Source organism: Gymnoscopelus microlampas (assembly GCF_963454915.1).
Source record: "Gymnoscopelus microlampas genome assembly, chromosome: 5".
Taxonomy (NCBI): domain Eukaryota; kingdom Metazoa; phylum Chordata; class Actinopteri; order Myctophiformes; family Myctophidae; genus Gymnoscopelus; species Gymnoscopelus microlampas.
Genome location: NC_139942.1, coordinates 26520289 through 26664467, shown reverse-complemented (window position 1 = coordinate 26664467; position 144179 = coordinate 26520289). Strand labels below are relative to the sequence as shown.

At 41.0% G+C, this 144179-nt stretch overlaps 8 protein-coding genes across 16 annotated transcripts in view; 1 reads left to right on the top strand and 7 right to left on the bottom strand.

Moving 5' to 3' along the window:
- The window catches only part of xrn1 (5'-3' exoribonuclease 1), a 23659-nt gene extending 13188 nt beyond the window's left edge, over window positions 1-10471 (bottom strand). For all 6 annotated transcript variants that reach the window (XM_084057504.1, XM_084057507.1, XM_084057506.1 and 3 more), the window contains exons 1-19: window positions 10268-10471; window positions 7962-8194; window positions 7073-7170; window positions 6736-6845; window positions 6148-6258; window positions 5690-5778; window positions 5462-5549; window positions 4520-4688; window positions 4291-4358; window positions 3935-4072; window positions 3494-3675; window positions 3268-3357; window positions 2878-3034; window positions 2306-2425; window positions 1730-1899; window positions 1433-1550; window positions 1214-1309; window positions 665-768; window positions 245-379 (exon numbers count right to left, since the gene is read on the bottom strand). In XM_084057504.1, the coding sequence (XP_083913630.1) occupies window positions 245-379; window positions 665-768; window positions 1214-1309; window positions 1433-1550; window positions 1730-1899; window positions 2306-2425; window positions 2878-3034; window positions 3268-3357; window positions 3494-3675; window positions 3935-4072; window positions 4291-4358; window positions 4520-4688; window positions 5462-5549; window positions 5690-5778; window positions 6148-6258; window positions 6736-6845; window positions 7073-7170; window positions 7962-8194; window positions 10268-10342 (2351 nt within the window). In that variant the 5' untranslated portion in view covers window positions 10343-10471. The remainder of the gene's footprint in view (window positions 1-244; window positions 380-664; window positions 769-1213; window positions 1310-1432; window positions 1551-1729; window positions 1900-2305; window positions 2426-2877; window positions 3035-3267; window positions 3358-3493; window positions 3676-3934; window positions 4073-4290; window positions 4359-4519; window positions 4689-5461; window positions 5550-5689; window positions 5779-6147; window positions 6259-6735; window positions 6846-7072; window positions 7171-7961; window positions 8195-10267) is intronic.
- A 1701-nt stretch (window positions 10472-12172) lies between these two features.
- Window positions 12173-39238, bottom strand: LOC311046479 (uncharacterized protein). 3 transcript variants are annotated; one of them, XM_084058824.1, is made up of 5 exons: window positions 18433-18541; window positions 16932-17267; window positions 16460-16729; window positions 14308-14535; window positions 12173-13262 (listed from the first exon to the last, which is right to left on the bottom strand). In XM_084058824.1, exons 2-5 carry the CDS (start codon window positions 17007-17009, stop codon window positions 12516-12518), a joined length of 1323 nt encoding a protein of 440 aa, XP_083914950.1. In that variant the 5' UTR covers window positions 17010-17267; window positions 18433-18541; the 3' UTR covers window positions 12173-12515. The 3 variants fall into 3 exon arrangements, with proteins under 3 accessions (XP_083914950.1, XP_083914949.1, XP_083914948.1); XM_084058823.1 differs by having other exon boundaries at window positions 12177-13262; window positions 16460-17267; XM_084058822.1 differs by lacking the exons at window positions 14308-14535; window positions 16460-16729; window positions 16932-17267; window positions 18433-18541 and adding exons at window positions 37336-38122; window positions 38877-39238 and having other exon boundaries at window positions 12177-12994.
- A 12849-nt stretch (window positions 39239-52087) lies between these two features.
- Window positions 52088-55013, bottom strand: LOC311046480 (uncharacterized protein). The gene is made up of 2 exons (XM_084058825.1): window positions 54777-55013; window positions 52088-54032 (listed from the first exon to the last, which is right to left on the bottom strand). Exons 1-2 carry the CDS (start codon window positions 54894-54896, stop codon window positions 52938-52940), a joined length of 1215 nt encoding a protein of 404 aa, XP_083914951.1. The 5' UTR covers window positions 54897-55013; the 3' UTR covers window positions 52088-52937.
- Window positions 55014-68070: 13057 nt separating this feature from the next.
- LOC311045007 (uncharacterized protein) lies at window positions 68071-75307 on the bottom strand (the record flags this gene model as incomplete). Its single annotated transcript, XM_084056818.1, has 4 exons — window positions 74181-75307; window positions 70507-70572; window positions 69962-70204; window positions 68071-69165 (listed from the first exon to the last, which is right to left on the bottom strand). Exons 1-4 carry the CDS (start codon window positions 74529-74531, stop codon window positions 68071-68073), a joined length of 1755 nt encoding a protein of 584 aa, XP_083912944.1. The 5' UTR covers window positions 74532-75307.
- Window positions 75308-77163: 1856 nt separating this feature from the next.
- LOC311045454 (uncharacterized protein) lies at window positions 77164-81034 on the bottom strand. The gene is made up of 4 exons (XM_084057332.1): window positions 80516-81034; window positions 80098-80181; window positions 77790-79476; window positions 77164-77331 (listed from the first exon to the last, which is right to left on the bottom strand). Exons 1-3 carry the CDS (start codon window positions 80888-80890, stop codon window positions 78073-78075), a joined length of 1863 nt encoding a protein of 620 aa, XP_083913458.1. The 5' UTR covers window positions 80891-81034; the 3' UTR covers window positions 77164-77331; window positions 77790-78072.
- Window positions 81035-82631: 1597 nt separating this feature from the next.
- LOC311045793 (uncharacterized protein) lies at window positions 82632-89432 on the bottom strand. The gene is made up of 4 exons (XM_084057851.1): window positions 89198-89432; window positions 86746-86812; window positions 85145-86532; window positions 82632-82756 (listed from the first exon to the last, which is right to left on the bottom strand). Exons 1-4 carry the CDS (start codon window positions 89419-89421, stop codon window positions 82735-82737), a joined length of 1701 nt encoding a protein of 566 aa, XP_083913977.1. The 5' UTR covers window positions 89422-89432; the 3' UTR covers window positions 82632-82734.
- A 4427-nt stretch (window positions 89433-93859) lies between these two features.
- Window positions 93860-135399, bottom strand: tesk2 (testis associated actin remodelling kinase 2). Of its 2 annotated transcripts, none has more exons than XM_084058253.1 (13): window positions 135040-135399; window positions 128908-129559; window positions 127436-127561; window positions 118648-118769; window positions 115274-115322; window positions 108663-108809; window positions 105004-105086; window positions 103109-103193; window positions 102933-103016; window positions 101639-101725; window positions 100379-100517; window positions 96745-97278; window positions 93860-96210 (listed from the first exon to the last, which is right to left on the bottom strand). In XM_084058253.1, exons 2-13 carry the CDS (start codon window positions 129031-129033, stop codon window positions 95678-95680), a joined length of 2115 nt encoding a protein of 704 aa, XP_083914379.1. In that variant the 5' UTR covers window positions 129034-129559; window positions 135040-135399; the 3' UTR covers window positions 93860-95677. The 2 variants fall into 2 exon arrangements, with proteins under 2 accessions (XP_083914379.1, XP_083914380.1); XM_084058254.1 differs by having other exon boundaries at window positions 96745-97275.
- Window positions 135400-136250: 851 nt separating this feature from the next.
- tmem53 (transmembrane protein 53) lies at window positions 136251-139133 on the top strand. The gene is made up of 3 exons (XM_084057378.1): window positions 136251-136414; window positions 136645-136748; window positions 137193-139133. Exons 1-3 carry the CDS (start codon window positions 136360-136362, stop codon window positions 137892-137894), a joined length of 861 nt encoding a protein of 286 aa, XP_083913504.1. The 5' UTR covers window positions 136251-136359; the 3' UTR covers window positions 137895-139133.
- Window positions 139134-144179: the final 5046 nt, after the last annotated feature.

Sequence of the window (144179 nt, the reverse complement as noted above, 5' to 3'; positions counted from 1 at the left end):
ACAGAAAAATGTTGCTTTCTCAGCCACACATTTGACAGCATTCCTTTTAAGACAGGGGTGTCAAACTACCAGCCCGCACTCAAATTGGACCTAAGTGCTCATCCTCAAAACCCAAAAGGTATAGTTACAGCTCATCCTCTGCACTGGTAAATGTCTATAATAAATATAAAAGTCTGTGATATGAGTCTGCTTGGTAATTCCAAGTGAGTAAAGGAGTAGAAGTTCCCCCTCTGTCCAGCCTTACTATTCTGTGATTCCCTGGACATCTTTCAGCCAGTCCTTCTGCTCCTTGTCAGACAGGTAGAAGACCTTGGTAGGGGGAGGAGAGGAGGACCTGTGATACAGCTTCTGTACACCAGAGGCCTCATTCAGGGAAATCCTGAAAAGAAACAAAAAAGTTCCGATTTGAAGCCATTCACCATATTCAGACGGTGGCCATTTTGCTCATAAAAGGTTAAAAGAAATGACACCCTGTCGGGGTGGCATTTTCCCCAACGCGCAAATATGACGTGAGAGCAAAATGGCCGCTGTGTGAACATAGTCAATTAAAGTAGAAGTCAGCAACTGTTTAGTCTTTTTTCTCAGTCTTGTTTGGACTCTGACCAAGCCGTCCTATATTCTAAGATTTGAGGCTAGTGTTGCCATATCAGGATGTGGTCCTTACTTGGTCTCTCCATCTGACACTGCAATGATACGAGCTTCCTCTAGATGGGGCCAGTTGACAAACACAGACTTCCCCAATACAAGTGCTGCTACATCATCACACACCTAGAGAGAGGGGACAAAGACAGCGAGAGCGAGGAGGATCAGAAAGTCAAGAGGTGAATTAGAATGAAAGAGAGATATTAGAGAAAGAAAAAGGTGGATAGAGAAACACATCAGACAGGAATGCATCAAAGCCTGTTCTCTTTCTGCACTTAACAGAGGATCTTGTTAGCATGGAGCAGGTGCATATCTTGTCCACACTCTTGCTAAAATCAGTCCAACTCAAATCACAACGCCTATTTGTTCAATGAGAATGTTACCAAGTAATCTCCATTTAGAAATGAATGGCCCTCCAGATGTCCCAAACTTTTCAAAAAAGTCCAAGATTTCAGGCCAATTAAAATGAAATCATAAATCTTTTATTAAAGGATCAATATGTGCAACAACATAACAGCAGCTCTAGTGATCACATGAACACACACACACACACACACACACACACACTCACTGGCTCCGCCTCTAAGCTGGAGATGATCTCTAGCATCATGTTCTCCCCTCTGCTGCTGTGCTGGAACACCATCACTCCATTCTTCTTTTTATAGAACTACAGAGGCACAAGAAGAAGAGAATGAAAAAAGAAACACATCACAATTGCCAACCTGCAGCCTTACCATGCACTCTAGCACACACAGGCATGCAGACAGAACGAACACACACACACATTTACCTTGTGTTTGATGTGTTGCAGGGTGGGGAAGCCACAGAAGTATAGAGCAGAGCGGTCAATACGACGACCGACGTGGTCTAATGACACAAACCAGGCATCCATGGGGACAGGAGTCTGCCTGTAGCACAGAAACAAATAATCCACAAGACAGCACAATTAGACAACGCAGAAATGAATAAGATCGATTTGACCACTTATCAGTAGGAAGCATCTTTATTCCAGTGTGTGATGTATGGGAACAGTGTGTGTACCTGACATGACAGTGTGTGCTGTGGGCAACACTGTGTTACTGTTTACCTGACGTGACAGTGCGTGATGTTGGGGAACAGCTCGGGCAGGGTAGAGGTGTATGTGAAGTCCATATCGGAGTCGTATGTGTAGACGGCACACTCTGTATGATGGTTCCTGGCCTTTTCTGCTCTCGTCATCTTATCATTGTAGGGATCCATAGCTGCCAGCAAGCATCTCTGAAAACATACACACGCACAGGATACATGTTTGTTACGAACTTTGTGGGGACGTCAATAGATACATTTCTTATACTAGACATAATAACGGCATGGCTGCATGTTTATCTCTGACGTCATGTGGCCAGTCTATGACATCATAATTAAAAAAAACAGCACTCACAAGTAGAAAGTCTTTTAGAGAATTGCCTTTTTGTGTTTTGTGTTTATTTTGTAGGCTACTAAGATGGATCTTCCAAATGTTATTTATTTCACAGATGTTTTGTTGCATACACATAGGTGTTGACCTGGATATGAACTGTCTGTAGCTGGTGTGCGACATGATGAGCATCCATGTATAAATCAGGCAGACTTGTCTAAAGCTCTGTAATATCTTACTTTGTAAAAAAGAACTGTTTGTGCATACCTCATCTATAAAGGGAATGAGAACCACAGCCTCCCATTCCTGTTGTTTGCCATTGAGGTCTGTTTTAAAGTCCAGAGGGTAGTACTCAATAATGGGCGAGCTTTCACTGGTCATCAGGTGCTGAAAAGAACGACATGTCATTTTTATTACTATACGGTGTTGCTGTCCTGCAAAAACGGAAAGATTAAATCAAACATAAAGATACAGTGGAAAGCGTGAAAGATACCATCAATTACACAGATACTGGCTGGCCATAACTGAGTGGGTAGAGATTCCGTCTGGGGAACGAAGGTCCCTGGTTCGCACCCTGGCCCTGGTCTGTGTGTCTAAGTGTCCACGAGCAATACAATTAACCCCTAACTGCTCCAGAGCACTGTACTAGCAGCGCTCAGCTGCACCCTGCTCCCAATAGTTAGGATGGGTAAATGCCGAGGAGGGTATGTGCTAATATACAGTGACTACAATATCCCAAAGGAGAGGGGACCAATTTATAATTATTTTTGTAATTATTATACGTCTGTGTGCAGTCTCGTATTAATTTGTATAGGAATGTGCTTGGATATAAGTCTCACCCTGTAACTCTCTGGTAGCAGATCCTTGCTAGCTGCAGGCAGGACACCCAGCAGCTGTTCAAAGGGCATGAAGGGTTTAGCCAGGTCAAAGGTCAGCTTTAACCCAGAGATGTTCCTGATGTCAGACAGGAATGGAGCATAGTGGAAGGGGTAGTACCTGGAGACACAGAGGGGGAGTTTTTAAATATAACTATTGTTTGAATATATGTATGCTGTCATTATCCGCGTTCACGGGCGCACACACAGGCTGGGCAAGCATGCGCGCACATGCATGCGTGCCCACCACTGACCTCTGCAGTTCTAAAATGCCCTCTGCGCCCTTGGCCTTGAGGCAAGAATATGCACATTTGGGTTAAGAGCAAAGTGTGAAAATGAAAATGTTGTTCTTACCAGCTCCAGGATTGAACTCCATGGTAATAGTAGTGGAGAATCCACTGGATTCCTTCCACGTAACACTTGGCCTGGTTGGCTAGGAACTCACTGCACATAAGACAGTGAAAACATATTTAGATCCAGTGACGCCCATAGTCAAGTTTGACACTATGAAATCAGTTCTGAGTGTCATTGTAAACAATAACAGTTTGACATTAATGTTGACATGTGTGTGTCCACTCACTCAGAAACCACATCCACGCCCATCTTGGTCATGTAGTACGTGCGTTTATACTGACGGAACTCAGTCTCAAATAAATCGTCCTCTTCCTCGTCCTCCTCCGTCACACCCCCTCTTCCCCTCTTGCCTCCTCCAGCCGTCTCCCCGTCTGATGACGCTAGTGCTGCAAGACAGAGGGCTGTGTCCTGCATGTGGGCAAGCGCGAGCACACACACACACACACACACACACACACACACACACATCATGAAAGCTATTATCTGAAGTGAGTGCATAAATACAATAACACATTAAACCAATAATAAATAAATGAACACTTGTGCAGATTTCCGGCCGAAGTTTTCTCTGAGTGTTTATCTGAATGTCTGCAGGAAAGGACAGTGTGTGTGTGTGTGTGTATTGTGATGGGCTATGCATGTGTAAGGCTGTGCATGTGTAACCTACCTCTCTCTTCTTGCTGCTCTTGCCACTGGCTTCCTCCTCGGCAGCCAGCCCAGCAGCCTCGTTAAGGTACTTGTTGCCAACTTTGCTCTCAAACCACTTCAGGTCGACAAACACCTCGTTGAAATGTTCTCGATCAAACTGCAAAAAAGAAAAGAGCAATGAAAAAAACTTTTATTTCCTCCCAGCTCCAAGGGAAATGGTCTATGTACGGGGAAAAAAAGTCTTGTGATCAGATAAAATCCTCAGTCCTACATTAACTTACAGGTCCAGTGTTACACTCCCCTTTTATTAGATTTAGCCGTTTTCCCCAATTAACCTCAATTTCCTCTCATGTTCCAAGACCACTACAGCCTCACCTCAGCCAACTTCTCCAGGTACTTCTCAAAGTTACGCATGTTCAGGTGGCCATTTTCATTCAGGTAGCCTGCATCACAACAGGGGAAAAACATTTCTAGGTGAAGCCTACCGGTAACATGATCACACAGTTAAGTATGGAGCAGAGAATGTAAATATACAGATATAGAGAATATAGATGGGTATGGATTTTGTCAAATGTTTTTTTCCTGTACTGTGTGTATAACTCACCCCCCACTGAAGGCAGTATGCTGATGTAGGTCTTATACAGCATAGGCAGTGCATCATGGCTGATGTGGAGATTAGGAAGGTGGGGGATGAAGTCGTTTCCAACCAAAAATCCCATCAGAATCCAGTCATCTATAATCCTCTCCAGGTCATACTCAAAGTTAATCTCATTCTGGAAAACACAATCAGAACATTATTTAACACTATTTGCGGGAATGCAATCCTACTATAATTCTAGAGTATGTGAGTACGTGAAGCTACCCGGTTCTCCTCAGTGGCTGGAGCAATTGCTCTGATTTTGCACACAGCCATTGACCATTACCATCTGAACTTAACTGTGAAGCCCGTTTTTCAATTTCACCAAATCTCAGCTTCTTATTAGCGTTTTTGTGTCAAACACTGTCGCCATGATTACGGGGCTGCCCAGCTATGGGACAAACTGCCTCCCGGGTTGCATATCCCCCCACGGATGCGTCGACCGGGTATGGTCAAGTAACAATAATTGCCAAAGAAAATAATTTCCAAAGCCATTCCAGAACTGTAAATCAAAGTTGTGAAATTCTGTAAATTTACCAGGTTTTGCTGACCATAAAACAGAAATCCTGTGCTGTGTGTTTGGCCAGAAATCAGGAGATGAAGCACTGTGCCATAACTTCCAAAAACTTTAACGGAAGACTTTGACGATTTGGAGCCTAAACCCTGTTGTTCTAATGCAAGATCATAAATTATTGCAAATAAATATCTTATGTATTTTGTGTATTTAGAGATTGTAATGAAGTCAAACGGCATTTCCAAATTTTGAGGAAATACAACGTGACAAGTGTTTCGGTCATAGACCTTCGTCAAGCATACACAGACAGAATTTCAAACCATGAAATCTGTTCACATGCGTTTCTGTGCATATCAGTCCCAGCTGTTGAGTAGCATGTGGATGACTAGTCTCACCCTGAGGCCTGAGAATTCGTAGTCAATGTACTCCCTCATCAGAGACAGGTGCAGCAAGTGGAAGGTAGTCTCCTCTGGAGCCGTTATCCTGCAAGAGAATTAGAGAGGAAGAGCATGGAGCAGAAGAGAAGAAACCGGAGCAATGTATGATGAGAGAATGAGCAGAGACAATGATATTGAACATCCTCATGAAAATAAAAGCATAAAAGCTATGACAACAACACTGACCTCTTCTGAGATTTCTTTCCACCTCCAAAGCGGACCTCTTCTCTAAGCAGGGAGAAGTGAGGCTCATGGCTGGTCAGACCTAACATGATCTACAAAAGAGAAACATAAGCACAGTTCTTGGTCCACTGGTTCTCAAAGTGGGACCCCCAGGGGTCCTTGTGGAGTTCCAGGGGCTCACCAGCAAAATGAGGAACAGTTTAAACACTTAAGCTATAATTGTATATTTTAAAACCTTTTGACAAATCTACTCTTAGATCTGTCAATGGCATCTTTTCAAATGGGGGTCCACGGCCACATCCATATCAATTTGGGGGTCCTTGACATGAAAATGTTTGAAAACCACCGTTTTAAACAGATGCTTATTAAAACAGGTGGACATGTACACACAACCAGCCATGCATCAGACACACATACTGCACATAAATAACAGGGTGCCATCACCACACAGTATTTCCTACCAGGTCAGCATCCAGTCCATAGAGGCAGTGGCGTGTGTTGGGGTCGTGATTCGGTTTGCCGTTCTCTGAGCGAATAAACTCCATGATCTTGTGTTCCCCCTCACCGGGTGTCTTACAGGGGAAAACAAAAACACATTAAAATTATGCAACATCATCCTCCATAATGGCACCATGATGAAGTTCCAGCACTGTAACGATAAGGGCTGCAACTATCGATGATCAATTTTATTGCCTAAATCGAAGTCTGATTAACCACTAGAGCCCTATTTTATAAGGCATCACTTTATACGTGATTCCTTGTGAGCTTGTAGATCTGCTATTTTCTGTATTTTTGAAAACGTTTGCTACTGCATTTTAAAAATGGGAAAAAATATATATATAATAGCTTGACTTTTCATATTTTTTTACCCCAAATCCATTTAATCAAAACTGATTCTTTAATTTTTGCACCCCTAGATCCAGCATCACCCTACATAATGGTGCCACAATTAAGTTCCTCACTGTAAGCATATGGGGAATTTCACTCCGCAAGGGCCATAGGATTCCACATGGCCGTACACATACAGTACAACACAGAGCGATACACACCTCATGACCAGACAGGAAGACTCGGACTCCGTGCCATGTTCTGTCAGTGGAGACCTTGTTGTGGACGAAATATTTCAGCTGGTCCTGGAGTCTTGCCATGAAGTCAGTACCTTTGGAATGGAGACATGTCACACTTTGTATAACCTTTAGGCACTCTTCAGCACACTTCTGAAGAACAACGTCATTTTTATAATACTAGGGTGAAACGTTGACACACTACGTGGTAAAGATGGCCAAAATGTGTGTAACCTAGAGTTAGTGTCTTTCGTTCCTGGGTGAAAGGAAGGAATGAAGCAAGGGCAGCAAAAGGGACGTTAAGGAACAGATTTGACCATACCAGGAGTGATGCAATTGGAGTCGAAGCGAGCCTCTGTGGGAAGCACCTCTCCTTTCTTCAGCGCTTCCTTGATTTTATCCTCGGCTTCTTTGGCTGACCTAAACACACACATGAGAGCATTCATTCACATCTTGTAATTACAGTCATGAAGAATATACAGTACATTTCTCCTCCCTCATTTCCAGCATGTACATGAGATTTCAAAATAAGGTGCATGAGCGTAGCAGCTGGTATCTGTTCCTAGACATAAGTGTAAGAAGAGTATCAGTGCATGTACATGAAGATTATTAAGGTGCAGAGTATCGGTAAGTGTCAAGTTCAACCATATAGTCCTCAAAGGATCACAGAGCTGTGATCCTTCACAGTAGTTACATCATCATATCGATGGTGTCGAGTGGAAACCTTTAATGTCCAAAACTTTACTTTTTTGAAAATAGAGGGGAAAAAAAACTATGCTCACCCAGTGTGTCATAAGTTCTTGTTAATATGTATAAAAACCAGTCACATTGACAAAAATGTCTATTGTTGATCATTAAAAAGATTCTGTTTTTAATAATGACAGATCATTTAAAGCTGCACTAAGCGAAGTCTTTCAAGCTTAGTCTGTGTTTTAAAATGAAGAGAACTGAAAATAAAGAAATTAAGAGAAATGTTATCATCTAAGCCAGGTTGGTTACGCTAGCATTTACTTTAAATGAGTCATCTAATTAAATATTGGTTTATGCTTTCACTTTGAGGTAGATATTGTGGTCCAATACACTTTCATTGTAGGTGAAAAGGAAACCTGGAAATAGGAAGAATTTACCTTAATGGCCATTCATTTCTTTACATCGATTAAATCGATCACAGATCAAATGAATTATTTAAAATGTGCATCATTGCTCCATACCTGAATCTCCTTCCTCTTTGCTGGTTCATCTTTGCCCTTGGTGCCACCCCATCCACAGCCATGAAGAAGACCTTGCGGGGCTTAATGATCCTGAAGAGCACTTCCAGGTAGTGGAATATGTCTGCAAAGATTTTCTCCTCAGAGATGCGGAAGTGCACATCCTCATCATTAGGGTGGGAACACTGGTGGATGATTCCATTCATGTCCAGATAAAGGTTGTCAAACTCAGGAATCTGAAAGGCAGAGACACAGGAGAGGGTATAAAAGAGGTTTTCTGTGTTTTGAAAAAAATGCAAACAATATGTAATGGGATGGATTAGGGTCAAAACATTAATAAACAAAATGCATATTAACAGTTTAAATTCTCCTTTGTGGTCAGTGTAATTTATCATGCAGGGAAATGCAGAAATCCTTCAGGCTACATCAGGAGTCAGGAGTCTCAGGACAATTAGATATTAATAACAGCTGGAGTGATCTAAATGCATTCCACTACATTAATATATTTAATTAATGTACCTTTTGGATGACAAATCTTAATAAAGTAAAGTCACAATTAACTTTAAAAAACCCAAAATATTCTCATTGGCTCGAAGATAACAATATTTCTGTGGGGTGCTGTGTAGATTAGAAATACTATCAAATATGGTAGTTTACACACTAGGGCCACAGTGTATCACAGATCAACAGAGGCCAAGTGGTGGAAGTGTCACCAACGACTGATGTAACATCAGCTGAATGAAGTGACATCTATAGATCTAACAACTGTAGTAGTGACATCTACTGATGTAATAGCCTTGGATCAAGACTACCATAAATGCATTTTATCAATTTTGACATATAAACGAAAGTAAAAGTCAGACTCGATAAAATACATCTATAATAGTCTTGATCCTTAGGTACAGTACAGTAGTTTTCAGACGCTTTTATCCAAAGCGACTTATAATAAGTGCATTCAACATAGGTAGGCAAGAAAACTAAACTAATCACCAGAAGTCTTATGTGCATTCTCTTCTAAAACAGGCAACCAAGAGTATACCTAGCGCTAAGGTAAACGTGCAAGAATATATCAGCTACCTACTTTTTTAAACAGATGAGAAAAATAGGAAAATCAAATGAGCAATGAGTACATAGGACCTCAATGGAAACATTGAGGTCCTTTGTGTAAATCCTTTTAGACAAAGTGTATGACTGTACTCGTGCTGTTTGCATTTCTGTCAAATAAAGTATTCAATCAATCCATCCAAGGTTACTGATGTAACATCAACTGGAAGTAGTGACATCCTACTGATGCAACATCCACTGCTCTTCCTGTCATTCTAACGCGCAACCTTATTGTCCTCCAGGTCACTGAAGTCCATCATAGGGTCTCTAATATGATGTATGATTTCTCAATCAATCATTGTCGGGTAAAGTTACTTTAACTCGTTGATCCTCATTAAACAGTTGAATGTGAAACAGCTGATATTAAGATCCTCGTCAAAGTCTATTCTAACAGACAGAGAGCACTAGAGGCGAACTGGGTTGATTGTTGTTCAGAATGTTTTTGTCCAACAACAAAGCTCAAACAAAAACCAATGGCAAGAAACAATGTTAACTCAGAACCATGAATCACTTTATTGTCAGGTTTTGAGGTTCTCGTCGGGGATTTGTTTTGGTACAGAACACAATACGTTGATTGTTGACATTAAACCAACGTTACCAACAGTGTTCATGAGTCACTGCAACACAACATTCCATTAAAATACAGGTAGCTGTGAATATGCAGCCGTGTTGCATGAAAACAGAGCTCAGCTGTGTATGTTTTGAAGAGACAGTGTATCTGTTACGTGGAACACAAGTCCCCGGCCCGCTATATTTAGCTTGGTTAGCAGGACAGCTAGCGGCTAGGCTACAGTGTTGCCAGATTGTGCGAGAGAAATAAGCAACCATGTCTATGAAAACAAGCCAAAAATAATCTACTATTAGGCCACATGAGACCTTTAACCTTTGACATTAGCTATTTTAAAAACAAATATTCAAGAAAATGTTAACATGTTGAATTAAAAATCAAAACTTTTAACACAAATCTTGTATAGGGGTCCCTGGTATAAATATTTTCATAAGGTTGGGTCTGAAGGAAACAAGTCCAAAATAAGCAACTACACTTTAGAAACAAGCACAAAAAAGCAACTACCAATAGTTAACGAGCAACTTTGCAGAAAAACAAGCCCAAAGTCGCTTATAATAAGCGGACATGGCAAACCTGCTAGCGGCTAGGCTAAAGAGGATAGCAATACGGCTAAAACAGTTAGCATCCGTGTCTTTACCTGGTGTTCCTTGACAACTTCACTGAGACAAGGGTATCGTTCCGAAATCCAACGGTAAAATTTCGGCACTCCCATCTTTAACCACAAACGCTTAACCCTTCAAAATGAATCAAATGAGTACAACAGTGAAGGGTAAATATGTCGGTAACATGAGAAGTTGCTTGTTAGCCTCGGACTCGGGTTTTGTTTCAGGTCTCTGGCTGTGTTGTCTTGTCCGTCACTGAAACATTCCGCCGGCGATATTATACAATTGCTTCCGGAAGTTGATGAACAGTACACATTCCCATACCCCAGAGGGATGATCGCGCTGTGATTGGCTAATCATACATCGCCAGAGTGGAATTGTGTTGCTAGGGAACAGGTTGGGTCCAGGTTTATCACCTGTCAGGTAGCTACTGCACAGTAAAATCCACTGACAGGGCACACATTCATTTTGATTATATTTGTAGAATCTCAGAGTTACACATGGATCAAATTAATACCATGGTCTATTGCCATGGCTATTGGCTATATTATAAGAACAGAGGATATTGCAGCAACGTAAAAGTGTTTGACATCACTCCTGTTCGATTAACCTTTTACAGGAGGACTTCACACATTTTTAATGTATCTTCATATAATTGGTCCTCACTAATGCTCATTATAAGATGATACCATTTTTGTCTACTTGGTCTGTGTCTCAGAGGAGGGCTGTGGACAGTTCAGAAAGGCTTTCTATTCCTGGATAGTAAGCATGCAATAATGGAAGCCATTGTTCTCACGTTAATAAAAATCGAAATAAAATGTTTAAATCTCGTTTGAAAAACAAAAACCCTGCCTAACGATGATGTCACTGGTAGGCGTGTTTCTGAAGTGTCCACAGCCTCTTATGAGACACAGGCCAAGAGGCATTTGTGAGGACCATTTACCGTATATGAAGATAGGTTGAAATTGGGTGAAGTCGTCCTTTAATATCAAATTTTGAGCAGGAGATCTGTACTGTATTTTTCCAAGGTGGAGAGATGTATCATCAACCGCCAAGCAAAATGGTTATCAGCACTTTAATCATATTACATGCTGCTAAAAGAAACAAATGCAAACATAGAATAGAATAATACAATTTTTATCAAATGTAATCCAAATACATTACCGAATTGGGGAGAAAGGTTTTATGCGCATCGAAATACATGGCCTAATAAAAACAGCTTTCCTTATTAACTCACTTGCATGGAATTTTGGCAACTTATTTCTTAAATGCAACATTAAAAGGTACTGCGACATTGTTTTTGTTATACGTGCTATAATCTCTCAAGAACAGATTCTGCTCTGCGTTGGAATCTGTTGGGGAGGTTCGTCATAACGTGTACGCACTGCCTAGAAGTGGGCGTGCCTTCAGATCAGGAAGCAGGCCTCGCTTTACCCAATCAAATGTAGTGGGCGGGATTCACGTGTCCGTCGATCCTTCCCCACTCGAAACAAACCGAAACTAATTTAACAATAGCGTCCGCGGAGCAGACAAAACCACGGAAAGATATTCACATTTTAACTTACTCTTTCATCATAGAAACAAGTGGGCTTATAACCAAAACGATCCATGTTCTCTGGGAGAAGTGGTGTTAGTGTTCCGTGTAGAAATATTGTTATTGGGAATGAAAACATAGTCACACCACCGGAAATGATGCGCTGAAGGCAGACCAAAACCCCGGTTTCCTTGCGCACGGGTGCTACGTTTTCTTCCTCCCAGAGCCAACTGAGATAGTAACAAACAGCAGAGGTTGCAGTTTTTCCTTTTCACTTGGCTCTGGGTTCCCAGATTGTACATGCTATAGCTCTATGTTCTCATGGGTGCGTTCGGAAATACAGCAATGAGCGCACTGGCCAATACAAACTAATATATACAAAACAAATTAGTAGATTCAAGATTGTAGGAATTAATAGGATTCGAGGAAAAAGAGACAAAAACAAAAACAAATAGTGTAAGCACCAGCTAGCTATTATTGGACATCCATATATTTCAGCACCACAGAACCGTCCAGTCTTGTCTCCTGTGGTTTCTTTAGAGTTGGCACCAGGCGACACCTGTTCAATGTTATCCTGGGACTCTTAAGGCTGTGGAAGGAGGTAGACAAACAGTCTAACATGCCCTCCTTTGACCTTTCTTTTGTTTTTTATTATACCCTTGTTATGCCAATCTCCTTTGCTGGAACAGACAGACAAAAAGTTCAAACATATGCGACTTATTCAGCAACAGCTCCAACACATTTACACATTACAGGATAGCCAGATTGTCGTTTTGCTTTCTGCTACCTCTGTCCTCGAAAGTTTGAGCCCCACCTGCTGTCATTTTTCCCGTTGGGTTGAAATCCGTCACTGATATGCTCTTCACCTGGAGATCTAAAGGAAGATCAAGGAACTCTGAGGTAGTGGTCTCCTCTTCCTCATCTGCCGAGTCAGAGGGTGAATCACTGTTGCTCCAACTTTCATCATTCTCATCACCATCACATAACTTTCTCTTCAATTTGTCTGTGACACCTGAGGCAATCACTGTGTTAATTTGTGGCCTTCCTTTAAGTCTACCTGTTAACCTTTTCTTTCCGTTTATTGTTGCATGCAATCTCCTTTTCTTCCTTCCCCTCCTCAGTGTTGTACCATTTGTCTCTCGTACAACAGCATTGTTCTCCATTTCATTCTTTTCAGCTTCAGGTTCAGACTGATTCCTAGTCATCTTCTCCATCTGCACTTGCATACCTGGGTCAGGGACTTTTACACGAAGATGGCTCTGCTCGTGTGCAAGTTTATGTGGTCTCGTTTTGAAGGTTTTGAGGCAGAACTTGCACACATGCTTATAGCTTTCCTTGCCTGCGTCATCCTCTGCATCAATCTCATCTGTACATGAATCCTTGTCTGTTAACATGCTGTCTGTACCGTTCTCCAGGGGATCCAGGTTGCTGTCTGAACCGTCCTCAGACACCATCATATTTTCTTCTTCATCTAATGAGTCTTCAGGATTGTCTACCTGTAAAAGACAGAAAAGAGTTTCATCACAAATTGGGTTCAGGTTTCTCATCATCAATTACACAGCACTTAATGGTCTTGTCGCCTTTTCCTCAGAGCAAGAGCAAATTTCATATAAATTACTGGCCTGGGATTTTCTGTGCCCTCAATGGAAAAGAGTAATTTGTATGAGAGTGACCAATATATGAGAAAGTGTACAGTCTAACTAAATTTGGGGAGTGTACATGCCTACTATTTGTATTTGAATTTGTATTATTGTTATTGTATGTACTAGACCATACCCGGTCGACGCATCCGTGGGGGGATATGCGCACATGATCTGGCAACCCGGGAGGCAGTTCGTCCCATAGCTGGGCAGCCCCGTAACCATGGCGACATTGTTTGACACATAAACGCTAATAAGAAGCTGAGATTTGATGAAATTGAAAAACGGGCTTCACAGTTAAGTTCAGATGGTAATGGTCAATGGCTGTGTGCAAAATCAGAGCAATTGGTCCAGCCAGTGAGGAGAACCGGGTAGCTTCACCTCCACTACAAACACCTCCACTACAAACGCACAGAGGTTACTAGAATTATAGTAGGATAGTAGGATAGTAGGATGAAGACACACACGTGTGTGTGTGTGTGTGTGTGTGTGTGTGTGTGTGTGTGTGTGTGTGTGTGTGTCATGACCAAAATAAACTTCTGTATTAGCCTGTTTGTCAGAATTTAATATAGTTAATATTCATGTCTGTTTTAACCTTAGTGAGGGGGGTAATCTCACCCCCGACTTTGGAAGGGAGGTGCGCAAGGCATGCGAATTGGAGTTATAAACACATAGTTCTACAATTTCAAATATTAATACACTTTCCCACTACAAATAGAGCTAACTTTGAGTGACAGCATCTTCTTCCAGCAGTGAAATGCTCCTTTCAGTGTTGCAGTCCCTACACTAAGGCTGAACGAGATATTGTCAGTATCAACAATCAACAATAACAATCTTTATTTGTAAAGCAAATTAAGTGTCATGGTCCCTGGTTGGACCACAGCTTGTAGGGCAGGCTGACCTTCAACATTGCTTCCTCGTTCCACGTGCCCACGTGCCCTCCGAAGCAGTCCCACTTGACACGCATCTTTCCGCGAACATAGTGAACATCTGTGCTATTAATTGGACAGCCACAGATTTGGCACCTCTTGAAGAGGGACAGTATGTTTGCTTCATACGTTTCATGGGCTGTGAATGTCCGAGGCACATGGGGGGAGGCATCTTTTGTTGCACTAGGTACAACATTGACCTGTAAAAACAAAACCAATTAAATGTCAATGTAACCAGGACTTGAAAACAGCACAAAAAGTGTTGGATTATGTCTAACTTGTTTGGTTCTTAGCTGAGTATTCTGTGCAAGGGTCAAGCCAGAAGCTCAGTAGTATCATTCAACACACTGATTTCTAGCACACAAGGAAAAGAAGCCCTAGATATTGCTTGTTCAGGGTGGGATTGTCGGGTCTCTTCTCTACATGTAAAGTGTCTTGAGACAACTTGTTGTGATTTGACACTTTAATAAAATTGAATTGAATTGAATAGAAAGCCTGGCTATGGCCAACTGGCTATATAACACATGGCACAGAAAAAAAATAAACACATCCTGTACCCTTCAAACACTCCCCCTCGCTTTTTAGTGCTGGATGATCAATGCAGAAGCTAAGAGTGTATTATAGGACTGTGGATCTTTGCAATATTTCTTTGAAGGCGGGGGTTCGGTTGAGTACGTTGATGGTTCGTCATAATTTTCATGAAGATAGATAGAAGGAACGGCGGTGCCTATAGGGGTGTTTTTTATATATAGCTGTGATCCACTTCTTATACCACTCTTCACTGGAACGACACAATAACTGAACCCAGGCTGTTTATTGCTCACGTAGGACTTGCGGTGAAAGACAACTTCTCGGCATTATGACTTCAGTAACATTGAATAATACAGTACGTATGATAAGTATGATTTACTTCTTATTATGTCTGATGTACTCGACTGCCATTCAATTAATAAAGCATACTAAATTATGATGGTGCACCTGCGTGGTAGTGTGTGGTAGTTGGGAGGTCACAAACGACATGCTGATAGCTATTTACCCATTGTTGATTACACTTATTTGCCCAATTTACTAAGATAGTAACAAGATCGACTCAAAACAAAACACAATGACAAATTACTGTAACATGAGTACAGTGGTGGAAAGTAACTAAGTACATGAACTGAAGTACTGTACCCAAGTAAAATGTTCAGGTCCAATTTTCTATACTTTTACTTCTTCTCCACTATATCTTAGAGACAAATATTGTACTTTTACTCTACTACAATTATTTGAAAACTTTAGTTACTACTAGTTACTTTGTAGATTTTGATTATTATTACAAAACATACATTAAAAGGGCCACTTCACCGATTTTGCACCCATATCCTATTTTAACGCGATCGTGGATTCTCTTTGTGTTTATTCTGTGTTTTTAGATATTTTAGTCATTTGAAACTTCCGGATGACAACGATCTTGTCATAATGCCCTGGTCTCACTTTCTTTCCGGACTACATGTTGTCTCAATCAGACCGGCCCCAAAGACCCCCCCACCCTTGAACCGTCTTTGACCCCACCCCCATCGCGGTCTTCAGATTTGTATCATGGCGTCTACAAGCACACCAGAGTCTGAGCATTCCATGGAGGAAGATGACTATTTGCACGTTATCATTGAGTCAGAAACACAGCAGGGCTATTTATTTGAACCCGAATACACCGAGGAACAGCTCCAGCGCAGGGATGACGAGGAGGCAGCTGCTGTTGCAGCCAGTCAGGCAGCAGCTGCTGGGGGCGGACAAGGAGCATCAACGCGTCAGGGTAGATTTTTGGTTCCTGTGTTCCCATTGTGTGCCAATGGAGACTGAAAACAGCCAAACACCGCCCCTTTGCAGATAACCCGGAAGTCTAACCACTAGGCGTTTGTATAAATAGAGATGTGAAGGAGGGTCCTTTTGAACCTCATCATCATTAGCAATGGTTTGATATAGTCTCATTTGGCACAGAATTCCTTTTTTACCATGTTTTTTAACATAACAGTGTAAGAAGTCATTAGTATACTGTCCATGTGTTTAGTCATAGAGATAACAGTGAAAACTGAACCAATAACAGAGTTCTTTGTTACTCATACATGCAATTGGTATGAGTACCTGTGTTCGCCTCCTTTTTGCAAGCGGAGGTTCGGCTGACTCGACTGACTCGGCTTCGTCCAAGTTGATGGAAGGAACTGCGGTGGTTGACAGCACTGCTGGAGGTTTTCTGCCTCCCATGAGACGATACCTCATCATCAGGTTTTCAAACTCCTCCGGTTTGAAGTGCAAACTACACACTCTCTCATGCAGTAGTTCCTTGAGCGGTGTGTTGTCGTCGTACTTCGGGTTCTTGACTGCTCTGACCCACTTCTTGCAACGCTCTGGATCCTTTACTGGAAAGGTGAAGGAACTAACTCCACCAGGATGATTCCTCCTCTTCGGAACTGTACACTGTGGTACTGCACAACGGCACACTGGCTTTGGCATGTTTACAGTTACGTCGCAAAAAGTTCTTTTTATTTTGATGCCTATACTTTTGTACTTTTACTCAAGTACATTTTGATTACTTTTTCCACTACTGCTTGAGTACCTCTTCAGTTTCTTCATCCAAGTTGATGGAAGGAACAGCTGTGACTGATAATGTTGATCGTGGCATATTTCCTCCCATGACCTGGTACCTCAAGTAGCTGCCGCGTACAATCTCCTCCACTTTTAGGTTCAGAGTACACTACACACTCTCAGCTTTTATAGCTTCTCCAGCGGTGTTCTCGTTGAACTTCGGGTTCTTTATTGCCAAGATCCACTTCTTGCAGTTTAGTGAACCCAAGCCAGACAATGGGGATGCGTACTCAGCCTTAGACCTTGTTTGAACATAAAGTTGTTTTCCTTTCCTTCAGTAGTGAAACACCTTTTTCCTGAGAAGACACTGTAAGAATTGTAGGACAAATAAATGACATAAATTCAAATTGAGCTCTTACAACATACAAAACATAAAAAATAGGTCATACAAACATAACATACAAAATGTGTTTGTGTGTGTTAAAACACACACACAAACACATGCCTCGGTTAGCATATCTACCATACATGTGAATTATTATCAAAATCTTTACTGGCATAACAATATAACATCCCAAATCATAGGCACCGGAGTGGGAGTCAGTAGGAGGAGGTCTGAATATCCCTCCACTATTTAGCAATCAACTTGTCGATCTCGCCGACCGCTGCTCTATTAATTTTTTTCCTGACCGGTGTTGGTCTAGCACCCCACAGTTCCCATTGGGTTGCTTATTAAGTGATGTTTATTGAAATGCAATCCAATGTTTCATTTAGTTCTTCTAACTTTCACTACAGAGCTTAAAGTTTGAATGTCCCTTAAATAGAAAGTCTGAAAATTACTTTAACATTTACAATCTGGTCTTTATCCAGGGCTACTTAGTTCTTATACCGTAGTTAAGTTCCGAGGAGTCCATTTGGTTACATTTCTCTTCGGAGCTATAGCAGAACTTCATGACGTCACCATCGACCCCCCCCCCCCCCCCCCCCCCCCCATCTAACTTTTTCCCTCATGCAGACGCGCTTGATCCCAATTATGAAACCCAGAAATGCATCATTACCATCACATTACAGCCATTCACTCAAACGTTACTGCAGAACTTTAATGTTTACATGACGCGTCAGCAGACTTTCCACCGCGGAGGAAAGCCTGGTATTCATTCTATAACCAGCCGTGTGATCCGGTTTAGAAAAAAGTCATGGTTTCGGTGGTGGGTTCCGGTTGGCGTCGCATTGTTTTTGTTCCCCCACATAATGCGAATCAATTAGTTCGACGCTAGTCGTGCTATGAGTTAGAATAAAAGATGGACATACCAAACCATTATTATAACAAAAGGAACGAAGCGATTATACCAATTTATACAAGTTTTAAACTAGGGGAATCATTTCGGAGGTGCACGGCACCAGACCAGATTGATCCGCTCAGGCTAATGTTTACATGACAGTAATAGATTCAAACACCTTATCTCACTCTGTTAATATGAACACACCCAAAGTAAATGCACAGAATTATGTAAACACTATGAACACATTACCTTGTTGAACCGTTCTAGCTGGGTGCTAAATGAGCAATTGATTGATAAACGTTCTCATTTCAGAGCAACGTTATGACTTTCCTTCCATCTGAATTCGCGCCAGGTAAAGTAACTCTTTATATGTAACATGCACTTCCTTCAATAGCTTCAAAATAAAAGCATTGCCATAAAGAAAACGGAACCTGTTGAAAAGAACGCTTCCAGAGTCTTTCAAAAATAAAATACCCGTAATATAAGAGGCAGTAACAAACCAAAGCCTTGCAGAATTGTAGACCTTTCAGGGGTTATTTCCATGCAACGCTCTGCATGCTTGACTGGAAAGGCAAAGGAACTAACTCCACTATGATTCTTCCTCTTGGAGTCTGTACAGTGAGGTACACGCCTGAGCAGCGTGGCCTGAGCACTCCTCAGATTCAAACAGGAAATGTCCAGGTATTATTCTCTCTGATTCAAGCTGTCCCTGTTGAGCACCAACGAGTCCTTCTACCTTCAACTGGCTGAAGCGCACTGTCTGGACTTAGGAATTAATCACTTAAGCCCCATTTCCGGAATAATGAAAATAGCCAATCTACAAGCTCACAATGTGTCGCGATACGATGTTGCAGGCTTGTAGATTGTCTATTTTCACTATTTAAAAGTTTCTTAAATTTATGGAATTTTAATCGTTTTTTATTTCTGAAACTTTTTTATGTTCTAGGGGGAAACATTTTGAAAATCTTTTGAAATAATAATGAAACCTTTATTTGTAGAAAACTAAAAAGAGAGATATTTACTCACAACCCATAAATTGGGTCTGCAACATCAAAATGAGCTCCACTGTGTGGGGGGGGGTTAGACCGTAACCACTTAAGCCTGATCTTTATTACTTTGTCGTACGATGGTCTGGCGGGGCGCTCTTGCAGCTATCGACATCATTCACATAAAATAAAAGCCAAATGGTGAAAATACTATGTAACATAAAACAACAAAACAACAATGTGATGTGACATAAATCACCCGAACACATTATGTGTTGCAAATAACAACACATTCACAACTGTCAACTAGAAAAATGAAAATATAATAGATGTAATATGAAAAGTCGGCGGATCCGTCTTGATCACATGACTAGAGAGATAATGTCTACAGATTTGGGTGGTGTTTGGACAAAATCTGTAGGAGTAATATAAACAAATATGTCGGCCTCCCAATGGCGCTATGACAGGCGTATGACAGCCTTTTCACAGGCGTGAAAAGGATGGCAATTCTTCCTTGGCCTAGTGGAAATGTGCGTGCAAAGTTTCACGGCAATCGGACATCTAAAAAAGTTTTTAGCAAAAATCGACCCCCTGGTGGCGCTATAAAAGGCAGATGTGAAACATTTGCGGCAGAGGTTCGCGCAGAGAGGTGCTGTCTCTGCACATGCACAATTTCACGCTGATCGGGCCAACGGTGCCGGAGATTAGCTGTACACACACCACACCCCACACCCCACACACACACACACACACACACACACACACACACACACATTGACATTTGTCCACCTATGCACACAATACCAGTACACATCGTTGCTGTTAGGTGGAAACCTCATATGTCCAAAACCGTACTTATGAGGAAATGGAATGGAAATGTTCGGAAATAATGAAAATAGCCGATCTAATGTTGCGACGCATTGTGAGCTTGTAGATCGGCTATTTTCACTACTTTTACGTAGGGCGCAGTATGGGTTGGCCCCCCAGCCCAGTCTTCCGTGAGGAAAAGGCCCAACAAACCCACGGTGAGGCCTTTAAGGAGGGCCTTTCAGCCAAGCCGCAAGTGGAGCCTGCAGTACCACCACGGCCCAAGATACCATCACGCCAGAGTGAAATGTTTGGAGTGGGGGAGTCTGGTGCAACGCTCAGGTCCTGGACCTGGTGAGATGAAGGAGGGGCCCGGCCAGGAGGCCATCCACAGAGCCTAGTCCCTCCACGTGCCAGAGCCTCCCCCGGTCCCGGCAGAGTAGTTCCGGAGAAGCAGACTGACTGTCTTTCCCTAAGAGGACTGACTGTGGATAGCTACTGGGACGTAAGTCGGGGCTTGATCAACCTCGGCTGGGTCACCTGGGCGAGGGTGTATGTTGCACGACCGAAACTCGTCGACCCCAGACTACAACAATGATGATATGTCCCAGGTGCATCCACATGATGTTTTTTTTTCGCCATCAGAGGAGCAATATACCGAGTGGCTGTTAGCATCCTATGGATGATGTCTCCTGTGTAAATGAAACCTGTGAAGGAGAGCACGCAAACAAGCACACACATGCACACACACACGCACATACACACACGCGCACGCACGCACACACGCACACACACACGCTCACACACGCACGCACGCACACGCACGAACGCACACACGCGCGCGCAAATAAAAGATGCGATAGAAATGTGATGCTATATGATAGGCTACTCAAAGCTTGACAGCTTGACAGCTTGTCTAAGACAAGGACCCATCTCGCAGTGGTGTCGCGTCACTGTCCGATATGAACAAAAGTACTCAAGTAAATGTCGATAGTTACTGTCCATCAATGCCTAACCTCGGTCCCAATCTGGATTGCCAGATTCTGCGAGAGAAATAAGCAACCAGGTCTATGAAAACAAGCCCAAAAGCGGCGACTAGGCTAGGCTTTGGCTATTTTCACAACAAAGAAACAAAATAATCTTAACAAGCCCAAATAAGCAACTGCACTTTAGAAACAAGCCCAAAAAAACGCAACCAGCAACTTCCAATATTTTCAAGCAACTTTACAAAAAAAGAAGCCCAAAGTCGCTTATAATAAGCGGACATGGCAACACTGGTTTTGCGGCTGCATGGCTTATTTGAATAAAAACAAAAACAACAGCGTGCCAAGTGACGCTTCCTGTGACGTCACATAGGTGTAACGTAGGGTTATGTTTACCTTGCGTGGGTATAAATCATTGTAGAAAAAAATTATAACTACACTTTATTTTGTATTCTTTATATATAAATACACTGGGCTATATTTTTTATTATTAACAAAACGTTAAATTAAATCTATCACTATGGTGAGATAGTTTAAAGTGCTTATAAACGAAATTCAATCTGATATTTTTCTTAAAGTGACACAACCTTAAATGTTATTGTATTTTGTCAGACACACAGAAGTTGTACTGTCTGTGTGTTTGCAAACTAACTAAAACGAACCAAACATAGTGAGAAAAGGTCCTTGTCAAAATCCAATATTTCTCATTCTCAGTCTCTCATCCCGACCCTAATAACTACCTCATATTACAAAAATAAATAAAACTAACACTAAAACTGAAATAAAAGTATTCCATTAATAATAATAATGATTATGATTATTGTTATTATTATTATTATTATTATTATTATTATTATTATTATTATTATTATTACTATTATTATTATTATTATAAGTACTTAACTAAACAAATGAAAAATTAAAACTCCGAGGAGGAACGTGTTTATATAAAGTTATAATGAATTACGTTAACCTCCGGCGGAATGGGCGTGCCAGAGCATGCTAGTTGGACGTTAAGTTTGGGGACCAATCAGAAGGCGTGTTTACATACGAATCCAGCGCGGGCCAATGGCGTTGCAGGAAGCGGCCTCATGCAGCAGGTGCATTAAAGACCAGTCCAGCGTAGACGTTAATGCTCTTCAGATACACTGTGGGTCAGTCGCATCAAATCAGCTCCGACAAAACAACACAACACTGAGCGGAAGTTACTGTTTGTTTTCATCAACGGTTTCGTTTTCTTGTTTAACTTTCAACAGTTTCTGCAGTTTAAACTTGTGTTCAACCTTTTCTTCTGTTTTTGGAAGCCAACGTCAAGTTCGTCAAGTTTGAAGGTAAGTTGATTTTCTTCAAAATGCCACCTTAACGGAATTGTGGAACATGACATGTTTATGTTTATCGATTGCAAAATGTTTGGTTGTACCGTGAAGTGAGTTAATTTACATGTTCAGAAGCTAACTGAACTCAGTGTGTAACATTTCAACGGCTCGGTTTGTTTTAGCCTCATAGATAGCTAGTGTTTACGTTTGAAAAAATGATAGCATGTTGTCGTTATAAATCACTCAAGTCACCCTGTTGCTTGTCAAATAGAACTTTTATGGTGATGTTGGGTGAGTTTTGGTGAAAGCTAGCTTGTGTTTTCATCCTGATGAGGTTGAGTTTTTGTGATTTTCAAAGCGTTCGTAACGGATACCCAGGGGGCAAAGGGGGGTATGCTGCATTTGCTCTGCTATAAAAGGTTGGCCACCAGAAATAATATCTATGACCCCGTAGGATCACAACCTATATGGACAACCCGGTCAATTTTTTGCTGGAAATCCAATATGGCCGCCTCAATATTGGCCCCTATCAGTACCCAGGGGCAAAAGGGGATATGCTGCATTTGCCCTGCCATAAAAGGTTGGCCACCAGAAATAATATCTATGACCCAGTAGGATCACAACCTATATGGACAACCCGGTCAACTTGCTGCTGGAAATCCAATATGGCCGCCTCAATATCAAAAAATAGCTTTGGCAATAACTTTTGAACCAGATGGGCTAGAAATAAAAACTTGGTGTCTATTTCATGGTTTCAGAGCATGAGAAACTCAATGGAATACTTATCTTTATGATTGGGTGTGTCTTGCCCTTTAATTTGCATATTTCCAAGATGGATGCCACGCGAAAATGAGTTTTACTATGACTTTTACAGTGACAGCTTACTGTTATGGCAAAAAGTCTGCTTTTTAAGCGATATGAACACATTTGGTCAGTTTGAGCTTTCACTTCTTTTTTGTCAATATGGCTGCAGTCATAAATAATGTATGGTATTACGTTTTCCCCCAGATTTATTGATTTATAGATCTATAGTTGTGGGGATGATTGCAGAGAAAAATCGGAGAAAAGCCCACAATGTATCTTATGTATCATTTTAATAAACTAAATACAATATAAACATACACATGCACACTCCAAGACTTGCCAAAAACGTCAACTTTAGGGCTATACAAATTAACATAGTGGTATGCATTCAAGTAACATAACAAAATATAGACTACTTAGTGACAAATAGAGTAAAGGCGGAGTTGAGGTTGCCTACAAAAGGTTCATTTTGACCTCTATGGTGCTGTCTTGCCTGCTTCTAAAGCCAATGATACTATGGTACAATGCTATTCACTGTCACTGTTGTCATGTGTTGCACTGATCCTGCTGCATCGTGTCTCCAGTACCTGGCAACGGCATCCTAAGTAGCATGGAATTGCCTTCTTTGCACAGGAACAGAGGCATGATATTGCCTTGTTCATTGACAAAGGCAAGGCTGGCTCGGTAGATGCAAGAGGGACTGCATTGCTAGCACTGAGAGACCATCCATACTCTGTGAAAGAAGGAATATCCGGCTTGGCGATATGTGCACATTTATCTATTATGGTTGCTAGAGCAGCTCTTCTCAGGTGCAGGTCAAAGGCATTCTCTGTCGGGGGCAGCAGCTTTAAAAGGGTTGATCTATTATTGAGGAACTTGTACACTCTAAGCTTACTCAGGTCAAAATCCTCCGGGTGGTCCGCTTTGGATGTATATACAGCAATTGTGAGGTCTCGTGCCTGATTGATGACGTCATATGAGACGGAATCAGAAGAGTTCTCACCAAACTCCTCAAGTGCAGGGAGATCCAGACGCATGTTGGCCTTGAACCATGCCTTCTTCCCAGTGAAAAAGGGATAGCTGGTGGTATCTCTGCCACTTAAACTATGGATAAAGGGCAGGGCACGACACTGTGCAAGCCCCAGTGCTGATACCATTTGATGGATAGGAAGGTATGAATTTTGTTCTCACCCACAGCTCTGGAAGGCATCTGAGATGGGTTGCTGCATAGTAAAGGCACATGATGATGATGTCTGTGTCATTGGCATGGATGACAACTCTGTCAACTTTGTCATTCTGGACACTGTACAGGGTGTGGAGTATTATTCTTGTATCAGCTTCCTGTTGTGTGGATTCTAGTGCAGGGACATCTTCAATAGACCCCTCCTTGATCACCACACTCCTTGTCTCTTCTTTAAACCACCCACCCAGGTAGAGATGTGTTGGACCAAGGGCCGACTTAAGTTTCTCATTTTCACACCATTCGTCACAGAGGAAACTCAATAGGTTTGCCTTGTTAGCTGACACAGCAAAAAACTCCTGAGGATCTGGAGCTGTGTAACGCATACTGACTTCATATTCTTTGGTAGGTTTTGGTCGAGCATATCTGTGTTCTTGCTCAGCTGTCTTAAGACTAGGTCCACTGTACCGGTCACAACAGAAGTGAATGATCTCTGTGCCAGCAGGCACATCATTCAACAGCAGACGTTGGTATCGTTCAGCGATTGTTCCAAATGCTTCACCTTTCAGGAACGACCAATGGCGTATGGCATACATGGCATCAATAACTACTGCTGTTTTTCTGTCTTCTGTAGGCAGGTCAGGGATGCATGCAACTTTGGTCTCCTCTTTCAGGACCTTCACAAGGCTTGCCTTGGTACCTGTTCTCATCCTGCCATCTTCCTGGAAGAGGGAAGGGGGGAAGCCACTGCACTCGTGGTTGCCTATAAAGTCAACAAGGTTGAGTTCTCCACCACTGGCTATGATTTGGGTCATGCGCAGGAGGGCAGTAATTTCATTGCTCTTGCCAGGTGCTGAGGTTTTCCCCTTAGACTTTTTAGATTTTGTGTTTTGAGTGTGGGAAGTGTTAAGCTTCATTATGCTTGTCTTCTTCTGTTCACTGGACAATGACTCACACAGTGCCTTCAGACCCAGTTCTTTCACACTCATCAAGTGGTCCTTGACTGTGGAATCAGCACACTGTCCTGTAGATATGTTGATCGTGGATGATGTGCTCACTGTAAATGGGTTAGTCTTCACTGCTGCCATGACCTTGACTACCATCTCTGCATCCCGGATTACACAACTCTGACCAGACTCATGGTGTGGGTTGGAGGAGTGGAGGTGGAGCATAGACTTGAGCTCTGCAGAGACAGCTGCTGTGAGTGGTTTTGTGTAGACCAATTTTGTCCTGGCAGCAGGGCTGAGTGTAATGCCATCCAGACTGCTTGCTTCCTTGGCATCGGCATTATAGGTCTGCTCCAGTAGCATGTCAAGAGAAACACTGTTGTGGCTGCCATCTGCTCGTCTGCCAACAAATACACCTGCCATCAGTGCTTCATGTACCTCTGAAGCTGTTTCTGGTAGTTTCTTCATCTCAGCCAAATACAGAGGTAAAGATTGCTGCCCGTACTTGTAGTGGCCTGCTGCAGTGAGGTAGGGTAGCATTCTTGCTGATTCACAGAGATGTCCTGTCCAGTCACCTTCCCGATCGTAGTAGATAAACCTTTGGAGAATATCTGACATCTCCAGGAAGGTTTCCCAGAGGACTGCAGTTGGTTGCCCATTCAATGATTCCTGAAAAAGCAGCAGCTGCTCTCTTAGGACTGCCATCTCTGTTGCCATAACAGTCAGCTGTCACTGTAAAAGTCATAGTAAAACTCATTTTCGCGTGGCATCCATCTTGGAAATATGCAAATTAAAGGTCCAGACACACCCAATCATAAAGATAAGTATTCCATTGAGTTTCTCATGCTCTGAAACCATGAAATAGACACCAAGTTTTTATTTCTAGCCCATCTGGTTCAAAAGTTATTGCCAAAGCTATTTTCTGATAGGGGCCAATATTGAGGCGGCCATATTGAATTTCCAGCAGCAAGTTGACCGGGTTGTCCATATAGGTTGTGATCCTACTGGGTCATAGATATTATTTCTGGTGGCCAACCTTTTATGGCAGGGCAAATGCAGCATACCCCCCTTTGCCCCTGGGTACTGATAGGGGCCAATATTGAGGCGGCCATATTGGATTTCCAGCAAAAAATTGACCGGGTTGTCCATATAGGTTGTGATCCTACGGGGTCATAGATATTATTTCTGGTGGCCAACCTTTTATAGCAGAGCAAATGCAGCTTTCCAAAAAAAAGGGGGTTTTGCCCCCTGGGTAGGAGCTATAGTGGGAGTATTAGAGATATGTTGGTATGTGGTTTATGATAAAAATTTCAAACACCACATTAATGTTTTAAACTCAAATTTACTTGAGTTTTCTTGTTTCCAGTTTGTGGGCAGTTGGTGATGGTGTGTGTATTTATATCAGCTGGATTATGGTGACAATGTTTATAGATGTTTATAGATGATTGGCTCACTGTAGTGGATCATTTGAATCCCCTCTACCTAGCCCTGAACATGACTGTCATACCATGACAGTCATGGTGCCATGTCCCCCCGGTTTATAGCGGTGTTCGATTTTTTTTACACTGCTTTTTATTGAACAATACGGGAGATACGGGTACTTATCGCGGTCCGGATCGCCTTGTAACATCCATGGCTCGGGGGTAAGCACTTTATGTTTGAAATCTGAACGTTTATGTACATGTGAGAGTTGGCAATGTAACAAAAATCGAACACCGCTATAAACCAGGGGGACATGGCACCATGGCTACCCCTCTACAATGCTGCTCTGGGATTTATGGCCAGGACCCCTCATTGTACTTTGTATGCTGTAGTTGAGGGGTCTTCAACGTTTTCAAGCCAAGGACCCCTTAGCTGAGAGAGATGAAGCAGGACCCCCACTTCATATTGTATACAATTGTGTTGCTGATTAAACCTTTTTTATAGATGGCCTCCTTCTCCTCCTTCAACGTGGACGACGGCCTGACCAGCCTGCAGTGGCTGGTCAGGCCACTGCCCTGTGACTTCTCCGTCCCTGATGCCAACGGCAGAGGGTCCCAGCCAGGCCCCGGCCACCACCGCCAGCCACCTCCTGTCTTCAGCTGCCGCCAGCCGGTGAGTTCTCCTGAGGTGCCTTTGTCCCCTCTGGCCGCGGACGCCGCACCCATCAGGACCACACCGGCGGCCTGCATCCGGACGCAGCAGAGCCTCCCTGGCATCGTTCCCCACGGCGCCCCTGGCAAGAGACCGCCGTACACGTTCCCCATGATGATCTGCATGGCCATGCAAGCCAGCGGGAAGAGCAACATCCCGATCTCCTGCATCTACCAGTGGTTTGTGGACAACTTCTCCTACTTCCGCCACCACACCAATCCTGACTCCTGGAAGAGCAGCATCCGGCACAACCTGTCCACCATTAAGAAGTTCATCAATGTCTCTCGGCCGGAAGACAACACGGGTAAGGGAGGCTTCTGGACGGTCGACCCGCAGTATGCCGAGTGCATCCTTGTCAAGGCTTTCAGCAAGTGGATGACCTCCGTCCAGATTGACCCGACACTGCAGAGACCACCCATGTGGAGCCCACCCCTGCAGAGCCCTCCACTGCAGAGCCCTCCGCTGCAGAGCCCACCCCTGCCCGTGTCGCAGCAGCTGAACAGGGGCCTTGATGAAGCCACCAGCGTGGAACAGAACCAGCCAGCCAAGGAGATCGGCAGGCTCAAGAGGAAGAAGCGTCCAGACTGTACAGCTAGCGTGGCCAAAGTCCCCCGTCGATCCAGCTCCCTGCGGCTTCATGCTGAAGAACGGAAAGAGTTGGACGGCCTCCTCGACTGGATCTTGAGCAGGGAGCTCAGTCCGGACACCCCACTCCCTCCTAGCCAGCAGCATCCAGAGCTCTGCAGTGTTGCTACCTCCGCTGTCTCCTGTGCGCCTCCTTCCCCTCCTAGCTGTGCCTTGGGTTGGCTCCCACAGAGGTTCGGCCTTGAGGAGTCTTGACAGCGGGGAGCCGCTGAGCAGTACCAGCCCCATAGAGGACGACCAGACGGTCAACTTCGACTGGGGTTTGGACTCGGACTTCCTCGATCCGGCCTTGAGCGGGGACCTGAGTCTGTACAGCGGCGAGCCGCTGAACAGCACCAGCCCCGTAGAGGACGACTTGGACTTCCTCGACTCGGCCTTGAGCGAGGAGGTGGTGGTGAACGTTGACTGGGACGCCTTCTTTGAGTCAGCTTTGAGCGGGGAGCGTGGGGACAGTGTGGACAGCGCGGAGCTGCTGTGCTGAGCCCCAGGTAAGTGGATGTTGGAGAGGATTGGACCTAACCATGGAACAAAGACCATATACAAGGAAAGGTAGGTATATGTGGGGCCGTCCGAGATCCCCATACAATTGAAGGACCTGAGACTAACGGTCTAGCAAGAGCGTGGTGATGTCAGGGGAGTGACAATGCACCCCTGCGAGGAGAGGAGAGAAGAGAGGAGAGGAGAAGAGAACAGAGGAGAGGAGAGATGACGAGAGGAGAGGAGAGGAGAAGAGGACCGAAAACGAGAGGAGGAGAGGACAGAAATTACCGTACCAGTGAGCCTGGCTCTTCAAGTGAATGCACTTTGTAATGCTGGGTCCCAGGTTTGTATCCCCCACTGGTAAGTCACTTTGTAAACCTGTTTTTGAAAAGTTTATTTACATGATAAAATGCAAAAAAAAAGGAGAAAAAATAAATATATATATATATATATATATATATATATATATATATATATATATATATATATATATATATATATATATATACACTGTATCTGTATCTTGTCTGTCTGTCTAATCTATCTAATCTATCTATCTATGGAGCGTCTGGGTGTGGTAGAGGTAAAACAGATGAATTGATTGCAGCAAGCACAGGAGTAAGGAGTCCCTTCTGACTGGTCACAGAGGTCCCCCCAGTTGAGCTGGGTTAGTTGAGCCGTACTCCTAACCGCTCCTGGTGCGCGTGGACGTGTTTCTAGGAAGGATGGACGACTGTAGCATGAAGGCAGCTGCATTACCGTACCAGTGAGCCTGGCTCTTCAAGTGGATCCACTTTGTAATGCTGCGTCCCAGGTTTGTATCCCCCACTGGTAAGTCACTTTGTTGTTTATTTGTCTAGATTGCTAAATAAATAAAGTTTATTTACATGATAAAATGCAAAAAAACAAAAAAAACAAAAAAATATATATACTGTATCTGTATCTTGTCTGTCTGTCTACACACACACACACACACACACACACACACACACACACACACACACACACACACACACACACACACACACACACACACACACACACACACAGAACACACACACACACACACACACACACACACACACACACACACACACACACACACACACACACACACACACACACACACACACACTCTAAACATTATGGAGCGTCTGGGTGTGATAGAGGTGAATGCACTTTGTAATGCTGGGTCCCAGGTTTGTATCCCCCACTGGTAAGTCACTTTGTTTAGATTGCCTTGGTACTGTAAGCAAACACGTTTGTTTTTTATGTACTGTATGTGAAGCACTTTGTAACCCTGCTTTTGAAAAGTGCTATATTAATAAAGTTTATTTACATGATAAAATGCAAAAAAACAAAACAAAAAATATTCTGTGTCTGTCTGTCTGTCTGTCGGTCTACACACACACACACACACACACACACACACACACACACACACACACACACACACACACACACACACACACACACACACACACACACACACACACACACACACACACACACACACTCAAAAACATTATGGAGCGTCTGGGTGTGGTAGTGGTAAAACACTGTCACACCACGCAGGTAGCTGGGTTCAATACCCAGCAGCAGCAGTGCCTCCAGCTTGGCTGGCCGCTCCAACAAACACAATTGGCTACAGTGTTTGCAGGTGGGAAGCTGGTTATGGATCAAGTGATCATGTTCTTTTTGCTGTACTGCAGAAGCTGCTGATGCACATCAAGGTTGTTTTAGTTCTGAATTTAGTTTTGACGTCCATGTTTTCAGTTTAGTTGTAGTTTGTTTTTAAAGTGGCTTTGCTATTTAAGTTTAGTTTTTAGTTTTGGAAAAGGCTTAGTTTATAGTTTAGTTTTATTAGATGCAGTGTTAGTTCTTTATTGTAATATGGGGTATTTGTCAGGGGTGAGATTCAGAAAGGTCATAAAAGGTATTGTGTAATAAAAACATGACATTTTAAAATATGTATTCACAGTTGAAACTGGTACAGTACTAGTCTTATGTAAGACTAAAAGTAAGGATATTTTATTTTTTTTGTTTTAATTAGTCTTAGAAAGGATATACAGTTTCAATTAGTTGTATTTTTTTACCCTAGTTTTTGTTTCAGTTACCAAAATGTTTTTTCAATTACATTTTTAGTTATTTTGCTAATTTTAGTTAACTATAATAACCTTGATGCACATACAGTAGCAGTTTATAGCAGCAACAGGGACTGCAGGACACTTGGGGACAGTTGGGAATTGGCAATGACTAAATTGGGTCTCCTCCCATGATTGTCACCTTGCCGTGGTGGAGGAGCTTGTGTTATCCCAGTGACCCAGAGAGCTCTCCTGGCAGGTCCAACCATGCCATACAGCTCAAAGGGTAGGGGTCAGACTAAGGACAATCGCTAGTCCTCCATATTGGGGGTTGGGAATGAGGTTAACAACCTCGTCCCTTAAAACAAACATGTTACAGAAATCATCACAAGAAACCAAAGCACTTCAGAGGACGTCCAAGGAGACACCAGCCACAACAACACCTGTGCAAGGTAGTAGCAGTGGTGGAATATTTTATACTTAAAGGGGAAATCCACCCATTTTCAATATTTAACTATGTCATTAATATAGCATAAAGGAGTTGTGTGGAAATAAGAAAAAAGTTCCCCCCTTTCTGTGTTGCCTTGAACTGGAGGATTGATTGTGGGTTTAACATTGCAAATTACAACATGATGAGTCATCACGTTGTAATTTGCAATGTTAAACTCACAATCAATCCTCCAGTTCAAGGCAAAAAGAAAAGGGGGGAACTTTTTTCTTATTTCCACACAACTCCTTTATGCTATATTAATGACATAGTTAAATATTGAAAATGGGTGGATTTCCCCTTTAAAGGGATATTTCACTTTCAAAAAAACGTTTGGTCATTTTATCGTCTACTCAGGCTTTTGTGAGCCCCCCAGACAGTTTTTAAGTTGCTCGATTCAGTATTTAGATATTTGATATTCATTTTATCAGATGCTGTACCACCCTTTACCCTTCCTATACAAACCCATTGTATTGCCCCCTCACGCATTAGGAGGGCAGGGTGAGTCACCAGAACCAAGGACGGTGTTTTTGATTAATCTAACATGGTTAAAATGGAGTTTGAAGTTACAATGGGTTTGTATAGGAAGGGTAAAGGGTGGTACAGCATCTGATAAAATGAATATCAAATATCTAAATACTGAATCGAGCAACTTAAAAACTGTCTTGGGGGCTCACAAAAGCCTGAGTAGATGATAAAATGACCAAACGTTTTTTTGAAAGTGAAATATCCCTTTAAGTAAATGTAGTAATAGCACAATATAAAAATACTGTTACAAGTAAAAGGCTTGTATTAAATCTTTTTAACAGAAACAAATGTGTAAGCTATGAGCCACTGGCATCAAATCAGCTTGCAGAGGTGCTTGCACTGAATGTCATGTCCAACCTTTTAAAGATCCGTTTTATTGGTCAAGTTTGCTTATTTCTCTATCTGACTGCTTTCTTTCTTGTCATGTCTGCTTTCTTTCTTGCTTTTCTCAGTATACTATTTGACATGCCATACTGTACTGTATGCTGTTTATATAGTGCTATTCTCTGTGTCATGCAGGAGCTGGTTGGCACATTCATCTGGCTTGAAGACAGAAATAAATAGTCGTTGGTCCACCTGGCTCTTCCCTGCTACCCTGGTCTAACATCCATGCTGGCCACCAGGGGGCGCCCTGTGCACATCAACCTGAGGAAGGTAGGGGTGGCTGGCTGAACATAATTGTATTAATCAGTATTGATCATAAATTAACGTATAATCACTGATATATTGATCTGATTGGGCTATAATGTTTGAAATATAACGGCAAGATAATTGTTTTTTCCCCTTGCCTTTCCCACAATCCCCCTACACACACACACACACACACACACACACACACACACACACACACACACAATTTTCATTCTGTATGATTTTGTTGAATGTATAAAAGTGTACGTTTTATATAACCGTACTCAAATGTGGGCTGTAAATATTGCAGTTACTAACATTCACCAAACTGTGTGTGTGTGTGTGTGTGTGTGTGTGTGTGTGTGTGTGTGTGTGTGTGTGTGTGTGTGTGTGTGTGTGTGTGTGTGTGTGTGTGTGTGTGTGTGTGTGTGTGTGTGTGTGTGTGTGTGTGTTCGTGTTCAGGTACGGCAGTATTGTACTGTTCTCCAGGATAATAACCCTGTGGGGTCCATCTCCTTCAACCTGGCTGTGTTCACCAACCTCATCATCGCCGCCTTCTACCCATACAACTCTGGACAAGGTAACTATACTAGTAGTAGTGCTGTTACTTCTGTTGCTGCTATTTAACAGTAATAATAACCCATTACCAATAATCACCTATTCTCTGTTTTGGACTCTTCTTTTTCATTATGGAAACTAAAGGGAATTTCCTGTTTTCAAGACCTCTACCATGATGATATATTCTCTAGCTTTACATTTCAAATATACCCTGCCAAGTTCACATTTGTTTAGTTATTTTCAGGTACGACACTATGTATAGATAGCTTTATTGTCACTCAACAATACATGAAATGCAATTGAATTAAATTATGTCCCACTGGCTTACTATAATCTAAAACAAGGTGGTGTTTGTGGTTTGTAGACTAAACTACATTACCCATCAAGAATCTGGGAGCAGGTAGTAACAGTAATGTGTAATGTGCTGTTTCCAGTGAGTCCGGTGGGGAACAATGGAAGTTCATCCTGGGATACAAGGCCATGCTGATGAAATTGGAGCTGCTGTACCATCTAGTCTACGTCCTGACCTCCACCCTGGGACCGTGTCCCCAAGCTATTCTACAGCATACTGGTACGCGCACACACACACACACACACACACACACACACACACACACACACACACACACACACACACACACACACACACACACACACACACACACACACACACACACACACACACACACACACACACACACACACACAAAACGGTTGGATCAGTTTAATTAAGTGATATCTCAATTCAAACATGTACAAGAAATGCTAAAAATGGTCTCTTTCTCCCTCCCTCTTCCTTCCTATTTCTCTTTCACTCTCTCTTTCTTAACAGTTGCTCCATCCTGCTGACCGCTCTGTTAGCTCTCATCCTGGTCTATCTGTTCTCCATCATGGGCTTCCTGTGTCTGAACAAAGACTGATACCCTGCCTCAGATAGCACCGGGTAACTCCTGGCCTTAAAGCCCAATACATGCTCCATCCGAACAGAACTTTGTTTGGACAGGGTAGGTTATAAATACAGATCGACGTCATTCAGAACTCCTGATGTTGTCTCTCAGATCTGCCTACCTCCATGACGGATTGCCCACAGCATGTCGGAACCACATATTAACCACGTATTAAATCCATTCTGCTGGCTTGGATTCAGTCGCTGGAGATGACGGAGCAAGCTGCTACAACTGCGATTCATTGATCAGATTAGTGACTAGGTGCGGTCTGGCGTTCAGAACACAGAACAGTTTGGAGGCAGTATGAATGGACATTTGTCTCTCAGAAGCTTTTAATCTTTTTTTTTGACAGGCCATCCGAAAAAAGTTCTGACGTCGGATGGATTATTTTGAAGCATTTATTGGACTAAACCTGTCTGTGTTTTTACTCTTGAGTGGTATGCTGCAAGGGATATTATTTAGTTCATATAAATGTTAAATACAAATAGCTCTATATTCCCCTAGGAATCATTGCTATAGACTATTGTTTGTTAAGTAATAGGGGTCTCCCTGTCTCTAAAGCTCTTCAGTAAACAGAAAATATATTTTCAGGTCAGGATACTAATTTCCTCCAATCAGGAGAGAGAACTCAAACAGGATACAGATTAAATAAATGAAGTTGGAAGTAATGAAAGAAACAGAACAAAAGCTGACAACCCACCTGAAATTTATTTTCTGTTTACTGAAAGATGGAGACAGAATATAAAGCTTTTTACAAAACAAAAACAACTTTAATGTAAACTTCCTTTATCATGGAGATAACTAAGTCTATTTCAAGTCTATTTATATGCCGTTTTTGTTGGTTTTGTTGGAGACATTTTGTCAAAGGTCATGTCTCACCTAGAGTCTAGGTGTCTAGGTCCTAGACACAGGATCTGACACAAATTTTGACCTGGACTGATTTTAGTTCCATATTGTATTTTATTCAAATGTATTTTTCTTGTATGACGTTGAAAATAGCTCTTATTCAATAGACACTGGTTTGATTCACTGAAAACACATCTCTGGTGACTGATATTGACTGATAATTGTTAGAGCAATTATCAGTCAATATATCAGCTATATATATAATTACTGTATTCTCATGGGTCTATACCTGGTTGACCATATTCTAAAGGGCTACACTAAATATCTTCGCTGAACACATGCACACACAAAGTGAACAAGGCTCAGCTTGTGTACCATTAATCTCTGTAGATAGTTTGTTGGTGTCGGGAGCCTGTTTGTTAGTGTGGAGATGACCATAGTTTCTGATAGGTTGGGGACGTGGTATAGCCTTGGGAGTCATGCCTCCTCACTCCCACTGTTAACACCTAAAACAATAAATGTGTGTTGACCTTTTCCTTTATAACACCTACAGTGGTGTTTCAAAGTTTGTGAACCCTTTAGAATGTTCTATATTTCTTCATAAATAGTTCTAAAGTAGATAAAGAGAACCCAATAAACAAAAATATATCTGAGGGAAATGATCCAATTGTACATACAGTATATGTGAGTGGCAAAACAATGTGAACCTCAAGGATTAGCAGTTCATTTGAAGGTGAAATTTAAGGTGTTTTCATTCACACAAATAAACCCAGTTACGGTTGATAATTCCTTGCATTACAATAGGGCTCAACATGGAGCACAGGAACCCTCAGGGTTCCTTGAGTGGGTTCCAAATGGACCCTTGCAGGTGATTGTACAAATGGATCCAAAATGGACCTGTACAGGTCTATTTGCTTCCCTTTGTATATTCTGAGAGTAATGGGAGTTTGATTGATTGATATATTTATTGATCATACATCTGATCCACCATAATCAAATGGGTAACGCATAAAAGCTTAGAGCTTGTTTCCATTGCGGTCCTTACACGGCTCATTCGGTCCAGGCTTATCACATGTCAAAGTCAAAGGGCAAAGGTGTATTTGGTTATATTTGTACACTCTCAGAGTTACAAATGGATACATTACATAATACTTGCCATGGCTATATTAAAATATTAAAAGTATTGTGTAATAAGAACAGAGGATATTGCAGCAATGTGAATGGTCATTTGACATCACTGTTTGATTAACCTATTAATATAAAAATAAACATCCCATGCATACGGTAAGTGAGAAACCTTTTAGAACATGAGATCTACTCTTTTTCCAAGGCTGGAGAGATGTATCATCATCAGCCAAGCATTTAGTCTAAATAGTTATCAGCACTTAAATCGTATTACACGCTGCTAAAGAAAATAATGCAAACACGGAATGTCAATTGTTAATGAAATATAATCCAAATAGGTTACACTGAATTGGGTTTAAAAGGTTTATGCACATCAAAATACATAGCTTAATAAAAGTAACTTGTGGGCTTTCCTTATTAACTAACTTTTTGGCTGGAATTTTGGCTTCTTTCTTAAATTCAACATTAAAGGTACCGTGACATCGTGATAGCTCTATTTTCTCATAGCAATCATTGCTATAGTGTTTGTTCAGTAACAGGGGTCTCTCCATGTCTTTAGTAACAGAAAATATATTTTCAGATTGGGACACCAATTTTATATGAGAGAACTCTTACAGGATACAGGTTAAACAAATGAAAATAAACAAATTAAGTGATGACACAAAAAAGAGCAGACACAATTTCAACTGGAGCACTGTCAAAGTGAAACTGCTAAACGTTTTCTCTCTCTTAACTGGATGAAATTGGTGACCCACATAAAAGTATATTTTCTGTTTACTAAAGAGCTTGAGAGATGGGGAGACCCGTTGCTGAACTAACACTCTATACAGCAATGATTACTAAAATAATACAGAGCTTTAACTTAACAAAATGCTTTTTGTTTTAACCAAAACATATCACTTACAGCACCTTACAGACAATTTAAATGAGAAATACATTGTACAAAACAAATTAGTAGATTGTACACAAAAGAAAGACAAAAACAAATAGTGTAAGCACCAGCTATTATTGGTCATCCATATACTGTATTTCAGCACCACAAAACTGTCCAGTCTTGTCTCCTGTGGTTTCTTTAGAGTTGGCACCGGGGGGCACCTGTTCAATGTTCTCCTGGGACTCTTAAGGCTGTGGAAGGAGGTAGACAAACAGTCCCTCCTTTGACCCTTCTTTTGTTTTTATAATACCCTTGTTGTCCCAATCTCCTTTGCTGGAACAGACAGATAAAATGTCCAAAACTATGTGACTTATTCAGCAACAGTCAAAGTCTGTCTTTTTCCCGGTTGGGTCGAAATCAGTCACTGATATGCTCTTCACCACCTCAGAGTTCCTTGGTCTTTAGATCTCCAGGTGGTGATCTCTTACTCATCTGCTGAGTCAGAGACTGAATCACTGTTGCTCCAACTTTCATCACTATCGCATAACTTTCTCTTCAATTTGTCTGTGGCGTCTGAGGCAATCATTTTGTTAATTTGTGGCCTTCCTTTAGGTCTACCTGTTAACCTTTTCTTCTTTCTGTTTATGGTTGCACACAATCTTTTTTTCCTTCCCCTCATCAGAGTTGCACCATGTGTCTCTCGTACATCAACAGTATTGTTCTCCATTTCATTCATCTTATTCTTTTCAGCTTCAGGCTCAGACTGATTCCTAGTTGTCTTCTCCATCATACCTGGGTCAGGGACTTTTCCATGATAATGTTTGATGTGACTCTTCAGGCTAACATTGTGATTAAAGCTCTTATCACAATGCCGACACTGATAGGGTTTCTCTCCTGTGTGGACGCGCATGTGGGATTTGAGGTGGCCTGCCTGGCTGAATGAAAACTGACACACCTCACATACAAACTGCTTTTCTCCTGTGTGTGTAACAACATGTCTCTCCAATGCATTGCTATATGCAAACTCCATGTTACATATGTGACAGATGAACTGTTGGGGTCCTCTGTGATTCCGCAGGTGGTCACGACGCACTTGGATCTTGGCAAACACCTCCGGGCAGTCCGGACATTGATAGGGCTTCTTTACACGAGGATGGCTCTGCTCGTGTGCAAGTTTATGTGCCCTCGTTTTGAAGGTTTTGAGGCAGAACTTGCACACATGCTTATAGTTTTCCTTGTGGACCCTACCATGAACTTTTAGGTGATGCTCACTGACAAACCTCTTGCCACACACATTACAAGGATAGGGCTTTAATTTGTGTTCACATGTGTGAGCTTTCTGTATGTTGATCAACTTTCCACAGTCAGGACAGAGTTGGCGGAGTTTTAGGCCAACTGCGTCATCCTCTGCATCAATCTCATCTGTACCTGAATCACTGTCTGTAAACATGCTGTCTGAATCACTGTCTGTAAACATGCTGTCTGTATTGTTCTCCAGGGGATCCCAGTTGCTGTCTGAACCGTCCTCAGACACCATCATATTCTCTTCTTCATCTAACGAGTCTTCAGGATTGTCTACCTGTAAAAGACAGAAAAGAGGTTCATCACAAATTGGGTTCAGGTTTCTCATCATCACTTAGAAAGCACTTAATGGTCTTGTCCCCTTTTCCTCAGATCAAGAGCAAATTTCATAGAAATTACTGGCCTGGGATTTTCTGTGCCCTCTCTAGATAATATATAGCTAATTTCTGTTTACTGTAGTTCCGGAGATTTAATTCAGCCTCTACTAGTCCAGCATCTTCACAGTGACACTCCCGCAATAACGTCCGAAGATAAGTAAACACCATTTAATAGTAATATTTACAGACCCACAAAAGACTATTTACCTAATACAGGTTAAACCAGATGCAAATGCATTCCAAACAAAAGCCAAACTAAAAACCTCCAACCACATCTCTCTCTCTTCCCTAACCTCTTGATACAGCCTGACAAGGTAACTAACAAGGTGATTGACATCAACTGGAGGCCTGTGACTGCATTCTCATGTGTTTACACTCCATGAACACACACCTCCCAGAAATAGACCTCAAAGAGAATGATTACTAAGACTAACCAAAATAAAAGCACAACATGGCCAAAATAAACTTCTGTATTAGCCTGTTTGTCAGAATTTAATATAGTCAATATTCATGTCTGTTTTCAAATTAGAGAGGGGGGTATTCTCACCCCTGACTTTGGAAGGGAGGTGCCCAAGGCATGCGAGTTGGAGTTATAAACACATAGTTCTACAATTTCAAATATTAATACACTTTCCCACTACAAATAGAGCTAACTTTGAGTGACAGCATCTTCTTCCAGCAGTAGGGCAGGCTGACCTTAAACATTGCTTTGACTCTCAGCAAGGACTTCCACGTGCCCGCGTGCCCCCCGAAGCAGTCCCACTTGACACGCATCTTTCCAAGTACATAGCGAACCTCTGTGCTATTAATTGCACAGCCACAGATTTGGCACCTCTTGAAGAGGGACAGTATGTTTGCTTCATACGTTTCATGGGCTGCTGTGAATGTCCGAGGCACATGAGGGGAGGCATCGTTTGTTGCACTATGTACAACATTGACCTGTAAAAACAAAACCAATTAAATATTAATGTACCCCGGACTTGGAAACAGCACAAAAAGTGTTAACGTTTCGGTTAGCTCAGTATTATGTATTATGCTGATTTCTAGCACACAAGGCAAGGAAGCCATAGCAAGCCTGGCAATGGCCAACTGGCTATTAGAGCAACTATATAACACATGGCACAGAAAACAAACACACACTGTACCCTTCAAACACGCCCCCTCGCTTTTTTGTGCTGGATGATCAATGCAGAAGCTATAAGAGTGTATTATAGGACTGTGGATGAAAGGAATCAGCTCACCTCTGCTTCCACACTTGTGGATGACACCCCTGTCCTGTTCATACTATCCACTTCTGGGAGTGAGGCCTAGTGAGATGTAAAGAAAAGTTTAGTGACAGGCCAGGCCAGGCTAAAGTTTGCCATTTAGCGACCCTACTAATACCGTTAGGTCTGCTTTAGCTTGATAATCAACCCCTGCCCTTTGCTGGCGGAGGTTGGGTTGAGTACTTTGACGGTTCGTCATTATTTTCATCAAGATAGGTAGAAGGATCAGCTGTGTCTATAGGTGTGTTTTTTATATACAGCTGTGATCATTTTCCCGTTCTGCGTACTTTACTGGAACGACAAAATAACTGAACCCAGGCTGTTTATTGCTCACGTAGGACTTGCAGTGCGGTACAAGACAACTGCTTGGCATTATCATGACTTCAGTAGCGTTGATTAATACGCAAGTATGATGTACTTCTTATTATGTCTGTACTCGACTGCAACTCAATTAATAAAGCCTACTAAATTATGATGGCGTAACTGCCACAGACAAATATTGTACTTTTACTCCACTACAATTATTTGAAAACTAGTTACTAGTTAGTTACTTTGTATGTTTTGATTATATTACAAAACATACATTAAAAGGGCCACTTCACCGATTTTGCATCCAGATCCTATTTTAATGACGTTTAGGACACAAAAAACACAATCCTGTTTTAGTTTTTAATCTGTGTTTTTAGATATTTTTTTTGTAGGTGTGTGTATTTATTGTAAGCATTGAAGAGTCAAATGTGATCCGTGGTAGTCATTTCATTCAACCCAACTGTTTTAGGCCTACATAAGCTAAATGTATTCTTTTTTGAGCTGTCGTGTTAGTGGAATATTCCAGTCTATGCAACATTAGTCTACCAATCTAATCGCGTTTTTTGTCAATTATAGCTTTCAGACAATATCGTTTGGTAGCCTACAGACACTTCCTTGAGAGGGTGTTGCAAGCAGAGAGACTTTGTGAAGACAACCGCGTCATAAACGCCATCAGATCCAGATTTCCATCTACAACGGGAGAGTACCATGGATTCCGGGAAGTCGGTGAAGTCTTTTATTTCTTTCACATTTTGGTTGCAATATTCATTGAAGGTATGCCTATAATAAGCATTGATGAGCAATGTACATGATTTCATCACTTGACCAGTAAGTCAACTTTTTCAGTTTGACATATCCCCATCTGATACTGTACCATTTCCAGCTGTGAGACTGCAATGTGAAGGGTCCTTCTGAACCTTTTCACCATTAGAAATGGTGTGATATCTAGTCTCATTTGACACAGAATTCATTTTACCATGTCTGATACATAACAGTGTAAGAACTAAGAAGTCATAAGTATACTGTCCATTTTGTGTTTAGTCATAGAGATAACAGTGACAACTGAACCAAGAACAAAGTTCTTTGTTACAAATACATGCAATTGGTATGAGCAGTGGTGTAAAGTAACTAAGTACATTTACTCAAGTACTGTACTTAAGTACAATTTTGAGGTATTTTTTTTACTTTACTTTCATTTCCAATTTTCAGTACTTTTACTTATACTCCACTACATCTCAATGGCAAATATTGTACTTTTACTTCACTACAATTATTTGAAAACATAAGCTACTAGTTACTTTTATAGATTGTGATTATTATTACAAAACATACATTAATCACTTAAGCCCTAAATACATTTTGACCATTTGAAAATAGCCGATCTACAAGCTCACAAGGTCTCGCGATGCATTGTGAGCTTGTAGGTCTTTTTATACAGACATAGGTAAGATTCTTATACATTTGAAAACGTGTGAAATGGGACTTTCTGCATAACGAGTACTTTCTACTTTTGGTATTTAAAAAAAAATTGAGTACATACTTATGTACTTTTACTCAAGTAAATTTTGAATTCCAGACTTTTACTTGAGTATGTCTACATACTGCAATGTAGGAATACTGGCTTACTTAAAGGTAGGGTAAGTGGGGTTAAGTAATATTTTTTTGTTTTTTTGTTTTTTTTTTTGTTAAAAAGCTTTAAGTACCATAGGTTTTTTTTCTTTTTTTTTTCTTTAGTAAACAGAATAAAGTAAATTTTCAGGTAGGTGACACAATTTAAGCCAATCAGGAGAGAGCACTGAAAATGCATTTTCTGTTTAATTAAGAGCTGGAGAGACATGGTGATGGGAGACTCCTTTTACTGAACAAACACTCTATAGCAATGAGTACTATCAGAATATAGAGCTATTTAACACTTATTTTAACAAATATTTCGTATTATATAATTATTTTATTTTTCTATGCTTCTGCAATGTAGAATTTCACCCACTTCTGACACATCTCCTGTTTAGAGTCTGTTTTTAGAACTGTGATGTGAAAGTGGAATCTGATGTGGAAGATCTGAGTGAATGGCATGACACAAATGACAAGGCAAATAGAGACCACTGTGAATGGAGTGCAAATAAAATCACTTTAGTGCTGTGAAACATCTGGGCAAAATCTGTGGCCAGGCTGGAGCATCAATTCAAATTCCATCATCAAATTCAAATTCCATTTATCTGTCTGTCTCTTATATGTCATCATGATTTGTGTGCATGGGGATCTCATCTTAAACGAATACAAGAAGACTCACCTCAAGACAAACTCACCTCAACTGAAAAAGGAATACTCACCCCGGGGGTAGGAACACTCACCCCGTGGGGTGGGTAAACTCACCCCAGGACCTGAGAAAACTCACCTCGGAACACTCACCCCGGGGGTAGGAAAACTCACCCCGGGGGTAGGAAAACTCACCCCAGAAAAACTCAATGGTGTAAAGTACAGTGAGTTTTTTCTTTTGTGGGTGGGTTTAACCTTTCCCCTCTACACCAAGTCTGTATGTTTAAAAAAGGCACATCCAGCGGCTTGTGAGCTTTCCTTTTTCACAGAATGCTTTCATAATGAGACACGTTTAATCCATACTATGACCATGCTATTTGCTATTTGCATTCCTTGTTCACTTTTCTGATGAAATCTACCTTGTATTTAAAGCACTTTAATTAGCTAAATACACAGACAGACAGACAGACAGACAGAGACACACACACACACACACACACACACACACACACACACACACACACACACACACACACACACACACACACACACACACACACACACACACACACACACACACACACACACACACACACACACACACACACACACACACACACACACACAGAGTAAGGCATCAAAATGTACCAAAAGTAATATTTCTAAAAAATAAAGTTCTCAAACAATGCATGTGTGCAATGCAATGTTCTATACTGTTATCATTTATACCAGCAAAGTAGTAGGTAACTAAATATCCTAGGTAAAAATAGGGAAAAGTGTTTAATGCATGTTTTACAATAGTGAAATGTATATCTAATAGTAACTAAAGTTCAATAGTGCTTACTATAGTGAAATGTATATCTAATAGTAACTAAAGTTCAATAATGCTTACAATAATGAAATGTATATCTAATAGTAACTAAAGTTCAATAATGCTTACAATAGTGAAATGTATATCTAATAGTAACTAAAGTTCAATAATGCTTACCAAAAGCTTTTCTCACAAATGTGTTCACACAGAAAACAAAACATTATACCTGTGTTTTACCTTCACTGGAGTTTTTCTTCATTTTTCTTTGTTAAGTAAGTATTTGTTTGCATTATACACATTGGAATGTTCACTTTTCTGATGAAATCTACCTTGTATTTAAAGCACTTTAATTAGCTAAATGTAATTTAACAACATAATTTGACATTGGAATGTTCATTTCTCTGGGTTCCTACCTTTGTTTGTTTGTTTGTTTGCTTGATGGGGATACAGGAGTGAAGGGGAGGAGGGGGGTTGACCACTTAACACTAATATCCCATTCCACTTAATGATTCATTGTTTGATATCTAATAGGTGGATGGGGCAAGGTGTGGAGCTGGAGACACATAGCAAATGACCATGCTATTTGCTATTTGCATTCCTTGTTCACTTTTCTGATGAAATCTACCTTGTATTTAATCCAGATATGGATTAATCCAGATATGGATTAAACATCATTATGAAAGCATTCTGTGAAAATGGAAAGCTCACATTATGAAAGCATTCTGTGAAAATGGAAAGCTCACAAGCCGGTAGATCTACCTTTTTTTAAACATTGGGGTGAGTTTTCCACAAAGTTGGGGTGAGTCTTCCGAGGTGAGTTTTCTCAGGTCATGGGGTGAGTGTTCCTACCCCCGAAAATCTTGGGGGTGAGTATTCCTACCTCTGGGGTGAGTCTTCCGGGGTGAGTATTCCTACCTCTGAGGTGAGTTGGTTTTGGGGTGAGTCTTCTTGATACCATCTTAAACAAGCTTAGTGCTTAATGAGCCTCCCAGTTTAGTAGACCTTGTATTGTGATTTTTTTGTACTTCCATGTACTGATGTTCTCATGTCTTACAAAATAAAGTACATCCATCCATCCATCAATTCAAATTCGCATATGTACAGACGCGAGTGTTGAGAAATACGTTAGGGAATAGAATAGATACACAGAAAAAAACAAAAAGTAGAGAACCTAGCTGTCCTCATAGATGGTGCTAGGAAACCGTAAACCTGGCAACTTCGAAACATTATATAACGATATTCAATGTACCCATTGTTATGCTACGCTTAGATCTTTTCTCTATGTACTGACCGGGTAGTAGTTTAATGTAATAATCCATATCTTTCAATAAAGAAGTGTTTTAATGCCGTCTGTGGCCGATTCTGTCGGAATTTCCCAATGGGCAGTAGTGACGGGGCGCATCCGGTGAAACCCGGAATTACACTAAATGTAAACAGGAAGTAAACGAGGGTGAAAAATGGCGTTCGGCCACAGACGGCATTAAAACACTTTTTTTATTGAACGATATGGATTATTACATTAAACTACTACCACGTAGAGACAGTTAACATTTGGGGCTTGGGGTAAGCACCTTTATTTTCAATTTGTACATGTTTGGAGTGTCTACGGGGCATAGTGCAGAAAGTCCCTATCTTCATGGGGCATGAACCCTACAACTCTCGTAGATTGAAAACGTCAGAATCATAAATACGTCTACGAGAGTTGTATTCTACAGCTACTACAGTACTCTGACAATTACTGTCACTTCATAATGAGTTGTACCTCAGTTAGACTCCAACGTTTCACTGGCGGAGGTTCGTCTTCGTCCAAGTTGGTGGATGGAACAGCGGTATCCGATAGTTTTGTTCGGGGTGGCGGTTCTCCCATGATCATGCACCTCATCAAGCCACGTTCAATCTCCTCCGGTTTGAAGTGACGACTACACACTCGCCTTTTTTGGAGCACCGCCGGCGGTGTGTTGTCGTTGAGCTTTGGGTTATTTATTGCTTTAACCCACCTCCTGCAACGATCTGGATCCTTCACTGGAAAGGTGAAGAAACCCATCGGCGGAGCAGCAGGATGGTTCCTTCTCACCGACCGAGTACAGCTCGGTACGACACAGTATCCTGGCATGTTTACTGTAATGTCGCTGAAAGTCAAACAAATACTCACAAAGTCTGATAATACGGAATGTCAAGCAGTGGTGGAAAAAGTACCAATACTGCAATATAAAAATACTTTGTTACAAGTATAAGTCCAGAATTCAACATTTACTTGAGGAAAAGTACAAAAGTATTGGCATCAAAATGTACTTAAAGTATCAAAAGTAAAAGTGCTAAATATTTGAAAATAGCAGATCTACAAGTTCACAACGCGTCGCGATGCGTGTGAGCTTGTAGATCGGCTATTTTCAAGCCTGTATAAAATAGGGCTATTGGCTAGAGTGGTTAAAGTATGTTTTATAATGTAATAATTGAAATCGGAAAAGTAACTAGTAACTAAAGTTTTCAAATAAATGTAGTGGAGTAAAAGTACAATATTTGCCTCTGAGATGTACAGTATAAGTAAAAGTATTGGAAATTGGAAATGCTCAAATAAAGTACAAATATCTAAAGATTTTACTTAAGTACAGTACTTAAGTAAATGTACTTAGTTACTTTCCACCACTGATGTCAAGAGTGCTCTGAACTCCTACTCTACACATTGAATGTGGCGCTTCTTCATACCCACGCTTGGGCATTCCCAGGCATATGCCCACAGCCAGAAGTGTAGCCAAGCGTGGGCGTGTGTAGGCGATATTATGTATGCAGTTGCACGCATAGACATATAAAGGTAGACGCCTCCTTCGGCTCTGAGGCATCTGTATCTCGGGCGCGCACCAGCTTCCGCCCTCAGTCGCGTGCGTCACAGAAGGGGACGTTCGGTAGGCCAATCAGAGGCCTACTGAACGTCACAGAAGGGGGCGTTCGGTTAGGCCTACTGGAGGCCCCCTTCTGTGACGCACACGACTGAGGGCGGAAGCACAAAGGTTTTGCGATACAGGTTGCTCCAATGTACTGCAGAGGCCAATGAGGTATCTAGGTTTCTATATCTATGGTTGCACGTACCTGACGTTTATTTCAATCAAAGCAGAGCAGGAGACACGAGCACACGTAATTCTTGTTCTTCAAGAAGTTACTCCAACAGAACACAGGGCTTGCTGCACTTCACAATAACAATCATCAGCCAGCCTTGCACTGTACCCAAGACGGAAATAGCAAGACTCACGAACTCCGGCTTACTTCCTGTTTCTGCGTGACGTAGGTGGACGCCTTTTTATGAGACAGGAAGCAGCTTGGAGTCTATTGATTCCAATGGAAGAGTGAACGTGAACACAGCTTCTGAACCATTCTTTAACTCCATGGTCACTGAACTAAATATTGGAGCCGATCGTCACAAGACACACAATATGTACAAGATTTTCATACTAAAATGGCTTTTTTTAGATACACAAATTGGGAGAAAATCAACTTTGTTATCGACTTTTCTCTATCCCAGCAACACACTCTCGCGAGATTTGGGAAGATATCTGAAGGGTCCATTTGCAGTCTGACGGACGAGACATAGATGGATCTGTCCCTTATATTATATTTTATTATATTAGATTAGATTTTAACTCTATGTTCTGTTCTGTTCCCATAAGATGGTCCAAAAACTGATTCTGAACATAGTACGTGAAATCATTATGGACATATTAAAAATGTAATAAAATGTGTTCCAATGCTCAATAATATCATTTTCCATTATTAACTGTCTTGGTTGATGGCCTATGCTTTGGGAATCATGACATTTTGCTAAACATTCATGCTAAACACACTATAGTCTAGTGGTAAAATATATACCTTATAAATAAAACGGCCCTGTTACAATGTTGAGCAGAAACAGGAGCACATCTATCATAAGACTGAATAATATGTGTGTGTTTGTGGGGGGGAATTTTATGGGTTTCTTAAGAAGCATCTTTGCCTATAATGCGGCGTATACCTTGAGATTTTTTTTCGTCGCTACCGTATACCTTCAAAAACTGTTTCATCCATTGAAAACGCGAGAGCGTATACCCACGACCACGCGCATCGTATCGTAGCGTATACCTTCCGAAAAAAACTAGAACACAACACTGGTGCAAAGTGCACTTTCAAACATGTAAAGCACGTATTTTCTTTAATGAAGAAAATACACGAATGCACATCAAATGCACATGGGATGGTCGGGGGAGAAGCAAACCACGCCTACTTAGGAGACCATTTGTAGGATTTGTGTACTACTTCGCCTCTAGTGGCTCTAATGGAGATCGTGTATCTTCCTAAATTAACAATCTTTGACTATACCCATCATAGATACTATGGTACCAAATAGAGTTAAAAACAAGTGTATGGTACCCATAGTAGCCTTCTTCTTCTTAGTTTTATGGCGGATTACTACCTCGAGGTTGTGTATACCGCCACCTACTGTACAAATTATTTCTACCATATTATTTCAGTGTCTCTGTGCAAACTATATAATGTCCCACCCAAAAAGTCCCAATCGTGCCCTAATCCATTCTATGACTCAGACTCAGACACTATTTGTCTGAGTTGAGGCAAACCCCTTCAGAGTGTGATCCAGGTCTTCTCCACTAATATCCACGACATCCAAGAACCTTGTGGCTGCATCCAGGATCATATTTATTCTTTCTGTCTTAACTCTTATGATCAATAAGAGTCAGGACATATCAGGACAAGCGGGGGAAATAAGATCATTATTTCCCCCGCTTGTCCTGATATGAACCTTCCTACCGAATGTGCATCGCTGAATATCCCATTCGTTTTGGTCACTGCTCTCATTCCAGCCATATATCCTTCACTTTCTGAGCTAGCCGTGGTATCAGATGTCCTTTTTCTTTTGTTTTCATAGCCTCTCTTATCCTCCTCTTTTTGAACTTCGCGGCCTGACTCCTCCGACTCTATCGCTCTTTTTTTTCTCCTCGCTCTATCCCCCTGGTCCCAACCAGGTCTCTACCCCCTGTAGCCACCAAGTAGTATTATGCCAAAAATGAACCAAAATACATCGTTATGCTGTGTTATAATGCAAACATCGAATATTAGGTACATTTTTAATCAGAATAAAATGTAAATGCATGCACATAAAAAGTCCAATTTATATATGGTATATATTGGATTCTAGCACTTGCTCCTGTTTTTTTATTAACCCCGCCCATTGTATGGCTGATTACATTGAAAATATGGAGAAAGGATTTGCACTAAACAAAATAGTATATTAAAGTATTTGCTCTTATTTTGGAGACAAAATAAATGAGCACATGGTATTATTGAACATCCATATCTGGTATATATTCTGGTATATATCTGGTATATATTCCCTCAAACAATCTTACATGAACCTTTTTTTTATTACTCTTTTTGCTCCAATCTCATCTTCTGCTGGACCAAACACAACATTCTAATATTTGTGACTTCTTCAGCAACAGCTGCCTTCCTCATCGCCCTCTGTCCTTACAGTTTTGAGCCCAACAGTTTTTTTGTTCTTTTCAGAGTCACTGCTTTGCTCTTCAGCCCCATAGATCTGTGCTCTTCCTTTAGATCTCCTGGTGGTCTTTTTCATTCTTTTGCGTCCCCTCTTCTCCTCTTCCTCATCTGCTGAGTCTGAGGCCGAATCACCATCGCATGACTTTCTCTTCAATTTGTACGTGACATCTGAGGTGATCACTGCATTTCTTTTTGGCCTTCCTTTGGGCCTACCGGTGTACCATTTATGCCCTTTCTTTGTACGCCCTTTCTTCTCTTCGTCCTTCTCCGCCTCATCATCGTCCCACTTGAATGAACGCTGGCACGCCTCACATACAAACTGCTTTTCTCCGGTCTGCACAACCACATGTTTCTCCAATACACCGCTATATGGAAACTCCATGTTACATATGTGACAGATGAACAATGCAGCATTGTTCTCCATTTCATTTGTCTCATCTAATTCAGCCGCAGACTCATTCCTTCTTGGCTTCTCCATCTGCACATCCATCCCTGGGTTAGGGACTTGTCCATGATAACGCTGGATGTGACTCTTTAGGCTAACATTGTGATTAAAGCCCTTATCACAGTGCTGACACTGATAGGGTTTCTCTCCTGTGTGGACACGCACGTGGGATTTGAGGTGGCTTTCCTGGCTGAATGAGCGCTGACACACCTCACATACAAACTCCTTTGCTCCTGTGTGCATCAACATATGTCTCTCCAATGCAGCGTTATGTGGAAATTCCATGTTACATGTGTGACAGATGTACTTTTCGGGGGCCTCTGTGGGCCAGCAGGTGGTTGTTGCGCTCTCTGCTTTTGGCAAACACCTCTGGACAGTCAGGACATTCATAGGGCTTCTTTACACGGGGATGGCTCTGCTCGTGTGCAAGTTTGTCCGGCCTTGTTTTGAAGGTTTTGAGGCAGAACATGCACTTATGTTTGTAGCCGTCCTTGTGGATCTTGCTGTGAGATTTAAGATGATGCTCAGTGACAAATCTCTTGCCACAAACATTACAAGAATAGTGCTTGAATTTGTACACACATGTGTGAGCTTTCTGTATGTTGAAGAACTTTCCGCATTCAGGACAGAGCTGCCGGAGTTTTAGGCCAACTGCTGTTCCATCCTCTTCATCAATCTCATTTGTACCTGAATCACTGTCTGTAATCTCGTTTTCTATACTGTGGTCCTTCGCCGGATCCCAATCACTGTCTGAATTGTTCTCAGACATACTATTTTCTTCTTCATCTGAGAAGTCACTTTCATCAGTAAAACCAATAACTTCAGTTATGGCGGCAGCAGGACTCTCTGGATCATTGTTGCAGCTGTGAGTATCACCTAAGGGCACTACCTGTGAAAGATAGAGAAAAGATGATTTCATTCAGTTCAGCTTCTCATCAGCACTTGTCCCCTCATTTCTGACCCCCCAGTGCTTTCCATGGGGGACCAAGATGGCGAGCAGCAACCTTTTAATTACTTTAGATGGGGCCATTTAGGACATGTCCACTTAAGCAATGATGAAAGTAAATGAACATTTGAATGTATGTTGTATAACAAAACACCATATTTGGTGGGTTAAGGGAGGCCCCTCAAATTCCTTCAGGCCTGTCAAATACAAATGACACAACTCAAAAGCAATAGAAATGCGTATTTCAAAATTATGTAAAAAACATTCAAAACAGGAATACTGCCCATATCTGTACATGTGTGACATCCAAACCTGTGTGATTTATCAATTTGTAACTCTGAGGGGATAAATGTAATAAAATGGACCCATATGGGTCCATTTCTTTACCTTGGCTTGTACCCTCCCCTCTCTGAGATAAATGAACACTCAGGATTTGTTTATATTAGATCTGCTACATGGTAATAACAATGTTATGCTATATATGTCTTTAGTGGTCAACTTACCTCTGAAACAGTCTCTGGCAGGAATTCAGTGGCGCTTGTACTTGCTGTTAACACCACCGTTTCAGAGGCTGGTCCAGTAGTGTTCTGATCAGGAAAACAGTAGTCTATTAGCACTTACAGTAAATCACATCTTTGAAAAGTAACATTTGATTTGCTAACTTTGCTGTTGTAATCTCAATTTTGAAATGACTCAATGTGTGCATGACTTCATGTTTGCATTTATCTGCCTGTAATGCTGCTTACTGTGCTGCTTTGACAATAAAAAAACATACATTGATTTTAGTTCCATATTGTATTTTATTCAAATGTATTTTTCTTGTATGACGTTGGCAATAGCTCTTATTCAATAGACACTGGTTTGATTCACTGAAAACACATCACTGGTTCTGGTGACTGATATTGACTGATAATTGTTAGAGCAATTATCAGTCAATATATCAGCTATATATATAATTACTGTATTCTCATGGGTCTATACTTGGTTGACCATATTCTAAAGGGCTACACTAAATATCTTCGCTGAACACATGCACACACACAAAGTGAACAAGGCTCAGCTGGTGTACCATTAATCTCTGTAGATAGTTTGTAGGTGTCGGGAGCCTGTTTGTTAGTGTGGAGATGACCATAGTTTCTGATAGGTTGGGGACATGGTATAGCCTTGGGAGTCACGCCTCCTCACTCCCACTTTTAACGCCTAAAACAATAAATATGTGTTGACCTTTTCCTTTATAACACAGTGGTGTTTCAAAGTTTGTGAACCCTTTAGAATGTTCTATATTTCTTCATAAATAGTTCTAAAGTAGATAAAGAGAACCCAATAAACAAAAATATATCTGAGGGAAATGATCCAATTGTACATACAGTATATGTGAGTGGCAAAACAATGTGAACCTCAAGGATTAGCAGTTCATTTGAAGGTGAAATTTAAGGTGTTTTCATTCACACAAATAAACCCAGTTACGGTTGATAATTCCTTGCATTACAATAGGGCTCAACATGGAGCACAGGAACCCTCAGGGTTCCTTGAGTGGGTTCCAAATGGACCCTTGCAGGTGAGTGTACAAATGGATCCAAATGGACCTGTACAGGTCTATTTGCTTCCCTTGTACATTTTGAGAGTAATGGGAGTTTGATTGATTGATATCTTTATTGATCATACATCTGATCCACCATAATCAAATGGATAACGCAAAAAAGCTTAGAGCTTGTTTCCATTGCGGTCCTTAGATGTATTTGGTTATATTTGTACACTCTCAGAGTTACAAATGGATACATTACATAATACTATGGTCTATTGCCATGGCTATATTAAAATATTAAAAGTATTGTGTAATAAGAACAGAGGATATTGCAGCAATGTGAATGGTCATTTGACATCACTGTTTGATTAACCTATTACTATAAATAAACACCACATGCATACGGTAAGTGAGAAACCTTTTAGAGCATGAGATCTACTCTTTTTCCAAGGCTGGAGAGATGTATCATCATCAGCCAAGCATTTAGTCTAAATAGTTATCAGCACTTAAATCGTATTACACACTGCTAAAGAAAATAATGCAAACATGGAATGTCAATTGTTAATGAAATATAATCCAAATAAGTTACACTGAATTGGGGAGAAAAGTTTTATGCACATCAAAATACATAGCTTAATAAAAGTAACTTGTGGGCTTTCCTTATTAACTCACTTTTTGGCTGGAATTTTGGCTTCTTTCTTAAATTCAACATTAAAGGTACTGTGACATCGTGATAGCTCTATTTTCTCATAGCAATCATTGCTCTATTTTCTCATAGCAATCATTGCTATAGAGTGTTCGTTCAGTAAAAGAGGTCTCTCCATGTCTTTAGTAACAGAAAATATATTTTCAGATTGGGACACCAATTTTATATGAGAGAACTCTTACAGGATACAGGTTAAACAAATGAAAATAAACAAATTAAGTGATGACACAAAAAAGAGCAGACACAATTTCAACTGGAGCACTATTAAAGTGAAACTGATAAACGTTTTCTCTCTCTTAACTGGATGAAATTGGTGACCCACATAAAAGTATATTTTCTGTTTACTAAAGAGCTTGAGAGATGGGGAGACCTGTTGCTGAACTAACACTCTATACAGCAATGATTACTAAAATAATACACAGCTTTAACTTAACAAAATGCTTTTTGTTTTAACCAAAACATATCACTTACAGCACCTTACAGACAATTTAAATGAGAAATGCATTGAACAAAACAAATTAGTGGATTGTACACAAAAGAAAGACAAAAACAAATAGTGTAAGCACCAGCTATTATTGGTCATCCATATACTGTATTTCAGCACCACAAAACTGTCCAGTCTTGTCTCCTGTGGTTTCTTTAGAGTTGGCACCAGGGGGCACCTGTTCAATGTTCTCCTGGGACTCTTAAGGCTGTGGAAGGAGGTAGACAAACAGTCCCTCCTTTGACCCTTCTTTTGTTTTTATAATACCCTTTGCTGGAACAGACAGATAAAATGTCCAAAACTATGTGACTTATTCAGCAACAGTCAAAGTCTGTCTTTTTCCCGGTTGGGTCGAAATCAGTCACTGATATGCTCTTCACCACCTCAGAGTTCCTTGGTCTTTAGATCTCCAGGTGGTGATCTCTTACTCATCTGCTGAGTCAGAGACTGAATCACTGTTGCTCCAACTTTCATCACTATCGCATAACTTTCTCTTCAATTTGTCTGTGGCGTCTGAGGCAATCATTTTGTTAATTTGTGGCCTTCCTTTAGGTCTACCTGTTAACCTTTTCTTCTTTCTGTTTATGGTTGCACACAATCTTTTTTTCCTTCCCCTCATCAGAGTTGCACCATGTGTCTCTCGTACATCAACAGTATTGTTCTCCATTTCATTCATCTTATTCTTTTCAGCTTCAGGCTCAGACTGATTCCTAGTTGTCTTCTCCATCATACCTGGGTCAGGGACTTTTCCATGATAATGTTTGATGTGACTCTTCAGGCTAACATTGTGATTAAAGCTCTTATCACAATGCTGACACTGATAGGGTTTCTCTCCTGTGTGGACGCGCATGTGGGATTTGAGGTGGCCTGCCTGGCTGAATGAAAACTGACACACCTCACATACAAACTGCTTTTCTCCTGTGTGTGTAACAACATGTCTCTCCAATGCATTGCTATATGCAAACTCCATGTTACATATGTGACAGATGAACTGTTGGGGTCCTCTGTGATTCCGCAGGTGGTCACGACGCACTTGGATCTTGGCAAACACCTCCGGGCAGTCCGGACATTGATAGGGCTTCTTTACACGAGGATGGCTCTGCTCGTGTGCAAGTTTATGTGCCCTCGTTTTGAAGGTTTTGAGGCAGAACTTGCACACATGCTTATAGTTTTCCTTGTGGACCCTACCATGAACTTTTAGGTGATGCTCACTGACAAACCTCTTGCCACACACATTACAAGGATAGGGCTTTAATTTGTGTTCACATGTGTGAGCTTTCTGTATGTTGATCAACTTTCCACAGTCAGGACAGAGTTGGCGGAGTTTTAGGCCAACTGCGTCATCCTCTGCATCAATCTCATCTGTACCTGAATCACTGTCTGTAAACATGCTGTCTGAATCACTGTCTGTAAACATGCTGTCTGTATTGTTCTCCAGGGGATCCCAGTTGCTGTCTGAACCGTCCTCAGACACCATCATATTCTCTTCTTCATCTAACGAGTCTTCAGGATTGTCTACCTGTAAAAGACAGAAAAGAGGTTCATCACAAATTGGGTTCAGGTTTCTCATCATCACTTACAAAGCACTTAATGGTCTTGTCCCCTTTTCCTCAGATCAAGAGCAAATTTCATAGAAATTACTGGCCTGGGATTTTCTGTGCCCTCTCTAGATAATATATAGCTAATTTCTGTTTACTGTAGTTCCGGAGATTTAATTCAGCCTCTACTAGTCCAGCACCTTCACAGTGACACTCCCGCAATAACGTCCGAAGATAAGTAAACACCATTTAATAGTAATATTTACAGACCCAATACAAAAGACTATTTACCTAATACAGGTTAAACCAGATGCAAATGCATTCCAAACAAAAGCCAAACTAAAAACCTCCAACCACATCTCTCTCTCTTCCCTAACCTCTTGATACAGCCTGACAAGGTAACTAACAAGGTGATTGACATCAACTGGAGGCCTGTGACTGCATTCTCATGTGTTTACACTCCATGAACACACACCTCCCAGAAATAGACCTCAAAGAGAATGATTACTAAGACTAACCAACATGACCAAAATAAACTTCTGTATTAGCCTGTTTGTCAGAATTTAATATAGTCAATATTCATGTTTGTTTTCAAATTAGAGAGGGGGGTATTCTCACCCCTGACTTTGGAAGGGAGGTGCGCAAGGCATGCGAGTTGGAGTTATAAACACATAGTTCTACAATTTCAAATATTAATACACTTTCCCACTACAAATAGAGCTAACTTTGAGTGACAGCATCTTCTTCCAGCAGTAGGGCAGGCTGACCTTAAACATTGCTTTGACTCTCAGCAAGGACTTCCACGTGCCCGCGTGCCCCCCGAAGCAGTCCCACTTGACACGCATCTTTCCACGTACATAGCGAACCTCTGTGCTATTAATTGCACAGCCACAGATTTGGCACCTCTTGAAGAGGGACAGTATGTTTGCTTCATACGTTTCATGGGCTGCTGTGAATGTCCGAGGCACATGAGGGGAGGCATCGTTTGTTGCACTATGTACAACACTGACCTGTAAAAACAAAACCAATTAAATATTAATGTACCCCGGACTTGGAAACAGCACAAAAAGTGTTAACGTTTCGGTTAGCTCAGTATTATGTATTATGCTGATTTCTAGCACACAAGGCAAGGAAGCCATAGCAAGCCTGGCAATGGCCAACTGGCTATTAGAGCAACTATATAACACATGGCACAGAAAACAAACACACACTGTACCCTTCAAACACGCCCCCTCGCTTTTTTGTGCTGGATGATCAATGCAGAAGCTATAAGAGTGTATTATAGGACTGTGGATGAAAGGAATCAGCTCACCTCTGCTTCCACACTTGTGGATGACACCCCTGTCCTGTTTATACTATCCACTTCTGGGAGTGAGGCCTAGTGAGATGTAAAGAAAAGTTTAGTGACAGGCCAGGCCAGGCTAAAGTTTGCCATTTAGCGACCCTACTAATACCGTTAGGTCTGCTTTAGCTTGATAATCAACCCCTGCCCTTTGCTGGCGGAGGTTGGGTTGAGTACTTTGACGGTTCGTCATTATTTTCATCAAGATAGGTAGAAGGATCAGCTGTGTCTATAGGTGTGTTTTTTATATACAGCTGTGATCATTTTCCCGTTCTGCGTACTTTACTGGAACGACAAAATAACTGAACCCAGGCTGTTTATTGCTCACGTAGGACTTGCAGTGCGGTACAAGACAACTGCTTGGCATTATCATGACTTCAGTAGCGTTGATTAATACGCAAGTATGATGTACTTCTTATTATGTCTGTACTCGACTGCAACTCAATTAATAAAGCCTACTAAATTATGATGGCGTAACTGCCACAGACAAATATTGTACTTTTACTCCACTACAATTATTTGAAAACTAGTTACTAGTTAGTTACTTTGTATGTTTTGATTATATTACAAAACATACATTAAAAGGGCCACTTCACCGATTTTGCATCCAGATCCTATTTTAATGACGTTTAGGACACAAAAAACACAATCCTGTTTTAGTTTTTAATCTGTGTTTTTAGATATTTCTTTTGTAGGTGTGTGTATTTATTGTAAGCATTGAAGAGTCAAATGTGATCTGTGGTAGTCATTTCATTCAACCCAACTGTTTTAGGCCTACATAAGCTAAATGTATTCTTTTTTGAGCTGTCGTGTTAGTGGAATATTCCAGTCTATGCAACATTAGTCTACCAATCTAATCGCGTTTTTTGTCAATTATAGCTTTCAGACAATATCGTTTGGTAGCCTACAGACACTTCCTTGAGAGGGTGTTGCAAGGAGAGAGACTTTGTGAAGACAACCGCGTCATAAACGCCATCAGATCCAGATTTCCATCTACAACGGGAGAGTACCATGGATTCCGGGAAGTCGGTGAAGTCTTTTATTTCTTTCACATTTTGGTTGCAATATTCATTGAAGGTATGCCTATAATAAGCATTGATGAGCAATGTACATGATTTCATCACTTGACCAGTAAGTCAACTTTTTCAGTTTGACATATCCCCATCTGATACTGTACCATTTCCAGCTGTGAGACTGCAATGTGAAGGGTCCTTCTGAACCTTTTCACCATTAGAAATGGTGTGATATCTAGTCTCATTTGACACAGAATTCATTTTACCATGTCTGATACATAACAGTATAAGAACTAAGAAGTCATAAGTATACTGTCCATTTTGTGTTTAGTCATAGAGATAACAGTGACAACTGAACCAAGAACAAAGTTCTTTGTTACAAATACATGCAATTGGTATGAGCAGTGGTGTAAAGTAACTAAGTACATTTACTCAAGTACTGTACTTAAGTACAATTTTGAGGTATTTTTTTTACTTTACTTTCATTTCCAATTTTCAGTACTTTTACTTATACTCCACTACATCTCAATGGCAAATATTGTACTTTTACTTCACTACAATTATTTGAAAACATAAGCTACTAGTTACTTTTATAGATTGTGATTATTATTACAAAACATACATTAATCACTTAAGCCCTAAATACATTTTGACCATTTGAAAATAGCCGATCTACAAGCTCACAAGGTCTCGCGATGCATTGTGAGCTTGTAGGTCTTTTTATACAGACATAGGTAAGATTCTTATACATTTGAAAACGTGTGAAATGGGACTTTCTGCATAACGAGTACTTTCTACTTTTGGTATTTAAAAAAAAATTGAGTACATACTTATGTACTTTTACTCAAGTAAATTTTGAATTCCAGACTTTTACTTGAGTATGTCTACATACTGCAATGTAGGAATACTGGCTTACTTAAAGGTAGGGTAAGTGGGGTTAAGTAATATTTTTTAGTTTTTTAGTTTTTTTTTTGTTAAAAAGCTTTAAGTACCATAGGTTTTTTTTTTTTTTTTTTTTCTTTAGTAAACAGAATAAAGTAAATTTTCAGGTAGGTGACACAATTTAAGCCAATCAGGAGAGAGCACTGAAAATGCATTTTCTGTTTAATTAAGAGCTGGAGGGACATGGTGATGGGAGACTCCTTTTACTGAACAAACACTCTATAGCAATGAGTACTATCAGAATATATAGCTATTTAACACTTATTTTAACAAATATTTCGTATTATATAATTATTTTATTTTTCTATGCTTCTGCAATGTAGAATTTCACCCACTTCTGACACATCTCCTGTTTAGAGTCTGTTTTTAGAACTGTGATGTGAAAGTGGAATCTGATGTGGAAGATCTGAGTGAATGGCATGACACAAATGACAAGGCAAATAGAGACCACTGTGAATGGAGTGCAAATAAAATCACTTTAGTGCTGTGAAACATCTGGGCAAAATCTGTGGCCAGGCTGGAGCATCAATTCAAATTCCATCATCAAATTCAAATTCCATTTATCTGTCTGTCTCTTATATGTCATCATGATTTGTGTGCATGGGGATCTCATCTTAAACGAATACAAGAAGACTCACCTCAAGACAAACTCACCTCAACTGAAAAAGGAATACTCACCCCGGGGGTAGGAAGACTCACCCCGTGGGGTGGGTAAACTCACCCCAGGACCTGAGAAAACTCACCTCGGAACACTCACCCCGGGGGTAGGAAAACTCACCCCGGGGGTAGGAAAACTCACCCCAGAAAAACTCAATGGTGTAAAGTACAGTGAGTTTTTTCTTTTGTGGGTGGGTTTAACCTTTCCCCTCTACACCAAGTCTGTATGTTTAAAAAAGGCACATCCAGCGGCTTGTGAGCTTTCCTTTTTCACAGAATGCTTTCATAATGAGACACGTTTAATCCATACTATGACCATGCTATTTGCTATTTGCATTCCTTGTTCACTTTTCTGATGAAATCTACCTTGTATTTAAAGCACTTTAATTAGCTAAACTAGACCATACCCGGTCGGCGCAGCGCATCCGTGGGGGGATATGCGCACATGATCTGGCAACCCGGGAGGCGACATTGTTTGACACATAAACGCTAATAAGAAGCTGAGATTTGATGAAATTGAAAAACGGGCTTCACAGTTAAGTTCAGATGGTAATGGTCAATGGCTGTGTGCAAAATCAGAGCAATTGGTCCAGCCAGTGAGGAGAACCGGGTAGCTTCACCACCACTACAGAGGTTACTAGAATTATAGTAGGATAGTAGGATTATAGTAGGATACACAGACAGACAGACAGACAGAGACACACACACACACACACACACACACACACACACACACACACACACACACACACACACACACACACACACACACACACACACACACACACACACACACACACACACACACAGAGTAAGGCATCAAAATGTACCAAAAGTAATATTTCTAAAAACTAAAGTTCTCAAACAATGCATGTGTGCAATGCAATGTTCTATACTGTTATCATTTATACCAGCAAAGTAGTAGGTAACTAAATATCCTAGGTAAAAATAGGGAAAAGTGTTTAATGCATGTTTTACAATAGTGAAATGTATATCTAATAGTAACTAAAGTTCAATAGTGCTTACTATAGTGAAATGTATATCTAATAGTAACTAAAGTTCAATAATGCTTACAATAATGAAATGTATATCTAATAGTAACTAAAGTTCAATAATGCTTACAATAGTGAAATGTATATCTAATAGTAACTAAAGTTCAATAATGCTTACCAAAAGCTTTTCTCACAAATGTGTTCACACAGAAAACAAAACATTATACCTGTGTTTTACCTTCACTGGAGTTTTTCTTCATTTTTCTTTGTTAAGTAAGTATTTGTTTGCATTATACACATTGGAATGTTCACTTTTCTGATGAAATCTACCTTGTATTTAAAGCACTTTAATTAGCTAAATGTAATTTAACAACATAATTTGACATTGGAATGTTCATTTCTCTGGGTTCCTACCTTTGTTTGTTTGTTTGTTTGCTTGATGGGGGCACAGGAGTGAAGGGGAGGAGGGGGGTTGACCACTTAACACTAATATCCCATTCCACTTAATGATTCATTGTTTGATATCTAATAGGTGGATGGGGCAAGGTGTGGAGCTGGAGACACATAGCAAATGACCATGCTATTTGCTATTTGCATTCCTTGTTCACTTTTCTGATGAAATCTACCTTGTATTTAATCCAGATATGGATTAATCCAGATATGGATTAAACATCATTATGAAAGCATTCTGTGAAAATGGAAAGCTCACATTATGAAAGCATTCTGTGAAAATGGAAAGCTCACAAGCCGGTAGATCTACCTTTTTTTAAACATTGGGGTGAGTTTTCCACAAAGTTGGGGTGAGTCTTCCGAGGTGAGTTTTCTCAGGTCATGGGGTGAGTGTTCCTACCCCCGAAAATCTTGGGGGTGAGTATTCCTACCTCTGGGGTGAGTCTTCCGGGGTGAGTATTCCTACCTCTGAGGTGAGTTGGTTTTGGGGTGAGTCTTCTTGATACCATCTTAAACAAGCTTAGTGCTTAATGAGCCTCCCAGTTTAGTAGACCTTGTATTGTGATTTTTTTGTACTTCCATGTACTGATGTTCTCATGTCTTACAAAATAAAGTACATCCATCCATCCATCAATTCAAATTCGCATATGTACAGACGCGAGTGTTGAGAAATACGTTAGGGAATAGAATAGATACACAGAAAAAAACAAAAAGTAGAGAACCTAGCTGTCCTCATAGATGGTGCTAGGAAACCGTAAACCTGGCAACTTCGAAACATTATATAACGATATTCAATGTACCCATTGTTATGCTACGCTTAGATCTTTTCTCTATGTACTGACCGGGTAGTAGTTTAATGTAATAATCCATATCTTTCAATAAAGAAGTGTTTTAATGCCGTCTGTGGCCGATTCTGTCGGAATTTCCCAATGGGCAGTAGTGACGGGGCGCATCCGGTGAAACCCGGAATTACACTAAATGTAAACAGGAAGTAAACGAGGGTGAAAAATGGCGTTCGGCCACAGACGGCATTAAAACACTTTTTTTATTGAACGATATGGATTATTACATTAAACTACTACCACGTAGAGACAGTTAACATTTGGGGCTTGGGGTAAGCACCTTTATTTTCAATTTGTACATGTTTGGAGTGTCTACGGGGCATAGTGCAGAAAGTCCCTATCTTCATGGGGCATGAACCCTACAACTCTCGTAGATTGAAAACGTCAGAATCATAAATACGTCTACGAGAGTTGTATTCTACAGCTACTACAGTACTCTGACAATTACTGTCACTTCATAATGAGTTGTACCTCAGTTAGACTCCAACGTTTCGCTGGCGGAGGTTCGTCTTCGTCCAAGTTGGTGGATGGAACAGCGGTATCCGATAGTTTTGTTCGGGGTGGCGGTTCTCCCATGATCATGCACCTCATCAAGCCACGTTCAATCTCCTCCGGTTTGAAGTGACGACTACACACTCGCCTTTTTTGGAGCACCGCCGGCGGTGTGTTGTCGTTGAGCTTTGGGTTATTTATTGCTTTAACCCACCTCCTGCAACGATCTGGATCCTTCACTGGAAAGGTGAAGAAACCCATCGGCGGAGCAGCAGGATGGTTCCTTCTCACCGACCGAGTACAGCTCGGTACGACACAGTATCCTGGCATGTTTACTGTAATGTCGCTGAAAGTCAAACAAATACTCACAAAGTCTGATAATACGGAATGTCAAGCAGTGGTGGAAAAAGTACCAATACTGCAATATAAAAATACTTTGTTACAAGTATAAGTCCAGAATTCAACATTTACTTGAGGAAAAGTACAAAAGTATTGGCATCAAAATGTACTTAAAGTATCAAAAGTAAAAGTGCTAAATATTTGAAAATAGCAGATCTACAAGTTCACAACGCGTCGCGATGCGTGTGAGCTTGTAGATCGGCTATTTTCAAGCCTGTATAAAATAGGGCTATTGGCTAGAGTGGTTAAAGTATGTTTTATAATGTAATAATTGAAATCGGAAAAGTAACTAGTAACTAAAGTTTTCAAATAAATGCAGTGGAGTAAAAGTACAATATTTGCCTCTGAGATGTAGAGTATAAGTAAAAGTATTGGAAATTGGAAATGCTCAAATAAAGTACAAATATCTAAAGATTTTACTTAAGTACAGTACTTAAGTAAATGTACTTAGTTACTTTCCACCACTGATGTCAAGAGTGCTCTGAACTCCTACTCTACACATTGAATGTGGCGCTTCTTCATACCCACGCTTGGGCATTCCCAGGCATATGCCCACAGCCAGAAGTGTAGCCAAGCGTGGGCGTGTGTAGGCGATATTATGTATGCAGTTGCACGTACCTGACGTTTATTTCAATCAAAGCAGAGCAGGAGACACGAGCACACGTAATTCTTGTTCTTCAAGAAGTTACTCCAACAGAACACAGGGCTTGCTGCACTTCACAATAACAATCATCAGCCAGCCTTGCACTGTACCCAAGACGGAAATAGCAAGACTCACGAACTCCGGCTTACTTCCTGTTTCTGCGTGACGTAGGTGGACGCCTTTTTATGAGACAGGAAGCAGATTGGAGTCTATTGATTCCAATGGAAGAGTGAACGTGAACACAGCTTCTGAACCATTCTTTAACTCCATGGTCACTGAACTAAATATTGGAGCCGATCGTCACAAGACACACAATATGTACAATGGTACATGGTCGGGGGAGAAGCAAACCACGCCTACTTAGGAGACCATTTGTAGGATTTGTGTACTACTTCGCCTCTAGTGGCTCTAATGGAGATCGTGTATCTTCCTAAATTAACAATCTTTGACTATACCCATCATAGATACTATGGTACCAAATAGAGTTAAAAACAAGTGTATGGTACCCATAGTAGCCTTCTTCTTCTTAGTTTTATGGCGGATTACTACCTCGAGGTTGTGTATACCGCCACCTACTGTACAAATTATTTCTACCATATTATTTCAGTGTCTCTGTGCAAACTATATAATGTCCCACCCAAAAAGTCCCAATCGTGCCCTAATCCATTCTATGACTCAGACTCAGACACTATTTGTCTGAGTTGAGGCAAACCCCTTCAGAGTGTGATCCAGGTCTTCTCCACTAATATCCACGACATCCAAGAACCTTGTGGCTGCATCCAGGATCATATTTATTCTTTCTGTCTTAACTCTTATGATCAATAAGAGTCAGGACATATCAGGACAAGCGGGGGAAATAAGATCATTATTTCCCCCGCTTGTCCTGATATGAACCTTCCTACCGAATGTGCATCGCTGAATATCCCATTCGTTTTGGTCACTGCTCTCATTCCAGCCATATATCCTTCACTTTCTGAGCTAGCCGTGGTATCAGATGTCCTTTTTCTTTTGTTTTCATAGCCTCTCTTATCCTCCTCTTTTTGAACTTCGCGGCCTGACTCCTCCGACTCTATCGCTCTTTTTTTTCTCCTCGCTCTATCCCCCTGGTCCCAACCAGGTCTCTACCCCCTGTAGCCACCAAGTAGTATTATGCCAAAAATGAACCAAAATACATCGTTATGCTGTGTTATAATGCAAACATCGAATATTAGGTACATTTTTAATCAGAATAAAATGTAAATGCATGCACATAAAAAGTCCAATTTATATATGGTATATATTGGATTCTAGCACTTGCTCCTGTTTTTTTATTAACCCCGCCCATTGTATGGCTGATTACATTGAAAATATGGAGAAAGGATTTGCACTAAACAAAATAGTATATTAAAGTATTTGCTCTTATTTTGGAGACAAAATAAATGAGCACATGGTATTATTGAACATCCATATCTGGTATATATTCTGGTATATATCTGGTATATATTCCCTCAAACAATCTTACATGAACCTTTTTTTTATTACTCTTTTTGCTCCAATCTCATCTTCTGCTGGACCAAACACAAAATTCTAATATTTGTGACTTCTTCAGCAACAGCTGCCTTCCTCATCGCCCTCTGTCCTTACAGTTTTGAGCCCAACAGTTTTTTTGTTCTTTTCAGAGTCACTGCTTTGCTCTTCAGCCCCATAGATCTGTGCTCTTCCTTTAGATCTCCTGGTGGTCTTTTTCATTCTTTTGCGTCCCCTCTTCTCCTCTTCCTCATCTGCTGAGTCTGAGGCCGAATCACCATCGCATGACTTTCTCTTCAATTTGTACGTGACATCTGAGGTGATCACTGCATTTCTTTTTGGCCTTCCTTTGGGCCTACCGGTGTACCATTTATGCCCTTTCTTTGTACGCCCTTTCTTCTCTTCGTCCTTCTCCGCCTCATCATCGTCCCACTTGAATGAACGCTGGCACGCCTCACATACAAACTGCTTTTCTCCGGTCTGCACAACCACATGTCTCTCCAATACACCACTATATGGAAACTCCATGTTACATATGTGACAGATGAACAATGCAGCATTGTTCTCCATTTCATTTGTCTCATCTAATTCAGCCGCAGACTCATTCCTTCTTGGCTTCTCCATCTGCACATCCATCCCTGGGTTAGGGACTTGTCCATGATAACGCTGGATGTGACTCTTTAGGCTAACATTGTGATTAAAGCCCTTATCACAGTGCTGACACTGATAGGGTTTCTCTCCTGTGTGGACACGCACGTGGGATTTGAGGTGGCTTGCCTGGCTGAATGAGCGCTGACACACCTCACATACAAACTCCTTTGCTCCTGTGTGCACCAACATATGTCTCTCCAATGCAGCGTTATGTGGAAACTCCATGTTACATGTGTGACAGATGTACTTTTCGGGGGCCTCTGTGGGCCAGCAGGTGGTTGTTGCGCTCTCTGCTTTTGGCAAACACCTCTGGACAGTCAGGACATTCATAGGGCTTCTTTACACGGGGATGGCTCTGCTCGTGTGCAAGTTTGTCCGGCCTTGTTTTGAAGGTTTTGAGGCAGAACATGCACTTATGTTTGTAGCCGTCCTTGTGGATCTTGCTGTGAGATTTAAGATGATGCTCAGTGACAAATCTCTTGCCACAAACATTACAAGAATAGTGCTTGAATTTGTACTCACATGTGTGAGCTTTCTGTATGTTGAAGAACTTTCCGCATTCAGGACAGAGCTGCCGGAGTTTTAGGCCAACTGCTGTTCCATCCTCTTCATCAATCTCATTTGTACCTGAATCACTGTCTGTAATCTCGTTTTCTATACTGTGGTCCTTCGCCGGATCCCAATCACTGTCTGAATTGTTCTCAGACATACTATTTTCTTCTTCATCTGAGAAGTCACTTTCATCAGTAAAACCAATAACTTCAGTTATGGCGGCAGCAGGACTCTCTGGATCATTGTTGCAGCTGTGAGTATCACCTAAGGGCACTACCTGTGAAAGATAGAGAAAAGATGATTTCATTCAGTTCAGCTTCTCATCAGCACTTGTCCCCTCATTTCTGACCCCCCAGTGCTTTCCATGGGGGACCAAGATGGCAAGATGACCTGTTGTGCAACTTGCGCTACACATTCTATAATACATTTTTAACAGCAACCTTTTAATTACTTTAGATGGGGCCATTTAGGACATGTCCACTTAAGCAATGATGAAAGTAAATGAACATTTGAATGTATGTTGTATAACAAAACACCATATTTGGTGGGTTAAGGGAGGCCCCTCAAATTCCTTCAGGCCTGTCAAATACAAATGACACAACTCAAAAGCAATAGAAATGCGTATTTCAAAATTATGTAAAAAACATTCAAAACAGGAATACTGCCCATATCTGTACATGTGTGACATCCAAACCTGTGTGATTTATCAATTTGTAACTCTGAGGGGATAAATGTAATAAAATGGACCCATATGGGTCCATTTCTTTACCTTGGCTTGTACCCTCCCCTCTCTGAGATAAATGAACACTCAGGATTTGTTTATATTAGATCTGCTACATGGTAATAACAATGTTATGCTATATATGTCTTTAGTGGTCAACTTACCTCTGAAACAGTCTCTGGCAGGAATTCAGTGGCGCTTGTACTTGCTGTTAACACCACCGTTTCAGAGGCTGGTCCAGTAGTGTTCTGATCAGGAAAACAGTAGTCTATTAGCACTTACAGTAAATCACATCTTTGAAAAGTAACATTTGATTTGCTAACTTTGCTGTTGTAATCTCAATTTTGAAATGACTCAATGTGTGCATGACTTCATGTTTGCATTTATCTGCCTGTAATGCTGCTTACTGTGCTGCTTTGACAATAAAAAACATACATTGATTTTAGTTCCATATTGTATTTTATTCAAATGTATTTTTCTTGTATGACGTTGGCAATAGCTCTTATTCAATAGACACTGGTTTGATTCACTGAAAACACTTCACTGGTTCTGGTGACTGATATTGACTGATAATTGTTAGAGCAATTATCAGTCAATATATCAGCTATATATATAATTACTGTATTCTCATGGGTCTATACTTGGTTGACCATATTCTAAAGGGCTACACTAAATATCTTCGCTGAACACATGCACACACACAAAGTGAACAAGGCTCAGCTGGTGTACCATTAATCTCTGTAGATAGTTTGTAGGTGTCGGGAGCCTGTTTGTTAGTGTGGAGATGACCATAGTTTCTGATAGGTTGGGGACATGGTATAGCCTTGGGAGTCACGCCTCCTCACTCCCACTTTTAACGCCTAAAACAATAAATATGTGTTGACCTTTTCCTTTATAACACAGTGGTGTTTCAAAGTTTGTGAACCCTTTAGAATGTTCTATATTTCTTCATAAATAGTTCTAAAGTAGATAAAGAGAACCCAATAAACAAAAATATATCTGAGGGAAATGATCCAATTGTACATACAGTATATGTGAGTGGCAAAACAATGTGAACCTCAAGGATTAGCAGTTCATTTGAAGGTGAAATTTAAGGTGTTTTCATTCACACAAATAAACCCAGTTACGGTTGATAATTCCTTGCATTACAATAGGGCTCAACATGGAGCACAGGAACCCTCAGGGTTCCTTGAGTGGGTTCCAAATGGACCCTTGCAGGTGAGTGTACAAATGGATCCAAATGGACCTGTACAGGTCTATTTGCTTCCCTTGTACATTTTGAGAGTAATGGGAGTTTGATTGATTGATATCTTTATTGATCATACATCTGATCCACCATAATCAAATGGATAACGCAAAAAAGCTTAGAGCTTGTTTCCATTGCGGTCCTTAGATGTATTTGGTTATATTTGTACACTCTCAGAGTTACAAATGGATACATTACATAATACTATGGTCTATTGCCATGGCTATATTAAAATATTAAAAGTATTGTGTAATAAGAACAGAGGATATTGCAGCAATGTGAATGGTCATTTGACATCACTGTTTGATTAACCTATTACTATAAATAAACACCACATGCATACGGTAAGTGAGAAACCTTTTAGAGCATGAGATCTACTCTTTTTCCAAGGCTGGAGAGATGTATCATCATCAGCCAAGCATTTAGTCTAAATAGTTATCAGCACTTAAATCGTATTACACACTGCTAAAGAAAATAATGCAAACATGGAATGTCAATTGTTAATGAAATATAATCCAAATAAGTTACACTGAATTGGGGAGAAAAGTTTTATGCACATCAAAATACATAGCTTAATAAAAGTAACTTGTGGGCTTTCCTTATTAACTCACTTTTTGGCTGGAATTTTGGCTTCTTTCTTAAATTCAACATTAAAGGTACTGTGACATCGTGATAGCTCTATTTTCTCATAGCAATCATTGCTCTATTTTCTCATAGCAATCATTGCTATAGAGTGTTTGTTCAGTAAAAGAGGTCTCTCCATGTCTTTAGTAACAGAAAATATATTTTCAGATTGGGACACCAATTTTATATGAGAGAACTCTTACAGGATACAGGTTAAACAAATGAAAATAAACAAATTAAGTGATGACACAAAAAAGAGCAGACACAATTTCAACTGGAGCACTGTTAAAGTGAAACTGATAAACGTTTTCTCTCTCTTAACTGGATGAAATTGGTGACCCACATAAAAGTATATTTTCTGTTTACTAAAGAGCTTGAGAGATGGGGAGACCTGTTGCTGAACTAACACTCTATACAGCAATGATTACTAAAATAATACACAGCTTTAACTTAACAAAATGCTTTTTGTTTTAACCAAAACATATCACTTACAGCACCTTACAGACAATTTAAATGAGAAATGCATTGAACAAAACAAATTAGTGGATTGTACACAAAAGAAAGACAAAAACAAATAGTGTAAGCACCAGCTATTATTGGTCATCCATATACTGTATTTCAGCACCACAAAACTGTCCAGTCTTGTCTCCTGTGGTTTCTTTAGAGTTGGCACCAGGGGGCACCTGTTCAATGTTCTCCTGGGACTCTTAAGGCTGTGGAAGGAGGTAGACAAACATTCCCTCCTTTGACCCTTCTTTTGTTTTTATAATACCCTTGTTGTCCCAATCTCCTTTGCTGGAACAGACAAGATAAAATGTCCAAAACTATGTGACTTATTCAGCAACAGTCAAAGTCTGTCTTTTTCCCGGTTGGGTCGAAATCAGTCACTGATATGCTCTTCACCACCTCAGAGTTCCTTGGTCTTTAGATCTCCAGGTGGTGATCTCTTACTCATCTGCTGAGTCAGAGACTGAATCACTGTTGCTCCAACTTTCATCACTATCGCATAACTTTCTCTTCAATTTGTCTGTGGCGTCTGAGGCAATCATTTTGTTAATTTGTGGCCTTCCTTTAGGTCTACCTGTTAACCTTTTCTTCTTTCTGTTTATGGTTGCACACAATCTTTTTTTCCTTCCCCTCATCAGAGTTGCACCATGTGTCTCTCGTACATCAACGGTATTGTTCTCCATTTCATTCATCTTATTCTTTTCAGCTTCAGGCTCAGACTGATTCCTAGTTGTCTTCTCCATCATACCTGGGTCAGGGACTTTTCCATGATAATGTTTGATGTGACTCTTCAGGCTAACATTGTGATTAAAGCTCTTATCACAGTGCTGACACTGATAGGGTTTCTCTCCTGTGTGGACGCGCATGTGGGATTTGAGGTGGCCTGCCTGGCTGAATGAAAACTGACACACCTCACATACAAACTGCTTTTCTCCTGTGTGTGTAACAACATGTCTCTCCAATGCATTGCTATATGCAAACTCCATGTTACATATGTGACAGATGAACTGTTGGGGTCCTCTGTGATTCCGCAGGTGGTCACGACGCACTTGGATCTTGGCAAACACCTCCGGGCAGTCCGGACATTGATAGGGCTTCTTTACACGAGGATGGCTCTGCTCGTGTGCAAGTTTATGTGCCCTCGTTTTGAAGGTTTTGAGGCAGAACTTGCACACATGCTTATAGTTTTCCTTGTGGACCCTACCATGAACTTTTAGGTGATGCTCACTGACAAACCTCTTGCCACACACATTACAAGGATAGGGCTTTAATTTGTGTTCACATGTGTGAGCTTTCTGTATGTTGATCAACTTTCCACAGTCAGGACAGAGTTGGCGGAGTTTTAGGCCAACTGCGTCATCCTCTGCATCAATCTCATCTGTACCTGAATCACTGTCTGTAAACATGCTGTCTGAATCACTGTCTGTAAACATGCTGTCTGTATTGTTCTCCAGGGGATCCCAGTTGCTGTCTGAACCGTCCTCAGACACCATCATATTCTCTTCTTCATCTAACGAGTCTTCAGGATTGTCTACCTGTAAAAGACAGAAAAGAGGTTCATCACAAATTGGGTTCAGGTTTCTCATCATCACTTACAAAGCACTTAATGGTCTTGTCCCCTTTTCCTCAGATCAAGAGCAAATTTCATAGAAATTACTGGCCTGGGATTTTCTGTGCCCTCTCTAGATAATATATAGCTAATTTCTGTTTACTGTAGTTCCGGAGATTTAATTCAGCCTCTACTAGTCCAGCATCTTCACAGTGACACTCCCGCAATAACGTCCGAAGATAAGTAAACACCATTTAATAGTAATATTTACAGACCCACAAAAGACTATTTACCTAATACAGGTTAAACCAGATGCAAATGCATTCCAAACAAAAGCCAAACTAAAAACCTCCAACCACATCTCTCTCTCTTCCCTAACCTCTTGATACAGCCTGACAAGGTAACTAACAAGGTGATTGACATCAACTGGAGGCCTGTGACTGCATTCTCATGTGTTTACACTCCATGAACACACACCTCCCAGAAATAGACCTCAAAGAGAATGATTACTAAGACTAACCAAAATAAAAGCACAACATGACCAAAATAAACTTCTGTATTAGCCTGTTTGTCAGAATTTAATATAGTCAATATTCATGTCTGTTTTCAAATTAGAGAGGGGGGTATTCTCACCCCCGACTTTGGAAGGGAGGTGCGCAAGGCATGCGAGTTGGAGTTATAAACACATAGTTCTACAATTTCAAATATTAATACACTTTCCCACTACAAATAGAGCTAACTTTGAGTGACAGCATCTTTTTCCAGCAGTAGGGCAGGCTGACCTTAAACATTGCTTTGACTCTCAGCAAGGACTTCCACGTGCCCGCGTGCCCCCCGAAGCAGTCCCACTTGACACGCATCTTTCCACGTACATAGCGAACCTCTGTGCTATTAATTGCACAGCCACAGATTTGGCACCTCTTGAAGAGGGACAGTATGTTTGCTTCATACGTTTCATGGGCTGCTGTGAATGTCCGAGGCACATGAGGGGAGGCATCGTTTGTTGCACTATGTACAACATTGACCTGTAAAAACAAAACCAATTAAATATTAATGTACCCCGGACTTGGAAACAGCACAAAAAGTGTTAACGTTTCGGTTAGCTCAGTATTATGTATTATGCTGATTTCTAGCACACAAGACAAGGAAGCCATAGCAAGCCTGGCAATGGCCAACTGGCTATTAGAGCAACTATATAACACATGGCACAGAAAACAAACACACACTGTACCCTTCAAACACGCCCCCTCGCTTTTTTGTGCTGGATGATCAATGCAGAAGCTATAAGAGTGTATTATAGGACTGTGGATGAAAGGAATCAGCTCACCTCTGCTTCCACACTTGTGGATGACACCCCTGTCCTGTTCATACTATCCACTTCTGGGAGTGAGGCCTAGTGAGATGTAAAGAAAAGTTTAGTGACAGGCCAGGCTAAAGTTTGTCATTTAGCGACCCTACTAATACCGTTAGGTCTGCTTTAGCTTGATAATCAACCCCTGCCCTTTGCTGGCGGAGGTTGGGTTGAGTACTTTGACGGTTCGTCATTATTTTCATCAAGATAGGTAGAAGGAACAGCTGTGTCTATAGGTGTGTTTTTTATATACAGCTGTGATCATTTTCCCGTTCTGCGTACTTTACTGGAACGACAAAATAACTGAACCCAGGCTGTTTATTGCTCACGTAGGACTTGCAGTGCGGTACAAGACAACTGCTTGGCATTATCATGACTTCAGTAGCATTGATTAATACGCAAGTATGATGTACTTCTTATTATGTCTGATGTACTCGACTGCAACTCAATTAATAAAGCCTACTAAATTATGATGGCGTAACTGCCACAGACAAATATTGTACTTTTACTCCACTACAATTATTTGAAAACTAGTTACTAGTTAGTTACTACAAAACATACATTAAAAGGGCCACTTCACCGATTTTGCATCCAGATCCTATTTTAATGACGTTTAGGACACAAAAAACACAATCCTGTTTTAGTTTTTAATCTGTGTTTTTAGATATTTTTTTTGTAGGTGTGTGTATTTATTGTAAGCATTGAAGAGTCAAATGTGATCCGTGGTAGTCATTTCATTCAACCCAACTGTTTTAGGCCTACATAAGCTAAATGTATTCTTTTTTGAGCTGTCGTGTTAGTGGAATATTCCAGTCTATGCAACATTAGTCTACCAATCTAATCGCGTTTTTTGTCAATTATATCTTTCAGACAATATCGTTTGGTAGCCTACAGACACTTCCTTGAGAGGGTGTTGCAAGGAGAGAGACTTTGTGAAGACAACCGCGTCATAAACACCATCAGATCCAGATTTCCATCTACAACGGGAGAGTACCATGGATTCCGGGAAGTCGGTCTAGTCTTTTATTTCTTTCACATTTTGGTTGCAATATTCATTGAAGGTATGCCTATAATAAGCATTGATGAGCAATGTACATGATTTCATCACTTGACCAGTAAGTCAACTTTTTCAGTTTGACATATCCCCATCTGATACTGTACCATTTCCAGCTGTGAGACTGCAATGTGAAGGGTCCTTCTGAACCTTTTCACCATTAGAAATGGTCTGATATCTAGTCTCATTTGACACAGAATTCATTTTACCATGTCTGATACATAACAGTGTAAGAACTAAGAAGTCATAAGTATACTGTCCATTTTGTGTTTAGTCATAGAGATAACAGTGACAACTGAACCAAGAACAAAGTTCTTTGTTACAAATACATGCAATTGGTATGAGCAGTGGTGTAAAGTAACTAAGTACATTTACTCAAGTACTGTACTTAAGTACAATTTTGAGGTATTTTTTTTACTTTACTTTCATTTCCAATTTTCAGTACTTTTACTTATACTCCACTACATCTCAATGGCAAATATTGTACTTTTACTTCACTACAATTATTTGAAAACATAAGCTACTAGTTACTTTTATAGATTGTGATTATTATTACAAAACATACATTAATCACTTAAGCCCTATATACATTTTGACCATTTGAAAATAGCCGATCTACAAGCTCACAAGGTCTCGCGATGCATTGTGAGCTTGTAGGTCTTTTTATACAGACTTAGGTAAGATTCTTATACATTTGAAAACGTGTGAAATGGGACTTTCTGCATAACGAGTACTTTCTACTTTTGGTATTTAAAAAAAAATTGAGTACATACTTATGTACTTTTACTCAAGTAAATTTTGAATTCCAGACTTTTACTTGAGTATGTCTACATACTGCAATGTAGGAATACTGTCTTACTTAAAGGTAGGGTAAGTGGGGTTAAGTAATATTTTTTAGTTTTTTAGTTTTTTTTTGTTAAAAAGCTTTAAGTACCATAGGTTTTTTTTTTTTTTTTTAGTCTTTAGTTAACAGAATAAAGTAAATTTTCAGGTAGGTGACACAATTTAAGCCAATCAGGAGAGAGCACTGAAAATGCATTTTCTGTTTAATTAAGAGCTGGAGAGACATGGTGATGGGAGACTCCTTTTACTGAACAAACACTCTATAGCAATGAGTACTATCAGAATATATAGCTATTTAACACTAATTTTAACAAATATTTCGTATTATATAATTATTTTATTTTTCTATGCTTCTGCAATGTAGAATTTCACCCACTTCTGACACATCTCCTGTTTAGAGTCTGTTTTTAGAACTGTGATGTGAAAGTGGAATCTGATGTGGAAGATCTGAGTGAATGGCATGACACAAATGACAAGGCAAATAGAGACCACTGTGAATGGAGTGCAAATAAAATCACTTTAGTGCTGTGAAACATCTGGGCAAAATCTGTGGCCAGGCTGGAGCATCAATTCAAATTCCATCATCAAATTCAAATTCCATTTATCTGTCGGTCTCTTATATGTCATCATGATTTGTGTGCATGGGGATCTCATCACACTTCACCTGCCAGAGTTATTTCAGATTTTTTGCTGTTGTCTGCCAGAAAATTTTCATTGAAATTTAAAAAGTACTCAGGAGCCGAGATACATCATTTTTAAGTTTTAAGTTACCAAGGAAGTGGATGGGAGTCTTTTCCTTCGAAAAATCATATCTCCTTGGTCTTTGGGTCAAATTGAAAAAAATATATATATATTTTTCAATTTTTTCAATAGAACGCGTTTATGCGTGATTGGCGGCCAAGTGCGCTATTTAATAGATCGCATTTATGCGTGATTGGCAGGAATTGAGTTAAACAAGCTTAGTGCTTAATGAGCCTCCCAGTTTAGTAGACCTTGTATTGTGATTTTTTTGTACTTCCATGTACTGATGTTCTCATGTCTTACAAAATAAAGTACATCCATCCATCCATCAATTCAAATTCGCATATGTACAGACGCGAGTGTTGAAAAATACGTTAGGGAATAGAATAGATACACAGAAAAAAACAAAAAGTAGAGAACCTAGCTGTCCTCATAGATGGTGCTAGGAAACCGTAAACCTGGCAACTTCGAAACATTATATAACGATATTCAATTTACCCATTGTTATGCTACGCTTAGATCTTTTCTCTATGTACTGACCGGGTAGTAGTTTAATGTAATAATCCATATCTTTCAATAAAGAAGCGTTTTAATGCCGTCTGTGGCCGATTCTGTCGGAATTTCCCAATGGGCAGTAGTGACGGGGCGCATCCGGTGAAACCCGGAATTACACTAAATGTAAACAGGAAGTAAACGAGGGTGAAAAATGGCGTTCGGCCACAGACGGCATTAAAACACTTTTTTTATTGAACGATATGGATTATTACATTAAACTACTACCACGTAGAGACAGTTAACATTTGGGGCTTGGGGGTAAGCACCTTTATTTTCAATTTGTACATGTTTGGAGTGTCTACGGGGCATAGTGCAGAAAGTCCCTGTCTTCATGGGGCATGAACCCTACAACTCTCGTAGATTGAAAACGTCAGAATCATAAATACGTCTACGAGAGTTGTATTCTACAGCTACTACAGTACTCTGACAATTACTGTCACTTCATAATGAGTTGTACCTCAGTTAGACTCCAACGTTTCGCTGGCGGAGGTTCGTCTTCGTCCAAGTTGGTGGATGGAACAGCGGTATCCGATAGTTTTGTTCGGGGTGGCGGTTCTCCCATGATCATGCACCTCATCAAGCCACGTTCAATCTCCTCCGGTTTGAAGTGACGACTACACACTCGCCTTTTTTGGAGCACCGCCGGCGGTGTGTTGTCGTTGAGCTTTGGGTTATTTATTGCTTTAACCCACCTCCTGCAACGATCTGGATCCTTCACTGGAAAGGTGAAGAAACCCATCGGCGGAGCAGCAGGATGATTCCTTCTCACCGACCGAGTACAGCTCGGTACGACACAGTATCCTGGCATGTTTACTGTAATGTCGCTGAAAGTCACAAATACTCACAAAGTCTGATAATACGGAATGTCAAGCAGTGGTGGAAAAAGTACCAATACTGCAATATAAAAATACTTTGTTACAAGTATAAGTCCAGAATTCAACATTTACTTGAGGAAAAGTACAAAAGTATTGGCATCAAAATGTACTTAAAGTATCAAAAGTAAAAGTGCTAAATATTTGAAAATAGCAGATCTACAAGCTCACAACGCGTCGCGATGCGTGTGAGCTTGTAGATCGGCTATTTTCAAGCCTGTATAAAATAGGGCTATTGGCTAGAGTGGTTAAAGTATGTTTTATAATGTAATAATTGAAATCTGAAAAGTAACTAGTAACTAAAGTTTTCAAATAAATGTAGTGGAGTAAAAGTACAATATTTGCCTCTGAGATGTAGAGTATAAGTAAAAGTATTGGAAATTGGAAATGCTCAAATAAAGTACAAATATCTAAAGATTTTACTTAAGTACAGTACTTAAGTAAATGTACTTAGTTACTTTCCACCACTGATGTCAAGAGTGCTCTGAACTCCTACTCTACACATTGAATGTGGCGCTTCTTCATACCCACGCTTGGGCATTCCCAGGCATATGCCCACAGCCAGAAGTGTAGCCAAGCGTGGGCGTGTGTAGGCGATATTATGTATGCAGTTGCACGTACCTGACGTTTATTTCAATCAAAGCAGAGCAGGAGACACGAGCACACGTAATAACTTCTTGTTCTTCAAGAAGTTACTCCAACAGAACACAGGGCTTGCTGCACTTCACAATAACAATCATCAGCCAGCCTTGCACTGTACCCAAGACGGAAATAGCAAGACTCACGAACTCCGGCTTACTTCCTGTTTCTGCGTGACGTAGGCGGACGCCTTTTTATGAGACAGGAAGCAGCTTGGAGTCTATTGATTCCAATGGAAGAGTGAACGTGAACACAGCTTCTGAACCATTCTTTAACTCCATGGTCACTGAACTAAATATTGGAGCCGATCGTCACAAGACACACAATATGTACAAGATTTTCATACTAAAATGGCTTTTTTTAGAGACACAAATTGGGAGAAAATCAACTTTGTTATCGACTTTTCTCTATCCCAGCAACACACTCTCGCGAGATTTGGGAAGATATCTGAAGGGTCCATTTGCAGTCTGACGGACGAGACATAGATGGATCTGTCCCTTATATTATATTTTATTATATTATATTAGATTTTAACTCTATGTTCTGTTCTGTTCCCATAAGATGGTCCAAAAACTGATTCTGAACATAGTACGTGAAATCATTATGGACATATTAAAAATGTAATAAAATGTGTTCCAATGCTCAATAATATCATTTTCCATTATTAACTGTCTTGGTTGATGGGCTATGCTTTGGGAATCATGACATTTTGCTAAACATTCATGCTAAACACACTATAGTCTAGTGGTAAAATATATACCTTACAACTATAACTTGTGCTTCACAATAAAAATATTTGAAACATAAATAAAACGGCCCTGTTACAATGTTGAGCAGAAACAGGAGCACATCTATCATAAGACTGAATAATATGTGTGTGTTTGTGGGGTGAATTTTATGGGTTTCTTAAGAAGCATCTTTGCCTATAATGCGGCGTATACCTTGAGATTTTATTTCGTCGCTACCGTATACCTTCAAAAACTGTTTCATCCATTGCAAACGCGAGAGCGTATACCCACGACCACGACCACGCGCATCGTATCGTAGCATATACCTTCCGAAAAAAACTAGAACACAACACTGGTGCAAAGTGCACTTTCAAACATGTAAAGCACGTATTTTCTTTAATGAAGAAAATACACGAATGCACATCAAATGCACATGGGATGGTCGGGGGAGAAGCAAACCACGCCTACTTAGGAGACCATTTGTAGGATTTGTGTACTACTTCGCCTCTAGTGGCTCTAATGGAGATTGTGTATCTTCCTAAATTAACAATCTTTGAGTGTACCCATAGCCTTCTTCTTCTTCTTAGTTTCATGGCGGATTACTACCTCGAGGTTGTGTATACCGCCACCTACTGTACAAATTATTTCTACCATATTATTTCAGTGTCTCTGTGCAAACTATATAATGTCCCACCAAAAAAGTCCCAATCATGCCCTTATCCATTCTATGACTCAGACTCAGACACTATTTGTCTGAGTTGACACAAACCCCTTCAGAGTGTGATCCAGGTCTTCTCCACTAATATCCACGACATCCAAGAACCTTGTGGCTGCATCCAGGATCATATTTATTCTTTCTGTCTTAACTCTTATTGATCTTATTTCCCCCGCTTGTCCTGATATGAACCTTCCTACCGAATGTGCATCGCTGAATATCCCATTCGTTTTGGTCACTGCTCTCATTCCAGCCATATATCCTTCACTTTCTGAGCTAGCCGTGGTATCAGATGTCCTTTTTCTTTTGTTTTCATAGCCTCTCTTATCCTCCTCTTTTTGAACTTCACGGCCCGACTCTATCGCTCTTTTTTTTCTCCTCGCTCTATCCCCCTGGTCCCAACCAGGTCTCTACCCCCTGTAGCCACCAAGTAGTATTATGCCAAAAATACATCGTTATGCTGTGGAATAATGCATTGCAAACATAGAATATTAGGTACATTTTTAATCATAATAAAATGTAAATGCATGCACATAAAAAAGTCCAATTTATATATGGTATATATTGGATTCTAGCACTTGCTCCTGTTTTGTTATTAACCCCGCCCATTGTATGGCTGATTACATTGAAAATATATCAATACAATTTTGTATTCTTACATTAAAGGTAGGGTAAGTGATTTGCTTTGGTTAAAATAAGTGTTAAATAGCTCTATATTCTGATAGTACTCATTACTATAGAGTGTTTGTTCAATATTAGGAGTCTCCTTGTCTCTCCACCTCTTTATTAAACAGAAAATGCGTTTTCGTTTCAGTTTCATTTCCAATTATATCCAACAAGGACAGAGAACTCAATCAGGATACAGATTAACAAGTGAAATTGGAAGTGATGACACTAAGAAATAAGCAGACAAAATTTGGAACTGGAACACCTACAAATTAAGCTTAAAAATGGGTACTTTCTCCTGATTGGCTGAGATTTATTAAAGAGCTGGAGAGACAGGGAGACATCTGTTACTGAAAAAACACTCTATAGCAATGATTACTATCAGAATATAGTATTTTAACCTTTTAACAAAATACTTTTTGTTTTAACCAAAAAATATTACTTACCCTACCTTTAAAATTCAAGCTCAACAGAAAATAAAAGATGGAGAAAGGATTTGCACTAAACAAAATAGTATATTAAAGTATTTGCTCTTATTTTGGAGACAAAATAAATGAGCACATGGTATTATTGAACATCCATATCTGGTATATATTCTGGTATATATCTGGTATATATTCCCCCAAACAATCTTACATGCACTTTTTTGAACCTTTTTTTTATTACTCTTTTTGTTCCAATCTCATCTTCTGCTGGACCAAACACAACATTCTAATATTTGTGACTTCTTCAGCAGCAGCTGCCTTCCTCATCGCCCTCTGTCCTTACAGTTTCGAGCCCAACAGTTTTTTTGTTCTTTTCAGAGTCACTGCTTTGCTCTTCAGCCCCATAGATCTGTGCTCTTCCTTTAGATCTCCTGGTGGTCTTTTTCATTCTTTTGCGTCCCCTCTTCTCCTCTTCCTCATCTGCCGAGTCTGAGGCCGAATCACCATCGCATGACTTTCTCTTCAATTTGTACGTGACATCTGAGGTGATCACTGCATTTCTTTTTGGCCTTCCTTTGGGCCTACCGGTGTACCATTTATGCCCTTTCTTTGTACGCCCTTTCTTCTCTTCGTCCTTCTTCTCCTCCTCATCATCGTCCCACTTGAATGAACGCTGGCACGCCTCACATACAAACTGCTTTTCTCCGGTCTGCACAACCACATGTTTCTCCAATACACCGCTATATGGAAACTCCATGTTACATATGTGACAGATGAACAATGCAGCATTGTTCTCCATTTCATTTGTCTCATCTAATTCAGCCGCAGACTCATTCCTTCTTGGCTTCTCCATCTGCACATCCATCCCTGGGTTAGGGACTTGTCCATGATAACGCTGGATGTGACTCTTTAGGCTAACATTGTGATTAAAGCCCTTATCACAGTGCTGACACTGATAGGGTTTCTCTCCTGTGTGGACACGCACGTGTGATTTGAGGTGGCTTGCCTGGCTGAATGAGCGCTGACACACCTCACATACAAACTCCTTTGCTCCTGTGTGCACCAACATATGTCTCTCCAATGCAGCGTTATGTGGAAACTCCATGTTACATGTGTGACAGATGTACTTTTCGGGGCCTCTGTGGGCCAGCAGGTGGTTGTTGCGCTCTCTGCTTTTGGCAAACACCTCTGGACAGTCAGGACATTCATAGGGCTTCTTTACACGGGGATGGCTCTGCTCGTGTGCAAGTTTGTCCGGCCTTGTTTTGAAGGTTTTGAGGCAGAACATGCACTTATGTTTGTAGCCGTCCTTGTGGATATTGCTGTGAGATTTAAGATGATGCTCAGTGACAAATCTCTTGCCACAAACATTACAAGAATAGTGCTTGAATTTGTACTCACATGTGTGAGCTTTCTGTATGTTGAAGAACTTTCCGCATTCAGGACAGAGCTGCCGGAGTTTTAGGCCAACTGCTGTTCCATCCTCTTCATCAATCTCATTTGTACCTGAATCACTGTCTGTAATCTCGTTTTCTATACTGTGGTCCTTCGCCGGAACCCAATCACTGTCTGAATTGTTCTCAGACATACTATTTTCTTCTTCATCTGAGAAGTCACTTTCATCAGTAAAACCAATAACTTCAGTTATGGCGGCAGCAGGACTCTCTGGATCATTGTTGCAGCTGTGAGTATCACCTAAGGGCACTACCTGTGAAAGATAGAGAAAAGATTATTTCAAGTTTCTCATCAGCACTTGTCCCCTCATTTCTGACCCCCCAGTGCTTTCCATGGGGGACCAAGATGGCAAGATGACCTGTTGTGCAACTTGCGCTACACATTCTATAATACATTTTTAACAGCAACCTTTTAATCACTTTAGATGGGGCCATTTAGGACATGTCCACTTAAGCAATGATGAAAGTAAATGAACATTTTAATGTATGTTGCATAACAAAACACCATATTTGGTGGGCTAAGGGAGGCCCCTCAAATTTCTTCAGGCCGGTCAAATACAAATGACACAACTCAAAAGCAATAGAAATGCGTATTTCAAAATGATGTAAAAGAAATACTGCCCATATCTGTACACGTGTGACATCCAAACTTCACGATTTCAAACAACAACTACACAGTATGTGTGTGATTTATCAATTTGTAACTCTGAGGGGATAAATGTAATAAAATGGACCCATATGGGTCCATTTCTTTACCGTGGCTTGTACCCTCCCCTCTCTGAGATAAATGAACACTCAGGATTTGTTTATATTAGATCTGCTACATGGTAATAACAATGTTATGCTATATAATATGTCTTTAGTGGCCAAATTACCTCTGAAAAAGTCTCTGGCAGGAATTCAGTGGCGCTTGTACTTGCTGTTAACACCACAGTTTCAGAGGCTGGTCCAGCAGCGTTCTGATCAGGAAAACAGTAGTCTATTAGCACTTACAGTTACAGTAAATCACATCTTTGAAAAGTAACATTTGATTTTGCAGTGGTGTAAAGTACCTAAGTACATTTACTCAAGTACTGTACTACTTAAGGTATTTATTTTACTTTAATGGCGTATTTCCAGTTTTCAGTACTTTTACTTCTACTCCACTACATCCCAGAGACAAATATTGTACTTCTACTTCACTACAATTATTTGAAAACTTTAGTTACTAGTTACTTTGCAGTAGTGATACTTTTACTTAAGTAAAAAATGTTGACTACTTTTTCCCCACCACTGAATATTTGTCTACCTCACCTCATCTGTCCAGCTACGTTCCTCGGGTGGTCCAGGAACTTCACTGGTCTCGTATTCACAACCACTGCTGCTGCGCCTGTACGTAAATATCGAGGGATTCGCATCCGTGTGTAATCTCCTTTTCTCCGCGGTTCCCATGATCCTGGCCATCATGCTCTTACAGAAGTCCTCCTCTCTGAAGTGCAAGCCGCAGACCCGTAGGTTCTTCAGTCTACCTGGCGGAGTGTGCTCATCGTACTTGGGATGATCGATGCGCCTGAGCCATTCCCTGCAGCGATCGGCATCTTGGGTTGGAAAATGGTGATAACTTACGAATACTCCACTCGCCGCCGATTTAGCGCCCTTACAGTTTGGCACCACACACCAAGCCACCATTTTAAAAACTATTCAAAATGACACGACACGGACGAACGTTAAAACTCAGATTTTTAAGGCACGGTGACAGTTCTTTGCCATAGATGTGATTTTCGGGGACTCCCTCTTTCTGTGGTGTGTCGCCCAGGTGGGCGTGGTTATACCTAACCTCTCAAAAACTATTCCTCAAAACCACGCCCACCTGGTTGAAACACCAAAGAAAGGCTCTCCCGTGATTGTCGCTTTTCCACGGAAGTCCAGTGTGTTCAATTTAGTTTGCTGCCAGTGTTGCCAGATTGTGTGAGAGAAATAAGCAACCAGGTCACAACCAGATATCTACCAGCGTTGTGAGCTTGCAGATCTGCTATTTAAAAAAAAAAAACCTTGAAGAAAATGTGGAAAATTTGGAATAGTTTTTGAAACATTCTAACAACACAAATGCTTCCACGGGCAAAACATTTTCATGAAAATATTTGAGAACCAATGGTTATTTTTTTGGAAGCAAGCCTAAATAAGCAAGTACACTTTGGAAACAAGCCCCAAAAACGCAACCCTTAACTACCAATTTTTACAAGCATCTTTACAGAAAAAGAAGCCCAATGTCGCTTATAATAAGCCGACATGGCAACACTGTTTTCTGCTTCTTCTATTCAATTTCCAACAGACCTAGACGTATCTAATCGCATGACTGCCCCCACGTTTCGTTTTGGGATATTTCACACGTTTAGGACCCACAAATGAAACAAAAAACAGGCTGTTGTTTAATAACAGTGGTGTAAAGTAACTAAATACATTTACTCAAGTACTGTACTTAAGTACAAGTTTGAGGTATTTATACTTTACTGGAGTATTTCCAATTTTCAGTACTTACTTCTACGCGAATATTATACTTTTACTCCACCCCACCACTCAAATTATTTGAAAACTTTAGTTACTAGTTACTTTGTCGATTTGGATTATTATTACAAAACATACATTAACTAGGCTACTTCAGCCCTATATACAGTACATTTTGGCCACTTAAAATAGCCAATCTACAAGCTCACAATGTGTCGTGATGCGATGCATTGTGAGCTTGTATCTGCTATTTTCAAATGATTTGAAAAATTGTGAAATGGGACATTCTGCATTATGAGTACTTTCTACTTTTGGTACTTTAAGTACATCTGATACCAATACTTTATATATTGGTAATCATTTAAAAGTTAATTTCACTATCCCCCATTTATTATAAAATGCTATACCTATATCCTTTCCCATTTTAGTGTTCTTTATAGAATATATGCATCTTTAAAGGAAACAATAATTCAGCATCTAAAAAAAATAAAAATATTCCGCCCGTTTTCGGATTGGTCAAGCTTCACGTGACATCACAATATGTAATATAAATAGGTACGGTAGGTTAGTGTGATACTATCAACATTCTTAGCGATCCCACACTGTTTCTTCAGAAACAGTACTTTCTAGTTATTATTATCATTATTGCCAAAAAAACAATTACATTCTACAAAGTTGCAAGTGGACATCAAAGACAGGTTTGGACAAAGACAGGGAATAGGCCCAAAGTGCAAATTCAAACAAAAACAAGCCCTGCAAATTGTTTCTTCACAATAAATTCTGGTTTGTAACTTTATCTTTACGACATACAATTATTATTTGTATAATCTTTTACTACGACATAAACGTTTTTATTTTATTATCTGTATATCTTTATTTCATGTTCTCTATTGCAGAACAATAGGAGATAAAAGACAGCTGCCCCGTCCAAACAGCCAGGCGTGTTGACCTCCCAACCCGGGTGGGTAGTTTCAGGTGGCGACTCAGCCGCATGGTCTTCCATCATGCTGACCACTGGGATCCAGTGGTTATTCACTGGTGGGATGATTGCTGTATAGTTGTGAGGGTGTGTTAAAATAGCATCAAGGAAACAAAAGTATTGTGTAATGGGAAAACATGAGTGACATTACTCCTGTTTAACAAAGTAAACACATTGCACAGCGTTTACTCAAGGGTGAGAAACCTTTCGGAGCATGAGATCCACTGTGTCCTTTTCAAAGGCTGGAGAGACATACCAACACCAGCCAAGAATACAGTTCAAATGATGAACAATGTTATCTTATTATAAGCTGCTTAGTAGGAATAATGCAAACATACTATATGTCAATTTTCTAACATTAATCAAATCTGCATAAATTCTAACAACCTGGGAAGACAATTATGCACATTAAAATGATTAAGGCCTAATAAAAAATAACTTGCTCCTGTTTCCTATTCTCCTCATAGTATAACTGATTGCATTGAAAATATAACATGTTGGCTTCTTACATTTAAAATTCAAGAAAGAAAGCAGACAGTTTCTCATCGATAAGTTTACTTGAGACTATTGCACACGAAACACAACAGTATATTGTAATATTCACTCTTATTTCAGAGACAAATAATAGTCTAAGCACCAGGTATTACTGAACATCCATTTCTGGAACATTTCAGCACCACATAACTGTCCAGTCTCATCTTCTGTAGTTTCTCTTGAGAGCAGCGGCTCTCAAATGTTTTAATTTCAAGAACCCTCATAAGTCTGAGAGTTACAGACCGGTACGGATCCATTTGGAACCCCCTCAAGGAACCCAGAGGGTCCCTGCACCCCACTTTTGAGAACCACTGCTCTAGAGTTGGCACTTGTGAACTTCTTTTCAATGTTCTTCTGGGAAACTGAAGGCTGTGGATGGAGGTATCCCCCCCCCCCCTTCCCCTCCCTCAACAGTCATGCCCTTCTTTGAACATTAATTTCCATTATACCTTTTTATTACAATTTCCTCTGCTGAAACATGTTAAAGGGACTACACCATGGCTTTAAAAAATATATATTTTATATAAATATTGGTACGTTTTATACAGGTTTAAGCCTAAAAAAACACCCAGATACTTTTTTCATAATCTGTCTGTCTGTCATTCCAAGCCTTTTATAGGTATAGGGGCGCAATTGAGGAAGTTTGTCTGTCAATCATCACCTCCCCCCGCCCTCCTTACCGCTTTTCCCCGCCCTCAATAGAATACGGCCCGCCTTTCGCCCATAACAGTAAGGAAGTCCTTGTTGCCGTGCATTTAACGTCCTGGTTTCATAGCAACGGCATCTTTTTTTTCAGACAGACACGAGACATTGTTTTGAGCCAGCGTTTACAGCATGTGTTGTTTATCATTCTGAAGTAGAATTGACATTCTATTTATAGTTTTAATTATTGGACCCAGTGAGAACTTTATTCAACTGCACTCAAATACAATGTTATGAAGACTATAGCCACATATTGGAACCTCTCCCTCAGCTCCGAGATGAGGTCCCACATTCCTCGGTGCCTGTGAGGAGGGGGGGGGGGTCAAATTCAGATCGGGATAATCCAGTATGACCCAATCTTCAAAGAGTCCCACTTTGGCCACACCCCCATCTCAGAAAACGGCTGCACTGAGAGGGCATTGAGTGTCAGGCTAGGTCGGCACACCTGCGAGTCCTCCCCGGAGGACTCGCCCCAAAACACACTCGCCCCCATTTTACTGGCAGACCAGCGGTTCTTGTATTCTTGCATTTGTTTTTTTTTGTATTCTTGTATTTTTTGTTTTTTGGTTAAGATTAGGAATAAGGTTAGGTTTAGGCATAGTTTACCGAGGTTACGTTTAGGAATACCAGGTGAATACCGGCAGATTTTCCCCGGGGCGACCGTGTTTTGGGGCGAGCGGGCGGTCGCCCCAAAACTCCCGATGGTGACGTAGGCATGGGGAGAATGTGAAATGGCCTGTTCAGACACGCCCATTCAGAAAATCCATGAAATGAAGATGAATGACTGAGTGTTAAGAAAAACACATTTTTTGGGGGTTTGGGTAAGTGACACTGGGGGCCCAAAAAAAAAAAAAAATTAAATTCATGGTGTAGTCCCTTTAAGTGCTATCATCTGTCACTTGTTCACCAACATCTCCAACTCATTTACAGGACAGTCAGACCAATGGAATGTCCTTTTGCCTTCCTCTGTTCTTTTTAACACTTTTTGACTGAAAAAAAAAGACTCCTTTTTGATTAACTTTTTGATCCCAAACATAAACACACTATATACTGTGACTCGGGGGTATGAAACAATTTGGAGCATGATATCTACTTTATCCTTTTCCAAGGCTGTAGATCTGTACCAAACAGCAGCCAAGCATACAGTTAAATGGTCAGCATTTAATCTTACTATAAGCTGCTAATGAGAATAACACAAACATAGAATAAGTACATCATTTTACCCTTGCTTCTCCTCTTCCTCTTCTTCAACCGTTGAGGCTAAATCACTGTTGCTCTGACCTTCATCATTCTCATCACCACTGCATGACTTCCTCTTCGCTTTGTCTGTGACATCTGAGGTGATCACTGCATTCCGTTTTGGCCTTCCTTTGGGTCTACCTGTGTGCCTTTTATTCCCTTTCTTCTCATCTTCTTCCTTCTCCCCCTCATCATCAACATCCTCCTCCTCAGGAATGCACCGTGTGTCCTTCTTACTTGACTCAGCCTGTTCAGTATCAGCAGCATTGTTCTTCACTGCTGTTCTTTCACTCCTCTCATCTAATTCAGCCTCAGCCTCTTTCCTGTTTGTCTTCTTCATCTGCATGTTTATCCCTGGGTCAGGGACTTGTGGCATGTGGGATTTGAGGTGGCCCGATTGGCTGAATGAACGCTGGCACGCCTCACATACAAACTGCTTTTCTCCGGTCTGCACAACCACATGTTTCTCCAATACACCGCTATATGGAAACTCCATATTACATATGTGACAGATGAACAATGCAGCATTGTTCTCCATTTCATTTGTCTCATCTAGTTCAGCCTCAGACTCATTCCTTCTTGGCTTCTCCATCTGCACTTCCATCCCTGGTTCAGGGACTTGTCCATGATAACGTTGCATGTGACTCTTCAGGCTAACATTGTGATTAAAGCTCTTATCACAGTGCTGACACTGATAGGGTTTCTCTCCTGTGTGGACGCGCATGTGGGATTTGAGATGGCCTGTCTGGCTGAATGATCGCTGACAAACCTCACATACAAACTGCTTTTCTCCTGTGTGCACAACAACATGCCTCTCCAGAGCACTGGTATGTGGAAACTCCATGTTACATATGTGACAAATGTACTTTTTGGGGCCTCTGTGACCCATCATGTGGTTGTTGCGCTCTTTGCGCTTGGCAAACACCTCTGGACAGTCAGGACATTGAAAGGGCTTCTTTACACGGGGATGGCTCTGCTCATGCACAATTTTGTCTAGCTTTGTTTTGAAGGTTGAGAAGCAGAACTTGCACACATGCTCACAGCCTTCATTGTGGATCTTGCTGTGAATTTTTAAGTAATGCTCAGTGACAAATCTCTTGCCACACACAGTACAAGAAAAGGGCTTTAATTTGGATTCACACGTGTGAGTCTTCTGAATGTTGAAACGTTTTCCACATTCAGGACAGAGCTGGCGGAGTTTTAGGCCAGCCTGTTTTAGGCCATCACTGTCTGAACTATGATCAGACACCATAGTATTTTCTTCTTCATCAGAGGAGTCACTTTCATCAGTATAACCAATAACTTCAGTAAGAATGGGGGCAGAAGTGTCTGGATCACTGGTGCAGCTGCGAGTGGCACTTGAGGGAACTACCTGTAAAAGATAGAGAAACGATGATTTCATCCCACATTCAGTTCAAGTTTCTCATCATCACTTAACACAAACTATTTTACATAAACAGAATAATAATCACCAAAAACCACATGCATCCTAGCATCCCTATTCTAGGCATGTCATAATAGAATAGATCAGCTACATGTTTAAACAGTTATGTTAAACGTCTTCAGTGGTCACTGGTCAGCTTACCTCTTGCATTATCGAAGTAGTGGCACTTGCTGTTAAGGGTGTTGACTGAAGGTCATTTCTCTCATAACTAGGAAAGGACAGACGGACATTATTACTCAATGATTCATTTCAAACAGTTGCGTAATAACTTGGGCAACGCTGGGTACCGATAGACAAAAACACAAAATGCTGACAACATAGACTGACTCCACACATACACTGGCTTCTAAGTTCTAAGTACTCTGACAATGAGTACAGAAGGTAGACATTTCTACAAGCGTATTAATGTGCCACTTCTGTATACTTTAAAGTTGAAGTTGTCTGTCTGTCTGTCTGTCTGTCTGTCTGTCTGTCTGTCTGTGGGTGTGTTTGTGTGCCCAGATTAGGCCCAAATCACACATGCCTGATGTTGCAGTGACGTTGTGTTAGATACTGGCCTGAACTACCACAATATAACCTGGGCCACTTCGTACCGACATAGACAGACATGCACAGTGCATGACGTCTGACGTAATACTGATGTTATAGTCTGGTCTACAAGTACTTGGTGCCTATTTCGCCCATGCAATATCATAAAACAGGTACCAGTCGAGAACGTGATGTCACAACATTGAAAGTAATAGCTGAAAACCTCTTAAGATGGCGGCACCTGTCCATTGAACTCCATTGAACGGTTCCTCAAGCTATAGACGGACACAGTACTGACATCATAGACTGAAGTACTTCGACAAAGGGTTGCAACAATCTATGTGATACATTGTCTGCTTGTGGTGCATCTGGAAGAGGCCCCCATATCATGTGTGAGCAATGGCACGCATGCAGGTGTTTTTTAGCACATGTTAAATTGTGGGTCGGCTTTGCATCACCAGGCTTTCTGCAATAGCCTCTATGTGGAAAGCCTGATTTAATCAATTTAGAAATACCAGTCTGATCCGGTTTAGAGCCCACCTTCCGTATCCGCCTGGTAAAACACACACACACACACACACACACACACACACACACACACACACACACACACACACACACACACACACACACACACACACACACACACACACACACACACACACACACACACACACACACACACACACACACACAGCTAGAAGACCCTGACCGGATCAGCAACCTGCAAAGAAAACAGTGATATGATCCAGTGCAGTGCATTTCATTGTTGCCAGACTTGCAACCAGACTTCAGAATACTTCTCCCATGGTTCACCAGACATGACATCATCATGTTCTAATGAGATGATGGGCTGTGTGGGGGCAGGGTTGCCATGTCCACTTATTATAAGCCACTTTGGGCTTGTTTTTCTGTAAAGTTGCTTGTAAATATTGGTAGTTGTGGGTTGTGTTTTTTGTGGGCTTGTTTTTAAAGGGTAGTTGCTTATGCTTGTTAACTAATGTTGTTTAAACCAGTATTGTAGTTGTAGACCCAACCTTCTGAAAATATGTTGTGCCAGAGACCCCGATACAAGGTTGTGGATTTGAAAATATTCCTATTTTTCACTTTTTTCCAAGATTTATCTTTGAAAATGGCAGATCTATTAAGATCACAACTATCTTGAAGGTCGGATATTTTCAAATAGCCAATGTCATTGAGGTTAGAGAGTGCTCATGTGGCCAAGTAGTTAAGTAGGCACTTCTTTTGGGTTTGTTTTCCTAGACTTGGCTGCTTATTTCTCTCACAAAGTATGGCAACACTGCTGTGTGGTGGCCCTGCCTCGACAGTGCTGGGTTAATTTGTCTACGCCACTGCACCAAGCTGACGTGGTCCACCACAAAATGTCAAGTATCCAACACCAAGTCACTCAGTCGTAAAGTAACGTTAGCCACCAGGGTAAAACAAAACCCATACCAACAACAAAGCTACCCAGCTAACGATATCCGCAAAGCCAATAAAGAGTTAGCCATGGATAATGGCTCGTCCGTCACGAGCGTCATGACTGAACTTCAGCCTGGTTTTTGCACTTTCCCCATATAACCCATACATCTACATAAACGTTCAGATTTCAAATATAAGTGCTTACCCCATGGACACGGATGTTACAATTATGTACGGGCCCTCAGAAGTACCCGTATTTACCGTATTGTTCAATAAAAAGCATTTTAATCCGATCGGTGACCATTTTCTCAGAATTTTCTTCATATGCTTTCAACGACGCGACCCTGTCGGTTGGTTGGTGTATTGCACTCTGATACATTATTATTTATGAGGAAATGGCCGCCGATCTGATTCAAATACTTTATATTGAACAATACGGAAGATACGTGTACTTATACCCATGCGAAGTGAATTGTAACATCCGTGGCCATGGGGTAAGCACTTTATATTTGAAATCTGAACGTTTATGTAGATGTTCAGGCTGTAAATGGAGAAAGTGCTAAAACCAAGTTCAAGTTGCGTCATGACTGTCATGACATGACAGTCATGTTTCAGGGCTACTAAAGAGTCAAATATATCATACCAGTCCAGCAGCAGTACGGCTAACTCCGCATCACTTTTCAAACGCTTGGAAACCTTCAGGGTTTGCCACCGATCGAAGGCCACACCGATGTAGATTCGGGTCTTGCACGTCTCGCGTTTCCTTTGTTGACTGGCAGCTTTTTTCTCCTGGACCATCTTCATTCGCTTGGCATATCTGCTCGGCACGGGCAGCGCTGGGATTGGTAGCTTTACCTGTTCCGCCATTGTTTTGTTGTCTGAAATTAACTGCCTGCGGAGGTAGACTGGGATCAAGAAAAATAGTATGGAAACCAAAGAAAGAGACGGTCCTTACTTTTTTTTACATCACCACTAGATGGCGCAGCGGTAGCGCTGGAGTGAAAAAAGGCCAATGTAACAGAACAGCACAGAACCTCAACCTACACATACAAAATTACAGTGGTGGAAGAAGTACTCACATGTTTTACTTACGTAAAAGTATCAATACCATCATGTAGAAATACAAGTAAAAGTCCAGTATTCAAAATTGACTGAGTAAAAGTACCTAAAGTAAAAGTACTCTTTATGCAGAATGTCCCGTTCCACAAGGTATCATATGTATATTTGTATTAAAAAAAAACACAGATCTACAAGTTCACAATGCATTGTGATTTTCTCTAATAGCCAAAGTTTAAATAGGGCTGAAGTGGTTAATGTATGTTTTGTAATAATAATCAACAAGGTAACTAGTAACTAAAGTACAATATTTGCCTCTGATATGCAGTGGAGTAGAAGTAAAAGTACAGAAAATTTGAAATACTCCAGTGAAGTAAAAGTACCTAAAAATTGTACTTAATTGTACTTGAGTAAATGTACTTTACTTTTACTTTACACCACTGAAAATGACAAAGGGAAATTAGAAAGCAGAATGCAATGTTCTGCAACCCAGTGCAAAATATCAGTGTACCAGTGTAAAAAGTGGTACCCAAATATGTAGTCAGGTACTTAGTTGACAAGGTTAGTGATGTACACATTTATTTTCACCAGAGGTAGTTCCACAGACTTCGTGCCTAGCAGATTCAAAAGCTGTACTATGGCAAAGGACCCATTTACTGTATATTGTAAGGTGGAATCCTGTAAGCCGCCTTAAGTTGATTAGCTCCATTGTTAACTTAAAGGTCCTCCACAGCTGGACCTGACAATCCATTAGTTAAGGATCCATTGGTAAGGCTCCAATGCATTTACAGTACCCATGTTGTTCTTTGCAATTTTACTTGTCTATTACGTTGAAATTGTATGCATGTATTTATTATTTATTTACTTTGTCTGTATGTCTCTCTGCTACACATGGCACTGAGTTTACACACACATTTGCACTCAATCAGTCAAAGGCATGGCCAGGAAAGAGCGAGATATTGTGCCTTCGGACTGCCTGTCTCAGCTTTCAAAATGTTTATTTGAGAGGTAATGTATTGTACTACACTAAATATATTCTCTCATTTCAGAGAAAAACATGAATCTATCTAGACATCAGCTCTTATTTGCCAACATTATTTCAGCCAGACAAAACTGTAGTGTAGTGTCTTCTGTAGTTTCTTGACCTTAAGAGTGAGTTGGCAGTGGTGTTCACAGTTCTCCTGAACTGAAGGCTTTGAATAGCATCCATGTATCCAGTCATATTCTGCAGGAACAGACAAACAAATATTCATTCCATTCCCTATCCTTTTTCTTAGATCTCCCCCTTGATGGGTAAAAATCTGAGTCAGTGTGCCTCTGACTCATTTGCTGAGTCAGAGGCTGATTCATCCTTGCCCTGAACTTCCTCATTCCTTTCATTAAATTGGTCAACATCAAACTAGCTGATCACTGCATTTCTTTTAGGCCTTCCTTTAGGTCTGCCTGTGGACCCTTTGATCAATTTCTTTGTACCTCCATTCTCCTCAGGGTTGCACAATGTATCTCTCTTACTTTTATCAGCCTCGTCAACATCACCAGCATTCATCTAATCTTTTTCAGAGTCAGACCTTTTCTTGCTTGGCTTCTCCATCTGCACTTTCATCCCTGGGTCATTGACTTGTCCATGATAGTGCTGGAGGTGACTCTTCAGACTAACATTGTGATTAAAGCTCTTATCACAGTGCTGACACTGATAGGGTTTCTCTCCTGTGTGGACAACTATTTCAACTATTTCTATAATGACGGCAGCAGGATTGCCTGGATTGTTGTTGCAGCTGTGAGTGTCATCTGAGCACACTACCTGTAAAATATAGAGAAGAAATTATTTCATCCCCCATTCGGTTCAAATTTCTTGCCATCATTTACGAAGTACTCTATGGCTGTGTCCCCTTTCCCAATCTGATTTTCATTCTCACTCACACTTTTAAGGCCTGATTATACTTGCCAGTGGACGCACAAGATTCACAAGTAGGACAGAAGGGAGAAAGCGACATTGATGTAAAGACTTGGTAACTTAAAAAAAATAATCAGATGTCATGTCATATCACTTATCACCTTGCCAAGTGTTAAAGACTACATTTTCCTCTTCCAAAAAGTTAGATGTTGTTGTTGCACTCACATTATGGGCACCTGCCACCTGTTAACTCTGGACACCATTTTTATATTTATTTATTTTCCATTTATTTGATCAAAGGGAGGCCAAATACATACAGTACATATATATATATATACACACACACACACACACACACACACACACACACACACACACACACACACACACACACACACACACACACACACACACACACACACACACACACACACACACACACACACACACACACACACAATACCTGCGGTGATCCAGCTGATAATGAGCTCACTGTCGTAGCAATGTCCATAGCCTGGGACCCGGTGTGTTCGGTGGACCATGGGAACAACACAGTGGGAACAGAACCAGGTTTCAGAAGTGGTTTGCAGTCAGCACATTTCCTGTAATTACTGCAACAACAAAGTGTTTACTACACACTATATTCCTTATTAACGCAGAAACGATAGGAGTACTGTGATTGTAGCCCGGGTATCGAATGATACATGGTAAATGAATGAAGATGGGTGTGCCAACTCAAAACAGCCCCAAAGACACGATGCCAGCACAATTTGACCCTACTGATTTCAAAAACAGAAGTTAAAGGAGAGGGACTATATTCTGCATTTGTCTGCCAGGAAATGTCCACCCCCCTTTTCTCAGACCAGGTGAGTGGTACATTCATGAAAATGGCTATGCCAACTCCAAACAGCCCCAAAGACATGATGCCAGCACTATTTGACCCTACTGACAGGGCCGGATTAACCCTTCGTGGTGCCCTGTGCTACGACCCGTTTCGGGGGGCCCTACTGGGCGGGGCTTCTTTCGCTCTACATTAGAAGAGTTGGGAACGGTGGGCGTTGTCACATTCTAATACAGCCCGAATACCCAATCTCAAAAACAGTCTCAGTGACTTGCCTCGTTAATCATTAGACTCCCAATCCACACCTCCGGGGTTCATCTCCTGCTATTGCCACTACTTTTTCCAACAACCGCCGACTACTTTTTTTTCGACGATAAAGTATGGTTTTGGACCGCGACGGAGGGGCGCAGTCTCAAGCGATCTTGAGCCACGAGAAGCACGAGTTGCCGTGCTGAACGTTGCGAAGTTCGCTTGAGCCTACTCAGCCCTGTCCGAGTTATGTACCGATCGTATAGAAACGTAAATTATGCCCCCCCCCCCAGGCAATGCCAGCGCCGAGCATTATTTTCCACCACGGAGTACTGTCACAGAAGGGGGCGTTACTACAACCTGGTAGGTTAACAGGGCTCGCCTCCTGAACATATAAGGGGGCGGAACTCTTACCCCTTATAGAATCCACCCGCCTTATAGGATCCGCCCCATTTCTCGGCAGTGGACACAGTTTATTTGAGAAATTACACCATTTGGAGAAACCACAAAATGTTGAGGTTATATTACATTACTGATTACTCCCTAGTTCTGTTGGGGGCCCGACGTCCCGCAACTCTGCATCTAATTCATTTTATTCAATATTTTCAAGGAGAATTCAAACAAAAATCTCCTAGCCTTCCGAACAACATAAAATAAGAGTATACACTGCTAACCCAACCTTTTCCATAACAGAAAAAAAGTCTCCTGCCCCCAGCCTGACCACTTCCTGGACACCGACAGTTTCTTTGATATATACAAATTTACTAGATTACATAATTCTGTAGATGTCACAACAAGCCTTAATGTTGTTGACTGACTTTTCAACTGCTGTAGGCTGGGAGCTATCACCCCCAGCAGGCCAATCAACAACTAGGGCACACCTACTCAATCACACAAATCTTCCAATCACCACAAATAACCTGTTACTTGCCAGACAAACACAATCTACCATTCACACACACCACCTGCAACACTAGACATAAACAGCAAACACTGTAGGCTGGAATTTAGTCTGGTCTCCATGGAGGTGGGTGAGAAACCACCGGGATGCCCTAGCTACCACTTGACTCTTCAAAAATTAAATTGTGGGGCCATCTCTAGTAATGTAAATTACGTGTGGAACTGAAGTACTCCCAGCAACTTCCTCCCAAGTCCAGATATCAAAGAACTACACATTTCTGTTTTGTCCCTTCTACATACAGTATTTTTCATACATACATATTTCTGGATTTATATAATTTCCAAGGAAAGGAAAGGCAAAAAAACAAAGTTAAACATTTATTTTTTTAAGCCAATAGGTCATTTTAACAAGTATTAATTGTAGGCTGCTTGTGCTTTGGTGTAAACACATTCTGTTACACTCAAGTTACCAAAAGTTTCCTAGCATTGATTGGAAGGGGAAAACATATTCTCAAGACAAAAACTCAGGAAACTGTTCTTAGATCAAAAACATTATCTCAGTCTGTATTTATCAAGACAGGCCAACACAAACATTTAGACAAATTTACAAAGTAAGACATTAAAAATTGTTCATCCTTTTCCCCATAAATATCAAAATAGATCCTCTATCATCATGAAAAACTATCCTGATAAAAGTTTAATTTATTGCATAGAAATGTAGTGACAAAAACAAAGAATATACAATTAACATTTGACACCCTCTCAAGTGCAATTTTGTTGTCTACTTAAGTAGTTACAGACAAAGGCTATTTCAGCAGAACACCAGTGTCAAGCAATAAGGGAGTGCTGAGAAGATGATCAGAACCAGTATTAAAAAATAAAAACATCAAATGAGCAATAAAATAGATTTCAAATTTTAAAAACAATTTTATGATCATCCAAAGGTTTTTCTTTAATGTGAAAAGCTAGTATTCGTAAACAACAGAGAACTAATGTAGTTATTTTAATACACTCAAAAAGCAGACTTGACCTGCCCAGCAGTGACATATACCCATAAATATACATAATCCCACCTCTATAACACAAACTGTAGAACAAGGATACACACATATTGTGAAGATTTCTAGTTTAGCCGTTCAACAGAAAATAGTACCAAAATAGGTTAGCATCACTTGACGACACAAGTGGAAACAGTCAAGAATTCCTTAAAACAATTATTTATATATATATACATATACATACAGTATACATATACATATACATATACATATACATATACATATACATATACATATATACAAAAAATTACAATCAAGTTAGAAAATCCCATCTGCCATGTTAAATAATTATATAAGTATTCCATTTCTAAGCAAACCCATTGCTTCCAACCCCTTTTCCAGTTGCGGATTATGGATGGTTGACAAAAAAAGAAGAAGCAATTGCTCAGTTCCCTAGGTGGCAACCGTCTGCCACCAAGGAAAATGAATAATGCCTCCCCTCCCCTTTACTCTGAGGATTCAGAGGAGTGGACTGGCAGACGTTCAATACCTTAGCAGACACATTTGTATTAAAAGACTGGTGCTGAAAGGCTTGTTTTAGATTAAAGGTCCATCAATTGACTGTCTGTTTCAGCGACACATCCCCCCTACAAAGCGGGAGCATGGCAGTGCAATGTCTAGAGCATCCAAAATGTATGTGTGTTTTTTCTTTCTTTCTTTCTTTTAAAATCCAATATTAGCTTAACACTTCTGTATTTATTAACACAAAAAAGGGGTGGAAACAAGGGGACAAGTACCGTTGTAGAGTTCAAAATGTCCTACACTCACTGCTAAGCTCACGCACACACACAAAAAAGGAATTCTGATACACCTCGTTATGGACAAGATGGCTTATTTTAGAGCCATTTAAGAAGAAAAAACTAAAATGTACATCGTCTCAGAATATTAACTATAAACAACCTTTTCAAAAATAGAATCTCTGCTCGCTGGCCGTCCATTCCTGATCACTGACGTCATGCTGGAGAGAGTTCTCACACCTGGCTATAACAACGTATTCTTAAAAAGAAAAAGTGATTTGATTTCTAATATTTCAATGATGTCAGGCACACTTGATTTACCCAACCGACAAGAAATCAGCCGGCCCCATATGTTTGCTGTTTAATCAAGCCAAATGTGTGAAATGATTCAACAGCCAGATCCCAGGGCCTCCATGTCCTCACAGCCAGGGGTAGTGGTGCCTTTCTCCTGGCCCAGGCTGCCATTCATGCCCTGGGGATGGAAAAGGCCCCGGTCCACATGGTGGTGGAGCTGGCACTGCACAGGACATAGGAATTTATCAATATCCTCCTCTACGTGTCCGTGTGCATGGGATGGCATCTGAGCCTGCATGGGGCAGCAGGGTCTCTCTCTGTCCCCGCGTTTTGCGAGGTCGGACATGATGCTCTTGTCCTCTGCTTTCTGTCCTTTGAGCTCCTCCTCTTCCTCGTCTTCCTCTGGACTGCTAGAGCAGTCCATTGCCTCGCCACTGTCTCTCTCACTGCTGGGCACCATGGGAGACCAGCTGTCATCGAACACCTCACCTTTGTCTGCTTCGGACTCTTCCTCATCTTCAGCCTCCTCCCGGGGTCGGTATGGAGGAATCTCTATGACGACATATTTCTTGGCCCAACCGCTCAGGAATGCGGAGCGGACTTCATTTCCCAGCTGCCCGTTGGTTCCTGGGGAACGGTGTAGAAAAGACAACAAGAATTTAAAAAAAAAACCTACCGAAAAACCGAATGAAAGGAATAAAAGAAGAGGATAAGAAGGGAAGAGATTAAAGTAACAGAGAGGAAACAGGACAAAGGAAATGTGAAGAAAGGAAACGTTGCACAAAATCTTGTGGCATTCATTTGCCGAATGCCGGTTAATGAGCCTAACTCTCAAAACCAAACAGTGATTATCAAAAATGAAAAAACGTTCATCCCAGTAACACACAGCACTGGTTCACAATGTGGTACTTGAGTGGGTTCCAGGGGGTCCCAAGCTAAATGATTTACAGTTAATAACCAAATGGACCCTTACATCTCTGTAACTCCAATCTATTGAGTTCCATTTGTGCACTCTCAGAGTTAAATTAAGACAGATTATTCTACAGCGTAGATTGGGGTCCCGGAGATGAAACATTGTATCAAATGGGGGTCTGTGGACAAATGCACATCAAACTGGGGGTCAATGGAATTTAAAAGGTTGAGAATGACTGACATACACACCTGGCAAAGTGGTGGAGAGCTGAGCGGTGGTACAAGAGCTGTTATTAGAACCAACAGCAGCAGCGGGGTGGAACGCCTCAGAGAGGGAAAGCTGGGGGGACACGGGCAAGGAGCGGCACTCTCGACCCGGCAGCTGCTGCCAGTAGCTGCTGCCAGGGGGCTCCTGCTGGGTTCCCCCGGGGCCCTGGGACGAAGGCTGGCTGGAGAAGGCGCTGCCCGGTGGCGAGTGCAGGTCAAACATGTGTGAGAAGACGGTCGCGCTGGGCACGTCCTGGAACTTGATCTTTCCCCCCATGAGGTCCTCGCGGGCGGTGAAAGGGTTGATCTTGCGTGCGTCCGAGGTCCGGTGGGGTGGCGAGGGGGGGTCGTAGTACGGGTCCTGGACGTTGACCTTCCTCCCCGGTTTGCGGGAGAAGATGTCCGATTGGCTGCGGCTGAGCCAGATGTTGCGGCGGGGGCGGGGCGATTTGGGCGAAATTTTGTCATCTGGGAAACCCAGAGGGTTGAGTCTCTTGATGCCCTGCCCCTTCTCTGCTTGAAGGAGAAGAGTGAGAGAGTGAAAGGGAGGTAACGGTTCAAGAATCAAGTTCTTATACAACTTATACAAGTACAAGCTGCGAAATTTGTTCCGCAAAAGTTTCCTTTACAATTTACATTGTCTTTAACCACATGAACTCGGTGAAAATTGCACCTCTACAAGCTTGCAACGCATTTCAATGCAAGTCATTGTGAGCTTGGACATTTTGAGGGTAGACATTTGGTGTGGCGGGAAAAATGGCGGTCCGGTGAATATAGACTCCTGGGAGACCATGGATAACAAAGTATATAGGGTTTAAGTGTTTAAGGATGAACACTTTAAGACAAACTCCTGTATTTAGTTTTTCTTTTATGTTAGGAGACAGATTATCATCTAAACCACCAGGTGGCATTAGAGGCCATGTACAGTCTATAAAAGGCACAAAAGGCAACGCTCTGAACCCCTGGTTCTCTGATGCTTTGAATTTTGTAATGTTTTATATTACTTGGTATAGGAATTAACAAGCTCTGGTGAAGCAGTTATAAAATGTATTTTGCTTTGATTTCTCTCATAAAGCTTTACTTGTGAGCCGAGTTATGAGGAAGGAAAATATGTTTTTTAACCACTTTCAATGTGGTGTCCTTATTTTGCGCTCGTCATTATATAATAGGCAAGAATATTAAACAAATCCCAAAAATATATAAAATATCTACATCGCTACACGGTGTGAGCTTGTAGATCGGCTATTGTCACTGTTGGTTATACGACAGAGTATTTATAGGGTTTAAGTGGTTAAGTAATTGGCTAAAAGCCTCTGAGAATATAGTCCCACAATAAAGGATTAGGGTCAGTGATTGTTTCATTTTCAACAAGGGGTAACAACAAGCTGGACCATAAATTATTTCCTTACACAGATGCTTCATGTGGGACGTTGAGTAAAAAGGCATAAATTATATGATCTTCTTGTCCCCATCTAAAATCAACATGCAGTTAGGACGTCAGTGTCCAAGAACTTATTTTGCTCCTGAAAATGAAACTTAATAAACTAACCCTAATCCTCGAGAAAGAAAAAAAAGACACTGAAACCAATACTTATTTCATGATGTGGAAAACATCAAAATATCTTTTTGCTGTTACATAGCAGACATAACTAGGAGTGAGTTTGTTTTCAGGAAACGCTGATAGCATCAGGTTAACAGGGGAAGGAGGGGGCGAGAGAAGAAAGGGACTAAAGGCTGGTCAAAAAAGAAAAGGGGGTTTCTTGTATAAACAGGCTACATGCGCCCTTGGCCTTAGTATAGAGTTGGCCTGTAACCTACAGCTAAGTTGGAGGCCATATGCCTCATTGGACTATTAAAACATCTCTCAGCCAGATGTGGAAACCCACATTTGTCGCTGGTGTAAAAAAGGCCTCAGTGCTGTGACATAATTGGCCCCTCCTCTGCCTAGTTCTGAGGAAGGGGAGCTGCTTGTTGGGTCTAAACAAAAACAAAGATGCTGCACAGCCCCTTGACCAGCAGACATGCAGGCGGCTGTCCACTGGACCAAATTAGAAGTGAAACCTGGGCCCTGATGGATCAAGTATCTCCGAACAGGAATGTTAATGCGGGACCACTTTTCCCCTTAAGTCATGGTGAAGTTTATACGGTCACTGACCAGGGAAACTGGATGGCTGGTGGTATTCTCTGAAGGTTAATACAGGCTCTAGTGTTCGATTAAAAATAAAGCTTGATGAATACAGTGAATTCTTTTTGGAAAGCTCAATTTACTGCTGGATGGACAAGATTGATTGATGCACACCGAACACATCCAGTGAAAACTTCTGAGGTGCAAGTTGATTGACTATAATAGGTTCATCAATCATACACAGTGAGCTAAAGACTACAGAAAACTGTTGCGGGTCTTACGGCGCATTGTGACCTTGTAGATGTGTAATTGTTGCAGAATGTTCTCCCCAGAATAGGGACGCTACAGTTCATGTGGTGAAACGTATAGAAATCTGTGCATTGATTATGTTTTAATTATTTCTGTAAAACGCTAACTTGCACTACAGTTGGGACTGTCCTTCAGCGTATAGCCTTATATCAGTGTGACTTTGTGTATCAGTGTGAAAATGAGCAGAGAGAGGTTAGACTGATGGCAAGTAAGCAATAGCTTGATTAAAAAGGTTATCATAGTAAAGGTTTCTAAATGACAGGCTGCAGAAGGCTGGGTAGTTAGCTGGGTGGCTCGTTATTGGCTTCCTGATTGACTGCCAGAGTCATAAAAAAGTAGAGTTGATTTCAGAAGGCCTGTGCTACTGGCTGAATGCCTGTCTTCTTGGCTTGTAGTTGGGGGGCTATAATGGTCTGGACAACATTAGCAGTTTCCCTGAATGACTGAACAGTGAATTGACTATCAGACTCACTGGCAAAAATGAATGGCTGTTTGGGTTAGGTAAAGGCCGGCTTGAGAGACTCACTCTTTGTCTTTGGCAGGTTTTGCTGTTCCCTGACTGACTAGTTAGGTGACTGAATCAATGACTGACTGGACATGTGTGCAGTCCAACAAACAATCACTGTGCACCGCAAAATGATTAGCAGGAGCGCAAGGGAGCAGAGAGGGCAAGGGTCATGTTCATGGGACAGGTTTGTGTCAGGTCACATAGGGAGTCCAGGAAAGGGTTATAAGACTGGCTTCTGTCACAATGTTTGGTTTACAGCTGCCCCCCTACCACACCCCCTTCCAGGAAAACCCTGGTCTGTCCACATGTGAAATTCAAGTCTCAAATGGACTGGGTTAGACCACATAAGTGAAAGGAATTGGGGTGATAGTAAACACATGGAAGTGACTTTTACAGGCTGTAAATGATGATGCTGAAATGCAACAGGTCATATAATCACCAAGTGCTTGTGTGCCCTTCTGTGCACAAAGACAACACCTTTAATGATAGGATACACACTGTGCATGCCTGAGCATCTTTAATAGCACACTCAAGCAAGCAACTACAATAGCAATGATTGCTATTGGAATATGGAGCTATTTAACATTTATTTCAACAAAGAATATCACACCACCTAAAACTGTTTTATTGGCACTATATATATATATATTGACTGACGGAGAACAGTTTGTTACCTTTTGGCATTGCCTTTATTTCGTTGTCGCCTCCCAGGGAGACGTGTTCTCGCTCCATCTCCTCTGCTTTGAGTCTGGCCAGGATGTCCTCTAGGTGCATGACGGCGTCTGGGAAGGAAGGACGGAGCTTGGGGTCCATCTGAGGGGAGAACATAAGAGGGACTAGTGAGAAACATGAAGATGTTACACCTGTCATACTGTAATACGTTAGTGATGCGACTATCTGAAGGCTGACATTACACTCAACAGTCTGGTATTTTCTCTATGGCACAGTGGAAGGGGGTAGAGTAAAAAGAGTTTCCGAAGAATCCCCCCCCCCCCCGCTAAGGCCAGAAAATAAGTTGTGTTGCCTTCAGTCAAAACGTTGGTTTCTGTATTTTAATAAAAATAGTATTGCATCGTGGCTACGAGCTGTGCGACCTCCTTCTTCTAATCAGTGTATCTACTGTGGTCAGCACCTTTTTAATATTGGTGTGCGCTCCTTCTCCAGTGTTCATAATGTCAGGCAAATCAAGCAAATTAAAAATGAAAGATGAAAGACAGGCGATGCCTGTGAGGTTATCTGTACTATGCTTCTGTAGAATGGTCATGTCTAGGACAGTTTAGGGATTTTGCATTGCACAAATCATTGTTGGTAAAGCAAACAACCTCCTACAAGTTTTGAACATTTTGATCTATAATCAGCTTGCTAAAAGCACAATGTTTAATGTGCTAATTATTGATTCATTTTAGTAATTAGATAAAAGCTATTTGAGGATATGGTAGGAGGTCAAGCTTGCAGAAGAAGAACAGAATGATCCAGTTTTCAGAGAACAGAAGACCCCCTGGATAGCGAGCTAAACCAGATTAGTCAGCTAATCTGATTGCCTCTCTGCTTCTAAACAAGAGAATAGAGGATGAAAGTTACGAGAATATTGTAGGAATGACAAGTAAAAGCATGAACATGTGCAGCCGATGCAGTCCATCATTCGTATTCCAACATCACTGCCATGTCTTGGCAACTATAATTCATGAGACAACATTGATAGTTTTTGAAGGGAAATGTTCTTTTCCACACGTGAAAAGGACACAAAATTTAGTGGTTTTACACAAAGCAAACTTTTCAGTTGTAAATGTGTGGTTTGAAACTGAAATGGTTGAAAACCCCAATTGGCTCATACATGATGACAGTTTGAGTGATGGATTAACTGACAGCCCATAAATATGACAATGAGCATAGGGACAGGTTGTTTGGACAGCAGGATGATACTGTAGACTCACGTTGCAGCAGTTGAAGGCCAGCTGGAGGAAGTCAGGGGGACAGTCTCCAACCATGTTCTGGAACGCATGGTAGTCCAGGCCAAAGTTCTATTAGGGAGGGAGAGATGGCGAGAAAGGAAACAAAAATGAGAGAGTACAGATGTGTGACAACTGCTCAGCTAGAGCCAACGTCTTGACAACGCCTTCTGATTGCTGAGCTCTCTCAGGTTTGGCAGAGACCTCAGTAGTATTCTCCAGTAGCAATAGCCATGTCCTGGATCAGCCATGGACATACAAGGCCCTGCTGAGTTTGGTTGCAGCTGTATGCTGCTTGTTTAAATGCCCAAATTGACCAAAGTGAATGTGAGAGACAGACAATATGCAACCATTGTCTTGCATTTTGCGTGGACAGAGAACTCCAAAAATATCTGGGTAATAACCCCTTTGCATTGGAAAACTGGCTCCAAACTCTATTGACTTGCATGTGGAATTACACACACTTTAGTAATTTGTGTGTAATTTCAAATGTAAAGTAATAATATTGAATGGAGCCTGATGAGTGACTGACACACGTATACGTACCTACAGCTGTACACTGTACATATTATGAAGTCATGTAAGGTTTGTTTCCATTTAAAGAGAGAATGCTACCTATATCTATCAGAATTATGAAATTAGATGCTTTTTCAAAAGTCAAGACAGATATGACACAGGAAACATTTGACAGTTAGAAGTCTTTCCTAAACTCATACTGTATGTTGCTATTTAATTTTTCCTTTCATTTTAACCTGCAACTAACCCTTTAAATACAGATTATAGATAGAGATAAAGTTTTTAGATTATAGATAGAGATTACAGATTAAAGTATATACTCTTCATTCACCCACTTCAAATCAACTTCCTATGATTTCAAGTTTAAAGTATTGGTGTTTTTCTAGTTTGAAGTTTAAACCTGGTCTAGCATTACTGCATGTTACATAATGTGAACAAGGAGACTATTATCAGGATGGTAAGAGGGAAACGGGCTTCAGAATGATCCAATCCCACAAGGAGAATGAGGGACACTTTAAGACAGAGTATCATGGGGACACAGGGAGAGTTATGTTAACCCCTTAAAGCCTATACTTCGTTGTATGACAAATAGCCAATCTACAAGCTTGCGATGCGCTGTGAGCTTGTAGATGAGCTATTTTCACTGAATGTTCCCCTAATTTCGCTGAATGCTCACCTATTTTTGCCAAATGTTTGCCTATTATGACATGCCCAGAATAGGGACGCTACAGTTCATGAGGTTAAAGAGGAGCCCAAGACTCACCTCTGTGCGGGGAAGGAAGTCAGGGTCAGCCTGGATCCTGGCAATGACCTCACACAGGATTATACCATAGGAGAATACATCAGCCTGAAGATAGACAGAACACACACATCCCCTTTTTAGTACATGCCCCCAATCGATGCCTACAACCAAACCATGTGTCAAGCTGGGGACCTTACCTTCTCGTTGTAGGGTTCGTCTCTCAGCACCTCTGGAGCCATCCAGAATGGAGAACCCACCACTGACAGTTTCTGTCTTTCAGCCCTGAACAGGTGAACCCACGCACAGGCACACATGTGCACAACACACACACACACACACAAAAACACACAGAGTGTCAGTTTATGATTCGTGACCATCACTCCCTCAGTTTGCTGCCATCAGCGAGCGATGTGCCTGTAACTCCCTCGTTCTGTTTTCCCGACAAGCTCAACACACAGTGTTGAAAATATGCAGAGTATGCATCTCCATTATCCCACGGCCTGCCATATACTACGGGCAGTTCATGTTTTACTGGGAAAGTTCATTCAAATCAAGTAATGGTCAATGAAGTAACTGGACAGAAAGTTGCTAAGCTTTTATTACAGACAAAACAGATGCAAGGTTCTGGAAATGCGTTCAATTGCAATTTGTTTTCCTAAAAGGTGTCAGTAAAATGCTGAATTAGGACTCTTTTCCTACCCTGTTGCCTCCATGAATAGATCACTAGCAGAGCTTCACTAGCACTCTCTGTCACACTGAGTTTTAGAAAGAGCGTAAATTCAGCTGTTCAGCGGTATTTGCACCAAACCAAGTCGAGGAAGAAAGTCCCTCATTAGTTCAAGGTTGGCAATGGCAAGATAAATGCATTCACATTGGCACATATTATTTGATTCATTTTCAAAAGAATGACTCAAGCAGAACAGAGATTACATCACATATGAGGGGGAAGTCAGTAGACTTTATCCAGGGTCAGGCTGAACTAAGCTCGCCCAGACTACATTTCATTAAAGAGGACCTGTTCAGTGGGGTGCGGAACTGGGAAGAACACAGTGTTCCTCACTGTCAGGTGAAAATAAGTTGTGACGTCAGGCGTATCGGAGAAGACTTGTGGTTGACTAAACCCTCCCCAAGACCAACCAGTAGGGGTCAGCAGTCACAGGGACAACATGGGTGAATTCTTAATTGAGCATAACGACTAAATTGGGAGAATAATTGGAAAAAAAGATGGAAAGATGATAAAAAAAGAGGACCAAATCTACCTGGTCCTTTCATTTTAGCAGCTTTCTCATCTATTTAGATTCAGATTAGGAGGATGCAATCCGTTGCTCTGTTCAAACACTTCCCTTCCAAGTACAGTAGGTTTCCAAAAAAGATCATTTGGTAAACCGAAGTTTTGTTAGATTTTGATTGCAACAATGCTATTGCAGTGGTTTCATGTTATGTGTTGTTTGTGAATAATATGACACAATAAATTATCAAATGCCTATGGGTTATTCTTTAAGGTCTTTCAGTGGAGGAGTTAAAAAAGCCATATGCTTGCTTAGCTGTGTTAGGGCAGTATCTGTGGACAGCCCTGTCCTGAGAGTATCCTTTCTCTTGTTATCAAAGCACTGAAGTAGAGAATGTGAGCCATGCAGTGTGTTGTTAATGTTAGTGGCTGACCTCTATGTTAATAAATAAACCTTTTCCTTGTATGAGGGAGGAGGAGGAACGCTTTAAACTGGGCCCAGCCTAGGACTGGGACACTTTCTACAGTACGTTAATTCCTGCTTCTGGTCAAGACTGTTTGAGTACAAAATTCAGTCACTGTATAAAGTAGTGTTCCGTAGTTGTGTGTGTACACAATGAAATATGTATGGTGAACTACTTTAAGCTAGGACTAATTAAGAACAGTGTCATAAGCATAGCAAGACAACAGGTGAGATAAACCAATTTTTATAAACCATATGGAAATGTATGAATTACATATGAATAGAAATCATGGGTATTCATAGCCATGATCTATATCTTAAAACAGCGTGGGACGACTGGGATCTCATTAAGTAGAGGCATGATTTAATGCCAGAGGTTATCAGAGAGGAGTGCTGCTTACTCATTGGTGGGGATTTTCTCTGCCAGGCCAAAGTCTCCCACCACTGCTGTATAACCGTTCTCGTCGCACTTGATCAGGCAGTTCTAGGAACACAGAAAGACATATATCGTTATGAACACACAAACAAAATCTTACGTAGGTGAGTTGTGAAGCTGAGAAGCATAACATTTTACGTCTTTTTGATGTAGAGTTAATGACGCGTTAACATTAAATGTCACAACATTTTGTTACCAAGTGATTCATGCATGCTTAGCAACATTAGTTTATTGTTTGTTCAATGAGCAAGTACAGGGCACCATTGTAGTGTTGAATGACATAATCCTGAGAATCACCTCCCACACATGTACTGTATCTCTATGTTACAGAACCTTCTGTAAATCTGCCTTTGCTACAGAACTCAGGAAGCATTCGTACTACAAGATATTGCACTATGCAAAAAAAATTGTGTGAATTCAGACTCTGTGGCAGGTTTCAGACTGAAGAGACAGGAAATATGTCTCTTCATGTGACATAATTCTCAGAAAGTAATTTCAGTCCAGCATCTCATTCTATCCTACTATAATTCTAGTAACCTCTGTCTGTAGTGGTGAAGCTCTGTCTGTAGTGGTGAAGCTACCCGGTTCTCCTCAGTGGCTGGAGCAATTGCTCTGATTTTGCACACATACATTGACCATTACCATCTGAACTTAACTGTGAAGCCCGTTTTTCAATTTCATCAAATCTCAGCTTCTTATTAGCGTTTATGTGTGAAAGAATGTCGCCTCCCGGGTTGCCAGATCATGTGCGCATATCCCCCCACGGATGCGTCGACCGGGTATGGTCTAGTTCACTATAAAAGGCTCATGGTAAAGTTAGGGTAGTCCATTCTAACAGTGACCACTCAACTGCCACCATACTGCATTACATGCAAATGGAGAGTAAATGTCAGTTGTAATTATCTCCGCACAGCCAAAAGGTTGGAGTTTACGTATAAGCCCCTGTGTGTGTGTGTGTGTGTGTGTGTGTGTGTGTGTGTGTGTGTGTGTGTGTGTGTGTGTGTGTGTGTGTGTGTGTGTACAGCTAAATTTGGAAACCGTCGGACCAATCTGCATCAAACATTTCGTGCACACTGCCAGTAGGCCAAGGCACACACTCCACTGCAAATGTTTTGAATCAGCCTCACAGCGGCGCTATACCAGATCCCTTTACGTTTTGGCCTATAACTCTTGAACCGTAGGCCCTAAATCGTCACTTCAGCCATCTGGACGAAGATGGCAAGGGAGTTTTGTCCCTTCAGCCATTGCTGCACTAAACAAACTGCCTCGCTGATATGAAGGTTCAGTGTATACTGGGGACTTCATGTATTGTCTTGGTGTTATGTTGTTGTGTGCCATGTTGTTTTGTTCTATGGTTATGTGTTTTTTTGTTGGAACAGACTGTGAAGATGAATATCCGTGAGGGGACCTTAAAGACTATTATTATTACATTAAAAATACCTTAGATCATGATGCAACTCCCCAATATAGGCAATTTTGCATTTTCTTCAAAACACACCTTTTGCTACTATTCCTACAGATTGTGTAGTGGGAGGGGCCTATTTCATATGTTCAGGATTTGTAGTGCGCCCCCCATCCAGTTATTACACTGGCCCAGGGCGCAGTCCGAAGAAAGAGAAAGGAAAGAGACAAAAACAAAGGACAAGACAAAGCAGACTAGACTAGGACAACAAGAACTCAGTCACACTGTCAGTCAGTCACAACAGGAGGGAGTAGAAACTAAACACACACAAGTGAACCTAGTCCACTAAAGTGAAAAGAAAAGACATATACTGTATCATAAAAGCACCGTAACATCCAATCAACCCCAAATTGGAATCACATGTTGAGTGGCCTCTATAGAGTGCACCTCCAAAAGCACTTTCACTTCTGCCAATTAGGGCCACCATAAATGTTGCACTGTATGTCATATAAATGCTATTCCCCCCGCAGCTTCCTCGGGTCCTGATGGCTTACAAAGCCCTGGCTAGGCAACCTGACGAGATATGCGCTCTGTGGAACACCCCTTTCCAGTTACGTACGTAACTGGAAAGTTATGTACTGTGTGGACTACTGTATAATGAATGAATCTGTGAGTTATCAATATGCCTCTGTCCTGCACAAATTCCTGTGCACGTATTGTGCATAATTATGTTAACTAGATGGTGCCAGTCAATGAATCGTGGACTTCCTCAATAGAGAAATGTCAGCAGAGATTAGGACGATACAATGTGAAAACAAAAGGGGGAAGTTACCTGAATGAGCCTTCCTACCGAAATATGAGTAATTAATACATGGATTTGGCAGTAATCCTACAGGTGATTTAGGTTACAACACTTAAGGGCCCTATCTTGGGCGTCGCCTTAACCCTTATCTCTAAACTTATTAGCCATTTCTTACTATTTTTAAAAACATATAAAAATTGTTCAACTAGTCAATCTACATCGACACGTTGTGAGCTTGTAGATGGGATATTTTAACTATTTGAAATGTTTATCAAAATAGTAAATAAAATTGCAAAGAAGTTTAGGGATAAGGGGTAAGGCGGTGCCCAAGATAGGGCCCTTAGACAGCATTCATTTTCATGGTCAATTTGCATGGAGGTCAGATTATATGACCATACAAACTTTACTGTAACTTCGCTGTCAAGCACCTCTAATGGTTTTATCTTTCCTTTTTGATTTCATTTTCAGCTTATCTGATGTTCATGTCTGTACATTAGGTCAGTGTACTTCCCATGTTGTCTGCACATCTTGTCTTGTTTACATATTTTCCCTTCAGTTCTTTTTGTTGTTATCAACCTAATGGGTAAGTTCGGCTTTGAGTTTGAACAAATACGAATATATCAATTAAAATTATTTCATGATCATTTTCTGATTTCCGCCATCACACACACTTTTAGCAACCTTAAACAGGAAATAACTGAAAAATGTTTCTGTGGTCAGGTCAGATTGTATACAATACCATGTGGAGCCGGTGGAAAGGGTTAGTGGATTCATTTACATAATTTCACTCCATCCGCCATTACTCCCAACTCCCAAGTCTACAAATGGTTTTGTTTTCTGGGAGTTACATTGATGTACCTATTAGCAAATGAGCACCCCTTCATTCCAGTTAATAGCTAACACAGAATTCTCCGTGGGTGCAGTACTGCATGTACACTGCAAGTAAGTCCTGCAAACCAAGCCCTATTATGTCCTACATACAGGCAATAAAGTGATACTGAGTTCTGCAAATCACCACACCTATCCTTTAAGCTGGTAAAGATTCAGACACTACTCTAGGCTATTTTGACTGTTTTCATATAGATGGTTTGATCTTATGGAATGAAAAAATAATTAATCAATAAACCTACGTAGTTCAAAATTCGCTCTTAACATTGCTGTGTGTGCCCCCCCCCACTGATAGTGGTATCTGCCGTAAGTCCCATGCCTCCATTGCTCTGGGTCTACTTGTAACATGGGAAGCTGTTTGGCACAGGTTATCATATCTGACAATCACACCGTGTTCTCTACAGAGAGGCTAAAGTTTTGGGAGGTGGAAAGAGAGTACATGTCACTGATACGGCCAGTAAGGAAAAAACTTCCTATCCAAAATTGCAAACATTTCTGAGCTAGTCTGAAACTACAGTGGCTACAAGCTTACCTTGGAGGTGAGGTCTCGGTGGAAGATGCCTTTGGAGTGCAGGTAGGCCAGACCACTGGCAATGTCACAGGCCAGTTTAACTCTGTTGGGCCAGCTCAGGTGTTTGTTGCTGTCCAGAAGCTGCTCCAAGTTACCTCCATTGATGTACTGTAGAGACACAAACAATGAATAAACACACAATGTAATCAGTACACAACGTTCAGACACTGGAAAATAAGAGTAGGAAAGAAGGGAAATAATGTTATGGAAGGCAGGAAGGTTGACAGTTTTTGTTGTTGTAAGTATGTGATTTTAACCTAGTCCATTAACCATGTTACTTGTTCGCAAGCTGACAGGCAGCCAAGCTGGGATGACAGACTAGGTGGTTAAAACAAATGCTGGCTGGAGAATAACTGACTGGCTGACTGTGTATAAAATAATAATAGAGAATGAAGAGGGGGAATCAGGTTTACAAGTTGTTCTCCTTCCTCTTTCCCTCTGGGTGTCAGTTTTGATCTGCAGAAGATTGTCTGGCACACAATCACAAAAGCACCACACAGTAATTCCATGTCACATACAGCAGTGGTTCTCAACCAGTGGTCTGGGGACCACCAGTGGTCCTTGAGGGGGTTCCAGGGGGTCCCCAGCTAAATGATGGAGAGTTGGAAACCAAATGGACCCTTATAGATCTTTAACTCTTGAGAGCGTAAAATGAAACCAAATGGACCCTTACTCTCAAGAGTTAAATTATTGTTTAACATCTGCATTACTTAATTAAAGAATTGTTTGATCGTTTGCCTGTTATCTCTCTTATGGTACCACATCAATACAGCATGGAATTGTGGACAAAATCGTATCCAACGATTGGATTGAAAACCACTGACAAACAGTATAAACAACAGAGCAGTGGCTAACAGGATTGAGCTGAGATGAGATGATTGAAGAGTGCCAGGCACTGAATTAGGACATGGTGGTCTGACAGACAAGGCAGGGGATCCTTACTGACCCCATTCACAGACCCTACACATGTACACACTTATGCTGGGTGTGCAGTTCATACGAATGGGCACTTCATTGTAACCCGTGCAGGGTTTCACCATACAGGATTGTAAATTGTGGTTGAAGGAATTGTGAGTGACTACCTGTGCGATATTCTATAGACCACTGTCAGACCATTTTTGTATTCATTATTTCCACTCATTGTGGTTTTTGATGTGTAACTTTAGCAGTTGACCGGCAGGGATTTGTGAGGTTTCAGGGATCTGGTCTCAAAATCTCTCCAGTGTTCCACGTTAAGAATCGTAATGAGATTAGCCTGATAAGGACCACGGTTTAGCCTTTTGATAAAGGCCAGGCTAAAGCCTCCAAAGGTATGTATAGAGAAGCTGGAGCATTGCTGACTTGTGTGACAATTAAATGTGTCACGTCTTTAGACCTGTAAATGCACCACAATCTTTTGTTATTTACGGACAATTACATTTTAGCCCTGCAATGAGATAGATCTTAAACAAAAATTAGCTGAACAGAAATGACACAGTTAAAGAAAATAGGCCCTACTAGCAGTCTACACGAAGTGTCCAAAATGAAAGCTTTATTGTCAGAGTTCTAAGTGCTTATACTTTACAACAATATAGACTGCACAGGTTGTTGGTTTGCTTATTTATATTACATGTAAGAGTCAACCCCCCCCCCCCCCCCCCACACACACACACACACACACACACACACACACACACACACACACACACACACACACACACACACACATGTGCAGGCAAACGCCAATCCCCAGACGCTGAATCCTCGTAGAGGATTACACCGTCTTTGTCTGGCAAATGCCTCTGTAGCCCACCAGTTCAACATCTGTTGTCTGCCTGGCCGGGATCTGGGATAGAGGGAATGGACGAGGGGGAACCTCCACTGGGGACAATTACAGCTCAGACTAATCCAGCTTCCTGTCTCCCACGTACGGCAGTAATCAGAGGAGAAATTAGTCTCCATTAGTACAGCGCGGAGCCCACTTCTCCAATGTTGAGCGCTGTAGGACGGAGTGGGCGCATCGGTAACACACACACCACCATGATCGTAAACATGACCAAAGACATGCAAGAAAATAAGTCGCGGAACGATAAGAAAAACAACCTCTCTTGGCCGTGCTATGAGCTTGTAGATCTGCTATTTTTGAAAAATGTGTGCATCTTTGAATATATATTTTTTAAAGCGAACATTTGTAAAATATTTTGTTCCAGGGACCTCCAGAAGCAAAGATTTTAGTTACAAATGTTTGATTTAAGAATATATATATTCAAAGATTTGCACAAATGTTCACAATAAAAAAAGAATAGCCGATCGCCATGAGCTTGTATATCTGCTATTTTTGAATATCCAAAAGTATAAAATAATGGTTATAAAATCAAATCCAAAATGACACAGATGCGCTCCCAGATTGAACGGGCTGATAACTGAAAGGGAATCTACTGTCTGTTGTAGAGTTAAGTACCTTTATCCTTCCTGTTCTGTCCTTCTCATTCACTGACACGGCAACCACCAGTAATCTAAGGCTTTGACGTGGAGAGTACTACTGACACACAAGTAGGTTAACCTGAGCAGGTAGATAAGGGGATCAAGGTTAACCTCAGCAGGTAGATAGGGGATCATCAGTGTCTGAGAGCATCAGTGAATGTACACTGTGGAAAGTCAGTACTTTGCTTTTGTTATTCTATGGAACTGTCTTTGAGAAAGGCCACAGTAATTATGTAACACTACATTGGTTTTACCACTGCAATAAAGAACAATGTCAAATGAATCATGCATGCTATGGTATTAATCATGCATGCTATGGTATGAAAAAGGAGTAAAACATTCTGTTAAGCAATTAAACGTCTGTATAAAGACACAAATTTGGTATTGAACTGAATTTAAAGTCCCAATGATTTATATTCTTAACATATTGACATGGGGTATGTTTTAGTGTTACCCAACATGGTCCTTGATTTGACAGAAGATATAATGCTGATGCATATTTTTAATGTTGATCTTGCCTGTGTTCAATGCCCTTTTCAGCTTATCATTTAGACATTCAGCTAAAACTCCAGAGTGAGCGAGAGAGAGAGAAATGTCTTTGTCATTTACTGGAAACAGCTTCAAACAATGGTATAATCCTGCCGTGGTTAGTGATTTATCGTTAGCCCAGATTATGATTGCAGTAATAGCCTTTCCTGTAAGGTGCATGAGGTTGGTCAGCAGTGACAGAGCAGGACTCACTGTGCCAGATCATAGTAAGACCAAGGAGATTTAAGCCTTATTCATGCTTCGTTGCACAGCTCTGAGCAATATGGCGCTCTACAGAACAATGTATTTTCAACTCAAAAAGGTGTCTAGATTTTACTATGCGAGATACTGGAAAACACCACCATCACATGCTGGATAGAATGTTGTCAGTGTAGGATTTTTCACCTATATTAACTAATGAGATTTTTGGTATCTTTTACAAACCGGGCCAAACTCACACCTAACCAATACCACTGCCAAGATTATTAGGCTCCCCACACCCAACCTCTAAGAGCTCAACAGTAAGGCCATTGCATGGACCGCAGCCGCAATAGCACAGGACATTACTCACCCACTCAATCCCCATTTCACCTTACTGCCCTCTGGGTGCAGGTACAGGTCACTGAGGTGCAGAAAGGCTTGCTTGGACAAAAGCCTGAAACCTGCAGCCATAGTTTCCCGGAATAAACAACAAGCCTAGCTGAAATAGGCCTGAATGAATGAGTACTGACGTCTGTCGCTGTTGTGTCTATCGTTGTTGTGTGCTGATTTATGTATTGTTGTTTGTTTGTGTCCAGAAAAACAAAATCTCCTGGGGACAGTAAAGTCTATATATACAAAAAAGATTAATAAAAATGTTCTATGCTCAATAGTTGCATTATATTTTACTTGTTTGAAACATCTAAATGAGAAATGCTCACTGGACAAGCGTAATTTCTTTGCAATAGACTTGATTTGTCTCTAGTCGCTATACCTTAATCTATGCAGTTTGCTAAAAAGACATACCAGAATAATACACTGTATCCAGATAAAATGTCCAATGTAAGTCGATGTTGCAAACAAAACAAATACTACCCAGATCATGCTCTTGAGTAGAGACTGGAGAGATTTGGCAAAAACCCTCCAAGAAGCACAATCAGATGGGGCTTACCGGAATTCCTTAACCCCTCAATGTCTCTATTTGTTCAAGGCATTGATTGTTATTCCCAGTGCTTAAACCACTCAATACCACAGTTACAAGGTGAGCTCACCCTACCAACAGGTTCACGAGTCACACCACAAATTGTTTTTCTGTTTTGTATTTTGACATTCTGTGTGTGTGTGTGTGTGTGTGTGTGTGTGTGTGTGTGTGTGTGTGTGTGTGTGTGTGTGTGTGTGTGTGTGTGTGTGTGTGTGTGTGTGTGTGTGTGTCTCAAGCTAGCCCAGGGCTACACAGTAACTTGATTCTCCATTTCCTGTGAGTGCAGCCTCATGGCGAGGGTCAGGTAACTAAACAGCATGGCCCCATCAGCAGGGTCAGAGAAGTTAGCATGGTACCGTCAAAGCACAACAGGATCCGTTTACAAAAAAACAAGACCCACCACAGTGTGTGTGTGCGCGACTGTAATTATGATTTACCATGTATGTGTCATGTCTGAGCAAGGAAACTACATGTGCTTGTAGATGTCTATGTGTGTGGTCACTTGTGCACGTGTTTGTGTATGTTGTGTCAAGATTACAATGTGGACATTCAGTGCATAAATGGACTATGTGTGTCTGTCTTCCTGGACGCATATGTGTGTGCTTTTCAACAAGGGCTGAATTGTGTGTTTTATGTGTTGTGCTTGTACGCGCGCGTGTGTGTGTGTGTGCGTTCGTTTGCATGCGTATGCAACAACAGCACACATGCATTTGGTGTGTGCATATATACATTCACATTGTATATGCACACACTAAAGAGTCTATGTAATTAAACGAGTGTTGAAACATGGGCACTATACTTAAAGGCTGTGAGTGTATTTGTGTGCGCACATATAAATATACTGTATGTCAACTCTGTATACTTAAGTTTGTTGCTGGGAGGCTCAAATCAAGAAAATTGGGTTATTCCTTCTATATGTCACTGAAGTTGGGCAGTACAGAGGACCCTTTTCCCTTCTGACTTATTAGTTTAATCACATACTTGTCTAGCAATATTGTCTGTTCCTAATGGTGAACGACACGTGACGGCACACATGGTTTGTATTTGTGTGCGCACATATAAATATACTGTATGTCAACTCTGTATACTTAAGTTTGTTGCTGGGAGGCTCAAATCAAGAAAATTGGGTTATTCCTTCTATATGTCACTGAAGTTGGGCAGTACAGAGGACCCTTTTCCCTTCTGACTTATTAGTTTAATCACATACTTGTCTAGCAATATTGTCTGTTCCTAATGGTGAACGACACGTGACGGCACACATGGTTATGGAAAAGAAAATATTTTCAACTTTGCATATCTTTTTTTTTTTTTTACTGTCAGGCAGTACCACTTCAACCAGTAGTGGTTCTAGTAGGACAGCTACTGGTTGACAAGTTTCAAGGTTGTGAGCTTGTAGATCTGTTTTTGGTGCGTAACATGCTTCCATAGAAGACATGCTGACTTCTATGGAATCCAAATGACTGAATTCAGTCGTGGCGACGGGGGAACTTCAATCCATGGGTACTGCACTAAGTACTCTGGCAACAGCTACAACGGGCATTGCATAACCAAAGGGGCATGTGTTCCGATGGGCATCGCACTACTAAGTATGATGTAAGAGCAAAACGGCTGCTATGTGAATATGGTCAATTAATATTCCTAAATACTAATAGTGCTGACAGCAAACATAGTAATTACATTAATTATGTTTAAAAGAAAGATGTATTCTTTATTCTCTATATGTCTCAATAATTAGTAGACAGTCAAGAAAGAGGATATGGCCTGAATGTATACTTTCCAAGCCCTTTTTGTTATCAGAGTACTATCAGACTACAACTACTTATCGTGCGATTAAATAGATAATGTATCTCTCTTTCTTTCACACATGCAGGAGAAGAAACAGGCTATATGCAGCTTGAAAACGCTGCTCACTAATAGTCCTAATGGTGTAAGTCATGCACTGTATGTCCTGACAACTTTATTAGGGTTATTACACACACACACACACACACACACACACACACACACACACACACACACACACACACACTTAAAGATTAACGCATACTTAGTACGCTTGAGAACACAAAGTTCTTCTGGTTTCCCAAAATTACAGGCTGCTGTACAACTTTATGTATTGTGATGACGTGATGTCCACCTGAAAATGGTAAACACTTGGAACACCCACACACAAAAACGCTGATACACCCTCTCACCCCCACATAAAGAAGTACTGTAGCAGCACTTACAAGTCCATACAGAGACACACACCACCTTTCATTATGTCACATGTCAATGGTTTATAGAGAAATCTTCATCTCAGATGCAGAGGACAAGGAGTTCTTAGTGCGTGTGTGTGTGTGTGTGTGTGTGTGTGTGTGTGTGTGTGTGTGTGTGTGTGTGAGAGAGAGAGCCGTCTTACCTCTGTCAGAGCATGAAGCTGGCCCTCTTGAACACATACTCCCATGAACCTACAAAACAACAAGAAAGGAATTAAACAGTGGAAGCCCAAGTAGTATGCGAAGTATGCACTCTTACTTGGTGAGCCACCAGAGCGTCCCAAAACATGATTTTAGCAGGACTAACTAGAAAGGGGCACCCTACGACGCGACGCCGACGCGTGAGCTTGTAGATTGGCTAATTTCACCACGCTAAATAGGGCACAATTGATTAATTATCAATTTAAACCCTCCATCTCTCACAATGCAGCCATTATCAGCCTCATTGCTACGAGCCACCACTTTCTGTTTCTTTTGCTGACTTCTGTTTGCAATAAACTTTGCTTTGAAAATCATAGGTGTTGTTTTACTCCTACATTGCTTCCCTTAAGCCAGGGTCCTATAACAGTATGAAAGTGTTTGATTATGGTATGCTCACTGAGGAACAACAGGCGATGGACACATAGTACTGTTTTAATCTGACTGTATGTTTTTGCAAGATGTATACATTTCCATTTAAATGGTCAGGAAGAATTGTGGGCAATATGACATATTAAATTGTTATGTTTGCCTTTATCTGACCTTCATTGTTGCCTAATGTTGTTAATATTTTGCCTTAGGATATGATGTGATATATATTGTCATGTTATAAGAGTCAAGATGGCCTGATAGCTATAGTTTTAGTACAGCTTATCCTTGTGACACCATAAGTATAACTATGGTCTGATCCCTGTGTTCAGTGGCAGAACTACCTTACCACTGATCTGTGTTCAACACACTACTCCCCATGAATTCATGTAATTAAAGCACCACCACCACCACTGTGAAATGAGTGTCTCAGACTCCTTTTGCCTCATCAATTATTGATTGATTCAGAATTCCACATAAACAGACAATAAGATATTATCTTACTTTTTTCTCAGAACTGGACTTTACAGTAGTATTACAAAAGTAATTTATGCCATATTAAAACAACTAAATTGTCCCAAACTTTAAGAAGGTCTTATCAACTTTGATGCATTTGATACGAAAAATACAACTATATTGCCAATCAGATATAAGGTCTTGAAAATAACACGCATCATCTTGTACACAATCACATATAAATGTGTCTCTCTATTCTATTCAAACACATCCCCCACACCCAAACACCTGACACATTATGATCATACACATGAATATACAGTACTATACATATAAAACTTACATATAACATATGTAGGTCCTACAGTATGCGCACACAAAAGGCACCTGAAAGTGTGCCATTAATACCTAATTATATTTATCTTTTCTTTTAAATCGTACTACTTTAGGTTTTGTTTTTTTTTGCTACAATATCGAGGATTCAAATGAATACTGGTTCTCTCATGTACCAGTATATGATATTACCAAATACAAATCTTTAAAAACATTCCAAGGGAAGTGAAGTCCAGGAAATGGTTAAATATTCCTCCCTGGAGGGCAAGACTCAACAAGTGATCCCAGGAAGACTGTCATTAAACATGAGGAGAGCAACAGCTCAGACACTTTACCTGCATTCTTTCCATTTCTTTTCCTGTCACTACATATCCCACTGTCTCCCTCTTCTACTCTCTACCTTTGGAGTATGCCTGCCTCCATTTATCATTCTAACTGATCACTTGGTTCATTCAATCTGTCAGTGTATACTTTGTGTGCGTGCGTGCGTGCGTCCACCCGGTACATGAGCCAGCCTAGCACGCTGGGAGGACTAAGGCCATCGTAGCTCTGGAGGCAATAAAAAGGTCAACCCTGTGCATCCTCACTGGGTTTTAACTAACAATGACCCCCTCAGTGTGTGCTTGTTAACACTCAGACACATACATACGCACACAATCCACTGGTTAACTCAAACAATGACGGGATTGTAAAAGATATTGCGCATGTGTCTACTTGGCACACACACTCGTGCACACACACATACACACAAATGGTCACACAAACTCATGCACATATTATCTCCCGCCCATGAGCCTGGAACAAAATGTAAGCTTGGTTATTGACTGCAAAACTGAACAACTGCCCTTTCGGCGCTGCAGAGCTCATTCCATATAATTTACTACATCATATTTTCTCCCATCTTTTGTTTTCACAGGCATAATACAAATTATTATTAGAGCAAACAAAAGCAATTTCACAAGGTCCATTATCACACTGACAGTTATATTAACACTTGATTTACTGTGATTATCCCTAAAACAAAAAGGTCAAAACCTTCCCATGTTGGTGCATCCTAAGACCAAAAACTTCTAAGGCCAGAATCTTGAGAGGTCATCTCCTGATTTCTTCTCCTGTCAGCTGAGCTAACCCTAACTGGAGCTGGCTGGTCAGAAAATCCATTGTTAACAGGCTACAAGCTCTCTACTGGCCAACAAAGAAAACAGGCCATATCCACACAGTCCAGAAACATTTATATTGTGGTTACTATCCTGTGGTTTATCTAGCTAAATCATGTTATGCAACCCGCACATGTTTTTGCTTACATAAGTAAATATCGAGGTAGAAAATAATCAAATGTCTATACTTTTTAATAATGACTCAATTTGATGTGTGAATACTGCAATACCAGTGGCTATAAGAAAAAATAAATAAGAATATCGGTAAATCTTGCAAACCGTGGGCCAATCAGTGCCAAACTTTGTACACACACTGCCAGTAGGCCACAGAAGTACCTCCACTCATTTTCCTTTGTGCTTTAAACTTTTAGAAATAGTTAACTTTAATTTCATAATGGAAGTCAATGGGGCTGTGATCACGCTGAAACCTTGCCCAATTTGGAGTCATACATACAAAGCAAAAATACAATACCCAAGTTCTTGCTTGAGCATGTCACAGTATCCCTGTTTCACCTGCTATTGCATAACAGAAATGCTGCAATGCAGTAGGGCAGTGAGACCTATATGTGAGAGATCTTTCATATTGTTTAGACCTACCATAATACCTGCAAACAACCAGTGTTACCAGATGGGAAATGTTAAATTATCGTACCGAAGGCTTAAATTATCATATTTTAAAGAAAACTATCGTCCAAAAAAAAGAATTTCACAAAAAATTGCGTATTTATTGTAAGAAACAACCTTGTTTGACACACCTACTTGAGGAAAAACACACCACATAGGCTGCGTGGAGGCAAGCAACTTCCTGCACCTTACTCAAATAAAAGTATAGAACTGGACTGGAAAGACGCAACCTGTGTCTTAATGCCTCCAAGTACAGATCTAGGATCAGATTTACGTTTTACGAAAACCATATTCTGTTAATGAAATATCCTAATATAAATGGGTGTATAAACGGGACAAAAATATATTTTTTTGTGGCCTGGGCTTTGCTTGTTACCAACCTGAGTATGTTGGCATGTGACAGTCTGTTCATCAGCTGGACCTCTCTCAGCATGTTAGCTCTGTTACTGCTGAGCTTGTTCATCTTCAGAGCCATCACCTGGTCTGATGCTCGATGGCGCACCTGAGAAGAAAAACAACAACATCTTTACTTCAGCATCTTACATAACAGCCAGATCTACAAGCTCACAACTGCGCTGCGAGGCGTTGTGAGCTTGTAGATATTTTCGGCAAAGAAGTTTGGTGTGTATGGGCAAATCAAGCACTAATAATTGAAGGTTTAAGTGGTTAACACTGATGATAGTCAATGAAGCTATCTATGATAAAGTGTAATCTGCAACACAATTGTAAACAATGTAGTGGGGTCCCTGCTTCATCTATCTCTCAGCTAGGGGGTCCTTGGCCTGAGAAATGTTGAAGACCCCTGATGTAGGGAAAAAGGAGGTAAGGAGGCCAAATATAAAGCCCTGGGGGACCCCATTCAACAAAGTACATAGGGTTTAAGTGGTTAACTGAGAAGTTCAGAGGGAGGCGCGACAGTGCTGTTTTTCTGAGTGAATGCAGAGGGAGGGAGGGAAAAGCATTTAGTAAATGAACAAATGTCAGTGCTAGGAAGCTGAAAGGATTGGTACTTTAAATCTGCAATACGACACGCTGCTACTGCATCATGAACACTTTCCGAGTTAAAAGGGTCCATCTCCTGCTGGCTATAAGGCCAAAAGACAACAGTGGATGGCCAGAATGAGGGATACAGGTAGGCAGGCAGGCAGACGGAATCCAAGAAGTGGCTTCTGACCCACCACCACCATGTTAACTGTAGATGTGTTGGACTGCTTGTGATCAGCAGCAAGGCTGTCACAGTGTGATGGAGTTCCTAAAATGTCTGTATGACTAGAGCAGAGCGAAGTGTACATGTGAACTGCGCATAAGTGACTTGGTATCAGTGCTTGTCGTGTTATTCCCAATCAGTAAGTATGCCTGTCTGTGTTCGTGTGTGCGTGCGTGCGGGACAAAAGATAAAATAATAAATAAACTGGACATACGTTTCACAATAATTGGCTTTCTCTTCAATACAACATTCATAATTGTCTTCTGAAGTGACACCTGCACTCCACACACATGCTTCAGTTCATCAACATTTCAGATCAGCTTTATAAGGTGTGATCTCTGAAGACTGCTGAGAGCCACAGTCACCTGTCTGTGTCATGGTAGAGCAATGTATCTGGTTTCCCCGAAACACTCGCACACAGAAATAGGAAATGTAAACGTGGCCACTGCGAATGGTTCAAAAACCACAGGAAGCTGTGACAAACAAAACAGTCGACCTAAATAACTATTGACCTGATAAGTTACGGAAGTTCCTCACACTGAAATACAGCTGAGACATGCACTGTGGCGCAAAGTTTAAGTGGTTACAGCACCAGAGGGGACTGCTATGTACCATTCAGATGTAGTGTGTTTGGTGAAACAGTCTTCTCTGTTAGAGCTGGAATAGTTTCCCTACCGAAGTAAGAGAGACCAACTATTTGACCTTCAAATTCAACCGTAGGTAATTGTAATCATGGTTAATTATCATCTCCATTTGTCACTGGTGTCATTTCTCATATTTTACTGTAATTGTTCTGTCTCCTGTACTATGTCTACTTGTCTTGTATTGTACTGATGTCTGTTTTTGTATGGATAGCTATATCACCACTTTTTAACAGCCTGCTCAGGGACTACAGATGAAAATGAGCCCTGTCCCTGATAAATAAATAAATAAATGAGGTGCAAAGAGGAAACCAGAACACAGCTACTGAGAAGCATGGAAAATAAACTACCACAGCTATTGGCGGGGGGGGGGGGGGGTAACCCCACGCTTGCAACTACTTTCGCCTGCGCACTTCACCGGGTATGGACTAGTTATTAATAATTCATATTAATTTAATTTCTGCTCTATGTACATATCTATCCCCCTCTCATTATAAGTGTTCTTGCTCTAAGAGCTTGTCCCCTCAGAGTTGTACAGGTAGGTGAAGCCCTGCAGTATAATGACATTACTGACCACTGTGGTGGGGAGTGTCATATGAGCCCGTTCCATCTGACGTTTTCGTATTCTCTGTATGTTTTTATGGGCCATAACATACAGGTCAATGGGGCTTTGGGCAAGGGTGACGAGTGACGACTGACATACAAGGCATAAGTCGAGTGGATGCGGATAACGCTGTGAGCTGTATGGGATGAAAGTCATAGCAAACATAATTTGTGCTCATGTTTGCCAATCTTCACCGGCTCACACTGACTGTTGCCGCTGCACTGTGGTTCTGACAGGTCGTGTGCTCTGAACACAGAGTTGTTTTGTTCAACATCAACAATATTAGGAAAAAGAAGAGGAAATGGAAAAAGGAAGTCTAAGTTTGTGTTTTAATATAAAATTAGAGAAGTTATTCAATCTGCAAAGACCACTGGATCTGCACAATCTTGTGTGCATGATTCAAACACATGCACGCACGGTCGCACACCCACCGGCTCTTTCTCTGCTCAAGTTCAAGTGAGGGGGCTTCGCTATAACAGCTAACAGCCCTCACTGCGGGACAGGAGAGACAACAGATGGCAGCTCCGCTTTAGCACACCTCCCCCTGCCCCCTCTATACCTCCCCCCCTCATCATTCTCTATTCACCTCCCCCAACCACATCTCTCTTCATCCCTCCCTGACCCCACCCCCCAGCCTCTCTCTCTCTCTCTCTCTCTCTCATCCTCTCTAACACACACACACCTCCCGATCCCCCCAGCTTGTCCTACTGTGTCTCTCCCTTTCATCTCTCTCTATGCACTCAATGCCTCCCCTCTCTCCCTGACTGAACCCATCTCCTCTCTTCTCCTCTTCTCCATGCTCTGCTTTCTCTCTCACATAATGAAGCACCTCTCTGTTCTCCTCTCCTAAACACCACCGCTATCCGTTCTCTCTCTCTCTCTCTCTCTCTCTCTCATCCCTGTTCTCTCCTTTCTCCTCATCTCCACTTGTTCTCCACCTCTAACAACTCTGGTCCATCCCCTGGCTCAACTCACTTCTGCTCTCTTTCATGCCTTTACCAATCCCTCCCTCTGCTTTTCATCTAAGCATCGATTCTTTCTATTCGTTCCCCTCCCACTTGCCCGCCTTCATTTGCACCGCATCCTCAACTCTCTCTTTAACTCCCACATCTCTCTCCACCATTCTCTAAGGATGGAGAGAGAGAGAGAGAGAGAGAGTGTTAAACAGAGAGCACAAGTGAACATCAAAGACCCGTGTGGCTGTCCCAGCGTGAGTCCACCTACAATCTGCTCAGATATCATCACTGTTGAGCAGAAACATTTCAGTTGTTGTTTGTTATGTTTTTTCATAAACTTTATGTTTATGTGTCCTATTTTATACTTTGTAGCATGACAGTGTCACACAAAAGTAGCAAAAATAGGAGATATACAAGGGCACAAGCTCACTGCTATTTTTGCCTATAATGACATGCCCAAAAAAAGGGACACCAGAGCTTGTGACTAAACAATAACTAACTTGAATCCGTTGGACCACAGATCATTTTTTTCTCCTCCATTTCCTGAACAGTAACGGTTTTGGACATGCAAGGTTTCCACCCGAACAGTGACAATATCCACTACAGTTCCCCTCTCAAAGCACCAGCAAAATGCAACTGATGTACAGCAAGGATCTACAATATCTATTTGCTCTTATATTATTTATCAGAGTACCTTATCCTGCATTTACAGCATTCACCTTATGTATATTGGACATGATACATTATATTTTGCTGTGCCTTCCTGTAATTGACCTGTTATGTGTTCCTCTCCTAGAAACAAAACCGAGCACAGTCAGTCCCACTGTGCCCATATATGGAGCTGAGTGATTGACACATTGAGGTTAGATAACACACTCCATATTTGGGCGTACCTGCATTGGGAACTCCTTATATGGTTTTGGCTGAGTCATGAGCATGTGACATGAGCGTGACATCAGAGCACATGAAGGACATCTCCTTCATGGCACCACCGGCAGTCCTCAGTAAAGTACAGTATGAGGCTATGAGCAAAAATCTGCTGCCCGCCTACTCACCAGTACGCACTTCAGAGTCAAAATCCATCATTTCCGGTGATGCTAACCTACTGCAAACCCCCTAACCTGGGGTGACAGGGCCTTCTCGGGTGACAGGGCCTTCTCAGTTGCCGCCCCCACTTCCAACCCACATCAAAGCTGGCCCCTCCGTCTCATTTCTAAAGCCGCCCTCAAAACCCACTACTTGCTTTCCCCAGCTAATCCCTCCCCGTCATCCTTATTTCTGTTGTTTTACAGTTCTGTTTTTGTTTTTGTTTTATGATTTCTTTTAGACACAATTTCTCATGTCTTTTGCTATTAATTACGTTTTTATTCAATCAAATGCACCTGATGAAGCACAATAGTGAAAAGAGTTGTACAATAAATCCATGAAACATTAAAGTAAGTCAGTCCATTGTGCAATTGTTTTGCCCTATGTCCTATGAAGTCAAGGAAGGTTTTACTCTAAAAAAAATTATTTGATCTGTTTATGCAAACAATTTTTTGTGTCCCGAAAAGCACTATATGAGTATGATGTATAATTATAGTGAAACATGACATCAGCGTACTCCATGCAGATTTACCATTTTATCTACCATATGTTTTTGGGAGATCTCAGGTTAGTGCTCCTGACCTGAGACTCAGACTAAGGGCCCCTACACACTGCCCGATATTTGAAATGGTCGGCGAGTGAACAGATCGTTAAGCATTTCACATTGCACGAGTTTCTCTCTTGAAATCGGGCTAAATATATTGTTGTGATTCTCGCACGATTGATTGGTCGGCGACAGGGGTTCACTGATTGCAAGATATTTCACCACGATGTGATCCCGACCCAATACATACATTTGTTTTTATTCCAAACGTCTCACGAAAACGTGAAAGGCTCCTGTGATATATGTGCGAGACCGAGACAGGACGCTAATGATTGACATTAAATAATTCTCAATTTCTCTGTATTTCTCTCTCTCTCCCTCTCTGAAACAAACGTTTCAAAAGTCAACCAGGGTGCAATTCAGATCAGAAGCAGTGCTGCCGTGTTCGCTTATTATAAGCGAGTTGCTTGTAAAAAAATATTGGTGGTTGCGTTTCTTTTTAGCTTATTTCCAAAGTGTAGTTTCTTATTTGGCTTTATTTCTTAATGTTGTTTTTTTTCTTTGAAAATAGCCGCGACGCATTGTGAGCTTGTAGATCGGCCATTTTATTTGTATATAGGTTTAAAGTGCTCATGCAGCCTATAGTCGCTTTTGTTGGGCTTGTTTTCATAGGCCTGGTTGCTTATTTCTCTCGCAAAACCTGGCAATACTGCTCTCTCACGTACACACACACACACACACACACACACACACACACACACACACACACACACACACACACACACACACACACACACACACACACACACACACACACACACACACACACACACACACACACACACACACACACACACACACACACACACACACACACACCTCTCTCTCTCTCTGCAAGCCCTATTCTCCTCTGTAATAATAAACAGCCCCATCGTCGAGCAGGCTCGCTCACTCTATTTATCATGTTTAACTACTACAGGACTGGGATGTCTGCACGGTAATATTGCGGTTCTATGCGGGAGGACTAGCCACGGTGCGTGGCTGTAATGTGCTCTCATTGGCTGCACTAGATCAGGGCCGATAGCCCCAATTATCCAACAAGTTTGAAATCTAAAAGTTATCGGGAACCCCTCGCCGACAGTACTTTATCAGGGTGTTTCTTCTCGGAGTACCTTACACACTGCGCGATCAACACCTCGCCGAGGAATGCCCGATCTTAACTGAGATCGGTGGTTTTGTCGGCGAACACCAAAAAACTGGAATGATGGCTGTTTAAAGGCCAGCCAATGGGCAGGGCTTAAGTAATTACAGTTAGTCCCTATTGGGGCTTTTAGTCCATGTGCAAAATTTGTACTCCGTAGCATGCTGCGAACTTGAGTGATGGCTGTTTAAAGGCCAGCCAATGGGAAGACAGAGGGGGCAGGGCTTCAGCAATTCATGCTCTTCCCTATTGGTGGTCTAAGTCCACATACCAAATTTGGACTTGGTGGCATGCTGGAAACTGGAGTTATAGCTGTTTAAAATCCCGTGCTCATCCCGTGCTCATACGGGCGGACGGACATAACATACGCTGGGGGTCCCTGGAACCCTGGGGCGGGGCTTCAGCAATTCATGCTCGTCCCTATTGGTCGTCTAAGTCCACATACCAAATGTGGACTTGGTGGCAGGCTGCACACTGGAGTTATAGCTGTTTAAAATCCCGTGCTCATCCCGTGCTCGGACATAACATACGCTGGGGGTCCCTGGACCCCTCTTTGATAACCAGTGGTACGTGTGGGCAATGAGAGGAGAGATGGCATAGGTGTCCACGTCCGTGTGTGTGTGTGTGTGTGTGTGTGTGTGTGTGTGTGTGTGTGCGTGTGTTTGTATGTGTTTCTTCTTTGCCGTGCTCATCCCGGGCTCATCCCGGGCTCATACGGACGACGGACGGACGGACGGAAGGACGGACGGACGGACATACGGACAGAGTCAAACGTAGAGCGGTTGGCACCGCTAAAAATATCCCCGATAGTGAAATCGGGTCAAATAGTAGAGGTCTTAAGTAACTTAGCTACAAATTGAAACATTGTGTTCAAAATACAGACTAAAGTTAAAGTAAAAAGTTATAAATATCTGCTGTTCACAGCAAATGTAATTATGTATTGCACAATAACTTTTTTTTTCAAATACGTATATACAGTAGGACTATGTTTGCAGTGATATTATTAAGCATGCATGACTATGAACTTTGCGTGTTCAGCTAAAACAAGCAAGCACATGTAGCCACACACACAGCCTACATTAGATATCGCTGAGATGTCACAGTAGGACTTGCATTACAGCCAGAAGTTTAATTTTACAATAGTTCTATGGGGTGTATAGGAGGGCGCCTGTACTATATTTCTATACAAACTTTATACTTCTCTGTACAGATGCAAGCACTTATTTTCCTAGACATAAGCCCGCATTTAGTTTTTTGGCCAGCAATGTTAGTTTTCATCTGCTCTGAAGAGTTGCTGCATTTTGTATGTTATCTGGCAAAGTACACACAGCAATGCTCAACACAATACTTTGACAGGATGTTTGTAAAACAGAGGTTTATAGCAAATAGCTTGACCTATGACGAAGATATTTGTAGTTATAAACAGCCAAAGATGTAAAAGTGAACATTATTTAAGAGTGGAAGTGGAATTAGGTAAACTTATTGACTGACTCTCATGAAAAGTGCTAAAAGACGATGTTAACAGATGCTAGTTGACGAGAATCCATGAATGACTAGAGAAAGATGTAGACCATATCACCTCTAGATATAGCCTACAGTAGCTGTGGGCTACCTCCAACGTATTTCCTCCTCTTCATTTTATGTGTTAGATTCATATCATCTCTGTACACCTCAAATTCTCTCAAATTTTTCAAATGCTCTGATCAAGCACATCCGAGATGATTTTGAACTTGAGATTAACCTCACTGACCTAGATGGTGCCTCCCACAAACTCTACTAGACCTATATATAAGCTAATTAGTCTTTTCCCCTTTAGACTTGTGCATGAGAGCACAGGCAGCCCATCCCCCGCCATTCAAGTCAACTTCATTCTTGTCTTAACCCCCTTACACACAATACTGAATGAAGGGGTCTGTCTCAGACACATACATACATATACAAGCCTCTTAACCTTCTACGCAGCAGTCACAATAAGCCCACTGAAAAAGATATACAATCATTAGTCAAAGCGAGTTGGATTCATTTCACACAGAGAAATGCAAAGAAAGTGCTAACCACTGACCAATGTCCTGTTATACTCTTCCAAAACAAATCCGTGCCAAATGTTACTACTCTAATGTCTAGTATAGTACTGTATTAAAAAAAAGATGAGAGAAAAGTTAACCACTTGCAACCTAGCGTCCCTATTTTAGATACGTAATTTTGAGGCGAATATTTTGGCAAATCTTCATATTATGAAGTATAGGGCTTAAATGGTTAATGCATAACTGAACTGAACATGTATGTGTGCACGTGTGCGTGCGTGCGCGTGCACGTGCGTGTGTGTGTGTATGCCCCGAGGGAGAGAGGGGGTAAGTAACAGGGTTAACAGACACCCTTTATAAACTGCTCTCTTTGATGTGAGTGTGGTCTAACTTGACCTGAAATGTCAAGAGAAAAACTCACGAGCACAGACCCTCGCTTAGCTCTGGCTCGATCACTGTCTAAGGACCACCAGGCACATCAGCATGCGATGTTAAACCCAAAGATGTAAAGTCAAATTAGCCTTGCTAATTCTATAACATCACGGTCTTACACAAGCACTTTCCTCTAGCTTCATGTTTCCACAGTAGCATGACGTAGGTCACACAACAGGGAAAATCAATCAATCAATGAGGAATAGGTTGAAAGGTCTGTGTTATGACAGCCAGTTTGAACAATTACAAAACAACCTGGGTAGATGGGGGGCTAGATGGACAGACTGATGGAAGGATCGATAGACGGCTAGGGGTATTAAACCTATTCACATTGAATTGCTCCTGCGTCATACCCGCCGAGGTGGGGAAACGCCACCCTGTCCGGGTGCATGTACAGAAAATCAGATCACATGGGATAGACAAGAGGACGAAACGGAAACAATGGATTGAAGTGAAAGCTGACCCAAACCCACCTTGTAGACCTCGGAGAAGAATCCAGAGCCGATCCACTCACACGTGAAGTCGTCGAGGCGCGTCAGGCAGGAGAAGGCACTGATGAGGGCTCTGTAGGAGGAGGAGGACGGACACACTCTGCCCCCCTGTCAGGATGAACAACATCCATTGAGACCGCAGGCCCATTCTACAAATGCCTTCTAAAATCAGTAGTTCTCACACTTTCAAAATGTTTCAACAATGTTCAAAAATAGCAGATGTGCAAGCTGGCAGGGCGGAACGAAGTGACGCGCTGTGAGATGTAGAATGACATTAAAATGAAAATGAAAAATGACAGTTTCACGGTTTTAACTCATTCTCTGCCATTGACGTGTTTTTCACATGTTTTTTCCAAAGCCCAGACCGCCAAAGACGTGTTTGACGCGTTTTTCTGTTTTTTCGCTAGATGGCGCTCTTCGCTAACACGAGTCAACATTTGACCCTCAGAGACGCATGGAAACAGGAAATGACGTAATCACACAAAAAAAGGCCCATCCACTTCCAGGTTATTGGATTTGGAAAAATGCCTATTTCTCTGGCTTCTTGTTTATGTCGCCATTTTAGGCTATATTCAACGGCAAATAACTAGAGAACAGTGGATCGCGGTGGAATTTCTTTTTTTTCGCGGAAACCACAGAGACACCTCCGTGTTTTCCAACGGTCGGGGCGCCATCAGACTGAAGCTAAATATTCTGTGACTAGTTGAAAGGCAAGGAAAAACGCTGATTTCGATGGCAGTGGCTGGATTATTTTGTATTTACTCTGGTAGTGAATGAGTTAATGGGTCAATCATGACGATAGACATGATGATGCGATTGGATGCGATTTGATGCAATATGAAGATATACTGTATGTGTGTTCAGAGTTTTTTGACACCACAGGGATGGACACCAATGACTTCAGGCTGGACATTCACATGACCACATCATAGAAATAAATGAGTAAACTAGTGCTACAAACTAAGAGTTTTCATAATCGATTAATCCGTGAGGATTATTTGATTAATCAATGCGAATGATTTACACAATAAAGTGACGTCAAAATAAGGTAATAAAGCACAGAATGATGGTAAATGCTCATCACATTACCTCAGACATGTTAGTTTCATGTGTTTACCGAGCAGTTTGTTTCATTTTTGTTAGAAAATGGCACAAAGACAAGCATTGACATTTTGTTGAAGTTGTCAAATGCACAGAAATGTTTAAATGATACATTCCTGAACTGATTATTTGATTAATACAATATCGATGAAATGATTAATCAATTAACCATTTCAGCCCTAGAGTAGAGAAACAAATAATCAAGCCGTTAATGTAATACATTATGTAATACATTTTAAACCGGGCCAGTCTCCTTTTAGTCGACAGACACTGGATGTGTTAATCTGTTATGGATGTAGTTCACAGGTCCAAGCCAGGCAGCTTATGAGTAATAGCAAATACATAACACTGACCTGTGAAGGTGGGGCCGCACCCATCTCTCCAGCCACTCCCCCCGCGATGCCATCTCGGTCTTCGTTGAAGCGGTCTGGTCGCATGCTGGGGAACCCGGCGATGGAGTTCCGTTTGTTCCGGTCCATGGCTTAGATGCTGGTGGTACCAGTGATGGTGGCTTATTTCTCTACTGGTTTATCCCCATTAGTTACTCGGTAGAAACTAGTCATTAGTTACTACCAAAAGGTGGAAGCTTCTCTTCCTTGGAATCATAAATTGAGCAGCGCAAGTAGCAGAGCAGCAGAGCTCTGCCCCTCCAGGTTTGGGTCCTTTACCCAAGGCAGGCAGAGGTGATGAGGCCCATAGACCAGTGTTAAACTATAGCGACTACGCACCCGTCTGTGAGGCTGTTTCTGGTGGGTCCCCACATCACAAGAGTAACAGACCGTTTTAATTGCCCTTGGTCCAAAGGAGTGACATTAACTTTTCTCACCAGCGTACCAAATGCAAATGTTCATGCCCTATATGTTGTGTAAAAACTGTGAGTAGAATTAAACTCCAATTTAAGACCATCTGGGATCAAGAAGCCTCTGGCAAGCCCTGTTTTTTATTGCATGAGTGAGAAAATACTGGAAGAGAAGGCTTGCAAGTGTCTGGTACGCCATGGGAGATCTAGAGGAAAAAAGAGAAGAGAATGACCATGTTATTTTAATATAGGAAGTTGAGTTTACCGAGTAGGTTTCTGTGTATGTGGGAGTATTTGTATATCTACAAAATGCTCAATTTTGTGCTGTTTGTGGTCCAATATTGACAATAACAAGTCTTTTTCAGCCACTTAGGGTCAAATGTCTAAACATTGGTCTCTGTGGACACAACTCCTTTTCCAGAGATAAGATAGATGCACACAATGTTGACTAATAGATCAACACATTTACCAACACGTTTGACAATTCAAATCAACAAGACTAGCCATGCTAGTTCAGCAAATGCATGAATACAGGTGGTTGACTATCCTCTTATTTGAGACCTGATCTCATGATCACTGTTTGTTCTGGTGTCAGGACTGGTAAACTGGAGGTTGAGTCATTCTTTTAAACATTTATCAATTGATTTGATGCAAATGCGTTTATCTTGCGTTTATCTGAGTGAGAGAGAGCACAAGGCATGCTCTATGTGAAATAATACAGGTTAATAGACCAAACAAGATCCCTGTCTCCATTTTGTCTGTTATAAAAGCTTGATGGCTTGATTTGAATGAATTCACTTAGAAAATAATAAAATGCCTGAAGATTACTGGCTGTGGGATAGTGAAGATACATATGGTTCTGTGTTGAGTTTATCCGTAAAGCAAGACAAGGAGTCAATCAGTTACTGACATACTGACAATTATAATCAGTCTATTATATCAATGATAATATTAATTAAATTATCTAACCTTTCTTAGAAGCTTACTCAGAATCAGATGACTGTGACCTTGACAGTTGTGATAACTTGGTGGTACCTTTAGTTGAATAAAACCCTCTAGTGTGGACCTGATGTTAGGACAGCTAAGCCTGAGCCCCAACTTTTTTTTTTTTACGAGACAGGCCCATATGTAATGGCTTTAATAGGGGCAGATTGTCCAATTATAGGAGATTAGCCAAGAAATAGCCAAAGTCTTGGGCTGCTGCCATCCAAAACAAGATCAGCAGGGTACAAAGGGGACAGGGAAGGAGCCCTGTGGCTAAGGGTCTTCTTTTTTTTTTTTTACATTAGTAAACAATCTGGATTCTCACATCTGTTTTTAAGAAGGAATATTAAGATGCTTTGGGAAAATACAAGAGGTGGACCAAGTGGACCAAAGATCTGGTGACACTAGAAAGGAATCTCTATTCACGTAACTCTTTGAAGCCTATTCCGATTTTGTTTTTTCCTTTGCTATTGTACTTCCTCAGATGTTCCTGAGGTAGCATAATAAGACTTTGGTTGAGAATATATAGCTGAGGGGAGAGGAATGATCTCACTCTCATTCTGAGCTCAACTTTCCAAGTGTCTGTTCACCCAGCAAGACCAACCCCTCAATAGAACTTCCAGCCTGGTATAGGACCAAGCTGAAGATTGCGCCTTAATGGTGGTTTCAGCCCCATAGGATTTTTTTAAGTACCAATTATAAGCTTGCAGACGTAATTGAGATTTTCACAACATTCAGAGCCCCTACCAAAAATAAATATCCATTTTGCTCTTATAACACTAGAACATTCTACAATACTGTTGCTCTACATTTAAATGTCTTTATACTTAGTTATAATATTTTTTGTAGTTTTGTAATTTTAATAATATTATTTCAATAAAGTCAGTAGGCTCATCTGAGGGCACCAAACTCCAATGCTGGATTGGGTGTTTAGCTACTGGCCAAAATGATAGGCTTAGCCAAAACCCAAACTCCACCCTCTAAACTAAAGACACCCCTGTGATTTTTAGCTAGTTCAGTCAATATTTGTTAGAAGAATTCTCTCCAAGGGCAAAGGGTCTTGGGTCATCAAGAAGTATGGTAATCTACAATCTACTTGGATTTGCTTCATTAGTAATGCCTGGGAGATTTAACTAACACATAGCAAAATCTTCTTCATTTATTGGCCTCATAAGCATCAATCTTTACATGTGCAAATCGTAATAAACATGTAATACAGTACTCTGCTTCAGGATGGTCTTCATCAAAGCAAAACCTAATGCCTGAATTATAAGCGAATAATGCTTAAATGCACCAAATAGGCTATGATGATATAGCCTATTCTATTAAATTCAAGGCCACAGTGTGTGCACTCAATGCATGAATGCACAAACCAGCAAGCCAAACTGTTGGTGTACCCTTCAGGTCTGATCCGGAGGTGATCAGTCTCCCATTGTAACACTGATCTAGATAGTAGTCATAGTCAGGAAATATGTTTTCGGTGATGCAAAGACAAAGCAGAAAGAATAACAGACGACATTAATAATAATGTGAGCCCATCAAGTAACAGGAGAGGCAGAACCGACATCCCAGCACAAGTGGTTAGAGATGGGGGTTGGAATGGAGAGAGTAGGGTAGGATGGTCCCATAATGACAGATTGCAAACAGTTTATTGACATGACAAGTGTAAGAGGGGTATTTAGACAGTCAGACTTGGCCTTGTTCTTTCAGTATTACATCACATACACTAAACCCCTCTTCCAGAGTTGGACCTATTGGACAACGTGTGAGATCATCCTCTGAGTCTGAGCTACATCCTTAAAAGGATTTTCATCACCGTCCTCTTACTCTTTTTTCTCTCTGGACCGACGCATCAGTCTGTGCCTTTTTGAAAGAGTCTGACAGTAATAAAAAACTCCCTCTGCCAAGAAAAATGTAGGCTACGAGTACCATGCCTAAGCTTTCCTATCTGATTTCAGTTTAGTTTTCCAATTTGAGCCCAGAGAGCAAGCAGCCATGCACGTTTCAATTCATTGTCACAGTCTCGGGGTGAAAGAGAACAAGTGCTGCCTAGTGTGAAATATAAATGGTTACTTCCTTTAATTCAAAGCAGCAAAACGATAAGGGACGAATGCTTTATCCACTCACCCACATTAGTGGCCAACAGAGGCCTCTTGGACACAAACAGGCAAAGACTGAACACTGGACGAAACACAAACTTCCCACGCTTACATTTCAGCCTTGCCATTCTGACCCACTGAAGTAGGCAACTGAAAATCACAAAGCCAGGCCTGTGTTCTTCTGCAGCCACTGCAGATGGGAGATGGGCAAAGCCAACAGTCTCTGTGAGGATTTACCTTACCTATAAAAGGTGGCCAACCTGTTTCTTACTAAACCCCCTATATGGAAAATGTTATTATGACAAATACCATAAAGGCATAATCCAGTTATTGATAAGTAGTGAATAAATAAATATCCTGTCATTATTATAGGGCCAATTATCAGAAATTGGCATAACAGTGCAGTAGGCATTAAAGGTGATTTTACTTTTTAACACACCAAATGTACAGTACATTACCTGATTAATATCTCATAGCTGATTTAGGCCTATTTCCAATATGTATTTAATTCTAAACCCATAATAATAATCCCAATAGAAGTCACGTACCTTTAAAGCTTTATTTTTAGTTGAACAATTGAACATCATTCACTACTTAACATGTTATTTTGGTGATATTGACAGGCCTTAAGAAGGCTAATATGCCGATGTGCCGAATTACGCAGCTCTTAGAATCAGTTAGATCGAATATCTCCAAAAAGCCTACAGCACAGCACTCGTCACTATTTTTGTTTCCCAACCATCCCCTGCTGCCCAGCGCCCACAAATGCGACTGCATGAATTCAAATCACCACACTAAAAGGAATTGTAAACGGGGCAGACTTTTCTCGGTCTGTAAAATGTGGCCTTGGTGATATTCAAAAACAGATGGGCCATCCCAAAAGTAGCCTGAGGCCAAATGTTTCAGCAGTAGTTTAGGGGGCCCTCTCACCGTCCAGCTGTGCCCTACTGGATGGATTATAGGCTAATAGAAAATGTCAATAGTAAATCAACCTCTCTGAAGTGAGTTTGATGATGGGTTGTGCAAGCGAGTGTGTGCAGAATATACGAGTGGCAAACAGAACACGAGACGATTACATCTTTTTTAGTTTCACAACTTTCCATCCAATCTCCCACCGTCATGTTATGGCGGTGGTTCTCAAAGTGAGGTCCGGGGACTCCCAGGGGTCCTTGAGGATTTTCCAGGGGGTCCCCAGATAAATGATGGATAGTTAGGAACCACTTTGGACCCTTATGTGGTTGTAACTCTGAGTGTACAAATGGAACCAAATCGACCCGCAAGGGTCCATTTGGTTCCATTTGTACACTCTCAGAGTTATGGTGGTCTGAGGTCTAATGGAGGGGTTCTCAAAGTGGGGTCCGGGGACCCCCCATGGCCCTATATATATGGACTATTTTCAAAAACATTCTTGGAAATGTTTGAATATTTTTGTCATTTTTAACACCACAAATCTTGTATGAGGGGGTCCTTGACAGACAGTCACAACATCTTTTCAGATGGGGGTCCGCGGCCAAATACACATTAATTTAGGGGTCCTTGACATGAAAAAGTGTGAGAACCACTGTGTTATGTCAGAGACCAGCTATCACAACAATGCGTGGACGCGCCAACAAGTCCAGTAAACCCACAATCAAGTGATCAAGACACATTTGTAAAGCGTTGATAATTGTCATGACAGTTATTGTCTCCAGAAGACTAAAGCTTTAATCAGGGGAGGAGGAATGTTGGTTAGGTGAAACGCCCTGACGAGCACAGGGAAATGTTCATCAAATATGCAAGCTAGGTCACATTCATCCAAAGTAAAATACCTGTCCTTTACTTATCCGAGAACAATCTATTGTGGTTTCTGCCAAGATACGCGAGCAGCGGCATACTTAAGGCTTTAAAATAATGAACTAGCAGGAACTAACTGGGGAGGGAGAATGCCTCCCTGTGCACTTTGTATTGTTATTATCATTATTCAGGAAAACAAGTATTTCAATGCATTTGTGTAATTCGTTGCTGTAGATAATGTCCCGCAGTCAGTTTTGGAAAAAGTACTCACATTGTTTTACTTAAGTAAAAGTAGAAATACTATGGTATTGGTATCAAAATGTACTTAAAAGTACCAAAAGTACTACTTGCATTATGCAGAATGTCCAATTTCACAAGTTTTCAAATGTATGAAATGTATAACATTCCTTTGAAAATAGCAGATCTACAAGCTCACACGGCTTATTTTCAAACAGCCAAATTTTAAATACGGCTGAAGTGGTAAATGTATGTTTTGAAACAATAATCAAAATCTGCAAAGTAATTAAAGTTTTCAAATAATTGTAGTGGAGTAAATGTATAATATTTGCCTCCGAGATGTAGAAGTAACTGTGAAGTAAAAATATTGAAATAGGAAACACTCCAGTAAAGTAAAAACATCCTCAAAAGTGTACTTATGTACAGTACTTGAGTAAATGTACTTAGCTACTTTACACCGCTGTGTAGATAATGTCCCACAGCACAGGTAAGGTGAGGGCAGCAGCCAGAGGGAAATGTAAACACTGTCTACAACAACACACACACTTAGCTTTAAGTTAAATGTTACTGCATACGAGATGAGTTGTATTTACCTTATTCATTGGTCATGAAGTCGACAGTTCAGCCAAAGCTCCATTCCTGGCATAGAGCTGCATCTACCGAAGAATCGATGAGCTGTTGCTAACTTTGTTTTGCAAGGTTGGTTGGTTTTTAGTTTGTCAACAAAAAGTCACGCTAACCCCAGCTAGCAACACACGTAACGTTAGCACGGATAAACACGCACTTTACGTTCTGTGAGGCTGAATAACATCCCAGGACGACGGAGTAAAGCACAAAGTTTCTATCTCGTAGTAATGGCCTCCCAACGAGCAAAAAAAACACTATTGTTTATTGTCGTCCGCCTAAGATCATATTTCAGCCGTTTGTTGCTGGTTTGACAGCTCTCTCTCGCTCTCTCTCTCTCTCTCCTCATCCAGGCACCTCCTACTGTCTCCGCCCACATGATAAACCTATACTTCTGCAGTACGACGGTGTTGCAGGCCAAAACCAATGGGTCAAACACATCTTGTGCGTGTGTGTGTGTGTGTGTGTGTGTGTGTGTGTGTGTGTGTGTGTGTGTGTGTGTGTGTGTGTGTGTGTGTGTGTGTGTGTGTGTGTGTGTGTGTGTGTGTGTGTGTGTGTGTAAGTAAGTAAGTAAATACAATATTTGTTTGACATGACAGATCATATTGAAAAGACCACAGTAAACACCCTGCACATTATTAAGGACGTCCCTCGGTTCAATTCTTTGGTAACTACGCCATCTAGTGGACATAACAGTAGCAGTGGACAACGGCAGCAGACAGCAGAGTTGTGGCGGCACACTTTCGCCATCTAGTGGCCAGAAGTAGGGATAGCTGTTCCATACAGACAGCAGCAGACAACCCAGAGCAACCGATGAACTGTACTATGTTGCCATGTCCGCTTACTATAAGCGACTTGTTTTTCTGTGAAGTTGCTTGTAGTGTAGTTGCGGCTTGCTTATTTGTTTTTGTCCACCAACCCCACGTCTAAAAATATGTTGTGCCATGTTAAAATAAACAACACATTTTCTAGTTCTACTTCTACGCATCTTTTTACCCCCACGGCTATTTTCAAATGGTTTAAACTGCTCATGTGGCCTAGTCGCTTCTTTTGGGCTTGTTTTTCTAGACCTGGTTGCTTGTTTCTCTCACAAAATCTGGCAACGCTGCCGATGAACTGTATCGTTCAACAAGGGGGCAGGGGGCGGGGCGGCGCTCTTCAATTCATTAGGTAACCCAGCGTTACTCATTCAGCTGAACGTCAACGATCCCCATATTATACCATTAACCTGACAACAGCCAGATGAGCTATAAAACTGAGGAGTACAGTTGATATACAATCGTGCAGAAATGGCAGACGATGAAATAGACTACAATATCGTGTTCCCTGACGTTGTGATATCGGGTAAGCGTGTTGGTTTCGACAGAGCTTCGCTAGCTAGGTTGCTAACGTTGTCTCTCAGAGCTATTGTCACTGTATGCTTGTGCAACATAGCGATAGCAACGGGTACATCTGAAAACATAGGAGTAGTGACTTTAGTAGAACACATTTGCCAAGCAATAAACAAGAATCGTGGTCTTGCTTGTGGTTATACTATTGTATACTGATAACAGTGTGATGTTTGGTGCTTTCAGAGAGACATTGGCAGCGGACAAAGGAGCCAGTTGTCATCCTATTGGGTTGGGCTGGTTGCAAAGACAAGCACCTCTCCAAGTACAGCTCCATCTACAATGAACAGGTTGGCAAAAAAAACACATACATGACATTTCTTGTATTCCCCTTTATACAGTAAAGGGAGTTGGCACCTCGATTTGAAATTAGCTATTTTGTCCAAAATGTATTTTTTTTTTAGATGGTCGTAAGTAATGTAAAGTATACATTATTTGAACATGCACGGTACATCATCATGTATAAGACTTGAATTGACCCTTCAACTTCTTGCTTATGCCCAAGATGATTGGATATACAGTTTTGTAGCAACTGTAGAACTATTGAACCTTAATTGTGAAATGTTCAATCATGTTCTCATCATGTATACTGTACATTGCTTAAGACCGTTTTCCAAATAATATAATTAAAACAAAACATTTTGGACCAAATAGCCAATTTGACATCTATATTTCTTCTTTTGTGCACTTTCGGTTCCCATTTATCATTCTCATTGACTTGTTTGTTTCTCTAGGGATGTGTCACGGTCTGCTACACAGCCCCCTTAAAGACAGTCTTCATATCAGAATCTTTTGGCTTCAAGGAGCTGAGCAGCACAGCCCTCAAACTGCTGGAAGTCCTCTATGACTACGAGGTGGAAAACTGCCCAATATTCTTCCACATATTCAGCAATGGTGGTTTCATGCTGTACCGTTATATTGTAGAGCTCCTGCACAGTGACAAACAGTTCAGCTCTCTGCAAGTGGTTGGGGCAGTAGTGGATAGCGCCCCAGGGAGTGGGAACGTCCAGGGGGCCCTGCGCGCATTGAGGGCCACCCTAGGGCCCAAAATAAACCCCATTCTGAGGTACATTCTCCTAGTCCTTTTTGCGGTAACTGTTTTCCTTCTACGAGTGGTGCTGTACCCTATCACAAAATATATCCATAAGAACCACTATGATGCCCTGCGAGAGAAGCCTCCCAACTGGCCGCAGCTATATCTCTACTCCAAAGCTGACCAGGTGATCCGGCACAGAGATGTGGAGCTCATGGTGGAGACCCTGACTCAGAAAGGCGTCCCTGTGGACAGCTTTGACTTTGCTTCCACGGCACACGTTAGCCATTTCCGAGAGTTCCCAGAGCAGTACACTCTGAAGTGCCGCAATTTTTTGCTTGCCTGCATGAAGGACTCAGAAGGGACAGAAATCAAAAAGAGACACCATGTTCAGAAAGAGTGATGCTTTCCTGGTTGTTTTCTCTCTTACGATGTAGCTTCAGTTAGTATGTGTTTTTACTGTCAGGTCTTGAATGTTGGTGTTATAATGATCCGTAAACTTTGGTGACACTGACAATTTAGTAGTTAAATGATCATGGCAGAGTTTTTCCACCAAAAGCACAGCTAGCCCTACAGAACTGACCTAGCTTTTTTTAAATTACTTTCAGACATTTTCCTTTGATCTGGGTGTAATCTATGTCTGTGTAATAGACCTCCAATTGTAACTTCTAAGGACTAGAAATGTGGTACAAAGTCTATCCTGCGCTACTTGTATTTGCAGCACTACTGTCATGTAACAGATGTTAAGGCAACTAATTGTACACTGAGAAATGGAAACTAAAAAATGTTGAATATTACAAATGAAGGTAAAATTACATAAACCTCCGGTGAAATTAGTTGGATTTTAGGTTAGTTAGAATCTAAAACTAAGCAGGCTGGGTATTGAAAAATTACATACTTCATTACAAAATCTCCATTTAACTTTTAAACAAATACAAAAAATGCACAATTCTGATTCTACTTTGATTTATGGCACATGAATGTTAAATGAAAATATATTGTAATTTATTCTAACGAGGCACTTGAGAAAGATATTGTAAACACTGTATGTAACAGTAGTTTAAGTTTTGGAAGCTTTAAAACTGTAATTGGGTCAAAATATATAACAATTCCCAGCCCTGATAAGTGGTACACAAGTGATTTATAACAAAGGAAAAAAAGTGTTAGACTATGAATGTATATGTTCAACACTGACTAAATGTGTTTTTTCTAACTAATGTGCCTTCAATAAATGAGAATAACCATTGAATAGTATGTCACATTTTGAATGCTAAAGAGTTTGGATACACACCACATCATTTTGAACTATTGTCCATTTTTGGTAATTTACCACAAATGTTAAAGAATTTAATCATGTTTCCAGTGTAGCAGAAAACTGAAAGAGAAAATGACCCACTAAAACCAAAAGGCAATTCACTCTTCAGCAGGTCAATCTTCAAACAATGTCCCAACTTCTAACATCAGACAATACAGTGGAGTCCGCAACCTTTTTTGAGCCCATGAGAATATTCTGCCACCAACATTTGTGGACTGAACAGTGAGTAGGTCTATATGAGTGCTTGCGAGCAAGTACAGTAGGCTATATAGTTTGTTGTTGTATTGTTATTGTGTGCGTGCTTGCTTGTGAGTGAGTATAGTTTATTGCGGTATCTATTTCATGGTTTATTGTTGTGCACTTTTGTACTTTTTTACTCTTTGCTGCTGTAACACCCCCCACCCCCTACAAGAATACGTATACGCTGACTTACTATCATTGAGTGACATGGAATAAACTGTTAAATGTAAGCAAAAGCAAAAAATATGAGAATATGTACAGCAAGGCGTTGGAGGAAAGCCAGAAGCAGAACTACTGGGAGTAGTAACAAAATAATGACATGGACAACTCAACTGGTGATGAGAGCAGCAGGGGTTGGACTTGGACAGAGTGCATGCCAACTACATAGAGAAATCCTCAAAGAAATATCTCACATCATTTATACTCAAGTCTGCAATTGCTGTGCAGTGTGAGGTAATGCAACCCAGAAAGATATGGCTAGATTACAGATGGCACTGACTGAACAAGGGAGTGAGGAGTGTTTTGCAATGTGGTTTTGAAAAGAGGGTGAGGGACCTCCAGAAGTTAGAACACTCCACAGTTGAATGGCCTATACAGTAGCCTAAAAGAACTCGAGAGACAATCTCTACCTGTCTGATAAGTCTGATTCAGATGGATCAACCTACTACTAAAATAATACACTCAGTTAAAGTTAATACATTTCACTTTGTGGTGTTCCTGATCAAACTTAAATTAATAATAATTATCATAATAATGATTAATATAATTAATTGGTAACTGCTGTGCTGTGGTTAGGTATCTTGTCCGATGAGGCGAGGCGGGCATTGCACGTTTGGCAGATGGAATGACTTCCTCCATTTGTACAGCAGTCCTCTTACACCCCCTGCTGGCCTGGCAGAGGTGTCTACTTCAGTGCTTCATGTTTTCATGTCAAGGACCCCCATTTGAAAACATCTCAAAATGATTCTACATTTTCCAAACATTTTTGAGATTTTTCTAAACATATTTAAAAATAGCAGACATTTTTTGAATAGTCAAAGAATAAGTGGTTAAAATGACTGACGCTGTATTAGACCAATTATTTGTTTACTAACAATGAGACTGGATGCACAGGTGATTGTTTCATGCAATCAATTCTCAACCTGTTGTTTCACCCCCTCTTGTGTGTTGGTTGTGTGTTGGCTAGTGAGGCGCGTCCTAGCGAGACCTGACAGAATGGGTTTCATTTGGAGCCAGTATGATGTTTGGAGCGAGTGTGGCGTCGTCTGTTAAGGGGTCTATTCAATAATTAGCTGGAAACCCCTGGAACCCCCCCAAGGATCCCCACTTTGTGAACGAATGGTCTACACGCTACTAGTTCCTCTTCTGAAGGAAGGCTCCACGCCGGTGTCCGTGTGTCTAATTAGATTTAGCGCTCAAGCCAGAAAAGTCAAACTTTTCTACTATCCTCCAAGATGGTGAAGCTTTTGGAATTTAGCTGTCTCTCGAGTGGAGAGAGAGAGGGACTGTGTGACGTAGATATGATATGGAGGACAAGTGGACATGGTGCGAAAGTAAAAAAAAAAAAAACATGGCGGGAAAGTCACAACAAGTAAGTAATGGAATAAGTATCATATTTAGCCTACTTGAGTATGTTTATCTGTACTTACTTGAGTATTTGCTTTTAGGCTGCTTTTACTCCACTCCACTTCAAAGACATATTGTAGGACTCAGTGATGGAAGAAGTAAAAGTATCAATACTGCAATGTAGATATAAGCGTACTCTGTATATCTACATAAGTAAAAGTCCTGTATTCAAAATGTACTTGCGTAAAAGTACAAAAGTATTGGCATCACAATGTACTTAAAGTGCCAAAAGTAAAAGTACTCATTGTGCAGAATGTCAACCATTTCAAAATGTATAAAAATCTTTTGAAAATACCAGATCTACAAGCTCACAATGTGCACATTGTGATGCACCGTGACCTTGTAGATCTGCTATTTTCAAATGGCCGACATATACAGTATGGGCTGAAGTAGTTACTGTATGTTTTGTTATGATAATCAAAATCTACAAAGTAGCTAGTAACTAAAATTTTCATATAATTGTAGTGGAGTAAAAGTACAATATTTGATAATAAACAGGACCAGGCTCTAGGTGTGATGGGAGCCTGGAGCCTGGCCATCTGCTTTGACCTTGTCAGGCTTAACAAAAGGCAGAGAGAGAATGAGAGGGACACAGATGGAGAACAACAACAACAATATTAACAACTATAACATTAACAGCAGCTATTAATAACTGTCCGCAGTCATATTCTATGGAAACCCTCTGCTGCTGGGAAAAGTTATTTAGATGTTCTTTGGACAGATGCTAGGTTCAGTACCTGGTATACTAGTTTATTTGAGGCACAACATTGTTCTCTTGTCTTCATTTCCCCTGTTTGTTGACTAGGGTTCATGGCATGCTTACTCGCTTTGCATAAGAGTGTCTGAATGCCTAATTTGTAAATTGAGAAAGCACAACAACTCTGGAGCAGAGGTCTCCAAATGTTGAATTTGTGATATGCATTGATATGGACGCAGACGAGACAATGTTAGTAGTAACATCCATTGATGGGACATGAACTTGCACAGATGGGGAGGAGAGGAGAGGAGGTGATGGAGAGGGAGGAGGAGAGAGGGGAGGAGGAGTCTGTGAGCGATGGAAAGTCCCCCAGCAGCAGCCTGCCCTCAACTGTTAAAGCTTTATCAAAAAGAAAAGCTTGTTAAATGATTGCAAGTCAAGACAGAAACAACCTTACTTAATTGTTTTATTTTTTATCCCAATTTAGACATTATCGCCGGCCAGTTTCACACATAATGTGTGCAGAGGAACACGCTATCCTTCCTAGTTCCACTTCATTTGATCATGTGTTGATTTGAGCGCCCAGCTAAGCTGGAAGCACCGTGGAGGAATCAAACCCCAAGTTTCCATGGCGGTGGGCAGTAACTTTACCCCTGCGCCACCCGGACGCCCATAATGAATCATGGCTGATAAAAATGATCACCCTCTCAGCGATTTTATCACTTCTCTCACCCAGGGAAAATAAAAGCTGGGTATGTGATGAAAAAAGAATATATGTTATTGCCATACATTAGAACAGATGTGTGATCATGGCCTCCCTTCCAAGGCCAGGTATGATAGAAGTACATATATCTGTGTGGTGGTAATTGTTATATCATTTCTTTCTGTGTGGGTATTACATTTTTTTCTGAGGTTGTATTCACACATGCACACCATGTACTGTAGTTGTAGCTTCTACCTTAACCTTGTCTCAGATATACTGTACCTTGTTTTGGAAACATGGCATGCTGTCTCATACATGAATGCAGGCTGGGACATAAAAAAAAGAAAAATCCTTTCCCTTCCGCTCTGGTCCTTAGACGTCAGGGACTGTTTGAAGAACGTGGCTCTGAATTGGTTCGGCAGGGATGGTTATTGAATGTCTCTGACTGTCAGATTTGACATTTGGAGGAGCGAGTGCTTGGCATTTGTCTGTGCGCCAGGCTTGGTCTTGCACTTAATGTATCATTTAGAGAGGCTTGGAGGAAAGGGAGAAAGAGGGGAGTTTACATATCGGCGCAGACAGATGAACATGGCTTACTGGAGTGCAGAGACAGACAGGTCTAATCAGGCGGGTGATTTTCTTCACTGTTTCAACGACGATGTTTGAATAGTTGCTCCAAATCAGTCCATTCTAAATCTTAGTGTTATCAATGATCCAGACACTGACACTCTCTTTTCATGATGGCGTCAATGCAATAACATTGTCACATTTTCTGTTGGAAACATTTGCAATATTAGATTTTCTTCCTCTCTGACTCTGAATTGTGTTGCAAAATTTTATTTGAATGAAAATTATGTATTGCTATAGGCTACTTAGTTTTACTTAGTGTTACCGCCTGGCGGAGATAATTCCGAACATATTTCTCCAAACACTTTCAAACCTGTTCTTCAGTGGAAGTTCCCACCACCAACCAAGAGATGATGCAAATACTTGAGTCTTAAGACATATTGTCCATACAGTGACACAAATGTTCCCATAGAGGGCAGCCTTTGTCCACAGTTTCCTGTGTCATATGCAGCCAGCCAACTACCCCACAGGTTGAGTAGTGGATATTTCGATGGACACAATTCCAGTCCCGGCATAAAGGCTGAATTTAAGTCAAATGGGAATAATCCAGAAGAAACAAATCTCTTTCTCCACAGACAAAATATTGGTACTTTGTATGTGAACATTATTTTACAAGTTCATCATTGTAATCTCTGTTGTTTCAAACAAAATGTCCTCTAACTGAAAAGTTCCATGTTGTATCCGTGTCCAAGGTACCTAAAAATATTTTAATTGTTTCAATTCCTTGATGTCAAGGATTAAAGTTCCATCCATGACATTTTCTCAGATAAATTGAACAAAGCCTAGAGCGTTCCACCGCCCCCCCTCCGATGTGTGTTATGCGGTGGGGGCAAGGAAGGGTGAGAGAGAGCCGGCAACTGATGAGAAAAAGGACTACTGAGATTCAGCCATATAAAAACGTCATAACAGCGCCCTTCTGAAACGCACTGAAAGAAGAAATTACCCCATGGAAGTTAATGAAGTCTCACAAGTTGATGAGGGGAAAATTGCAGTGAAGAGGGGTCAGTGCTTTCTCTTTAGCCTTTCCCTCTTCCACAGAAAATGGCTGCGGTCAAGATCCATACTTTTAGAGGACGCCATGCACTCCGAGAGAGGGAGGGAGAGAGAGATTAATGGTATTAAGTGGTAGCACTTGGCAATGCCGTAACATATCCTCTGTGTTTCCTATTTCAAGCTGATAGTTTCATAGACCTTGGCTTTTCACGTAATTTTTTTTGTCATGATTTACAGGGTTTAAATAATCTGTCTATCCCTTTTTACCATCGAAAAACTACAGTAGGTAAGACCTATGAACATTTTGATGCACGTGCAATAAAATCAGTGCCAGCTCATATCGGAAAATACAGTCCAACTTCTTAAAAAAAAGCCTATTGATTTCCTTTTGCACTTTACAGAACTAGTTATCATACAGTGCATGTAGCCTTACATTACAGTCACTAAACCTGAGTGAACTTTACTGTGACGATGTGTTTGTGCCTGG

What these genes read in the sequence shown, in the direction of transcription:
- LOC311046479 (XM_084058822.1), bottom strand. Translation starts at nt 38,996, where the DNA reads ATGCGTGTCAAGTGGGACTGCTTCGGGGGGCACGCGGGCACGTGGAAG. An exon ending in AGAAGATGCTGTCACTCAAA is followed by an intron (nt 38,123 to 38,876) that starts GTTAGCTCTATT and finishes TGTCTTTTACAG; the next exon opens with GTAGACAATCCTGAAGACTC. An exon ending in TGGAAAAGTCCCTGACCCAG is followed by an intron (nt 12,995 to 37,335) that starts GTATGATGGAGA and finishes TCCCTGACCCAG; the next exon opens with GTATGCAAGTGCAGATGGAG.
- LOC311046480 (XM_084058825.1), bottom strand. Translation starts at nt 54,896, where the DNA reads ATGCGTGTCAAGTGGGACTGCTTCGGGGGGCACGCGGGCACGTGGAAG. An exon ending in AGAAGATGCTGTCACTCAAA is followed by an intron (nt 54,033 to 54,776) that starts GTTAGCTCTATT and finishes TGTCTTTTACAG; the next exon opens with GTAGACAATCCTGAAGACTC.
- LOC311045454 (XM_084057332.1), bottom strand. Translation starts at nt 80,890, where the DNA reads ATGGTGGCTTGGTGTGTGGTGCCAAACTGTAAGGGCGCTAAATCGGCG. An exon ending in AACGTAGCTGGACAGATGAG is followed by an intron (nt 80,182 to 80,515) that starts GTGAGGTAGACA and finishes TTTCCTGATCAG; the next exon opens with AACGCTGCTGGACCAGCCTC. An exon ending in TGCCAGAGACTTTTTCAGAG is followed by an intron (nt 79,477 to 80,097) that starts GTAATTTGGCCA and finishes TATCTTTCACAG; the next exon opens with GTAGTGCCCTTAGGTGATAC.
- LOC311045793 (XM_084057851.1), bottom strand. Translation starts at nt 89,421, where the DNA reads ATGGCGGAACAGGTAAAGCTACCAATCCCAGCGCTGCCCGTGCCGAGC. An exon ending in GCCGTACTGCTGCTGGACTG is followed by an intron (nt 86,813 to 89,197) that starts GTATGATATATT and finishes GTCCTTTCCTAG; the next exon opens with TTATGAGAGAAATGACCTTC. An exon ending in CTACTTCGATAATGCAAGAG is followed by an intron (nt 86,533 to 86,745) that starts GTAAGCTGACCA and finishes TATCTTTTACAG; the next exon opens with GTAGTTCCCTCAAGTGCCAC.
- tesk2 (XM_084058253.1), bottom strand. Translation starts at nt 129,033, where the DNA reads ATGGACCGGAACAAACGGAACTCCATCGCCGGGTTCCCCAGCATGCGA. An exon ending in ACCGAGACCTCACCTCCAAG is followed by an intron (nt 105,087 to 108,662) that starts GTAAGCTTGTAG and finishes CTGTGTTCCTAG; the next exon opens with AACTGCCTGATCAAGTGCGA. An exon ending in AATAAAGGCAATGCCAAAAG is followed by an intron (nt 97,279 to 100,378) that starts GTAACAAACTGT and finishes TTCTCCTTCAAG; the next exon opens with CAGAGAAGGGGCAGGGCATC.
- tmem53 (XM_084057378.1), top strand. Translation starts at nt 136,360, where the DNA reads ATGGCAGACGATGAAATAGACTACAATATCGTGTTCCCTGACGTTGTG. An exon ending in CCCTGACGTTGTGATATCGG is followed by an intron (nt 136,415 to 136,644) that starts GTAAGCGTGTTG and finishes TGGTGCTTTCAG; the next exon opens with AGAGACATTGGCAGCGGACA. An exon ending in GCTCCATCTACAATGAACAG is followed by an intron (nt 136,749 to 137,192) that starts GTTGGCAAAAAA and finishes TTGTTTCTCTAG; the next exon opens with GGATGTGTCACGGTCTGCTA.